Source organism: Dipodomys spectabilis, unplaced genomic scaffold (genome assembly GCF_019054845.1).
Source record: "Dipodomys spectabilis isolate Male_0828 unplaced genomic scaffold, ASM1905484v1 ptg000140l, whole genome shotgun sequence".
NCBI classification, from domain to species: domain Eukaryota; kingdom Metazoa; phylum Chordata; class Mammalia; order Rodentia; family Heteromyidae; genus Dipodomys; species Dipodomys spectabilis.
Window position 1 is genome coordinate 22,998,148 of NW_024870817.1, and position 144,179 is coordinate 23,142,326.

Genomic DNA, 144,179 nt, shown 5'->3' on the forward strand with positions numbered 1-144,179 from the left:
TAGAGTCTAAGACGACTGCCAGATATGACTATAAGGAAAGAGGGAAGGAGAGGGGAAGAGGAAGGAGAGGAGGAGGAGGAGAGAGAAAGCTGGGAGTAGCTGGGAAGAGGCCAGAGAAATGGGGTTAAAGATGGAGATGTGGGAATCATCAGTATACATGAAGATAGGAGAAGTATGTTTTAATTACTGTTCACATTCAATATACTGACTGAGAATACCACAGTATGCATTCATTCATCAAAACCCTATGATACAGAAACTATTACCATTTTCAGTGTATAGATAAGTAACTGCCCTAGATCAGAAAGATAAGTGACAAAGCCAAAGCTCAACTACAGATTTGATAAGACATAAAAAGCAGCTTTGTTGCTATGCTGTTTCCTTCACTTAGAACAAGATGGAGACAGCCAATACCCACTTCTGGGAACACCAATGCCTCAGTTTGGTGAACAAAACTTCAGGGGCAACTTCATGACAGCCACACCATAAAATCATAACCATGAAAACACTGTTCCTTCCTTGCTTGCGGAGAAAGCCTAGCAGTTTTCCATATTTTGAAGGCATTTCAACTATCAAGCCTAAAAACAAACTCTTAAAAATTCATCAGGCACATGAAATTGGTAAAATAAAAGATAGGATAGTTTCTATCATTTTCTTAGCACAAATACTCTCATCCAAGGCAAATAGGCATTATGATCACCTAAGAAGCATATTCAACCAAATCATTCAGGATTTGTCCTTAAAGTGTCTCCAAACACTTGAAAAGTAGGAAACAGGTACTCACAGGAGGGTTGTAGAGCTAGCCTTTGGCTTAGACACTTAAAAATATATGTTGTAATTCTCTTCTTGGTTACTTATTTTTTTTCCTAGTGTCCACTGACCCCAAAGGATGAATAAACATCACTGGAAATGTAAAAGAATGGGAGAGAACACTGAATTGGAGAAAAGTGGACTGCATAGCAAAAGCAGCCCAAACTTGGCAGGAGTCAGGCAGCCTGGTTGTTGTATTCTGCCCAGCCCTTCACTACTATTCCTCACTGCCTGATCTTGAGGTGATTCCTAGTCTTCTATAAAAGCAGAGCCAATAGAAATTACTCAGAGATATGATACGGAGATCACGTGGTACATGTAAAGCATTTAGTGTAATTTCTGGTATATAGTAAGTCCTTAGTATTAGAAGAAAACTAAGATATTCCTCTGCACGCTTAAATGAGAATCACTTGGAATTGAAGGATAACAAAACCTGTTGTCAAAAGCAGTCTAATTTTGGGCTGGGAAGGTGGCTCAGTGGTAGAGCGCTTGTCTTGCATGCACGAAGCCCTGGGTTCAATTCCTCAGCACCATATAAGCAGAAAAAAAAAGCTGGAAGTGGCGCTATGGCTCATGTGGTAGAACACTTGCCTTGAGCTGAAGAGCTGAGGGACAGTGCCCAAGCAGAGAGTTCAGGCCCCATGACCGGATCCCGCCCTCCCCCCCCCCCCCCCCCGCAAAAAAAAAAGCAGTCTAATTTTACTTAGACAACAAAATTGGCTATCTGAAGCCACCATTTCTTTTTCCATACTGTTAAAATGGAGCATTTACAATAGAGCTTTCAGGAAGTGGAAGATATCTCTGTGGATGAAAGGCACACAGTTACTCCTGGGGAAAAACAAATAGCATTGGTTGAACCCACAAGCTTGGGAAAACAGAATACTTAGAAAACAGACCTCTTCATTACTCATCCAAACTTCCTGGTGTAAAAGACTTTCTGGAAAAGGAGCACCTGATGTAGGCTAGGGGTGGAGAAGAGGCCCTCTGTACACAGCTGATGGAGGCCAAAATTGATACAATCTTTCCAGAGAACAATTTCACAATGTACAACAAAGGTATTTTTTAAAATATGCGGCACTTTTGACACAGCAATTTGTCATAAAAGAACCTTTAAAAAAATGGTAGGAAACAATTGTGTTAAGATTCTCCGGCTGAAAGTATTTGAAGGAGGGCATTGTGGTTCACACCTGTAAGTAATACTAGCTACCTGGGCTGAGATTGAGGATAGTAGTTTGAAGCCAGCCTGGGCAGGAAAGTCCTTGAGTCTCTTATCTCCAATGACCAATCTAAAAACCACAAGTGGAGCTGTGGCTCAAAGTGGTAGGACCCGAGCCTTGAGCACAAAAGCTCAGGGACAGTGCCTAAGACCTGAAGTCAAACTCCACAACTGATCCCCTCCCTGCAAAAAAGTATTGGAAGTTAATTGAAGGTAAGTAAGGGAGGGACAAAGGATGAAGATACAAGGACACAATAAGGAGCAGTAGGGCCTCAACTGCAACAGAAAGCGATTTGGATATTCCTTTTCTAAGTTAATCTTGACATTTATTGGTTTTCAAATATTAACCAGTGTTAATGATGTTGGCACGCTCTTAAATTCTATTGGAAATATTTCATTTTCCAAAATACTCGGCTACTGTGGGTGGAAAAAATTTTAGCTTAATATAAAAAATTTTCAACACAACTCTCATACTTTAAAACATATTATTCTACTCTAAATTTATACTGTAGCACTTGATAATCTATTAAAGTGAGATCTCCAATAGGCTCAATCCTATGAAATCAACAAATCCTTCTAAATTATTTTCCTTAAGAAGACAATGGCTGAAATGTATGATGGCCATAATTTTAATGTACATATCAGGGAGAAAGGCCCCAAAATGTAACAAATTCTGTATATAGAAGTGTGTCAGTATCAGTGTTTTCAGAAAAACAAAAGTAATAAGTATTAAAATACTGTCCTTATTTTAATTCAATATGTATTTTCTCAAATTATGACTGACCATGAACACAATTTTAGATTATACTTTTACATCTTCAAAGCTAACCAAGTTAAAAAAAAAAACCTATTACAGAAATAGTACTTTCAACAGCAACAGGAAACCAAGGTTAGGAAACAGAAGACAGGTAATATTAAATTAATACAATGCTGGTACAGAGGCACCCATTTTATTCAAGAAAAAGTCTAGACCATGAACCTGACCATCTTCTACATAGTCTGTGTATTTTGCCCTTAAGGTGGTGAAACTATTTAATACAGGTGAAGCTCGTGTTCAATTCCTACAGCAGTCTAACTCAATAGTCATCTTGTGTTAAGAGTTTTCATTATTTATTCTATTAAGCACATAACAAAATTATAGATTTTTAAAGATAAAATGTGAATTTTCTCTATATTTACAGCATAATGGCTTTCTAAATTACTAATATTTAAATTATGCAAACAAAAATCCAGTAAACAGCATTTTATTTTATGACACTCTGCATTAATACAATAAATATACAAAACTTCCAAACCACCAAGGACATGCAACATTAGAGGACAGATGGAGGGCATTTATACAGAACTGTGAGTCACCATGGTGGCAGCGCAGTATCAATCACCAACAAAATATACAAACAGCCTAGATAAATAATCCACGTCACTAATTACAAATCACTCGGCAATGCCTTTCTAATGTTCAAACCCTCGCTTGAAATTAAATAGCCATGACTTAACATTGCCACCTGAAAGGTGACACAGGCGCCTCCTCTATGAAGGTCATTTCATGGCTGTGATAGTGGCTCATTTTACTATTAAATATAAAACAAATGCCAATATTTTGATGAGTTCATTGTTGTTCAGAGAGTAGTGAATATAAGAATTTAAAGCTGTTTTTATACCTGACCAAGCTATAGGCATTGCCACCATTTTAATGATCTTTTATATTTTCAAAACCTCCAATTTTCTCTTTATAAATTTGTATCAACCCAAATAACTGGATTTTAATCAAATAACTGGCTTTAGGAAAATATAACCATCAGTTCAATTATTCTTCACCACTGCCTTTGAGAATTTCTACATAATAGCAACATTTCAATTCTGAAGGAAAGTTCTTAATATTTTCCAAAAGTTGCTGATATACATTTTATTTGTAGTTTAAAGAAAAGCAAAAATACACTTGAAATATAAATGAATGCAGAGTGTAAGTGCTCTTCACCTGCTCTAAGGTGAATGTCTGACGTGTGTTTAAAGTCCATACTCAATAAAGCATATGAATGAAACAAATTTTCACTAGGACTTTAGAACTGGGGAGTTGGCTGAGAAAGCAGATGGAGAATCTCATCAGAGTATTTCTAAAAACAGCTTTCAAGTCTACTCTGAGTCCTATTTTCTTCAGAAGAAAAGAAAAATATCTTACAACTACATTATTCAACAAAGTCTCCCCCAAAACTCAAATGTAAACAGAATCTAGAAGGAGCTGCATCACCTAGTGAAGTCTCAGAAATAACAAAATGGATGCCATCCCAGTATGAAACCTACTTTTGAGAAGAATAAAAAAATTTAATCACTTATGCCATTTGATTGTTTTAAGAAAGGACTCTCAGTCTCCAATATCATCTAATAGACCATCCTCTCTTAAATCAAGTTGAATAAATCACTGCCTGTTGTTCTGCAATCTAAACCTTCCTAAAGAAATTTAAAAAACATAATAGTGTTTTGAGTCATTTAATCAGTATTAAAAATTATTCAAAACTTGAACATAAGAATTAAACATAAGAATTAAAGTCTGTGCTGCATATAACAATTTCAATGTGATCATGTTCATAATTAATGCATTTAGTTATATTTGTAATTTCTTGCTTGGTGCCATGTTTTGTGTTTTCTATTGCTAAAAATTTTTAATGTATTCAGTCTGTCTCAAAAAGTGAAAGACTTCGGTGCATTAAAGATTCAAGTATATTAGAAATGCTAGGGTATTTTATTTTATTTTATTTTTTTAGGGTATTTTATTTTTAATGCAACTTAAAGTGAAAGGGTAAAAGAAAAATCCCTTAAATACTGTATGTTCTTTTTGGACAATGGTTAGGCTAGCCTTTAATACCTCTGTCAAAAATTACACACATGCATACACATACACATACACACACACACACACACACACACACACACACACACACACACACGCACGCACACCCCAAAATAAGCTGCCAAACACAATCTCAGTTCAAATAAAGCGTAATCACAAGACTGTATTAAAGTTTCCATACAGTAAATTTTACTATATGAATACTGAAAATTAAGATATAATAAAATTAAAGGAGCTATTATTACTACATTCTGTTACAATGATTAACTACCGTCTCTTTTGGATAATGCACTGCATATTATATTAAAGTCTTTATACCCCAATAAATTTTTATTTAAAAGAAACTATTATAGAAAATCATTTCTATGATTCCATAAACAAATCCTGATTTCTATCACTATAAGCAGTACAGGACCCAAAAATACTAATTCTTTCATTTAAGAAACTTGGTGTCCATGCAAGATCAGAGATTGTTATCAAAATGTCAACTACTCAAAAGAAAAGTTAAAATATACATTATCTACTATGAAGCACACAGGCTCTTCATTGGTAACTGAACCGATAAAAAGCAAGCCAATTTAAAAATTCATTAAGTCTCTGCTGGCCTATTTCTTTTAAGATAAATAAGGAGAAAAGAATGAGTATAGTTTTGCTGTTCCAATGTGTAATCTTTATCTCTACAGATTCTTGAAAGAACTATAGCGGTATTAAGTGCTTTTTCAATCATAAGTCACATATTAGTTTCAGTGTGTCACCACTGAAGTGATCTGCTGAGCATCATCCCCCAAGAATATGGAGAATATTTAGCATGTAATATTTTGTCTGCACAGGGCACTGAAATATTAATAAACTATTAGGTAAAAGTAATAAGACAAGGAAATTTTTCTGGTTTTAGCCCATGCACACGTGAACAGGAAATACCCATGCTGTGTGAACCGTGTGTTTCCAACATAAAAATATTTGTAGAATACAGTAACTGGAGAAAAAAGTACAGTCAAAAGGTAACAGTGTGTATTGGGAGGGTCTCTAAATCTGGTTACCCTTGAAAGCACTTTGGGCGGCACTGGTTGCTGCAGTTGAAGCCGCATTTGCAGCTGCTGTCTGGACAGTCTTGTTGGACATCACGCCTGTTGCAAACTCTTGTTGAGCCTTCTCAAAACTAGCACCTGTTGTGCGATACAGTCCATGAACCTATGGAATCAAGTGGGAGAGAGTTAAATGGTAACCATTCATTTCCAGCAATCTTAAGTTAACCTCACCATGACTCAGATATAAAAGAGCTAGAGTCCAGTCATAAATTCCTAAGATCAAGAGCATTAGCCACCACATTATGCATATATTCTATTTCATATTTCCTTAGTATGGGTTTTTCATTTTCATCCCCAAGCAGAAGAAATTATTATGTCAAGTCAAACCAAAAATAATTCAAAGGACAACTTCTTAACTAACTGCAAAAGCTATTTTTCCTGATTCCATTAGTTAATATATTGCAACATTGAAAGAGAATGGTTCAAATATAAAGAGATAATCTGACTTTCCTACCGTCTCAGACGATTCAAAGAAAAAGATTTCTATGTTGGCTACATACATACCACTACCATATAATATTCTAATGCTATCATTTTAAACTTTAACCAGGCACTATTTATATCCTTAAACATACTGGTTAACTTCCTGTGTATGGCTAAGTCTTAAAGGAGTGTTGAAGTCATGTGGACATCTGTTTGTCCAATACTGACTCACCACTCAAGTCTTGAGGTTTATTTTCCTGAGTAGGGTTCAAAATTTTCTCTCACCATATGTTTTTAGCAGCATAATCAAACTACAAAGTCCACCAATACATAAGATTATTCAACACAAATGTGAAAAAGGAAATAATAAATTAGAATAGAAAGTTATTACACGTTCATATACCCTGAGATGGAAGCAGAATAAGGGAGCCAGTGTGAATGGACCTAAGTTAGAAATCTCACTGCAATGCAACCAAACAGGTTGTGAGGAAGTCAACTACAGCCAAGTTAGTCCTTTCTCTGAATGTCTCCTCTCAAAGCTAGATAGGAACTGGTAACTATGGAATGAATTCAGAGTGAGAAGGAGTAGAATAGGTCAAAGACTCTGAGGGCTAGCTTGAAAAACAGGAAGTAGTTTCAAGAAGATAAGGAGTAAAAAGAATAGGTTGGTTCAAGGGGAGTCTATCACAAAAGCCAGGGGAATACTTGGTTTGGAGCTCAGAAGAGTAATGGGCTAAAAACATGGGCAAGGAAACTACTGAATTATGCTAAGGACCAAATTGTGTTTCTTCTCCAAATTTTTATGTTCAAATCCTATTCTGCCATGTGATAGTATTGAGAGATGAAATATAAAAAAGATTAGGAATAAAAAAAGAACACTGACAAATACTGGTAAACTCTAAGATTCTTTCCCCTCGTACTTTAGTACTCTCATAGGTAATCTTTATTTCCTTCCAAACCACATTTTCAATTGAAAATCAAAGATTCCAAATACTTATAAATTACTGCATCCTAGAAAATGAAGTAGATAACAGAACTCTAACAAACCTTTACCTACTACACATAATCTCAATGCTATACATTTACAAGTTCTTGTCTGTTTCTTCTCCATCCCACAATTGTGGGCATGGGGATGTAAGAAATGAGTATTGGTTCTAATTTGCTTTGCTATTATTTCCATTCTAAGATGTATATTAAATTGAATAACTGCTGTTATATTTTCATGAGTCTTATTGTTTAATTAAAATGTAACCCGTGGTGCCTCAACCAGAGGTAAAATGAGCAGCACACAGTTCTCAATAGTGTGTATCTATACAGACCCAGAGAGCCACCTAGAGGGGAAAAGACCACATGTGTATTCACTGTAGTATATTAAACCCATTATGTATCCATGTGGAAAGGGTGATTTATTTCAAGGACTCATGAATGACCATGTGCTCTCCTTCATATGTTCACTTTTTTGGGGTGCAATAGTCCTAGGGCTTGAAGCCAGTGCCTTTGTGCTTGCTGTCCCTGAGTTTTTTTGTTCAAGGTTAGTGCTCTTCCACTTGAACCACAGCTCCACTTTCAACATTTTACTGTTTAATTGGAGATAAGAATCTCATGGACTTTCCTGCCAAGGCTGGCTTCAAACCATAATCCTCAGATCTCAGCCTCCTGAGATTATAGGAGCCACCAGCTGCCTTTCAGAATGACAACAAAAATCTCAATATTGTATTCATTTCCACACCACAGAGCACAACAGAAATAGCCTGATAACAAAATAGTACCCACAGGTATCCCTTTTGAGGGGACTAACTGTCCATGAAGATCCTGACCCCTAGTGGTTATCAAATATGGTTACATACCCAACAAGAATTGTTTGTTATTAAATTTTGATAATTTGCTAGTAACTTTTGAGCAAGTGTGAACTAGAAAAGAAAAACTGAACTGGGCTCCAATGGCTCAAGCCTGTAATCACGGCTGAGATCTGAGGATCGAGGTTCAAAGCCAGCCCGGGCAGGAAAGGCCATGAGACTCTTATCTCCAATTAACCTCCAGAAAACCAGAAGTGGCACTGTAGCTCAAGTGGTAAAGCGCTAGCCTTGAGCTGAAATGCTGAGGGACAGCACCCAGGCCCAGAGTTCAAGCCCCACAACTGACAAAAAAAAGAAAGAAAGAAAGAAAGAAAGAGGAAGGAAGGAAGGAAGGAAGGAAGGAAGGAAGGAAGGAAGGAAGGAAGGAAGGAAGGAAGGAAGGAAGGAAGGAAGGAAGGAAGGAAGGAAGGAAGGAAGGAAGGGAGAGAAAAGAAAAACAGAAAAACTGGCTTGTCTTCCATAGATCTATTTCTATAATAATATGAGTAATACCTATCATTAAAGAGGCTGATTCAAATTATATTTTAGTTAATATTATCTGTATTAACAGTACTTCATAAAAATCATACAGAAAATTATCTAAACTCATTCCACATATAGAGGGGCTGGGAAGGTGGCTCAGTGGTAGAGCGCATGCCTTGCATGCATGAGGCCCTGGGTTCAATTCTTCAGCAAAACATAAGCAAAAAGAAAAAAGCCGGAAGTGGCGCTGTGGCTCAAGTGGTAGAGTGCTAGCCTTGAGCTGAAGAGCTGAGGGACAGCGCCCAGGCCCAGAGTTCAGGCCCCACGACCGGACCCCTCCCCCCCAAAAAAAAGAATATGACATATAGAGCAGTTTAGAGACTTCTATAGCACCAACAGACAGTAGACATATATAGAAGAGTAACTTGGGGAAGTGGGGGTACACAGAGGAAGATGGCGGAGGAGAAGCTGGAGGCCAAACAAGCTCTCACACAGAAAGCAGTTTTAGTGTTCCAGTGAACAGTCCTAGGCTAGAGAATCACACCAAGTGTGCCATCACAGCACAAAGAGTTTGGCCAGAGAGGGAAAATCCAGGCAGCTTGGTCATGGAGACATCTGACACTTGCTGATGTCTGCCCCGGCAGTGGCCACAGCCACCATACCAACAGAGAGAGACCGACAAAGGTGCCAGACTCCGTGTGCTAGCGGATTCTACTCACCACCAGCAAGAACTGACAAGGAGAAGAAATCTTCATCCTGCTGATCACAGATCAGGGACGGCCCAGGAACCAAGAGGCTTGCCTGAGTACCCTCAAGACATCCTCACCATTCTCATGGGGCAGCTCCCTCCCCCACCACAGGAGAAGATCTCCATCTTTGATTCTGGCAAAGGCCCGGCTGGAGCACCTAGTGCCAACTCAGCCTTGGAAGAAAACAATAGGAGCCATTGCACAGGTCACATAAACCTGACCTGACCTGCGGGGCTCAGCTCCACCTACAGGAAAGTCACCCTTCTCAGGCAGAGAAAACTCTGCCACCAGAGGAGTGACTCTTCATTGGGTAAACAGAGCCAGAGGCTGCCCCTCCCTACTGCAGCCTAGTCAGCATGAGGGGTAAAAGTCAAACAACTGAAACTCAGTAAACGTAAATCCTAAAATGGCTCCAGGCTGGGCTCTGTGTCTCAGGAGCTAGCCCCTCAGGGAAAAGCTACTGATTGCTGATAGGCCTCAACTCTACCCAAAACCTAGCCTCATTACAGCAACTCCAAACTAGAGGATAAAGATTTCTGCTCTTTTGTGATACTCAAAGCAGATCTTTCTCCTACTGAACTAGCCTGGGAGGAGTATCACAAAGTCCTGGGAAGGTAGAGCTTCTTACTGACTGCTCAAACAAACTGACCTAAGAAACCAATCAAGCCACAGGAAAACCAAACACCACAAGCAGACCAGAGACTCCACCAAAAGACTGGTTAGACACAGGGGAGATACAAGATCTCCCCCCCACCCTCCCCCCCCCCAAAAAAAATCAAAGAACTCTTTTTTCTACCTAATTTTTTCAAAATTTTTTTTAATGTTTTCTATTTTTTTCTTTCATAATTCTTTTTTTTGGGGGGGGGCGGGGGGGGTCCAGTCATGGGGCCTGAACTGTGGGCTTGGGCGCTGTCCCTCAGCTCTTCAGCTCAAGGGTAGCCCTCTATCACTTGAGCCGCAGCGCCACTTCTGGCTTTTTTTCTTTTTGCTTATGTGATGCTGAGAATCAAACCCAGGGCCTTATGCATGCAAGGCAAGAGCTCTACCACTGGGCCACCTTCCCAACCTTTCTTTCATAATTCTTATTTTAGGTGTGTGTGTGTGTGTGTATGTGTTTCCCCTTTTCTTTTTTGTGTGACTTAATTGCTGATCTGCTCATCCCCAGATACCCACTGTCGATTATTAGATCTTATCCCTCATTGTGTACATACTTAATTAAGAAGTTTATTACTCAACTCACAACCTCTTAGGCTTAACTTCTTTAATAATAGTATTATTTCTTTATACCTCTATAACTTTTAAGTATTCCATTTTAAAAAATTTTTTGTTTTATATTGCCTTTTTATCTCTCTCCTCTTATCCTTTTCTTCTTTCAATATCATTTCTTTATACTTACATAATTTTTAAGTTCCATTTTTTAAAATTTTTTCTTGTTTCTTAATGTTTCTCCCTTCATTCTATTCTATCCATTTCCTCTCTGAGATTAGGACTTGGTTAAATTCACTCTTCCTTTTACCTCTCCACATCCCTCTAATCCTATTTTTCCCCACAATTTTCCCTAAACCTATTAATTTCTGGTCTGCTGAATCCCTCTTTGATATTCTTAGCCCATTAATCCATAGATGTTTGAGGTCCAATAGATTGTATCTGTTGAACTAGATTGTATCTGCACCCATTTTGACTGTGCAACTACAAGACTCTGGTTGATGCTTGCCTAAAATAGAGTTCTAGCACAAAATTGGTGTTACTTTCATACCAAATTGACATAACAAGCTGGAGAAACACAAGAAAAATGTAAGTCTGGGTATCTCAACTCCCACTCGTGATAATCAGGTGACAGAACGGTTAATGAATAATCCAGAGGAGAGTTCCCAAAAAGCTCTACAAATACTACTGGTAAATATGGTGAATGAAAAGATTGAAAACCTGCAAAGGACTCAGTGTGAGCGTGAAAGGGAGCAAGAGGAGGCAAACCAAAGATTAATACAGGAATCTTGTGAGAGTGAGGAAGCTATTCAAAGATTAATACAGGAATTGCATGAGCAGGTGAGAACAGTCAAAGAGAAATAAAGGAATTGCATGAGTAGGCTGAGAACAGTCAAAGAGAAAGACAGGAATTGCATGATCAGGCTGAGAACAGTCAAAGAGATTGCGTGAGCATTAGGAAGCTAATCAAAGAGTAAGTAATACAGGAATTGTGTGACCAGGAAGAGAATAAACAAAGATCAATAGAGGCATTCATGGAATCCATAAACAGAGAGGTGAAAGAATCCAGGGAGACCACAAAGGGAATGCTGAATGGAGCCCATCAGAAGGAAAGGGAGTCCAAGGAAACCATAACTAATCAACTAAGTGATTTGTGAATAAACACTGAACACCAAATTAAGGAAGTAAGGAAGTTCATACAAGATCTAAAAGCTCCAATAAAGAATTTAAAGCCGGGGCTGCGAAGATGGCTCAGTGGTAGAGCGCTTGCCTTGCATGCCTCTGAGGCCCTGGGTTCTATTCCTCAGCACCACATAAGCAAAAAGAAAAAAGCTGGAAGTGGCGCTGTGGCTCAAGAGGTAGAGTACTAGCCTTGAGCTAAAGAGCTGAGGGACAGCCCCAGACCCGGAGTTCAGGCCCCACGACCGGACCGCCCCCCCCGAAAAAAAAGAAGAAAAAGAATTTAAAGCCATCAAAGCTGACCAACTAGAAGGAAAGGAAATAAAAAAGTAGAAAGTCTTGACAGTATGTTAGACCATGCAGAAGATCGAATCTCTGGGATTGAAGACAGCCTAGATATTATAGAGAAAAAACACATAACTATCCAAGACAAATCCAAGAAATATGATAGATCTATTCAACATCTCGAAGATACCACCAGAAGGCCTAATCTGAGGATAATGGGTGTGAAGGAGCACCTAAAGACAGAAGTTAATGGTCTAGGAAATTTATTTAATAGGATCCTTGCATAAAACTTCCCAAACATATTCAGATACAAGAAGCTTTTAACCCCCAGACCAGACCAGAACAGGACATCTCACCTTCACATTATCATCTGCACAGGATCTATTCAGACCAAGGAAAGGATCCTTAAAGCTGTCAAGGAGAAAAGATCAATCATCTATAAAGGGAAACCAATTAGAATAACCTCAGATTTTTCAGCAGAGACAATTAAAGCAAGAAGAGCCTGGAATGATATATGCCACGCCCTAAAGACAAACAATTATCAACCAAAAATACTGTACCCAGCTAAACTCTCCTTCATAACCGAAGATCAAATAAAAACCTTCCATAGCAAAGAAAAACTAAAACAATATATCTCACCAAACCAGCCCTACAAAAGATATTTAGAGATGTCCTACACATAGAAAACCAACAAGACCACAATAAAGGCCAAGAAACTGCACCCAAACTGAGAATCACCGAACCAAAGGAAGAACCCAAGAAGGTGGATAACATGGCAGGAACTACTAAACACCTCTTAGTCCTAACTCTCAACATTAACGGATTTAACTCAACATTAATGGATTTAACTCTCCATTTAAGAGACACAGACTGTCTAGTTGGATTAGAAAGCAAGATCCTTCTATGTGCTGCCTTGCCCATAAGAACAAACATATTTTGAAAGTGAAAGGCTGGAATAAAATCTACCAAGCAAATGGCCCCCATAAACAGGTGGGAGTTGCAATCCTAATATCAGATAAAATAGACTTCAAATTAAAATTAGCAAGAAGAGATAAAGAAGGTCATTACATACTAATTAAGGGATCTCTCCTTCAGGGGGATATTACAATTCTGAATATCTATTCACCAAGTAACAGAGAATCCAAATTTATCCAAGAAACACTACTCTTCCTCAAATCTCACATAGATCCAAAGACATTAATTGTTGGGGACGTTAACATAATACTATCTCCACTATTTAGACCAACTCAGCAAAAACTCAACAGGGAAACCACAGATCTAAACAACTGCATAGATCAACTAGATTTAACCGACACGTACTGAATATTTCACCCAGCAGCATCAGAATGGTTTTTCTCAACCATTTTCCAAAATAGACCATTTTAGGTCACAAAGCAAACTTGCCTAAATTCAGAAACATTGAATGCCCTGCATTCTCTCAGACTACAAGGGAATAAAATTAGAACTCAACACCAAAAGCCACCAAAGTAAGTCCTGTATTACATGGAGGCTGAACAACACACTGTTGAATCACCAGTGGGTCATGAAAGAGATTAGAAAGGAAATTCAAATGTTCATGATATTCAACAAAAATGAACACACAAATTACCAGCTCCTCTGGAACACAGCAGTACTGAGAGGCAAGTTTATATCTCTGAGTTTCTACATCAACAAATTGGAGAGATTTGAAACCAATAATTTAATGAAGCACCTTATGCTCCTTGAAAAAGAGCAACAGGTAAACCCAACCCAATAGATGGAAAGAAATAATTAAAATTAAATCAGAATAAAATGAATTAGAGTCCAAAAAAAAAACACAAAAAGAATCAACAAAACAAAGAGTTGGTTCTTTAAAAAAAATTATCAAAATTGACAGACCCTTAGCAAATCTTCTCAGAAAAAGAAGAGAACATACCCAAATAAACAAACTCAAAGATGAGAATGGAAACATCACCACAAAAACAACAAGATTCAGGACATTATAAGGGAATACTTCTCAAACCTTTATGATAATAAGTTTGAGAACTTAGAAAGTGGAAAAACCTCCCATGCTCCTGGACTGGAAGGGTCAACATCATGAAAATGGCAATACTTCCCAAGGCTATCTACAAATTCGATGTGATACCTATCAATATTCCAATCTCATTCTTCAAGGACATAGAAGAAGCAATCCAAAAATTCATATGGAACAATAAAAGACCCCAAATAGAAAAAAAACAATCCTTAACAGAAAGAACAGTGCTGGAGGAATATCAATACCAAATTTCAAACTCTACGACAAAGTTAGTTAATCACCTGTAGAAAACTAAAGCTAGATCCTTATATATCACCCTGCACCAGAATCAACTCCAAATGGATCAAAGACCTCGGAGTCAAAGCAGACACCCTGAAAACATTACAGAAAGGAATAGGAGAAACCCTAGTTCTCCTTGGCACAGGCTAAAATTTTCTTAATAGAGACCCAGAAACAACAAATCAAAGAAAAGTTGGACAAATGGGATTGCATGAAGCTGCAGAGCTTCTGCATGGCAAAGGACATAGCTAGCAAGATCAATAGAAAGCCCACACATTGGGAGAAGATCTTCCATTGTATGGCTAGTGAACTCAAAAAATTAAAACCCCCAACAACAAATTCTCAAAGAAACAACTGCCCGATAAATAAGTGAGCTAAAGACTTAAAGGAAACTTCTCTGAAGAGGAAATAAGAATGGCCAATAGACACATGAAGAAATGCTCAACTTCTCTAGCCATAAAAGAAATGCAAATCAAAACAACATTGAGATTCCACCTCACCCCATTTAGAATGGCTATAATCAAGAAATTTAATAACAACAGATGTTGCAGGGCATGTGGCCAGAAGGGAACCCTACTTGGTGGGAGCGTAAACTTGTTCAACCACTTTGGAAAGCAGTATGGAGGTTCCTCAAAAGACCACACATAGAGCTCCCTATGACCCAGCAATCCTACTTTTGGGCATTTACCCAATGATCACAAACAAGACCATACTAAAGCTACCAGCACAACTATGTTTATTGCAGTATTATTTACCATAGCTAAGATATGGAACCAACCGAGATGCCCCCCAGTAGATGAATGGATCAAGAAAATGTGGTATATATACACAATGGAATTCTATGTCTCCATCAGAAAGAATGACATTGTCCCATTTCTTAGGAAATGGAAAGACTTGAAAAAATTATATTAAGTAAGCCAGGCCCAAAGAAACACAGGTCTTATGGTTTCCCTGATTTGTAATAACTAGTATATGTCTGGGACAAGCAGAAAAGATCAAATGCTATGTACATATGACCAGATAAGATGATGTTAAGCAAAATGAACCCCATGATAGGGACACAAGTGGTTTTTTCTTTCTTGCTATTGTTTCTAATGTATTTATAAGGTACCATGTGACTTTTTGTTGCTTTGTATGTCCCTCCCCCACAGTATAACCCATGTTCACTGTATTTGATGATAATTTGGGGAGGGGAAGGGAAAAAACAAAATGTTTAAATAGGGATACAGGTTGACCCATTGTAACAATGAGATGCAAGACACTGTTGAACAACGAACTTTACAATTTAGGCCAGGGGTGTGTGTGGGGAGTGTAGTTGGGGAGGTGGGAGGGAAGGGATGGTAGGGGAAAAACAAAGGAGGAGGCAACAATGCTTGATAAGAAATGTACTCATTACCTTGCTCATGTAACTGTAACCCTTCTGTACAGTATTTGCACAATAAAAAACTTAGTATAAAAAAAGAGTAACTAGTAACTTCTTTAGCTATGGATTTAAAAAAAGCTAACCAAATACCAAAGTATACTGCATAATTCCCCTTTACTACTTTCACACTATTCTTTTGAATGCCTAGAATATAAACACAATCATGGCTCTACAACTTTTCCATTCTTGGATTGTATCTTAAAGAATTGTATACTTGGGGTAGGCGCCGGTGGCTCACACCTGTGATCCTAGCTAGCTACTCAGGAGGCTGAGATCTGAGGATCATAATTCAAAGCCAGCCAGGACAGCTGTGACTCTTATCTCCAATTAACCATCAGAAAACTGGAAGTGACACTGTGGCTCAAGTGGTAGAGAGCTTGCCTTGAGCTGAAGAGCTCAGGGACAATGCCCAGGCCCAGAATTCAAGCCCCACAGCCAACAACAACAACAAAAGAATTACATACTTGGAAGATGGAAGAGGGAAAGAATTTCAGAGTTTGGTGTATTACACAAAATTGTCCATTGCAAAGAGCTGCAGAATTAATGCCTCCATTACCTGACTCTGACTCTCATTGGTGTCACACTTACGCCCTACAACCACTGTCATGAAAATTCCCTCCACCCTCTCCCAGCAGCAGACTGCCCTTGGTCATCTTCTCATGTCATGATGCCATGCAACCAGTCAAGGCTCCATTTACCTCAGGAAGCTGATATTTCCCAGTCTGGAAATTCAGCCTGAAAAATCTTTCCTTACTCATATTTTGTATATCCAAAAGCCTACCAAGCATTAATAGATTAATGTCTCACTAGTATTTTAAATTCTCGCATTAATAGATTAATGTCTCACTAGTATTTTAAATTCTCACATAAAAGTTTGAAACCACCTTGATATCCAAACCCGCTCTTTTTGCCCTCTTCCTGAATAACCCATCATCAAAACTCTTAAGTGTTATCCCTGTTACCCTGTACTTCAATAAATTCAAAATAGTTCAAAGACCTCAATGAAGACCTGAAACCTTAAAACTACAAAGGAAAAAGAGAAACATAACTTATTGGAATAGGCAGAAACTTCCTGAGTAGAATTCCAAGAACTCAGCAAATAGAAATAATTGACAAATGGGATCGCATCAAACTAAAATTTCTGCACAATGAAAGACATAGTTCCTAAGCTAAAAAGACAGCCTGCAGAATAGAAGATCTCTGCCAGCTATATATCTGACAAAGCCCTAATATCCAAAATATACAGAGTTCAAGAAATTAAACCTTCAAAGAATCAATAATACAATTAATAAATGGGCAAAGAAACTAAATAGAGACTTCTCAGAGATGTAAACATGACCAAAAAACTCATGAGGAAATGTTCAACATCTCTGGCCATAAAGGAAATGCAAATCAAAATTACACCGAGATTCCATCTTATTCAAGTAGGACTGGCCATCAACAAGGATACAAACAATAGATGTTGGCAGGGATGTGGAGAAAGAGGAACCACATTACACTGTTAGTGGAAATATAAACTAATGCAACTACTTTGGAACTACTAAAACACAGAACTACTCTATGAGCCAGGAACACAATTTTTGGGCATTTATCCAAAAGATTTCAAGTCAAGAAATGGTTAGGGAAACAGCCCAGAAGCCCTACAATAGACAAATAGATCAAGAAAATGTGCCAGATATAAAAAATTATGGATATTATATATTATATAAAAATATAGATATTATATATTATATAACTATATATTATATAATATATTACCTAAATATATATTAAGTAAATATACTATATAATTGAATTTTACTTATCCACAGGAAGAATTTGTTATTTACAGGGAAAAATGCATAGACTTAAAAAAAAAACTGTATTAAATAAGTCAAGCTCAGAGACGTAAAGGGTACATTTTTCCCTCTCATATGTGGAAGTTAGAACTAAATTATAACCGTACATAAAAACATATGCAGGCTACATGAAGAATGCAGGGGGAGATATTTTACACTATTATCTTTTTTATATCCTTGGAATTTTGACTCATATGTGTATATTGCACATGCATTGAAATCAAATTACACTTACCTTAAAAAAAAAAAGCAAGTTTTCAGTTAACAGGACTTAAATTGTATGTTGAGTACCCTTATCCAAAATTCTTGGAACTAAAAATGCTACAGAGTTCTGAACACTTGAGCATGGAAACAAAGTATAAACATGAAATTCATTTTTTAATACATGCTCTTCCCACATAGCCTAAGGGGAATTTTATACAATATTCTAATGAATCTTCATCTAACTACAGCCCGTCATGTGAAAGGTGAAATTTTCCTCTATTGATATCATGTCAAGTTAAATTCATGTCTAGATTTTCAAATTTGATTTTTTTGGGGGGGTCTGTTCGTGGGGCCTGAACTATGGGCTTAGGCGCTGTCCCTCAGCTCCTCAGCTCAAGGCTAGTGCTCTACCACTTGAGCCACAATGCCACTTCCAGCTTTTTTCTTTTTGCTTACGTGGTGCTGAGGAATCGAACCCAGGGCCTCAGGCATGCAAGGCAAACGCTCTACCACTGAGCCACCTTCCCAGCCCTAGATTTTCAGATTTGAGATTCAACCTATCTTTCAATTTTAGGAAAAGCTGAAAATGTGATGTATTTTTTTTTTTTTTTGTCGGATGTGGAGGCTGAACTCTGGGCCTGGGCGCTGTCCCTCAGCTCTTCAGCTCAAGGCTAGCACTCTACCACTTGAGCCACAGCGCCACTTCCAGCTTTTTTCTGCTTATATGGTGCTGAGGAATCAAACTCAGGGCCTCATGCATGCAAGGCAAGCACTCTGCCACTGAGCCACCTTCCCAGCCCTGTGATGTATTTTTAAAACATACCTATGTATAACTTAATCTTAAAAAGTAATCCTCAGACAGCAAACATGTCCAAGAATGACAGAATGGATTGAGGTTACTGAATTAACAAGAAGACAGGAAAATGAGAACTTTACATCAGGTTCACTATGAAAATTTATGTAGATAAAATTTTACTTACTTTTTTAAACATAACTAGTGAGATGACTGCTGATGCTGTGAAAAGTGCAGCTATGATTATCATCATGATTCCAACAGGAATATTTTTGTTGAGACCAGTAAGGGATGAAATCCAACCACTAAAAATGATAAAAGGGAAAGTGTAATTTTACGCAAGTAAGTTAAGCACACTTTACAAAAATACCTAACTCATACCAGCACTTATGGGGCAAGTCCTTTATGTGCATTAAACTTAATTCTTACAACCACGCCATAAAGACAGGGATTTGTTCCCCAAGTAACACAGCTAAAAAATGGATCAGATTGAATTAGAATTACAACATTTTCTGAATTATAGAAGAAAGGACTTGCAAAAATCCCATGTTCAACAACATGTTTGTTTTTAGAACACAAAGATACTTTAAAGCCCAATAATACAAAAAATACACGTAGAAAATGGGCATAGAGACATGAGATGTTTCAGTAAGACACAAACATGACAGAAAAAGATAGGCAATAGCATCAGTCATTAGGAAAATGCAAATTCAAATTTCAGTGAGATATCAATGCACACACCTAACCAAATGGCTAAAATAAAAAATAGTGACAATAGTATGCCAGAAGGTGGAGGCTAAATCACATACAACTATTAGAGGGAATACAAAACAGTATGGCATTCTAGAAAACAATCTTATCAGTTCCTTAAAAAAAGGAAACACAAAACAACCAATTATTTTTATCCTATAGAAATGAAACTTAGGTTCACATGAAAACATTCCCAAGAACACTCCTAACAGCTTTATTCATAACAGCTCCAAACAAGAATTCAGATGTTCTTCAACTAGTGAAAAGGTGGGACAGCATTATCATGGAACTGTACTCAAGAGTAGAAATAAACTACAAGTACATGTTACAACCTGGATGAAACTGGAGAATTTGCTGGGTACAAAAGTTAGCAGTGCATGTTATATGATTTATATAATTTTCTTATAAAGACACAATAACTAAAACGACAAACAGGCTAAGGAAGGAGTGGGACAGGAGAATTCCCACTATCCTGTGAGTGTGGCTGCACATGAGGAAACTTCTGGTAATGGAAATGTTCCCTTATCATGACTACTATCAAAGTCCTAGTTTTCCTATTTTATAGCACTGAAGGAAGCTGGGATCTCAATGCATGTAATTCTTACAACTACATGTAAATCTATAATTACCTCAAGATAAATTTCAATCAATTAAAATATCTTAATTATACAATGTCTATTTCAAAAGAAGTTATCCTATAGGTGCCCTCGCTAAGACTCTTCTGAGCTAGAAAATTCATTCCTTCTCATTACCGTGTGTTATTCTATTCTATTAATTGGAAACTGGAGAGTCTCACAGACCTTCCTGCTCAGGCTGGCTTCAAACCATGATCATCACACCTCAGCCTCCTGAGTAGTTTAGCACTCCTGGTTAGTGTTTTGCTTTTTTTAAGGAACTGACAGATTGTTTTCTAGAATGCCATGTTTTATATTCCCTCTAATAGCTGTATGTGATTTAGCCTCCATGCTCTTAAGTTCAATTTTGACATTTTCCTCATCTGTTTTAAAAAACAGAAATCAACAATGGCCGATAGGAAATGGGCTTATTACCTTGCTCATGTAACTGTAACCCCTCGGTACAGTATCTTTACAATAAAATATATATTTAAAAAGACAGAAATAGTTTTCTCAAGGATTTAAAAAAGTGTGCTATTAAAGCAGTTTATGTTTTGAATATTTAAAGCAACACTTGCCATCAAATACCAAAAATGACTTAAATAATAAAAACTACTTTTTCCAAGAAATAGTTTTAATTATCTATATAAATTCTCTGTGAATATATATGCTCATTATATAAAACTACTAAGAGCTGCCAGATAGCCAATCACTACTACAATTTGGAGACAGCATATGAAATTGAAAGTCCTCAGATTCTCTAGTTACATGCTCATTCAACTTCAGTACACACATACATTGCAAAAAGTTGTAGCATACAAAGACTGGTCTGTAGCTCATTAAAAAAAAGAATGGATGGACTGGACCAGACAGTTGTAGAGATGTGTACAACGCCACTCCCCATTTCTCTATAGGAGTGTTTGCTCCAGAATACAACAAGAATTATAAATCAGCTCTGGTGCTTCTGAAGGACCCCGGTGTGGTAGTGTCCCATGTGGTGAGAGCAATTCCCTTTATTTAAAGATGTATGGATGTGTGTGTAGTCATTCCACTTCTCAAAGACAAGTATGTTGTGTGTATGAGAATGTGTGTATACTAAAATAGTATTTAACATATAGTATATACCATTCCCTTCAGATCCTCCAGTGTTTTCTCTCCCACAATCACTGGGACTCCCATCTCTCCAACTAGTCTGTAGCCTCCTATGCATCTTCTTTTGAAGTGTATTTTAATAAAAATGTGTATTATTTAAACTAGGTATAATGTACTTCTTTAAAAATGAGAATGTAGGGGCTGGGAAGATGGCTCAGTGGTAGAGTGCTTGCCTTGCATGCATGAGGCCCTGGGTTTGATTCCTCAGCATCATATCAGCAGAAAAGGCTGGAAGTGGTGCTGTGGCTCAAGTGGTAAGCACTAGCCTTGAGCTGAAGAGCTGAGGGACAGTGCCCAGGCCCAGAGTTCAGGCCCACAACCAACAACAAAAAAAAATGAGAATGTAATCTTTAAAGAGAATACATATACATGTGTATGCACACACATTTATATGTAGACATATACACACGTATCCACACACACACACACACACACATATATCCACACACACACACACACACACACACACACACATATCCACACACACACACACACACACACACACACACACACACAAATCTTAGGACATTTGAAAGTTGTATTTTTAACCATTTTTTGCTTTGGCTGGTGTGTGTATGTAGGGGTCTTGTACTCTCAGCTCGACTTTCTATGTATAGCTTGCACTCTGCCACTTGAGCCATATCTCCAGTCCAACATTTGGTTTGTTAATTGGATCTGTAGTTTCCCAGACTGGCTCTGAACTAGAGTCATCAGATCTCAGTCTACTAAATAGCTAGGATAATAAGCCAATGGCATCCAGCTAATACTGTGTTTTAAAAAAATGAGTTGACTACATAAAGACAACAATTTATACAAATATTAAGTTAATAGTGTTAACTTACCAATTGCCCCAATTATGAAATCCTGCAGCTTGAAGCACATGTACAGCAAACTGACAGATATAGACGAAGAAGAATACAAAGAATCTGAATGAACTGTCACTCCTTTGGGAAGGGCAGGGGGGGGGGGAGGAAAGAAGGGAGGGGGAGGGGAAGAGGGAGAGGGAGAAGGAGAGGGAGAGAAAAAAAACAAGACCAAAGGAAAATGTCAATTTTCTCATTCTTTTACATTCACATGTAGACTAACATTTAAACCTTAAAAAAATTACAACTATCTGAGGCTGAAAATTAAAACAGAAGTATTTGTGACCTCTAACGCAAATACTCAATATTCTTCAATTTTACATTGTCCTTTCAATTTCCAAATACACCATAATCCACCTTGACAAAAGAGCTTGTCTTTGTATAAACCATTTTCTATAATTATAATTGCCATACAATAAACCATAAACATTGCCAAACACAGTATTGACAAAAAACTACAGCTAGTTAAGTACAAACCTGGATCTTTACCCAAGGAATACTATGAACAACTTCAAACATTTCCTTGGGACCCTTACTTCTTCTCTTCCCTACTTTACTCACAGCTTTCTGTCATTAAGCTTGGCCTCTTAATAGTTTATATTAATGGAATATTTTATTTTCTGATGAGGAAGGAAGGTCTGACTTCCTCCACTCAATACATTTATTCTAAGATTCAACCATATAGTGGCATTTACAAAAAAAATCATTCCTTCTCATTACAGTGTGTTATTCTATTAATTGGAAAACTGAAGAGTCTCACAGACTTCCTTCTCAGGCTGGCTTCAAACCATGATCGTCATACCTCAGCCTCCTGAGTAGCTATTCATTCACTATTTTCCCCAAAATTTAAAATATTTATTTATTATTTTATTTTTTTATTGTGAAAATACTGTACAGCGGGGTTACAATTACATGGGCATATTCATTCACTTTTTAATGATTGTTTCCCAATTTTTAGCACTATAAAGATGCTATGAGCTTGTACACATGAGTTTTTGTATATTTCATATGAACATTTATTTCCTTCTCTCTTAATATCTCCAAGGGGGATGACTAGAACATATGACAGATCTTAATCATTTTAAGAAACTGACAAACTATTTTATTAAGTTGCTTCATTTTATATTCCCACTGGCAGTGTATTTCAGTGCCTCCATTTTATATTAATACTTGGTATTTTAGTGAATCTTGGTATGGTCACTCTTTTTAATTCTAGCTTAATATTAGAATCCATTTCTAATAAACAACTGTTTAAATATTAGAATATCTGAATAATTGTGATGGTAAATCTTGCCAGCTGAGGATTGTCAATCTTGTCTGTGGACTAGCCTGAGAAACAGGTAGGAGATTCACAAAGCAAACCTCTATCTGTGAGAGCATTTCCAGAGAGGAATGGATCATGAGGGCTTAATCCACTGAACTTTGTGAACCCCTTTGAAGCTCCACTTCCAGCTTTTCTGTTAGTTAATTGGAGATAAAAATCTCACAGGCATTCCTGCCCCAGCTAGCTTCCAACTGTGATCCTCAGATCTGATAGATAAAAATTTCAAATAGACTATGTCAAGATAGTGGAACTGTGAAAGGAAGCTGTCTTTATCTTACCCAGACTCCTCCCTGCTCCCTGTTCAACATGACTCGACCTGCTGTAAACTCCTCCCTATGTTGATGGACTGAAACCTCAGAAACTGGGATCAAAATAAGTCTTTTCTCCTTTAATTTAATTGTTCTGTCAAGTATTTTTGCCATAGCAATGTGAAAGCTAACTGTATAGTAGTATCCTTTTTTTATTTTAACTTGCATTTTCCTGTTTAGTAACACTGTAAGCATCTTTTCACGTGATCTACAGATCTTATTGGTGGACTGTTTATTAAAATCAATTTCTGAAAAGTTTCCCTTATTTTTGAGTTTTAAGGTTTAAGTATATATGTACACACACACCTTTATGAGATATATGCATGCCAAAGATTTTACCCCAGTTTGTGGCTTATTTTTGCAATATGTGCATATGTATAAAAATATAATTTTAGAGTACATTAGGAGTGATTTTAAGCTTTCATTTTATGAATTCTAGTTTGGTCTCTTACAAATCTTAATTTTATTGTTTTCCATAAAAAGTATTTGCTAAAACAAAGGAAACAGATTTTTCTGTTTCCTTCTAGAAGTTTTCTATTTTTGAATTTTATAATTACCTATGCCTTTTAAGCTGGTTTAAAAAAGACAGATTCTTTTTGAAATATGGATATCTAATTGTTCCAGCATCATTTCTTAAAAATAGTTATCTGCATTTAGTTGCTTTTATAACCTCAACAACCAGCACTCCATATATAGGCAGCTTTATTTTTATTTCTAACTATTTTGTCCTACTGTTCATTTTGTCTACATTTACATTCTAAACCTAGTATATTTCCATATGCCCTTAGAATGACCTGTTCATACTTCTACAAAACAACTTGCTGGGATTTTGAGATTACACTACAAATCTACTAATTCTTTTAAAGAGAATACATGTCATAACAATGCCTCTTCTAATATATGAAAAAAGTGTTAACTCTCCATTTATATTTTCTGCATAAATGATCATGGATCTTTGAATGAAAACAGTTTTATTTCTTCCTTTTAACCTGGATGCCTTTTATTTCTTTTTCTCGTTTGATTTTGCTGACCAGAACATCCAACAAATCCTTGAATACAAATGGAAAGAATGTGTTCTCCATCTTTAACCACAGGATATGATTTATCTAGGGATTCCAGTCTTTTTTATTTTAATTTTTTATTAAGTAGTTGTACAAAGGAGCTTAAATTAAGTAGGTTATGAGTACAATGCATCCTGATCAATGTTGCTCCATCATTCTCCCATATTTTTCCCTTGCCATCCCTACCCTCGTTATATAATTCAATTTTTATATAATGTACATTGAATATATGTCTATAATTGACTGTATTTTTACATAATTGCATTTGCTTACTCATCTGCCCTCTACCTGTGTGCCCTCCCCGCCCCCGCCCCCCCCCCCCCCCCACAGAACATGTTTCTACTTCCTGGTATCCATTTTGTTAAATGGTTTATTAGTTGTTCTGAAAAGTTACACCATGTTTTAAATGCTCTTTATCAGATGCCTTTTATTTAAAATAGTAGGGGACTTCTATTCCAAATATTTATTCCATAGTTTGTTTTTTTCCCATGTATGTGTGCTGGTCCTGGGGCTGGGCACTGTCCCTGAGGTTTTTTGCACAAGGCCAGTGCTGTACCACTTGAACCATAGCTCTGCTTCCAGCTTTTTTGGTAGTTAATTGGAGATAAAAAATCTCACAGGCTAGCCCCAGCTAGCTTCAAAACGTGATCCTCAGCTCATAGCCTCCTTGGTATCTAGGATTATAGGTGTGAGCCACAGGCATCCCACTATTCAGTGTTTTTAATATAAACTTACTACATTAGATTCTGTCAATGTTTTAGCTTCATCTATTAAGAAGATTTTATAGTTTGAGTTTTTTTAAACTCTTTATAATATGGTGAATTATTATTAAAACCAATTTTTGTATGTAGGTGTGCTGTCCACATCTGTAATTTCAAAACTCAAGAGCCTGAGGCAGGAAGATAGCAAGTTCAAGCCCAGCCTGTCTCAAAAAACCAAACACCAAAAAAACAAACAAACAAAAAAACCCACTTAAATTTCTAAAAGTTCCCCTCACTTGTTAAGACTGACTAAATTTTCAACTTTCTGAAATCAGCCCAATTCAGTTCAATACAGTGATTATTTCAAGGCTTTTAACATTTTGGTTATTCAACATCAGCATAAAACTCTGTTTATCAAGAGGAAAACACCAGCCAGAGTAATACATTCCCTAACTACCCATTCAGATGCAGTTTCTAGCTCACAGATATGTCTAGAAACCCTGCTCCTACTACTCTGTGAAGAGTTAGTGTCTGTCCTTTCAAAGCTAATACTTGCATAGAAACCTTTAACTTATTTCCTATGTTTCTCATGGAGCAGCCACTTTAACTTCTACTATTCTCTGCTCTGAAGAGTCTTCATCATTGCCACTGGCTTGCTCCCCCTAAGACTCTATCTCCCTTTGTTCCGTCAGTAACAAAAACCTTGAAAGAGTAGTGTACCATTGATTTCTCTTCTCATGGGCTTCTCAACCCTACTGTAACCTAGCTTCTCCAAACCTACTTCAGGTGTGTTTCAAAGCTGTGGAAAAAAATCTGTCTCTTTTTTTTATGGCGTTCGACAATGAAGGAGATCCTTTTCAAACCCTCATTGTGTCCCTAGCTTGCACCACTTTACAGACAAAAGACTACTGTCTTCAGATGGCATGATCCTATAATCTACAGGACTCTACAGATCACCCTCAAGCGTCCAGAGCTTATAAACGTCTCTGCCAATGTAGCAGGATATGAAGTAATGCCAAAATCAGTAGCTTTCCTGTATATACACAAGGAGCTAGATGAGAGAGAAATTAAGAGAAAAATTCTGTTCATATTAGCCTTAAAACAATAAAATAATTAGAAATAAACCTAATCAAGAAGTGAAGGACTTCTCCATTTAAAACTATAAAACCATGAAGAGAACAACAGAAGGTAGAAAGGCCATCCATGTTCACAGGCTGGCAAAATGCTGTGGAAAGTGGTCATACTACCAAAGGCAATCTTCAAATTCAATGCAATACTCATCAAAATCCCCATGTCACTCCTCACAGAGATAGAGAAATCAATCCAAAAATTCATATGAAAGCACAAAAGGTCCCAAAAGCCAAAGCAATTCTTAGCCAAAAAAAATAAAAAAAAGTAATGCTGGCAGTATCTAAACTATTTACAGACCTTAAAATATACTATAGATTCTAAGTAACAAAACCAGGATGATACTGGCACAAAAATAAACCTAAAGACCAAGGGAACAGACTAGGAAAACCCACTGTGGGTGGAGTGGGGATAGGCAAGCAGGGCACCAGGCTCACACCTGTAACCCTAGTTACTGGGGAGCCTGAGATCTGAGGATCACAGTTCAAAGGCCAGCTGGGACAGAAAAGCCCGTGAGACTCTTATTTCCACTAAATTACCAAAAAAAAGCTGGAAGCATAGCTGTAGCTCAAGTGCTAGCTTGGACAAAAGAAGCTCAAAAACAGCATCCAGGCCTGAGTTCAAGCTCCAAAACCAACACCAAACAAAAACAGGTGGGGCTGGGGGGGGGGGGGTGAGGAAGGGGTGCACACATGTGCACATTCCAATCCTAGGGCTTGAATTCAGGCCTCAAGCTCTCACTTCTTTTGTTCTGTTTTTTTGCTCAAGTGGTGTTCTACCATTTTAGACATGCTTCCGGTTCTAGCTTTCTAGTGGTTGACTGGAGATAAGACTCTCATCGTTTTCTCAGCTAATTTCAAAACATAATCATCACATCCTCAGATCTCAGCCTCTTGTGTAACTAGGATTATAGGTATAAAACAAGGAGCCTAGTAGATTTTTTTTTAATTTTTAAAAATGGTTTCTAAGCTCCCAACAAAAGGGAGCTTAAAATCCCCAAAGTTGATAATCCAATTATTAAGTGGACCTAGGAGGTTTTTCAGAAGAAAAATGGTCAATAAATACATGAAGAAGGTTCAAATTCACTGACCATAAAAGAAATGCAAATGAAAACAATATTGGGATTCTAATGATAAAAGGCATTTCCTTGAAAAATCATCATTAAGGTTTATAGCTCATTTCTCAATTAAAATGTTTTGGGTTTTTTTTTTGTTTTTTGGTCCGATCGTGGGGCTTGAACTCTGGGCCTGGGTGCTGTCCCTCAGCTCTTCAGCTCAAGGCTAGCCGCTCTACCACTTGAGCCACAGTGCCACTTCCGGCTTTTTTCTTTTTGCTTATGTGGTGCTGAGGAATTGAACCCAGGGCCTCATGCATGCAAGGCAAGTGCTGTACCACTGAGCCACCTTCCCAGCCCTCAATTAAAATGTTGAAAGCTGCTAAATAATGGAATGGAATGGAATAGCATCTTCAATAATCTTGGGGGGGGGTGTAAATAAGTTTGACAAGAAATGTACTCACAACCTTACTTATATAACTGTAACCCAATAAAAAAATTTTTAAACTTAAAAAAAAGAATCTTTTGCTACAAGAAATAGACAACATAGTTTATAGCACTAAAAGCAATGTCAGAAATGAGCATGAAATGACAAAGTTTTCAGCCAAACTAGGAAGTCCATTGCCAGAATCCCTGTACAAAAGCAAAAAAAGAATGTTTTACCAAAGATCAAGCAAATCAACATAAAATTGATATGCATGTGTGTAAATATCACAATGATGCCCCTTTGAGCAATTACATTAAAGATTAAAAAAGTAAAATATCCTCTTACGATTCTGTAAATCTTAGCCCTGGTTTATACAATAAACCAAGACTATGAGGTTTTTATTTTGCTCGATGAGAAGAACCACATAGCTTTCTTACTGTTGCTTTTCCATAACAATGCTCTCTACATTAAAAATACATATTGTGTTGCAGTATTTATATAATGTTTAGTGATCTGTGGAAATTCCAAATTAAGAAAAAAGTTACAATCCTTCAGAAATACTAAATGAGAAAAGGACAATACCATGTTTAATTCTGTTACATAATAAACTTGGATTTTTCTAAAGCACATACTCCCAAACTTCTTTATCAATCCCATTCAGTTTCATGTAGTGGGATTACCTTAGAACAGATAAAGTCCTGTGAGTGTATCAGAAAAATGAAAGGCCACAATTACACACTGGTAAAGTACACTGATGATAGAAAGTACTTTCATTCAACTTCCCCCATAAAGCATTACATTCAGTTCTTTTCTGCACAATGAAACTCAGGTAATATATCTGTAATACTCTAAAAGGTTCATTTGTAACTAAGAATGTAGTCTAGGGATTTATAACATCAGAAGTAAAATGTAAAAATGAAAGCAGTTTAATTTCAACTATCAAAGGGGAGGAAATGTAACAAGTGACTTCACCTTACAAAAGGCAAAGCTGTCTTTTAGTAGTTTACTTTGGCTACAAGAATTATAGAAGGTTTAAAATCCAAAGTCTCTAGACTCAAGCCATTTTATTTTCTTCTGGCAGTGCTGGGGTTAGAATTCAGAGTGTTTTAGCAAGCACCTTACCACTTTGAGATACTCTCTAGCCCTTTCTGTTGTATTAGTTTATTTTTCAGATAAGAATCCCACTTTTACCCATGGCCAGCCTCAGACCATGATCCTCCTACCTACACCTCCCACAATACAGAGATTACAGGTGTGATCCTCAATAACCATATTGATTTTTGAGATGAAGTCTAACTTTTTTTTTGGTATGGACAAACCATAATCTTTCTGATCTTTACCTGGTTAAAATAATTTGTAAGGAGAAGTCTCACAAAAATATTCCTAATTCTATCTACCAGTATGGCTAACATACTGAAAACATGATAGAAATAAGAAAATAGAGGCTGAATATTAAAAATATTAATAAAGTTGGCATGGAGACTTATGCCTGTAATCCCAGCTACTCAAGAGGTAGAAATTGGGCAAAAGCTAATAAGACTAGATCTCAACAAATAAGCAGAAGGTAGAGCAAGTATAGAAGCATCTGCGGGCTGGGAAGGTGGCTCTGTGGTAGAGTGCTTGCCTTGCATGCATGAAGCCCTGGGTTCGATTCCTCAGCACCGCATAAACAGAAAAAGCCGGAAGTGGTGCTGTGGCTCAAGTGGTAGAGCACTAGCCTTGAACTGAAGAGCTGAGAGACAGCGCCCAGGCTGAGTTCAAGCCCCACAACTGACAAAAAACAAACAGAAAAAGTAGAAGCATCTGCCATTTTTATGCCATCAGTGGGAAGACAGAAAAAGAGGAGAACTGGGAACTACGAGGAAATGACTTGGAGACAGAAAACTACAGGGAAATAAACCCAGAAGAAAAAAAAAACATCAAAGAGATCTGAGCTCTTCCTCAGCAACTCAGTAGTGTGAAGGGAGCTGGAGACTATTACAAGGTAAAATGAACAGTCCTGTTGACAGTCAACTAATCCTAGCTGGGGGGAAAAAGTCCATAAAACCTGCCAGCCTGAAGCATACAGGCCATAGAGGATGGGTCACAGAAGTAGACCAGGAAAGGGAGATGCTCTAACAGGAACCCACAGGAATGTGTAAAATGAGCCGCCAGTGCAGCTCACCCCTCATCCTTCCATCCTTACCTGTGTAACTAGATTACCCAAACATTTATTTGTGGTTTGTTTTATTTAGCATTGTGTGAATATATTTATTTCTCCTTCTCTTTTCCTACTGCAAGACATGACCTAGATCTTTTCTACCCATCTCATTCCACTACCTCTTGAAGGGACTTTTCTCCAATTTGTCACAGATCAGAGGGCTATAATTGTGTGCGCTTATTCCTGAGTCTTCTATTCTGTTCCATTGACTTTCATGTCTGTTTTTGTGCCAGTAACATGCTGCTGTTACTATGACTGTGTAGTATAATCTGAAGTCTGGTACTGTGTTTTACTCAGGATTTTTGCTGCTTTTCAAGGTCTTTTATACTTGAATAATGAATATGAATTCTTGGGTTGAATTTTCTATTTCTGTGAAAAATGACATTGGGACTTTGGTTTTGGCAATATGCCATTTTCAAAATTTTAATTCTGCCTATAAAGAACAATCATCTCTACCAATATTTCCTAGTGTTTCTTTTTTTTAAATTTGCTTTAGGGTTCTTTTATTTGTGACTTTTTGGGTTTTTGTGCGTGTGTGTGTGTATGTCGAACATGGGGCTTGAACTCTGGGCCTAAGTGCTGGCCCTGTGCTCTTCAGCTCAAGGCTAGTGTTCTACCTCTTGAGCCACAGCACCATTTCCATTTTTCTGGTGGTTCATTGAAGATAAAAGTCTCATGGACTTTCCTGCCCAGGCTGGCTTTGAACCGCAATCCTCAGCCTCCTAAGTAGCTAGGATTACAGGCATGAGCCATGGGTACCCGGCTTTTGTTTTGAGACAGGACCTCACTATACTACACAGGGTAACCTAGAAGTCCTAGGTTCATACTTTTCCCCTTCAGCCTCCTGAATGTTGGGATTATAAGTATGTGCCATCAGGCCCAGTTCCAGTACTCATTTCTTTTTATTTTTTAAATTAACTTTAGTTGTACAAAGGACTTTCAATCTCACAGGTTACTTGATGAGACAATGCATCTTGACCAATGTATTTTTTAAAGCAATACAAGGTGCACCATAAAATATAATGGTTATGTGGGGGCTGGGAAGGTGGCTCAGTGGTAGAGCGCTTGCCTTGCATGCATGAGGCCCTGGGTTCTATTCCTCAGCACCACATAAGCAAAAAAAAAAAAGCCGGAAGTGGCACTGTGGCTCAAGTGGTAGAGCGCTGACCTTGAGCTGATGAGCTGAGGGACAGCGCCCAGGCCCAGAGTTCAGGCCCCACGACTGGATCCCCCTACTCCCCAAAAAATAATGGTTATGTGGTCAAGACCCAATGTACATTAGACAAAAAGTCTCAAAAACTATGAAAAATGAAGGAACTTGCTTAATTGAGTATTCTGAAACAGTAAGTTAATGAATCACAATCTCCTAATATCTATAAATATACCACAAACATGCAAAAGGTAAATAGTAATCTTAACTGGTGTTAATAAACACTATGCAAAATATTATACTTCATCTTATAACCTAAATAGTTTTTTGGAAATAGTTCTTTTATTTGAAAAAACTAAAAATGAATTTGCACAGAAAGCAGTTATCAAGTTGATAACTGAAAGTATTGAATATATATTTTTCCTTGATTTAAAAATTATGATTATAGGGCTGGGAAGGTGGCTCAGTGGTAGAGCACTTGCCTTGCATGCATGAGGCCCTGGGTTTGATTCCTCAGCACCACATAAGCAAAAAGAAGTAAAGCCGGAAGTGGCGCTGTGGCTCAAGTGGTAGAGCACTAGCCTTGAGCTGAAGAGCTGAGGGACAGCGCCCAGGCCCAGAGTTCAGGCCCCACAACCGGACCCAAAAAAAAAAAATTATGATTATAGCCAGGTGCTAATGGCTTGTGCCTGTAATCTTAGCTACTCAGGAGCTTGAGATCTGAGAATTACAATTTGAAGCCAGGCAGAGGAAGAAAAGTCGACTAGACTCTTATCTCTAATTAATCACCAAAAAAGCCAGAAGGGGAGCCATGACTCAAACAGTGCAATACTAGCCTGGAACAAAAAAGCTCAAGGACAGCATCCTGGCACTGAATTCAAGTCCCAGAACAAGCGCGCATGCGCATGCACAAACAAGCACACACGCACACACAAGCACGCACGCACACACACAAAATATGACTGCAAAATCATCTATTTAAATTTTATGATTCTAGAGAGGGGAGGCATGAATATCTTCTACAAACAAGAGCTATAGATTTTTTATCTTTCCTTCTTTGATTTTCACATTTTTCTTTTTTCAATTGAAAGAATGAGATTTTATGATCCAATGAATACACAGGTATGCTATATTCAACTTTTCAAGAGGTATGTTGTGCATTAATAAAATTTTTCATGAAAACTTTTCCATTTTCCTTTTAAGTTTACTGGTTTTAAAGAGCACATTTTAAAGTACACTTTACCTGAAAGCTCCATAAAGTGGTCTGTACCAACAGACAAAGGAACAAGGAGTAAAAAGCAAGAACCACAGGATACTCAGTCCAAAGTCAACTGCTCTTGCAGAGTCAACGCAAAACCAAGCCAGACATCCGAAGATATTGAGAAACAATGTTACAGCATGAACTGCAGGAAACAAAACAGAAATGTTGACATTCCATTCATTCATTCAACAAAAATTATCAATGAAAAATATTCCTAAGAACATTTCCATTTGGTATTTTTCAAAGCACTGCTGTTTCTTACACATTTGATTTGAAAACAAAATACATAGTGAGGCCTAATATCCAATACATGCACTCTTGGTGATAAATCTAGTTGGCCCTTTCCTACAAAATTAAACCAAAAAAAGCACTATTTTAGGTCTTCTTCCCTGAGAAAGGAACCTGTTACATGACTTAAACCAAGACCCAAGAATTAAAGTTGTGCCTGCTAAGAATAAAGATTTAGGAAAAGATCCTATTCAGAATAATATTTTTAGAAAATTAAACTACAGAACAAAAACTGGGCTAAAAATACAAATAGATTAGCATATTCTATAAGGATTACTTCATTTTCATACATTTCCAATTTATTAGTGCGGAGGGCAGTCGGGGGCTTGAACTAAGAGCCTGGGAGCTGTCCCTAAGTTTTCTTGCTCACAGCTAGTGTTCTACCATTTAAACCATACGTCTACTACAGCTTTTTAGTAGTTAATTAACGATAAAGAGTCTCATGGACTCTCCTTTCTCAGCAGGCATTGAATTGCAATCCTCAGATCTCAGCCTCCTGAGAATCCAGAATTACAAGTGTGAGCAATTTCCAATTCTTCTAAAGTCCTGAAAAACTGTTTGGTTGATATTATTAATAGCACGCACAAATACACACATACAATGATGCATTTCCACAGGTGAGCAAGCCTTTCCTCTAGGTAAGACAAATAAACCTTGGCAAACTCTTCAAAAGTTAACAGATCAAAAACCTAAATAGCATCTAAGAACACTATGATCCTAAAGAACAACACTTACCTACTACAGTTAATAATTTTAAAGAAACTTTTGAAATATTCATAAGCAGAATTTATTTTAGGAAAATAAATTTTCCTGTAAACCAAAATACTGTAAATGATATAAAATGCAAATTAAACTATGACTAATTAAAATTAACAAATAAAAAGTTTATTAAATCTAAATAAACAACGTAACATACATTAAAATGAAAATTTGAGTATCTTAATAAATCAAAATCAGTAATTAGTAGAACAGAATAAAGTCACATATTCTAGGATGCTCTAAATCTGCTCTCATCTAACTATAGATGAACAAACCCTCGAGTGAAACACTTCATCGGATGAGCGAAGACATCTTGGTATAGTTACATTACAGGACAATTACTTCACCGCTGTCAGCTTGTTTCTTAGCTACAGAAATACCTGAGCTCTTCCAGCTTTAAAATTCATTTCCCTTTTTTTAACTTTTAATTATTCCTACTTCAATTTTTTATGTGTATGTGGCAGTCTCAGGGCTTGAACTCAGGACCTCAAGCTCTCACTCAGCTTCCTTGCTCTTGGCTGATGCTCTGCTACTTAACCCACCAGTCCAGTCAGGCATTTTGCTAATTAATAGGAGATAAGAGTCTCAAAGATTAGGGGGGGAGGGGGGAGGCTGGGAAGGGATGTGAAGGATAAACAAAGGAGGAGGCTGCAATGCTTGGTAAGAAATGTACGCATTATCCTGCCCATGTAACTGTAACTCCTCTGTACAGTATGTTCACAAATAAAATTAAATTAAATTAAAAAAAAAAAAAAGAGTCTCAAAGATTTTTCTGCCTTGGCTAGCTTTAAACTGTGATCCACCAGGTCTCAGTCTCCTGAGTTAGTATACTGTCATGAGCCACCAGTGCCCGGCACTTATTGGAATTTTAATTCTCATGAAAGCCGGCTTACTAACATATTAAAAACGCTTTTTTAAAAAATTTAAAGACAGCTGTGGTAAAGGCTTAAAAACAATTCAAAGTGTAAAATTATTGTTCTGCATTATTAAAGGACAGGCAGCTATATAAAAAATTAAATGTTAAGAACATTCTAACTTCAGTTTCAAACTTCATAGGAAAAACTTGAAAGGTTTTTCTTTTAATTCATTCACAAAATTCATTCACATATGTTCTAAAGTCCTTAAAATTCTCCCAAGTATAGATAAAAGTATTCATTTAATTTTATGTAATCTGGCAAAAAACAAAACGGTTTCTAGGTGTTTCCAAAGTAACTAAGAACCATGATCAATAAATCATTTACTTATACTTCAATAAAGGTCATAATGTCTAGGGCAATTTAACAATCTGCCCACTTATGTGAAAATCAGCACATATAGAATGGCATATCAATGTGAAAGCAAAATCTATATTGCTAATTTCAACTCAATTTAATGTACACTCTTGGACTCTGAGGACAAGCAAAACACTGGAGAAATCTTTAAGCCATTTGGTTCACATAGTGTGCAACTGAACAACTCTCTTTCATATAAAATTTCAAATTTGCTTTACCAAACACTCAGATTTGGTATTAGTGGACCTAAATTTGTAACCATAAATACAATATAATTTTTGCTAATTTCTGAATTACAATATAGAACCCTAACATCGAATATTATCTTCTTCGGTACATGCTTATTAATTAGCTTGTATTTTTTTCTTTTTTTAATTCAGGAAGTACACTTCAAAAAGTCATTCTTCCTTTCAGTGTTAATTCTAATTTCCTGAGTTTATAGGGTAAATTATTAATTTTATGTCAGGAACCTCTGAAACTATATCATGAATGTATTTATTTAAATGGAAAGCACTTCTTTCTTTTGGTACTTCTGGCAGGTGGTACAATATGGAAATCTACATCTAGACTAGCTGGATATCTATCCAATTCTAAAGTTACTTGGAAATGTTGAACAAGTAACTCAAATTTCCTAAGTTTCTGTTTACCTATGTATGAAACCAAATAGTATAATATCTGCTTCAAAATGTGGTTAGGACTTAACAAGATAATATATACAAAGTGATCAACACTATGCTAAGTATAAAATAAATTTTCAACAAATGTTGACTGTCATTACAATTATTACTTTAGTATGAAAGCATTAGCTAGCCCCAAATCGGCAACAGGTTGCTGCTTCTTCAAACTAAATACAAACAGCCTGTATCTTTTAAAATGCAGATACATTACTAAGCTGGTGATGAATCTTAACTTTTTTGCAAAACAGAATCCTCATTGAAATCTTGAGCCTTCTTCAGTGCCAATTAACAATACTATAAAAATTATACTCAAATATATTAGATCCAAAACTTTGAAAGTTATGTACTTGTCAGAGTAAACCAGTCTATTCTGAAGCCTCAACATTAAAGTAGTCAACCATTTAATTCAACCAACCATTTTCCCCAATCTCCAATTCACTAAATTTCTTGTATTATTTTTCAAGCTCCTGTTTCCTATACATGTTTTTGTAAAGTCAACTAACATGCCTAAAATGCTCAACCAACTTACATCCATTTTTAAACTATACACACATAAAATATAAATGCATATATATGAAGATACATTGGCTAAATAAATGAATTGGTTATATGTACATGTACATATATGGAATTATACCTTTAATATTAAAACACATATAATGCTACTGACACTGGGGATTCAGTAAAGCAAATTCTCAACAAGAAGCCAAATATAAAAGTTCGAAAAATACTGTCCAAAAAATGAGGGAGGGAATAACAATGTTTGACAAGAAATGTACTCACTACCTTACGTATATAACTGCAACCCCTCTTTACATCACCTTGACAATAAAATTAAATTTAAAAAAGAGGAAAAATATGGTCCATAATTACTTCTCATATCCCCAGATCACCTCATCTACATGAAGGATGCTCCTAAAAGATTTTGAAGAAAATTATTAGAAAAGTCTCACTAATTATAAAATAAGAATGTGCCCTATAAATTATAAATCCCATTACTGTTATTACACAACTGCCATCTTCCCATTGACTCAATGACAGTCAGTGAGGCTGAGGTTACAGTTTGTAATAAAATGAAACAGAATAAGTGGGAAGTCTGTGTAGATACAGCAAACTTGCTGATAGCTTGACTTTACTTTTGTATTCCATGGGCCATAACTATACTCTAAACAACATGAGCATCACAGACCAAAATGTATATGCTAATGTCTTTTTAAAAAATTGTCAAGTAGTTTCAAGAATTGCAATACTCATAGCCACTTGAAAATTAAGAAGTAACTTGTGCCCAAAGCCATGTTAAAATTACAGTTTAAGGCCAGGTACAAGTGTCTCACAACCTATTATCCTAGCTACTCTGAGAGAAGCCAAGAGTTCCAACAGTTTGAGAATGGTCTGGGCAAAAAGTTAGCAGGACCCCAGCTCCCTACTGACATAATTGCTACCATATGTCAACTGGGAGAAAACCAATGCAACGAAGTATGCCTCACACTGCAACTATGCAGGAGGCAATCTAAGCCAAACAAAAAATTCACAAGATCCCACCTCAGCTGAAAAAGCTAGGTATAATAGTATTTTCCTGTCATCCCAGCTACAGTAGGAAACCTAAGTACGAGGATCATGGTCCAGGAAAGTCTGGACAAAAATCAAGAAGACCCCTCAAAAAGTATAGTGGCTCAAGTCTATAATCCTAATTACTTGGAAGATGGAAATGGGGGATCATGGTTCAAGGCCAGCTTGGACAAAAAGTTCAAAATACTCCATCTTTACAAATAACTGGGCACAGTGGCATACACCTGTCATCAGCTACCTGGAAAGAACAATGGCTGGGTGCTACAGCATGTGCTTCTCGTCCCATCTATGAAGGTTAAGATTCAGGGTGATCCCTACATAAAGAAATACACTATCTTCATAAAACATAAAACAACAACAACAAAAAAGGTTGGGGTGTGGCTCATATAACAGAGTGCCTGCCAAGCAAGCAAGAAACCCAGGTTTAAACCTCAGTACTACCAAAAAAACCAAAAACTTACAGTCTATATTACATATTTTTTTTAGTCATAACACATACATTTAACAGAATTTAACATATTTTAAACATATTTTAACATATACAAAGGTCTTCCTTTGTACAAACGTAGTACACATAATTTTTTTCAAAACAAATCATGTTAAGTAACACTCTTCAACACTCATTATATCTAGGACACAGACTACTGCCTCAAAAGAAAATCTTTTTTTTTTTTTTTGGTCAGTCATGGGGCTTGAACTCTGGGCCTGGGTGCTGTCCCTCAGCTCTTCAGATCAAGGCTAGTGTTATACCACTTGAGACACAGCACCACTTCTGTTTTTCTGGTGGTTCATTGGAGATAAGAGTCTCACGGACTTTCCTGCCCAGGCTTTGAACTGCAATCCTCAGATCTCAGCCTCCTGAGTAGATAGGATTACAGGCATGAGCCACCAGGGCCCAACTAAAATCATTTTCAACATGAAGGTTTTTCCTAGCAAAGAAGATAGATTAACATATATTATAATTGTCATTTCTAATATGATATTTCACTGAGCATGGTGCTTATGCATACAATCCCAGCTACTAAGGAAGTAGAAATAAAAGGATCAAGATTTGAGGCCAGCACTGACAAAAATATTAGTGAAACCCTATCTCAACAAATGAGCTGAGGGTGAGGGGATATGGGGATACTGAAAATATCATGATCCGGGGCCAGTCTAGACAAAAGCACAGACTTTATTTACCCCAAAGTAGATTTTAAGAAGTTAGGGAACGTGACACAAGTGGTAGCAAGCCTAGCAAGCACAAAGCCCTGAGTTCAATCCTTGGTACCACTAGTAAACATTTCATTCTAGAAATTAAGAGTAAGACCTATATGCAGGAAAAAAACCATAATTTACCATATTATCTTTAATATATCCAGTCCTTAAAAAATGGACTTTTATAAGCTGTGAGTAGGATGGAAAGGAAAAACTGGAAGAGATCAAGGGAAGGGATGAAATTGTCAAAAAAAAAAAAAAGTACTCTTACCTGACTTATAAGTATAACCCCTCTGCCCATCACCTTTATAACAATTTTTAATTAATGAACATATGAACTCCAAATAAAATTGTGTTCTATACTCACACATCCACAAGTAGTACATAAGCTTTACTGTCTTTTGGAATTCTACAGGAATGTCTACTGAAAAATCCTGATAGAAACAAGGCCCCACAGGAAAATTGCTAGGAAGAGGTGGCCAATTATTTTTTCTTCCTGTAAATAAAGAGAGACATTATAACAAATACGTACTATTCCAATTTCTGCTTTATAATAAAGGCCCCTATTATTTTAATAGCTGTTATTTTAAAACAAAATTATTACTGTTAAATTCCTAGAACTTTGAGAGCTAAGCTTTATAGTTCTAGAAAATTTCTCAGAATTACTACTTTATAAAAACCATAGTGGTAAAAATACTTTTCCAGTCTCATATCATACTTGGCAGGAATCATTTGTGTATAGGAGAAACTAGAAACAAAAAAAGAAAGCACTAAAACATATCCTCAGACTCTGCCTTAAAATCAATTATTTCAAAGTCTCAAGAGCCTGGCTGTCATGGAAAAGCCACGGAAAGCTTCAATATCAATTTTCTCCTCTTAGTCCTAAGTATTTCAATAAAAAGGCCAAACCATGTAGAGAGGGAAGACTGTTTTTTAAATCTCAGGTTTTCTACTGTTAACTTTATGAAGAACAAAAGATTAAACTAATACCAAAAGAATCATCCAGAAGTCTCAAAAATCTAGAAAAAGACAACACCCAAATGATATATCTAAGAAAGTATAAAACTGTAAGAAAGGGAAATTTAAAAAATCAGAGCATAGAAGTAGAAGTCAACAAAAGTCATTGGCTAATTTAAAAAATTTTATCCAACAACTTTAAAATTTTTAATTGAGTAGTTTTTATAGACCAAAATAATTTTTATAGTGGAAAAAGATGACCTATTTGATTCTCCCCAAAAGTGCCCTCTGTTACATTAATTACAGTATTCAAATTTGGGGACTGAGAGTCTATATAGGTCAGTAGTAAAACACTTGCACCACATATATAAAGTCCTAGGTCTGACCCCCAGCACACAAAAAAAATTTCATATACTTTACACACTTTTACCAATCTCTCTGTATTTAGAAAACAGTAAAGCTGGACACCAATAGCTCCTGCTTATAATCCTAGCTACTCAGGAGGCTGAGATCTGAGGATCATGGTTTGAAGTCAGCTCAGGCAGAAAAATCTGTAAGAGTTTTATATCTAATTAATCACACACACACACACACACACACACACACACACACACACACACGCCCAGAAGTGGAGAGGTGTGGCTCAAGTTGTAGAGCACTAGCCTTGAGTAAAAAATCTCAGGGTCAGTGCTCAAGCCTTGAGTACACACACACACACACACACACACCCACACACTCAAGCCTTGAGTACACACACACACACACACACACACACTCCAGCCTTGAGTACACACACACACACACACACACACACACACACACACACACACACACACACACACACACACACACACACACACACACACACCCCCAGAAGTGGAGAGGTGTGGCTCAAGTTGTAGAGCACTAGCCTTGAGTAAAAAATCTCAGGGTCAGTGCTCAAGCCTTGAGTTCAAGCTCCAGGATCAGAACAAAACAAGAAAGCAAGAAGGAAGGAAATAAGGAAAGAGGAGAAAAAGAGAGAAAGAGAGAGGAGAAGGGGAGGGGAGGGGAGGGAAGGAGAGGGGAGGGGAGGGGAGGGCAGGGGAGGGAAGGGACAACAGAGAAAGTAACAGAGCTGGGAAGAATGTTTATGTTGCAATAATCTATGGTAGTAGAATGTACCAATGTAATCCTCCTCTGCCTAACATATTGAAATTTTTTTAAAAAGAAGTGTTAGCCACTGTTCCAAAGCTTTAAAAAAAAAAAAAAAAGTAGAGAATAGCAGTAAAGAACAGTCTGTGGCTCTGGAGCCAGAAGTGCCCAGACATTTACTGGTTAGGAGGTTTGAGGCAGTCTAACCTCTCAGAGCTTGAATTTCTTCAGCTATAAAAAGGGAGCAACAACTAGACCCGCCCTCAAAAGGATTACAATGAAGATTACACATGAGTAAACCGGTGAAAATACAAAGTGTACTACTACAAATCTAACTCTGTTAATGTCCCACTCTTTGTTATTACTTTTACTAAAATGTCTCACAGAAATAATCTGCCCATGAGCTGGGAATGTGGCTTAGTGGTACAGTGATTGCCTAGCATGCCTGAAACCCTGGGTTTGATTCTTTAGTACCACATAAACAGAAAAAGCCAGAAGTAAAGCTGTGGCTCAAGTGGTAGAGTGCTAGCCTTGAGCAAAAGAAGCTCAGGGACAGAGGCCAGGCCCTGAGTTCAAGCCCCAGGATTGGCAAAAAACTAAAAGAGAATGAATTTGCACTTATCTGTGCTAAGAGGACAGATTATAGTTTACAGATACTTCAATTACCTCTCTAGTATCTCCTTCTATAGAGACTGTCGCTGGGCTGCAAGCAAGAAAATGACCCAGATAAACATGTCTTTCTGAGGCTGTAGGTAGAGTCTCTAGCCTCTCAAATTCTGAGATTGGGAAGAAATATTCTATGTATTTTTGTCCTGGTCCTGTTATTTCATCCTTACTCAGGTATCCTACCTGTGCCTTACCCAGCTAACCTTCTTCCTCCTTATTCAGAGACTGTAAGTACTCCCTAAGATACTACCCTAAAGTGATCTTTGAGGGCTGGGATGTAGCTCAGTGGCAGAGCACTTGCCTAGCAAGTGCAGCATCCTGGGTTCATCCCCAGGACCAAAAAAGAAAAGACAAAAGCAAAAAATACAGTTAAAGTGATCTTTGAGAACCACAGCCTGAATAATTCCATAGAAAATTCAGAATTCATTTATTTCTTTATCATATAAATAGCCTGGCTTATCTCAAAAGTTTTTCTAATATTCTTTGGCTAATATGATGTTGTATTTATAAGGACCAAGACAGAGAGATAGTGTGAAGTTAGTTTGAAAAAGGTAAGAGTCAAATGCAGGGCACATTCAAGCACCCTCAACAGAAAATGTGGAATTAAAGGATCCTGGGCCCAACCAAAGTTATCAAGTTCACATTCACCTTCTGCGTGATGAGGCTAACACTATTCTAATCTCTATCAAAAGACTATACAAACCAGCCAAGATCAGAGAGCTACAGATTATCAGGTAGGCAATCTGTTGTCTGATCTTCTTGTAAGAACAGGAAACAAGGCAGGTTTATCCACAAATCAAATGAGTTACGAAAGAAATTCCATTTCAAACTTCTTTGGACACTACCATGTTGACTGAGATTCTGCATTTCTCGTTCTCGACGATCTAATTCTGCAGCTTTTCTTTCCAGTTCTTCTTGGCGCTTAAGAAGTTCAGCTTGAGCCAAAGCATGTTCCTAAACAAAAATTTCCCATATGTAACTAGGCTGTCAGAAGAACAAAATACTCTACCTGCCACTTATTTCTATTATAATAAAAGTATAATGAAAATAAGATTCCCCCAAATAGGAATTTATTCGAAAATATAATTTCAGAAAATATAATGGGCATATTTGGCTCATTTTAATCCTTCGGTTATGAAAACTCTCAGTGGAATGTTGAATTCATAGGATAGGGAAAACCTATCATATTAACAGTAGTCAGAGTCATGAAGTAATCTTAGAAAATGAAATTAAGGTGACTTTCATGCCTAAATAAGAGAGGAGAGGCCAGGAGAACACTTGAGGAAAAGGGTAAACAAATCTGAATTGCTCTGAGATAAAGGATATATAAGGCTCCCAGTGATGCAAGAGTACTTTATAGTTTCTTAAATGTTGTAAGATGCTAAAGCAAGACAAGGAGATACTTAAGAAATTCTTGCCTACAACTCCGATCCTAGATGATACTCAGCATCTTACTCACCTCTGAGTTTTCCTGCTATCTACTACCTCTCCCCCTACTACCCACTGGTTAGCCAATATAACTTACTCTCCCGTAATATCTATTATCCTATCATTATTCTATTGTTACTGTAATAAAACTGTGCATTAAAATTTTAATAGAACAGCTAAACACCGGTGGCTTATGCCTGTAACTATGGCTACTCAGGAGGCAGAGATCTGAGGATCATGGTTCAAAACCAGCCCAGGCAGGAAAATACATGAGAAACATCTCCAATTAACCACCAGAAGACAAGCTGTGGCTCAAATGGTAGGACACTAAGCCTTAAGCAAAAAGCTTAAAAAAAAAATTGCGAAGAGCCATGTACTGGTAGCTACCTACTCAAGAGGCTGAGATCTCAGTTAAAAGACAATGTAAGCAGAGAAATCAAAGAGATTTTTATCTCCAATTAACCAGCAAAAAGCCAAAAGTGGAGCTGTGGCTCAAGTGGTAGGATGGTTGCCATAAGTGAAAAGGCCTAGCGAGAGCCCAGTACTAGTGGCTCTAGTACTGGCACGCACCAAAAACAGGGGGCAAGAAAAATTTCATTCTGCAAATTGTATACCAAGGTGATATATAAATCCTATGATTTATTTAATAATGGACTATATTCAATAAGGTATGACAAAGTTAGATACTAACAAAAAGTATTAGTACTTGTCCAGTGGCATGATAGCTTATTCAGACTTACAAGTGATTTAAAACTTCAAGGAATGGGCAGAGAATTACTTTGCTCTATTACTTTGCAATACTGATACTGTAATTTCCCATACAAATAGTTAACATGCACTAACCTTTGCAATCTGTGTATAAGCTGGATGTTCCTCTGTTGGTTTCATTATTGCTGGTTGTGTGTTGGGTACATTAGGCATTTTCACACTGCCTGGTGGAGGCTAGAAAGATTAAGGAAAAAAAAAACACAAATTATATAACTTACGTTCTAACTCTAACACAAATAGAAAGTACCATCCTCCAAGATCTGTCTCTTCTTAGATGTCTGCTGAGAAAGACTTTGGGCCCCAGGAACCCCTTCCCCAACAGAGAACATGGGTTCAACACAATTGTCTGGGCTTCGTAAATGCTGAGAGCTGACTATGTGCAATGCTGAGCCAACATGTTAGATGTCTACTGAGGAGAACCTCTGTCCTAAGCAATCAACGACCACCAACATGGCAGCAGTGGCCATTATCTGTCTTTCACAGCTTCTGACAGCTGACTGACTGAAGCTGAGCCAACTTCTGAGATGTCTGAGGAGGATCTTGGTCCCCAGGAAACTTGGCTTCACAATAGCCACCATTGTCTCTCCTTTATAGCTATGGAGAACTCACTATGTAAGCCTAAGCCAATTTCTGAGATGTCTGCTGAGGAGGACCTCCATCTTCAGGAAAGCCAACCTGACAGCAGTGGTCACTCACTGTCCTTCATTCACAGACACTAAGAACTGTATGTATAAGGGTAAGTCAACACTTGAGATGTCTGATGAGGAGGACCTCAATCCTCAGGAACCCAAGACGACAGTGGTCATTCACAGCAGTGGCCATTGCCTATACTTCACAGTTGCTGACAGATGACTTCACAAGCCTGAGGCAACATTTAAGATGTATGCTGAGGAAGACCTTATTCCCTAGGAATACAAGAACATGGACTCAACAGCAGTGATGCATCATCTGCTAAGAAAGACCTCAATCCAAAGAGACTGACTTGACAGTAGCAGCCACTGTCTGTCCTTCACAGCTACTGAGAGCTGACTACGCAAGGCTGAGTCAATGTCTGAGATGTCTGCTCAGGAGAACCTCAGTGGGCAGGAACTGAGAAGACAAACTTGGCAGCAGCAGCTACTGTCTGTCCTTTACAGCTGACAGCTGATTGCTTGAGGCTGAGCCAACTTCTGAATTGTCTTCTGAGGAAGATCTTAACCTTTAAGAACCTGAGAAGACCAACATGACAGAAGTGACGGAAGCAGCTATCTGAGACATCTGCTGTGAAGGACATTGTTCTTCAGGAACCCAAGAAGAACAACCTGACTGGCAATCTGTCTGTCCTGCGCAGCCACTGCCAGATCACTGAGCATGCTTGAGTCAACATTTGAGATGTCTGCTGAGGCAGTTCTTGGTTCCCAGGAACCCAAGAAAAGGGTTCAACAGCAGCAACATTGTCTGTCCTACCCAGCTACTGGGAGCTCACTGTTTGAGACTGAGCCAATTTAGAGATATCTGCTAAGCCAACTTCTGAGAAGTTGTGGAGGAGAATCTAGATCGCCAGGAACCTGAGAAATACCAACTTGACAGTGGCAGCCACTATCTTTCACAGCCACTGAGAGCTGTCTACACCATGCTCAGCCAACTTCTGAGAGGTCTGATGAGGAGACCACTTCCCACCCGGGAAGTGGTGGTCACTGTCTGTCCTTCATGACTACTGATGGCTCTGTGTGTGTATGTGTATGTGTGTGTGTATACACACATACATACATAATATATATATAATTTATATGTTTATATATAGATTTATGTATAACTATATACCACATAATATGTACATCTATAATTATACATAATATAATTGTTATATATGTGTATATATTTTATATATGTGTGTGTATATATGTATATAGACAATAAGTATCCTCAAAGCATATTGGAGACCTGTTGCTGCAATCTAAGAACCACTGAAAAATGAAAAGCACAGGAAAATGGACAATAAACTGCACAAATTATTTTGCCAATGAGAAATGTCAGTATTTTGAAAGCAGCTGCAAAATTAAAAAGCAGATAGAGCTGGGTACTGGTGGTTCATGCTTTAATCCTAGGTACTCATTAGGCTGAGATCTGGAGGATCCAAGATCTGAGGCCAGTCTGGGCAGAAAAGCTTGCTAAATTCCATCTCCAAAAAAATCAACAAGACCACAGGGCTGGGGACGCAAACTATGAGGCCCCAAATTCAAATTGTAGTTCTACCAAAACTAAAAAGTAGTTATAACATAAAAGAAAGGAAAAAAGGACGACAGGTAAGAGCTACAAAAGGAAGTTCAAAGGTCAGAACTCCTAAGGTAAAAAACACTGCTAAGGTAGCATGATTGTACCCTGACACAGCCAATAGCAGCCATGGAAAGGAAATCAGGTATAACTATAACTGATTCTATAATTCATATGGGGAAATGGGGGCTAAGAATAGTTCAAACAATTCGGAAGAAAAATAAGACAGGGAGAGATCAGTGATAACAAGACTTACTAGAGAATATAGAAATTAAGTATGCTATAAGACTTACTAGAGAATATGGTAATTAAATGTGTTACAGACACAAGAGAAATGCACAAATTTTAAAAACTGACACAGAAACAAACCCACACAACTACAGAAGTTTGATGCCCAGAAGAGGCAGCACTAAAAGAGTAGAGAAATGCTACTAGTGACTAAATGGGGCTAGGATAGATTTTTACCTAGAAAAATAAAGCTCAATTTCTTATTTCATACAGATAAAAACAAACTCAAGATAGATTATTGACAATAAAAGCAAGAAAGTAAAATAAACACTTTTAGAGGAAATTTTTATTTTTATAAACTCAAAGCAAGTAACAACTTCTTAAATGTGAGCTCTAGAAGTCATGTGTGATTTGCTTATGATATATGCCACATGTTTAAAACAGTGCCTGAAACTCAGCACTCAAGTATCCATCAACTCAAATCAGTTAAGAAAACACACAAATTATTAAACCTGGATAAGTTCAACTATATTGAAATTTAACAGCTAAATATGAAAAAGTAAAATCACAGGCTAAGGAAATTACTGTTACACAAAATACATACAAAATTGTTAAAATCCATATAAATCCAAATTATTAAAAAACTGGTTAAAAGCCTGGTTTCAGTGATTCATGCCTATAATCATAGCTACTCAGAAAGCTGAGATCTGAGGATTGCAGTCCAAAACCACTAAGACAGGAAAGTCCATGAGACTCTTATCTCCAAACTACCAAAAAGCTGGAAGAGGAGCTATGGCTCTAGCATAGAGCATCAAGTTTACTAGAGCACTAGATTTGAGCAAGAAAGCTCAAGGTCAATGCCCAAGCCCTGAGTTCAAGCCCCAGGACCAGCACACACAAAAAGAAAGGATGGAAGGAGAAAAAGAGAGGAGGAAGAAACATGAGAGGGGGGAGGAAGGAAGGAGAGAAAGAGGGAAGGAGGGAAGGAGGAAAGAAGGGAGGGAAGAAAGGAAGGCAGGCAAGCAGGCATAGAAAATAGATTAAAAATCTGGACAAACTAGACAGAAAACAGTAATAGCAAATGAAATGCATGATGCTCAATATCACTAATCATCAAGAAGGATAAAAATAATGACATTCAATTTTGAAGGCATGGGACAGAAAATTTTTAACACCACTAAAATTTGGAACTATAGTTTTATATACAATGGTGGTATATATGAAAATTTAAGTTTTTCAAGTCAGTGAGAATACAAAGAATTATAAAAAAAATGTTGCTAGACAATAGAGGAGGGGGGAATCAAATCCCTGTCTCAACAAGAAAAAGTCCAAATAAAAGAAAAGGAAAGGAAAACTATGAAGGACCTAGGAGATAGTAAAACAAAAACATCAGTAGATGACTATCTGATCTTGGGATAGAAAAAAGTCATTCTAACAAGCATTATTTATTCTGTCTATAATCTTAGCTACTTAGGAGGCTAAGGTCTGAGGATTATGATTCAAAGACAGGAAAAGTACATGAGACTCTCTTCAATTAACTACCAAAAAATCTGAGGGGTAGAGTGTCTCAGTGGTAGAGTTCCAGGCTTGAGCAAAAAAGCCAAGGGACAGCACACAGGCCCTGAGTTCAAGCCTCAGTACCAGAAACAAAAAATAAATAAAAAGTCATTCTAAACATTTCAAGTTATGAGGGGGGAGAAATAATAAAAATATGAAAAGGTAAGTCATGACATAAAAATTTAAAACTTTGATGATATAAACTATTTCATTAACAAGAATAAATAATAAGCAACACATACAATTGATAATAAGAAACAGGTAAATTAATGAGGAAAAAGTATTTTTTAACAATCCTAAAGTACAATTTGGCATTATTTATGAAGAGTCATGAAATCATTTATCTCCCATGTCTTGTTGTTTGTTTTGGTAGTACTAGGGTTTGAACTTACAGCATCACATGCTTGTAGGATAAGTCATGCTGCAAGCTTTGTTTTTCATTGGTTAGTTTGAGGATAGACTCTTGCTTTTACCTGAGCACCTATCTGACCCTCAGTCTGCCTACTCTAGGCTTCCCGTCTTCACTAAGATTACAGTACATGCCACTATGTCCAACTTCCCACTGTAGAGCTGTAATTTGAAGACTTCTCTGTCTTGGCTGACCTAGTACTACAATCCTCCCACTCTCAGCCTCCAATGTAGCTCAGGATGACAGGCCTCCCCTTCAACCAGTTATGGGCTGAAAGGCAACCTCTAAAGCTTTTCTGCCCAGGCTGAGCTTAAACCAAGATCCTTCCAAAGTAGCTAAGATTACAGACGAGTCAGTGACAAACAGAGGAGGAGGCTACAATGCTTGATAAGAAATGTACTCATTATCTTGCCCATGTAATTGTAACCCCTCTGTACAGTATTTTCACAATAAAAAAAAAAAAGAAGAAGAAAAAAAAAAGAGTCAGTGACATCTGGCATGAACAGCTGTTTTTTTTTTAACAACAACAACAAAAAAAAATCCCAAGGAAATCTAAGATATTCATAAATATGTATATAATAAGAAAACTTAAAAACAGCTTTTGTTATAATAGCAAATTACAAATAATCCTAAAGCCCTAGGAACATATTTAGGATCCACTCAGTTGAATAAACAGCAACAAAAAAACAATGACTAAAGTCTCTAACATTCAGCACACATCAGGAGAAACACAGAACAAATTATCCTAGAACTTGCCCAGATGAAACCTTACTATCAGTGCTTTAAGGCTTTAAAAATAAATGAAGTATTCAGTACAACAAATTAGAAGATAAGGGTGAAGGTAGGGTTAGAGCTAGTAATTTGACAAGGCAGAGGCCACAGATGCTTGTGAGACAGCAATGCTGAGAAAGGTTGAAAAAGCCCAGATCCTACTCTAACAGCTAACATCTGCATAATTCCTTTACACGTATACATATTAAATAGGTCTCTGTCTAGCTCTGGGATTATCTTTTCTTCAGCCACAACACACTTGATTAGACACCTCAAGCCAAGTACAACTCTCAAGAAAGATCTCTTGAACTATCATTAACAGCCTATTCTGATCATGGCTTCTATTGTTTTTGAAGTTTTCACTTTTACACATAAAGGCAAACTTAATCTTAAAAAAAAAGATAAAAAAAAAACACTTGAGACTGCCACTTTGGGGTAACATGGCAGACCACATATGTGGAGAGACCCATAGCATATGATACCTTAAAATACCTAAACATTTTATCTAAATGTATTATAAATATAGAGCCTAGCCAGGCACTGATGGCTCATACTGTAATCCTAGCTATTCAAGAGGCTGAGATCTAAGGATCCAGGTTCAAAGCCAAATCTGCTAGACTTTTATCTCCAATTAACCACCAAAAACCAGAAATGGGTGCTGTGGCTCAAAGTGGTAGAGCATGAGCCCTGAGAAAAAGAGCTCAGGGATATCACCCAGGCCCTGAATTCAAGCCCCACAATTGACAAAAAAAAAAAAATCACACACACACACACACACACACACACACACACACACACACATACCATATATAGCTTAAGAAATCCTAGGAAACTATAAAGTGAAACAATAAAGGAGTGACATTGTGTGAAGGTAACAATGAAATCCCCTCTGTATAACTAATAGAAGCTAATTTTAAAAATAAAAAGATAACCTATTGAAGTCAGTCGAACAACTATTAAATTAAAAAGAAGAGAGAAACCATAAACCCAAGAAAGAAGAATCATTGTTTTTATGTGCACACTAGTACTAAGGCTTGAACTCAAAATCTCACATTAACCCAGATTTCTGGTTCGCAGCTAGTACTCTGCCACTTGTACTATGCCTCCAATTCAGCATTTTGCTGATTAATTGGATAGAGACTCTCTTGGATATTTCTGCTTACTGCCCAGGCTGGCTTTGAACCGCAATCCTTCAGATTTCAGGATTGCAAGTGTGAGCCACCAGCAGCACTTGGAGAAAGAAGTATTAATGGCCCTTCATGCAACTTGCCAAATCCCTGCCATTAAAGAAGCTGGAGACAAAGCTTGAGAGCTCATGCAGGGAACTTCAGATCCCTGCTTGAACAAGGACTTCCTAAAGAGCAACAGTCTCAGTGGATGAAGGAGGAAAAATGAAGAAAGAAGTGGTGAGAATGTTTACATGCATTTCCCTAAAAAATCCTAATTATAAACTTACCAACTTGCAGATTTGGAGCCAAAATTTATTTTTTTTCTTTTTTTTTTATTGTGAAAATACTGTACAGAGGGGTTACAATTACACGGGCAAGATAATGAGTACATTTCTTATCAAGCATTGTAGCCTTCTCCCTTGTTTCCCCTTCCCATCCCATCCTCCCCACACCACACCAAAGTTGTAAAGTTCGTTTTCAACATAACGACTTGTACGTCTCATTGTTGCAATGGGTCCACCTGCATCCCTATTTAAACGATTTGTGTTTTCCCTTCCCCTCCACAAATTATAACAACATCAAATACAGTGAAAGCAGGGATTATACCGTGGGGGAGGGACATACAAAGCAACAAAGAAATAATCTTATAAATGTGTTAGAAACAATCGCTTGAAAGAAAAAAACATTTGAATACATATCTTAGGGTTCATTCCCCTAACATCAACTTATCTGACCTTTTCTGCTTGACTCAGACATATACTAGTTATTGCAAATAAGGGAAACCATGGGACCTATGTTTCTTTGGGCCTGGCTTACTTCACTTAATATAATTTTTTCCAAGTCTTTCCATTAAGGAGCCAAAATTTATACTGACCCACATCAACAACAACAACAAAAATAAATAAAATGCTGCACACAGAAACCCAAAAACGGAAACTATCAGAAACTTCAAGACATGATGACAGAATAAAAGAATTTATAAAAGGTAAGTAACAGTCTCAGAGAAAGAGAATGAGCTAATTACTGTTCAAAAAGGACCTGAGGACACCAAATTCCAAAACCTAACCCAGATTTCAAAAAATGTAATGCTGAGATGCATCACAGTGAAAGAATAAACCCTAAAATTGGCAAGTGAAAAAAAGACCCAATTCCTACACAAAAGAATATCAATAACTAAAAAAGGCTTCACAACAGCATCAATGGAAACCTTGGTAGAGCACTTTAGTACTAAGAGAAAATAACAATTAATGTGGAAGTCTAAGTCAAGTAAGAGTAGATGTTGAGAACTGTTGGGGCTCCGAACATAATAACTTAAGGATAACAACTTGATGCATTATTTTGAACAAAGGAAGACTGGAACCGCTTCAGATGCAAGGTTGTTCTGACCTTCTCCTATCCTCCTCTCTCCCACTCCTCTTTTTCCATAAAGAAGCCAAGCTAGGAAACCTAAAAAAGTCACCCCCTTCTCTCAACTCTATCATTCCAGAGTGGTCCTGACTCATGACAGAAGGAAGGAAAGCTACAAGGAGCAAAAGCTACACAAGAACCTGAATGAACTGCCTTTGGCTGAGTTTGAACCCTTTTGTTCAAACATATTTCTGTATTATTTTCTGTATTATTTTTGTTTATTATTCATCAAGCTTAAGCACAAAAACATGTTTCCCTGGGTCTCCATTTCTTAAGGTTCTGTGTCACATAAAACTAGAATTCTGAAATTGGTTGTATTTTTCCTCTTGTCAACCTATGACCGTTATGAAGCATGAGAAGAATACTAGCACTTTGCGCCCCTACAGGGACAAGGTGAAATAACAAGAACAGATAGTAACAGAATAACTATGGATAAATCTTCACAAAATGAACTGCTACTTTAGGAATAGGGAAACAATGGCCTTAAGGAAAATTTGAGATGTGAAAAAAAAAAAAAAGACACTCTGGTACAACTGGATGTACTGGAGTAAAATGAGCTTTTTACCTCCTGACTAGACTGGAGCTAAGTCTGCCACTACTTTGTCAACCCTGGAAAAACGTGAAATACTGAGAAAAGCAAATGGTGCCAATACAGGTACAAAGAACAAATCTGGGGCAGGCCAGAAAGAGAACATGATAGTGGTAGATTCTGGATGCAAATCACAAGTCTAAAAGAGCAAGGCTCTATATCCTTCTGTGGTAGGGATAAACTGGGAATAGATTTTATTTTAAAACATCTCTGGGATGTATTTTAACACAGACAACTATATTTGCATGTCCTATGTAGTTTTCAAGAACCCCTAAGACAGCTCAATAAAAAGCATAGTAAGGTTATGTTTGCCTCATCAGAATTAAGAACATTATACCATCTGGGCACTGGTGGCTCATGCCTATAATCCTAGCTACTTAGGAGGCTGAGATCTGAGGATTGTGGTTCAAAGCCAGCCCGGGCAGGAAACTTCCTGACACTCTTATCTCCAATAAACCACCAAAAAACTGTTGCTGTGGCTCAAGTGGTAGAGTGCTCGCCTTGAGCTGAAGATTTGAGGGACAGTACCCAGGCCCAGAGTTCAAGCCCCAAGACTGACAAAAAAGAAAAGAAAAGAAAGAACATTACACCAGGAACTGGTGGCTCACGTCTGTAATCCAAGCTACTCAGCAGACTGAGATTTGAGGATCCCAGTTCAAAGCCACCCAGGCAGGAAAATCTGTGAGACTAATATCTTCAATTAACCACCAGAAAACCAGAACTAACATTGTGGTTCAAAGGGGTAGAGTTGGGGCTGGGAAGGTGGCTCAGTGGTAGAATGCTTGCCTTGCATGCATGAAGCCCTGGGTCCAATTCCTAAGCACCCATAAGCACAAAAAGCCAGAAGAGGCACTGTGGCTCAAGTGGTAGAGAGCTAGCCTTGAGCTGAAGAGCTGAGGGACAGTGCCCAGGCCCTGAGTTCAGCCCTAAGACCACCACCACCACCAAAAAAGAACATTATAATAACTACAGTTATACAAAAGTAGGTCGACTGTTCTATAATACAATGAGTTTTGCTCACTAGAAATTTCAACAGTGTTAGAGAGAGAGAGAGAGAGAGAGAGAGAGAGAGAGAGAGAGAGAGAGAGAGAGAGAGAGAGAGAGAAGCACATGTCTGGAACCAGTGGCTCACACCTGTAATCTTAGCTATTTTGGATTGTGGTTCAAAGTCAGTTCAGGCAGGAAAATCAGTGAGACTCTTATCTCCAATTAACCACCAAAAAAGCCAGAAATGGAGCTGTGGCTCAAGTGGTAGAACATAAGCCTTGAGCAAAAAAGATCAGGGACAGCACCCAGGCCCTGAGTTCAGCCCCAGGACCAGCACCAAAAAATAAAAGGCTGAATGTTCCAAGACCTTTCAAGAATGGGAGATCAGGAGTTGTCTTGTCATGCATATATCAATACATCTTCTCCATCTTGGTTTTCTTCTACATTTTAGATACCTACTTAACAAAATGTCTCCTTGCTTTCTCCTGCTCAAGGTCTATAAGAATGTATGTGTTCACAGATCTCTTACATCAGAAATCCCAGGCACGTAACCAAAAATATAGACTACTTCATTACAGAGAACCTCAAGGTGCTAAGAAGGAATTTGTATGTTTAACAAGTTCTCCAGAGTGATTCTTAAATGAATGAAAATAAGAACTTCACTGACATCTTCTATAAACACTGTTGTTGGTTTTGTTTTGTTTTGCTTTCCCAAAGAAACTGTCAAAGAATCCTAAAACTTTTTGCAGACAATTCGTGATAACTCTGTCACAGCTTCTGCTTCTGGGGACAATTGACTTTTCGGTAGGAACCTCAGACTCAGAGCAAATACTTACTATTTTATCAGAATAGACAAACATCTAAGACAAAGGCTTTTAAGGATGAAAATAAGTATTTGGGAGCCAAACATAGTAACAAACATCTGTAATCCTAGCTGCTTAGGATTCTGATAGTGAGAGCTCTCAGTTCCAGGACATCATCTTAACAGAAAAGGCTTAGTATATGACCTGTTATCCCAGTTATAGCAGGTAGCAAAAATAGGATTCGAGGTTGGCCTGGATCAAAAGTGAGTCCAAAGTTAACCAAAACAAAAAGGGCTGGAGGTATGATTCAAATGGTAAAGCATCTACCTACCAAGTGCAAAGTAGCAAATCCTAGTAACGCCCCAACTCAAAAATAAGTAAATAAAAGTATTTGGGGGTCAAGTGAATATTAGCAAAAAGAGATACTCCAGAATGGGAGATTCCAAGTAGAAAAAGGCACAAAAGTAAACACAGCACAATGGTGCATTTGCATTCATACAGTCCCTAATCAGTAAGCCCCAAACATACACAAGAATTGGGGATACATTAATGAATTAAATCAAGTGAGTACATCTATTTTCATGAAACTTATATTTTAATAGTACAGGATAAACAAAGAACAAATACAAGGCAAAACATCTTATAAGACAGTATATCTTTTATAGAATAGCAGTGTTAAAGCACCGCAGTAAATAAGTAATGACTGCAAGCTGAGTGAGGATAATTTTATGAAAGTGGTTAGGGAATATTTGAAAAGGACATCCAGGAGCTGAGGAAATAAATTTTGCAGGTATCTGAGGAGAAGCCCATTTGAAGCAGAAGGAATAAGCCAGTAAAATTCATGGGAATGCTTGGCATACAAGAGGATGGTCAGTTTCAGTGTTTACAAGGCCTAGAGTGTGAGAAGATGAAGAACAAAGAGACATATACAAGTGACAGGATGTTAAAGATTCATGATTTTACTCCAAAAGAAATGAGTTTGAAATTTGCCACTTCATTCTAACAAGTAAAAATATAAATGTATTGAAAAATTATCAACTATTCTTAGATAATTTGAGAGAGGTATGAACACAGAGCACATTATTGCCCCAAGACTGGAAAAAAATAGACAAATGAACACAGAGAGAATGATTTAACAGAGTAAAACTTCTCCAAGAAAGCCAGGCTCACATCTGTAATCCTTGCTAATCAGGAAGCTGAGATCTAAGAACTGCAATTCAAAGCTAGCCCAGGCAGGAAAGTCCTTGAGACTCTTATCTCCATTTAACTACCAAAAAGCTGGAAATAAAGCTGTGGCTCAAAGTGGAAGAATACTATCCTTGAGCACACACAGAAAAAAAAGCTCAGGGACAGTGCTTAGGCTCTGAGTTCAAGCCCCAGAACTAGCTCAAAAGACAAAACAACAACAACAAAAAGCAGAAAAACTTAGTGAAAACAATAGTGGGAACCACTAATAGGGCAGGTAATCCTAAACTGTAATTCATGATTGCTGGAAACACTACGTGGACAACTCTTTAGAGTTCAAAACTCCAGGGAGAGGTACTGTGTATGATGGCTCACTGCTATGAGCCAGCTACTCAAGAAGCAAGACATCAGCAGGGCTGCAGTTCTAGGGTAGCCAGGACAAAAAATTAGTGAAATTCCATCTCATAAGTTAATCATGGTGATTCATATCTATAATACCAGCTATGCAGTAGGCTATAGGAAAATTGAGTCTTGAGGCCAGCATAAGCAAAATCATGAGATGTTATCAAAAAACTAAGGTGATAAAGGTCTGAGAATGTAGGTCACAGGGTAGGACATCTATCTAGCAAGTGCAAGGCCCTGAGTTCAAACTCCAGGACCAAAACAAAACAATGTAGCAGTCTTGGATGGGCATTAGAAGACTGGATACAAATGAGGATTTAATCTCTGATGTTAAAGAAACCCCCAAAATGGGAAAGAAAAAAAAAAAGACTTAAGAAAAAAAAAATCTAATGTCTGTTTTCAGAGCAAAAGTTAATCAAATATGTAAACCAATAACAAAATATCCCACAATGTATGGATATTTTTAAAAAACATAGTTGAAGGAAGAATCACAAGAGAAATATTTAAACTTTGGAGCTAAATGAAAAAATGAATATACAACCAAAGTGTTTGAAAACAGTGACTAGACCTAGAAGAAACTGTATTGCACTGAAAACATAAAGCAGAAAAATCTAAAAATCAATAATGCAAACTCCCTTGGGAAGTTAGCAAACAAAGAGCAAATGAAAAGAAATAATAAGAATCAAAACAGAAATCAATTGAAACCAAACAGGGAATCAATAGAAAAAATAACCAACAAAAACTAAAACTTTTTGAAAAAATATAAATTAATTATAAAGCTTCTAGGAAAGCTAACTAGAAAGACAGGATAAAGTATTACTAATATAAAAAGTGAAGCAAAAAATATTACTAACATTGTAAGACCATTAAAAAGATAACCATAGAATACTATGAACAACTCTACCTACAAATTTGGTTATCTAAAAGAATAAATTCCTTGAAAGACACAACCTACCAATACTCACACAAGGAGAATCAGACAGTCTATGAGTAGTTTACATCTATTAAAGAAATCACGTCAATAAGTTGTCAAAAATTCTAGCAAATGTTTAAAATGGAATTTTAAATCTCTGCAATCTCTTTCAGATGATATAAATAAGGGCAAATGGTGAACCAATGCAACAGTGACACTCACTAGACACTATATTGGAAACAAACTTTACAACTTAGAGGTGGGGAGTGGGAAAAGGAGGTGGTAAACACTTCAAAAAGAACTGTACTCACTACCTTACTTATGTAACTGTAACCCCTCTGAACACTGCCTTTACAAGAAAATTTTTAAAAAATAAAAAAAGAAATACAAGAAACATATTTTAACTCATCTGAAGTCAGTATTATCCAAATAACAAACCAGATACTACAAGAAAACTACAGACTAACTATACAACTTGTGGGTGGGGTCAGGAAGGAAAAACTGAGGAAAGGAGTGACATTGTCCAAAAAGAAATTTACTCATTACCTGATTTATGTAACTGATACCTCTGCATATATCACCTTTGCAACATTAAAAAATATTTTTAAAAAACCTGCAGACTAACATCTAATGAGCATACCTGAGAAAAAAATCACCAAGTTTTAGAAACCCTGATCTGATCTAACTATCAAGGTTTCAAACCAGCCTGGGAAGAAAAGCCCTTGAGATTCTTATTTCCAACTAACCAGCAAAAAGCTACAACTGGAGGTGTGGTTCAAGTAGTACAGTGCTAACCCCTTGAGTGGAAAAAGCCAATCAAGAGGCTAAGTACCTGAGTACAAGCCCCAGTACCAGAACAAAAATAAAATGGCCCATAAATATAAATATAAAATGCAAAAGCATACACTTCCCAGAAGATAACATAGGAGAAAAGATAAGTAACCTGGGGTTTGGTGATGATATTTTGTGTGTGTCAGTACTGGGACTGTCCCTTAAGGCCGGTGCTCTACTACTTGAACCACAGCTCCACTTCCAGCTTTTTGCTTGTTAAGTGGAAATAAGAGTCTCATGAACTTTCCTGCCTGGGCTGGCTTCAAACCATGATCTTCAGATCTTAGTCTCCTGAGGTATTAGGATTACAGGCCTAGGCCACTGATACCTGGCAACAATGACATTTTAGACGCAACTCTAATGCATTAGAAACTTTCTGTCACTGTGATGAAATATCTGAGACAATCAACACAGGTTTATTGCAGCTGACAGTTTCAAAGGTTTCATAGTCACTTGCCCCCATTGCCTTTGGAGCTGAGTGAGTGGCAAAGCATAACATAGGGCAGAAGCACATGGTGGACAAAAGCTGCTTAATTCAAAAGCTGCTTAGCTCATGGCAGCTGGGAAGCAGAGAGAAAGGGACCCCTATCACCTTCAAGGACACACCTACAGTAACCTGACCTCCTCTCATTTTGTTCTACCTCTTAAAGGTTACCCAATTCCCAATAATGCCATTGGCTGGGGACTAAGTCTTTTCCACATGAGTTTTGGAGGGGACATTAGAGATCCAAAAGTAACAACCAATGATATGATCCATGAAAGAGGTGACAAGCTAGAGTCCAGTAAAATTAAAACTTCTAGCCAGATGCTTGTAATCTTAGCTACTCAGGAGGCTGAGATATGAGGATTGCAGTTCAATGCCAGTGTGAGCAGGAAAGTCCATGAGACTCCTATCTCTACTTAACCACCAAAAAGCTGAAAGCAGAGGTGTGGCTCAAATACTAGAGCACTAGCCCTGAACAAAAACAAAGAAACAAACAAAAAAAGCTTAGGGACAGTGCATAGGCCCTGAGTTCAAGCCCCAGAAATGGCACCAGAAAAAAATGAAAAACTCCTGTGCTACAAAAGGCAATGTCAAGCAATTAAGAAGATAAGCCATCAAGTGAAAGAAAATATTTGCAAAATATTCAAAATATTTAAAGGCTCTTAAAATGCAGCAATAAAAATTAACAATCTGATTAATAAATGAACAAAAGACATCACGTATACTTCAAAGGAAAATACACAGGTGGCAAGTAAGCAAATGGAAAGATGTTCCACATGACATGTCATCAGAGAAATGCAAATCAAAACAATAACATACCAGTAGACACCTATTAGAATAGCCGAAATCCAAAACACTGTCAATAAATGTTGGAGAGATTATAGAGGAACAGGAGCTCTGTTACTGATTGAAATTCAAAAATGATACAAGTTTGGAAGGCAGTTTGGCAGTACCTTACAAAACTAAACAAAACTGATGGCAGCCAGATGGCCAACTAGAAGCTCCAAGGGCTCTTGTGTTCTAAAAAGAAATAAAATAACTGAAACATTTCAACTAAGGAAAAAACAAAAGGACAGTAAAGAATCAGCAGAATTCCTTTGGAGCACAAAAACCCAGAATGAACAAGGGGAAACTGGAAGGAAATACCATGCTTCCACCTCCCTCCCCAGTCAGAATCAGCTGAGAAAGCAGGGACTTCTGTGAGGAAAAGGTAAACATGCTAATTGCCACAGACATATCATGTAGTCTCTACAATTGGACACTCACAAGCTCTGAGCACAGCTGAATGTGCACTCTCCAGTCTATGGGCTAATGGTCTCTCTGAGAAGGTAATTACTTACCCACCACTTCCACTCTGGCTTGTGCTGCTATGGTTCTGCACCATGTTGTAAACAGAGCCACAGCCAGTTTGTCCTGCTCCAGGGGCAAGTAGCTATTGCATCCCTCCATCCGTTATGCTCAACTACAATGTTAACAACACCCCCAGTAATATGCATCCCAAACTTGGCCTGCTCTTATACACTGTCCCCTCTGGCAGTCATCCTCATGCAATTAAGAGCTGTTAAAAGGCCTTACAGGCCAACTTTTGTGGCACCCCATCTCTAGACATCCAGAGGTTCTGCTTATTCATATAGCTGCATCTTCTGGGATCATACCAACTTGGTCCCTTGCATCAGAGAAAATCAGAGCCTTGTCACGCTGCTCACCAGGCCAAACAGCCATATACCTCACCAACTGGACCTGTACTAGCTGCCCAAACTCCAATCTATTGAGGCACCATACCTGTCCAAGGGGAATAATCACAGTGTGCTTCCTGCTCTTTGGCGTACCAGGTCATAGCAATATCTTACCATTTTGCAGCCATAGAACCCGGCTTTACCATTCCACAGTCACCTTGCATGTTGCTTCATCTCACGTTACCTCATTACCACATCCTAAGCTGCCCCTGTGCCGTTGGTTCCAGGTCCCAAACTTGCATTACACTACTTTCCAAGGCTTGAGAATCCAGAATACCCTTGAGCTACACCTGTACTATGCCCTGCTCCCGATGGGTCAGAACTACAATGACGGAGCCCCCTGTACAGTGCTAGTATGTGCCTCTGAGCAACAACTAGCTTAGAGAGAGAATGATGTCCACCTACGCCTTGGAAAATGGACAAACATCTCAATTCACAGATGCAACAGCAGTTTCACAAGATGCTGACCTAGAAACCTAACCCCATAGCTGCTCAAGAGCTTTAGAATAGATCACCACCTATGCCTAAATTGTAGTGTCTTTGGCTGCCTGTGAGCAATGTTAGACCCCAAAGCAAAATTCTCTCAGTTAAAATTCCCTACTGTAAGGAGGCAAAAACAAAAAGATCTCTAAGACCCTTGATCTAGAACAGAAGACCTCTCAGATTCTTGCCTTAATGACTGATAGAGCCATCATCACTGCCATCATCACTGCCACTAACTCTTGGAGCCTAGAACACTAAGGCACCAGTGGTAATCACTACCACCGATCACAAATAGGGAAGCCATATAGACTGTTACCGCATCTACACAACCAGAACCTCTACACTCTGCCCAACCAGCACCCTCAGGCTCATCTGCAAGTTAAAAAGTCTTCCACTATAAAAATCACTGTAAAGAATGAAAGAACTGCACAGTGCACAGACATCATCAGTACAGGAACACAAGAGAAAGAAAACATGACACTACCAAAGGAACACAATTCATTCTCTAATAACTGACCCAAAGAAACAGAAACATACTAAGGAACTCCTTAAGATAATAAGAAACTCAGCCAAATGCTATAGAATAATAGGCAATTCAACCAGACCAAGAAACAAGTCAGGATCTCTCTGAGAAATTCAACAGAGATGGCTAACATGAAAAAAAAAAATCTTAGAAGTGAATAATCAATAAAATCAGCCAGGCGCCAGTGGCTCACGCCTGTAATTCTAGCTACTCAGGAAGCTGAGATCTGAGGATTGCAGTTCAAAGCCAGCCCCAGCAAGAAGCTCCATGAGACTCTTATCTCCAATTAACCACTACAAAAGTGAAAGTGATGCTGTGGCTCAAAGTGGTAGAGCACTAGCCTTGAGCTGAAGGCTCAGGCTCAGAGTTCAAGCCCCATGACTGACTAATTTAATAAATAAAAATAAATAAATTAAATAAATAAAAAAAGATATTTGGGTGCTTCACTGGCACACCATATCAAACAGAAGAATCTATGAATCTGAAGGTATGTTTTTCTGTTGTGTTTGTGACTCAGAGCAAGTAAGAAAAAGAGCTTTAAAAAAAAAAAAAAAAAAAAAAAAGAGCTTTAAAAAAAAAAAGCCGGGCATCGGTGGCTCACGCCTGTAATCCTAGCTACTCAAGAAGCTGAGATCTGAGGACCATGGTTCAAAGCCAGCCCAGGCAGGAAAGTCCAATAAACCACTAGAAAACCGGAAGCGCCACTGTGGCTCAAGCAGTAGAGAGCTCGCCTCGAGCTGAAGAGTGCAAGGACAGTGCACAAGCCCCACGACCAACCAAAAAATAAAAATAAAAAATAAAAATAAAGTGAAGATGGGATTTAGGCAACATTATTAAATACACAATTTTTGACATCTGAAATCTCATGAAGAAACAATGCTTATTTAATAAAATGATTGCTGGAAACTTCCCTAGTCTTGAGAGTAATATACAGCTCATATTCATGAAGCAAGAAGATCCACAAATATATTTAACACAAAGATGTCCTCTCCAAGATATAATATAATCAAACTATCAAAGACAAAAAGTGAATTTTCAAAAAACAATAGAAAAACAACAAGTCACATATAAAAGAATTTCTACTGACTAATAAAAATATCAATGGATTTCTCAGCAGAAACCTTACTGACTCATTTTCAGACAGATGGAAGCAGTCATGGAAGTACATACCAGCAAATCAACAAGGCAAAGATGAGACAGGAGGATCACCAATTCCAGACCAGCCTCAGCTACACTTGATGGACACAGGTGATTCACAACTATAACCCTAGGTATTCAGGCAGGAGACTGAGATCAGAGGATCACTGTTCAAAGTCTTTGTGAGCAGACAAATCTGAAAGACTCTTTTCTCCAATTAACCAGCAAAAAAGAGGAGGTGTGGCTCAAGTGGTAGAGCACCAATGTTGTGCTGAAAAACCCAGGAGAGAACACAAAGCCTGAAATTCAAGCACCATTACCAACATATACACACACTCACATTCATGCACACATTGGGGGGGGGTAATATGAGAAATTATTTGACTCAACATTTTTCCTCTCTACTTCCTTAGTAACACATGGAAAAAAAATTCCAAAGAAGTCAGATGGTTTGTCTCAAGTTAACCACTAATTATTGGTAGGACCCAGATTAAAAGTCAAATCTTCTGATGCTCCATGTCTTGAATGATGTTAGAGACAAGTCTTTCTTACATAAATCAATTATTTATGTCCCTCATCTTCAAATACCACCTGGGCATATCACACTAGCACAAGCTGGAATTTTCTGGCCAACAAGTACAGACTTGCTGCTTGCTACATATGAGAGAAATCACCCATGGCAGCAACTAGCACAATAGAAAAGGAAACAGGCTAACTGTAATGGCATTTAGGACCTGAGAAATGTCCCTAAAGATTGACAGAAGTAACATTGTACTTCCTTCCCCAGACCCAACATAGGTGTTCCGATCCCATCCCTCAATGCTACACAGAAGAATTTCTGTCAAAGCCACAAAGCCAACCTGCAACCTATGCCTACAAGTGAGAATGAAGCTGCAATAGGCATTTTAAACTGTTCTCTAACTCAAAAGGGAAACATTCCCCTAAAATAAAAATAAATATCCCTTAAAGATGAGATAATTCTAGTAATTCAGGCATAAGGGAACCTGTCTACTATTGTCAACATAATCTCAGGAGGAAAACACTTTGTAAATGCAAGTGAAAAACATTTCATAACTCAAAAGTTTTATAGTATATCTTAATTCAAATTAGTCACATTTCAAGCATTCAAAAGCCAACCAACTATGTGTTTGTATTATAAGGTACCTTCTGACACTTTCTCTGAACTTATATAATAACAGAATGAATATATAGATTACAAAACTATTAATAGTTACTCTAGTCTTCCTTAAATACCTTAAAATACCTTTCAAATAAATGTTTATTAAAAAGAAACCAATTCTAAGGCTGGACATAGTAGTACATACCTATAATACGTGAGAGACAGAAATTGGGAGGATCACAGTTTGTGACCAGGCAAGCAAAGTGTGAGACCCAATCTCAACCAACAAGCTGTAATCCCGAAGCAGAGGTAGGAACATCTCAGTCAGAAACTGGCCCAGGGCAAAATTAGGAGATTCAATCCAAAAAATAACAGCAAAACAGAGCTAGGGCTATTGCTCAAGTGATAGAGCACCTGCCTAGCAAGTGAAAAGCCCTGACTTTATGGCTATAAATAATAAGAAACTTATTTTTTTAAAGAACAAGGTAACTCTAGGTTATGCACTCAGATAATCCCCTGAACAATCTTGCCTCTTGGCCTCAAGTACCCCATCATGCAAGATGTACAAGTTTCATTTTCACAAATACTTTTCTAAAATAAATATGAGTATTATCAATCAACTAAAACAGTATTTGGACTAAGATTTAGCATATCACCTTCATCAATTATCCAAGTATATTTAATGCTGATTTTTTTAAATAGTCTCAAGCACACAAAAAAAGACATATTTCTGAAACCATACAAGGGCAAAAAAAATGTTTAGGTGTTTTTAGTATCTCAACTGGGTTTTCCACCATAAAATGTACTAAATTCTCTCATAAGAATTTTCCTGGTTCTGAAATACCTCAAATCTAAAAGAAATATTTCATTTTAAATGGACTTCTCATTATTGCCTATATGGCTACTTAAAACTAGCCTCTTTCAGAATATACCAATGACTTCTGTGGAGATGTGTGCTGATCACAAGAAGCACTAAGAAACATTATTGGTAGTCACATACACATACACATATGCACTGGTTAAGAATACTGTAGTTTGGGCATTTACTACATGAAAGTAACATTTCATTTTTTAAATTTAGATTAAATTCTATATAATTGCAGGAACATATATAAATACTTGTTTAGGGGCTGGGAAGGTGGCTCGGTGGTAGAGTGCTTGCCTTGCAAGCATGAGGCTCTGGGTTCGATTCCTCAGCACCACCTAAGCAGAAAAAGCCGGAAGTAGCGCTGTGGCTCAAGAGGTAGAGCACTAGCCTTGAGCTGAAGAGCTGAGGGACAGCGCCCAGACCCAGAGTTCAGGCTCCATGACCAGCAAAAAAAAGAAAAATGTGTGTGGGGCGGGAACTACTCTTTTCAAAAAACCTAGCTGTGACTACAAAGTTTTAACACTTGTGTATGGGTTTCTGTATTTTTTCAAGATCCTCTGTGTTTTTGTGTTAAGACCTTACTTAGATGAGTTTTTCAAAAACCAGAGATATCTTCTTGAGGCTCTCTTAAAACAGCACTAGCAAAATATAAAAGATAAAAACTTAACAGAAAATAAGTGTTACTGGACTAAGGGCCTGGCTCAAGTGGTAGAACACCTGCCTAACAAGCATGAGGCTCTGCCAGAAAGAGAGGAGTGGGGAGAGAGAAAAAGAAAGAGGAAAGGAGGGAGAGGAGAAAGAGTAGGAGAGAAGAAGGGAAGAAAGGAAAGGAAGAAAAAACAGTTACTGCTGCTTACTAACTGGATGTCTTGTGTATTATAAAGTAAAAATTTTAAATATTCATTTTGAATGTTGTAAAAATTCAATAAGGTAAATGTAGGTAATCACATGATACAATGTACACAAGTTGATAAAGAAAATACTACTATTGATAACAAAAATAATTTCAAAGGCTACTTTAAAAACCAGTAAATACATTTCTAGAAGTCCTCTTATTATATCCCTAAGAATTTATATATATATATATATATATATATATATATCATTGGTGCTAATGATTCTCCATCTATGTAAGCAAACTTTAAAAGCAGTCTTGTTTCCTTTCTCCATTCTACAGAAGTCATATAAGGAGAAAGACATACGGTGAAGTAACAGCTTTCTTTTTCTCACTGGAAACAGCCACTACTAAATATATTTTCATAAATTCTGAGCACCAATTTACTATAAGGTGCATTATAGATTCACATGAAATCACAACTTTTATGTCAAACTGATCTACTACTGGCCTTTACACATGCTTCAACATAACTTACATACTTTCAAGATCCCAGACCTGGGATCCTGTTGCTACTCATGTAGTAAGGGCTATTGAAAATTTAAAGTTCATTTTTATTTTAACTCTTCTACTTTGGGGCTTCTGTTCATTTTTGATCACAGCACTGTGACAACAAATGTGTGGGGCATTTTCCTCATCTACCAATTCTCCAACTCTCTGGACACAAACTTAGTACAAAAATTCAGTCCATTTCTTGGATGGAGCTAGAAGAAATCATGTTGAGCGAGGTAAGCCAAGAGCAAAGAGACAAACGGTACATGGTCTCCCTGATAAGTGGATGTTAAATCCAAAATGTTAGGTGATACGACAAAATTAACAGGACTTAAGAAACAAAGAACTTCCACTCATCTGGTCGAACCACTACTAAATATCCCCATGCTGCTGATCACATGTATGGTGTATATGTGTACACAGTTATATGTTATAGACCGTGATAGACAATTTGCTCCAGGAAAGTTAGAATGAACTTGTGACTTTAAATGAGCATCATTATTCCACAATACTGTGAAATTTGGGAAATTATGTAATCATTTAATCACAATTTAAAGGAAGGTAGGGAGGGAAGGGATAGTAGGGGGAAAACAATGGAGGGGGTAACAATGCTCAATAGGAAGTGTACTCATTACCTTACTCATGTAACTGTAACCCTCTGTATAGTATCTTTACAATAAAAAATTAAAAAAATAAATAAAATAATATAACTTATATTCCAAAAAAAAAAATTCAGTCCATTTCTGACACTACATAGCAGGACTAGTATAGACAGCTCAACCCCCTTTCAGATACAGTGATAAATTCCAGGTTAGCAAGTGTACCGGCCAACTAGTTTCCACGAGCTCTTTCTTAAGCTTAATGATTTTTTAAGAACCACACATAACTGAAGAAAACAATTTGCTATTACTATTTTTATTATTATAAAAGATATAATTCTAAGGCAGTCAAATGGAAGAAATCTAAGGACAAAACGTATGAGTGACAGCTTAGAGCTATCAGGTACTTTCCAGCCCTCCAAGTTCTTGATGTTTTATGGGAGTTTCACTGCCTAGGCCTGACTGATTAAATCATAGGCTATTAGTGACTAATCTCCAGGCCTTCCCCTACCTCTCTTGAAGGGCAGGTTTAAAGTTCTAATCTCCAATCATGCTTGGTTCTTTCTGTAACAGTATCTATCCTAAAGCTAGCTAGGAAACCAGCCACCCCAGTCATTTCATTAATATGTAAAAGACTTTGGAGATTTCACAAGTTTTAGAAGCCACATGCAGGGACTGGAACAAAGACAAAATATATTTCTTTTTGGTCATACTTTATACAAAGTTCTCCTAAAACTAAGGAGTTAATATATCTTAAAGAAATTTCCAAACAGAAACCATGTTCTTTCAGCACTATTTTCTAGACTATAAAAAACATTATCAGGAAGGAATGACAATCAGTTATGAATAATTATACTGAGATGTAAATCTAAGCATACAATTGAAGAATTTTAATATCTTTCTGATGATTGTTAACATTTCTAGAGCTAATTAGGGTTCTGAGGAGTGTCTAAGATAAACATGCAAAGGCTCAGTGGTAGAGTGCTTGCCTTGCATGCATGAGGCCCTGGGTTCGATTCCTCAGCACCACATAAACAGAAAAAAAAAACCCGGAGTGGCGCTGTGGCTCAAGTGGTAGAGTGCTAGCCTTGAGCTGAAGAGCTGAGGAACAGTGCCTAGGCCCAGAATTCAAGCCCCACGACCGGACCCCAAAATTAAAAAAAGATAAACATGCAAGTATAGAAGACTAAACTATTTGCTGGAGAAGTTATCTACAGAATTTACCTCTCAAGCTCTCTAATCTGATTCACAATAAAATCATCAAGAGTTTGTTTTGTTTTTTGCCAGTCCTGGATCTTGAACTCTGGGCACTGTCTCTGAGGTTCTTTTGCTCAAGGTTAGCACTCTACCACTTGAGCCACAGTGTAACTTCTGGCTTTTTCTGTTTATGTAGTACTGAGCAATCAAACCCAGGGCTTCATGCATGCTAGGCAAGCACTCTACCACTAAGCCACATTCCCAGCCCCAAGAGCTTTTAAAAATATGTTCTAACCACAAGAAATCAGGACCATAATGATAAGGTAAGAAAGTCCCTTAAATACTTTTAATATACATTCAGAGTAGCAAACAATTACACTTCTATATGGCTTATTCTTGCATGTTATAAATCAAAACTAAATTCTGCAGGGAAAAATATGCTTTCCTAGACCAAGTAAAGTTCCAGAAAGAGGGATGGTAATATTCAAAATAGCATAATTCCAAAGACAATCACAGAAATATACAGTTCTACAAGTTTCCATTGTCAGAAAGCAACACCCTATATATCATAAGCAAACATGTAGTCAACAAACATTTCTCTCTTTTAAGTACTCTAAGTACTAAGTTACAGATTATAAAAGAAAATGTGAGGAATTTCACTAGAGCAGTTGATTTTCAATTACTACTGATGGCCTTCATATTTTAAAATACCTAACTTGCTACATTCTAAACAAAACATCAACAGTATTTGATATAAATTTAACCAAGCAATTAAAAAAGAAAACAGAAGCCGGAGGCCAGTGGCTTATGCCTACTCAAGAGGCTAGGATTTGAGGATTATGGCTTGGAAGGACTGGGGCAGGAAGGTCCCTAGGAATCTAAAGCATCAAAAAGTCAGAAATGAAGCTTTGCTCAAGTGGTAGAGCTCTAGTCTTGAAAAAAAAAAACCTCAAGGGCAGTGGCCAGGTACTGAGTTCAAGCTCCAGGACTGGCCCCAAAAAAGAAAAAAAAAAGTTAAAATAGAATCTCTATTTTTTTTTCTACTTAAACACTGCAGAGTAGTCCAATTAGGAATAATCTTACTGTTCTTGAATCCGAAAATGGATTGTATTCATCAAGTCCTGGTGGAACATTTCTTGTCACCTGAGTAACAGAAGGATCCTAGAATAAAATATAAAGAAAAAAATTACTCATGCTGTAAGGCATTATTTTGATATTTATGTATTTGCTGTATCCCTACTTTTAGTCACCCCACAAAAGTAACAACAACAAAAAAGACACATTTGAACAAAGGACAAACTCAAACCCTCAGAAAAAATTAAACCCTCACACCCACAAGGAAAAACAAAAACTAGGTTCAACTGTTATTCTATAAAGTGGACAGCAGAGCTGTGTAAAACTGACTACACAAGAGCACCTGAACAAATCTTGGGTAACACCGCAACACATTCCTTGGGGTTCACAAGGGTTCCCCATGTTATACTAACATCTTCTTTCAGATGTTTCCCAGGGCCAATTCAGGTACATTACAAATTAATGTCAAATCCAGCCAACATCCAGAGTAGTCAAGACTATGACACACTCATTTTCCTCCACTCAAGTTAATCTTTACTTGACTATAGTTTATTTTTGCACCATTCTAGATAGTCTTCCCCTTCCAAGTACACTAGAACATTATCCCAGCTTTTCAAATTGTTTAATATTGGTCTTCTTTACTTAATCATAAAATCCTAGGCATTTTCTCTTGATTTTGAATATAAAGCACAAATATTAACATTTCAACTATATTATTTATATGGAAAGCATTTCACAAACTGTATAGTAGCCTAATTGTCTTTATATTGCTAGTCTAAAACTTTAGCATGAATAATAATAATCAAGTAAAATATAGACTGCTGTATCCCATTCAGTGTGGCCTAAAAACCTACACTGCTAACAAGTTAAAAATACTGTTCCTGCCCTTCTACTTGTATTTTTTTATTAGTTCTTCTACTTGTACTTTTATTTCTACCTTTCAAAAATGCAAAGCTAACCTTGTCATTCCCTTCCTCCAACCCCTTTCCTCTGTCCCTCATCCACTTACAGCTTTTCTCAAACTGTAAAATACATATTCCTCAAATAAAATGCAAAGCTTCTGTCCATCTAGCCCAGGCCCACCTACTTTTCCAGCTTATCAACTCCTCCATAATCACCCTCACCTTGACAGATCCTTTTCCATTAGCCAAATGAAACAAGCTACTGTAGAAGAGCCTCCACCTTGGCCAAAGGCAAATGATGAGGCTTGGGATGTAGCTCAGTGACACAGTGCTTTCTTGGCAAGGGAATGTCCCTAGGTTAAATTTCCAGCACCACTTAAAAAAATGAAATGGTAATGATAAATTCAGAATAATAAAGGCTTTAGACTTATTCAAACAATGAAATAGTAAGGAAGGAAACATTTCAACAAGGATGAAAAATTAGCTATTATTTCCTGGCGTTCTCATACCAAGTTTATGTAAAAAGTGAGGAACAGAAAGATTATCAAGAGGTGACAAATGCCTCAGGGAAAAAAAAGCAAATATAAACATAAATATCTTAGGCATTGCTGAAGCTAATCTCATTCAGAAGAGGGTTGAGAGTGGAAAAGCAGCAAGTGTCATCAACTCCAGATGACCCATGCTCACTATCCACAATACCAACAACTCAGGTTAGTCCGTAGGCACCATATATTTCCTTTCCTAGCTGGACTCCTCGGCCAAGCAGGGAGGGCCTATTAATAACCATCTCTTCACTAAAGATAATCCAAGTATTAATTATCTCATATGCTAAGCAATGATCCTGATATGCTCTCTCTACCAAACTCAATGTTTGTCTTTATCCCCAATTAGCATTAATTTCACTAAGCCATGAAGATATTTATGCAAGTCTTTCCACAAAATATTAATGGTAGGGGCTGGGAAGGTGGCTCAGTGGTAGAGCACTTGCCTGAAGCCCTGGGTTCGATTCCTCAGCACCACATAAGCAAAAAGAAAAAAGCCAGAAGTGGCGCTGTGGCTCATATGGTAGAGAGCTAGCCTTGAGCTGAAGAGCTGAGTGACAGCGCCCAGGCCCAGAGTTCAGGCCCCACAACCGGACCCCCCCCCCCAAAAAAAAAATATTAGATGGTAACTTCTTTTAAGAAACAAGTCTTTAGTCAGATGTGGTGATACAACTATAACCCTGGCACTTTAGAGGTAGAGATAGGAGGACTAAGAATTCTAAGTGAGCCTGGACTACATAGCAAGAGCCTACCTCAAAAGAAGAAAGAGAAGGAGGATGAAGAGGAGGAAGAGGAGGAAGAGGAGGAGGAAGAAAGGAGGGAGGGAGAGAGAAGAAGAAATGAGTATTTCTTTTAATCATACATTCCTGGTGATACTCCGTTTCTTCAATGAGTATTTCCACTGTAGAGAAACATAGTCATAGTAATGCTTCAAGACAGTAATAATCAAGAAATACTTCCTAAAAAATAAGTGGAATTATAAAGACAATTCAGCATGTGTAGATGGAGATGTTTGATCTTATGCATAATGAAAGCTGCATTGATATATAATTTTTACCTATTAGATTAGCAAAAACAAAATCCAAAAGTCTGCAATACTCTCGACATGCACTGAAACAGAAATTGTTAAAACCTTTACAGAAGGGAAACTAGCAATATCTAGCAAAATTATATCTGCATTTTTCCTCGGAACTACATTCTAACTTCTCAAAATGTATTTCAGAGATATATTGGCAAAATATTACTCATTAACAGCACAGGACTGGAAGCAATCTAGATCTCACCAAACAGTGTTCTAGCTACAAGGCTGAGTCCAGGAGAAACTGGCCACTGTGTCAAAGGCAACCATCATTAGAGCTGCACATGGGGATTTAGGCATACCCCAACAGAAGTGATTTAGATTGGATGACTAATCCAGTTAGTCAGATCGTATTTCTTGATGAGACTGAATATAAAATATAAATATGGGGTAATTAGGAGCCAGGTGTCAGTAGCTTGTGCCTATAATCCTAGCTACTAAGGAAGCTGAGATCTAAGGATTGCAGTCCAAAGCCAACCCCAGCAGGAAAGTCCATGAATACAATTAAGAACCAAAAAGGCCAGAAGTGGAGCTGTGACCCAAGTGATAGAGCACTACCCTTGAGCAAAAAAAAACAAAACTCAGAGACAGTGCCTAGGACCTGAGGTCAAGCCCAAGGGCAGGCCTTTTGCCCAGTAAATAAAAAAAAAATAAAGCTGACAGTAGTCATGGCTTGCAGACAAAAAGAAGCTAAATCTTAATATGGTTCCAAGGAGAAGGAAGAGAGAGCAGTAGGTACAGCCTCTGAGAGGAGCAGCCACTGTGAGAAGCTGCCTATGAGTCACCAAAGACAGGGTCTATAGAGCAGTCCCTCAACTCCGCTGAAGGAACTCAGCAGAGTAAGAAGAGAAGGAAGTGGGACCAGAGCTAAAGAAAATAAAAAAAAGGGAAGGTGGCAGAGACTGAAACTTGAGTTAGTGCAGCTCAAGTTTTATGTTTTATAGACATTGTTTTCATTTGAAAATGGCCCCATTGGTAAGTGAGGGAGGGCAGAATGAGGGTGGAGGAGGTGGGTCTAAAGAAACACCTTGTAAACCCAGAGGGAATCTTGCGTTAAAATTACAGACACTCACTGTGTTGGGCTTCCTTTTCTTTCCCAAGAATCTTTACATAAACTTTCATCACCTGAGCTATGTCTTCATGCATTAAAAGCAGAACAGATGGAACCAATATTCTTTGCCATTTTGTATTCCACTAAAATTACATGTAAAAAATTTACTGCCATCATATATCTAAAGGATTTAATAAGTATGAACATTTACCGATCCCTAGTGTACACACTGATTTCCGATGTGCTTACTGACCACAGTAGCTGTTAATCACCCTTTTTCTTCCCCTTCCAATTTGAAAATAGTAATAGAGAAGACAATATAAATCTAGTTTTTCTCTAAAATTTTATAGTATCTCCTTCAGTTGAAAAGTTTATGCTAACCTGAGAAAGCTTTCTGCAAAAAAAAAAAAAAAAGCAAAAAGAAAAACTAAAACAGCTTCTTCATATCTAAGCTTCAGCTTTTCTCATCTTACCTCATCAATTATCCTTTATACTCATTGCTCAACTGCTTCTTAACAAGATAGTTCATATCTATATTTCAATGCTTCAGCATCTTTTAAAATGAACACAAACGGAAAAAAAAAATACACCAAAATTTCAAAGGTTTAGCATTTTCTAAAGCAATGCTGTGGAATAGTTCTAGTCTGGGTTCTGTCACTCTTGAATAAACTTAAAAAAATAAACCTGGGTCCAAATTTTCCTATCTATAAGTAAAAGAATGAACTGTAATAACACATCAGCCTTCTGCCTGAGACTGTATTTTGGGGAAAAAGGGCTCTAAAACATGAGCAATCCCCCACTGTTCTTATAGTTCAGGCAGCGCCTTCTCAGGACATTTTGCTCTTATGATATGAAAAATGTGCTATTTCTCTTTCTTAAACATAAAAGCATTAGTAACACATTGGTAAGTGTTAATGGATAAATTTGGTGGATGTTTGAACAACAATATTTCACTCTATCTTTGCATCTCCAGTGCTATCATGGTGTTGGCTGACTTTTAGGAGCTCCATCTTTGTTTGCTAAAGGAATAGCCTGTTCTTGTTCCATTTCACTGGTCATAATCTTTTGGAAACAACTGAGTTTGGTCCTTCTTAATCTTTAATACATCCACAATAATTACCAAAAAATTTTAAACTATGACGACATCTAAAACCATGAAACTCTCCATATATTAAGTATAATGGCTGATTTAAAAAGCAATATAGCTGAGTGCTGGTGGCCCATCCTATATCTTAATACTCAGAAGACTGATATCTGAGGATCACAGTTCAAAGCAAGCTAGGAGCACAAATCCAAGATAATTTTCTCTCCAATTACACAGCAAAAAGTAAAAACTGAAAGCGTGGCTCAAGTGATAGAGTGGGAGGGAAGGGTTTTGAGACCATGAGGCCAAGCATGAGGCTTCAAGCCTCAATACCAGCACAAAAACAAAACAAACAACCTGAAAATGGACTTTTCTTACCATTGCTAGAACATACCACTGAATCTCCTCAAGTGATACTAATCATTTAACCAAAACAAAAGACATTTGTTCTACTGGCAAAAGAATTACATAGAACAATAGTAAATGCTAGGAAATTCCACTGAGATAAAGGATGCACTCGTGCTATTCCAAATTTCACCATCTATTTTGTAGTACTATATGTAAGCTACATGAGCTATATAAAGATCAGTCAAACAGAAAATTTACCTAAAGCCAAACTCAGTGGCATGTGCTTATACTCAGAAAACGAAGGCAGAAAGATCACGTGGGCCCAGGATTTCAAGGCCCACCTGGGCAACATAATGAGACTATTACAAAACAACAAAATAGATTTTATAAAACTTAAAAAGGAAAGAAAATGTTTCTAGAGTCGTGGCAAGACTCTGAGCAAATTACTTCTCATAGAAATCAGTAGAGAAGGGGCTGGGAAGGAGGCTCAGTGGTAGAGCACTTGCCTTGCATGCCTGAGGCCCTGGGTTCGATTTCTCAGCACCACATAAGCAAAAAGAAAAAAGCCAGAAGTGGCGCTGTGGCTCAAGTGGTAGAGTGCTAGCCTTGAGCTGAAGAGCTGAGGGCCAGTGCCCAGGCCCAGAGTTCAGACCCCACAACTGGACCCAAAAAAAGCAAAAAAGAAAGAATGAATGAAAGAGAGAAAAAAAGAAATCAGTAGAGAAAAAAACTAGACAAATAATAACAAAGTCTTGCAACATCATTCTTAAGAAATTATTTTAAACAAATTAGACAACCAATACCTCTCAGTACATACAAAAACTCAAAATGAATGAAAGTTCCTGTGTACACATTAAAACTGTAAAACAAGAGGAAATACATATACAGCTTCATTTCCTGAGTTAACCAATAAATTCTTATATTTGATCCCCAAAACACAAGCAAAAACAACAAAAATCACTAGACTTCATTAAAATTGAAATTTTTCATGCTGCAAATCACATGATCAAGAAAATAAAATTATAATCCATTAGATAGTATTTCTCTAAATCATTTATCTGATTTGTGTGCCTATCTAGAATACATAGAGAACTTACAAAAAAAAGAAAAACACAATTCAGAAATAGACAAAAGGTCTAAATAGACATCTCTTCAAGAAGATAAGTAAATGGTCAGTAAATAAGCACAAATATCTAAGGTACAACCACACAACGGTTAGTACAGCTATAATTAAAAAATGCATGTTACCAAGAAGATAGAAAAAACTGGAGTCCATGTACTCTGCTGTCCAACCAAAATAGGCTAATCAGTTATCACATGATTTAACGATTTTATTCTTAGCTGTATACCAAAGAGAAAAGTATAAGTCCAAATTGTACAAACATATTTACAGCCATATTATCACATTCCAAAAGTGGAAACACCACAAATATATATCAACTAGTGAATGAAAAATAAAATGTAGCTTATCCATTCAATAGTACGTTAATTGGCCATAAAAAAGAAGTTCTAATCCACACTATGACATGGATGAATTTTGAATATATTATGCTAAGGAATAACTCATAAAAGTCTACATTCTATTCTAAAAGTCGTAATTCTATTGATATGAAATGTCCAGGAAGTATCCTAGTGGTCACACAGGACTGGAAAGGTTGAGGAAAATTTCAGTGACATCTCAAAGGTAGGAGATTTCTATCTAAAGTGATGAAAATGTTTTAAAATCAATTGTAGAGATAAATGCAACTGTGAATATATTAAAACCATTGAATTACACCCTTTGCATGGGTATGAGTTATATCTCCAAGTTCTTTGCTTCCCTTAAAAAATAATCAACTGCTGTATTTCTTGGAAAAAATGTTGCCAAAGTCTATAAATCCTTGTATCTTTACAACCTACATCACTCTGTCCCCTCACTTAATAAATCTATTATGAAAAAAGTAGGGAGAGATGGGGCCAAGGGGGTTAGCAAACCAAGAATTGCTATACTGACATCCTACTTGGAACATTTATATATTAGAGGCTATACTTTAACATCCTTTTATATAAATCACTGAAGTTTCTTCTGAAATTTGAGAAACTGGGTACTTAATATAACTAGGGGACCTAATATTCACGTACTGAAATTAGCACACATGAAAAAAAAATGTTCACATCTAACAAGAAAATAATGAATTGTGTATTTTGTTCAAATGATACAGGAATTAAATCACCTTTGACCATTAAAGAAATCACCATTGAACTGGGATCACAGAGGTGAGGGAGAGCAGATGCCTCCCACATAAATACTCTGTATGTTTAAGAGATTTTTTTAGAAAATAGTTTGTTAACATACGTAATGATTCCCTCCCCACAAGATTAATAGGTTTTCTGACCCCTGCAGGCTTAGGGAACCACTGCTATCCTTACTATCTGGCCATTTCATATCAATTGGATCATGCACTACATAGTCTTTTATGGTCAGCTTTTTTCTCTTAGTCTAATATACTCAAAGTATTATTAAATGTAGCAAGCAAAGATATGTGAAATTTTGAAAGATCTTTATATTATAGGTAATCAACTTTTAAAGTGTAGTTTTTGCCCATGAGAGAAGAGTACATAGTTCACAGGTAGTGAAGTTCCTAAGATCAATGCCACCCAGCCAATACCAACCAAGCTTTCTCTAGAACAATGTAATCATGGGAGGAAAACATAAAATGTATGAAAAACCAGATTCGTCTCTTCTAGCCACCTATGATTTCAAAAAGTAAATCACAGTTTTAAAGACTATTTTACTTTTAATTAGCATATATTAGCTACACAAGGCTATACACAATTTCTTTGGAATACTTTGTATACACACATGGGGATGTCACAATCAATCTCTGGTCCATCAGTCTTTTACCCTTCTGCTCCAACTTTAAAAACTGTAAATGCAAATATAAAAGAAAACAAGATGTCTTTGATAATCCTATCAAGTGTACAACTCTCCGACATTTCAATGAAACTTGAATTTTATTTTTGTCACAAAAGCAAAATGTGCTTTCCTTACTTATCCTCAGTTCAAGTTGTGATATACAATACCTTCTAAAATTCCTAAGCTTTGGAAGGCAACCAGTAATTTATATGTTTTGTTTCTGTTACTATTTCTGTTAATACCAAAAAGTTTAAAAGTTAATGAAAATTAGAGTCTGCCTTAGAAAATACAGGCAATTTAAGGATGAAATAAAGATTAATCATACGTTACAACCAAAGATAATCTTGCACTATCATTTATTTTCTTTATCTGTTATTTTAAGAGACTCTTCTTTGTCAGATTCAAAAGGAAGTATAAGATTTAAAAAAAAAAAATAATGACAAATAAGTACTGAAAGTAGAAAAGTAATTTGCCTGCATTTACCTAACTATCTGACTCTGGAGCCCACTTTCTTACCTACTCCCCTCTAGTAGCAGAAAACACACCTCAGCAGCTTCCTTTTTCTCCTTGTGTAACTCTTAACACGAGGCAAATACCACAATGTATATGGTTCACGGAACATTTTCTCAACTCTAAATGGTAATTTGTCCTGAGATTTAAGACTAAATATTTCTATTAAATTTTTCTTTAATCAAATAGAAAAATCATCTATTATGCTTCTTTTAGGCATAGGATAGATGCTAACTTGCATTTATAACATACCACTTACTTGTAAATTCTCTAAAGTATCTGGCTATATAAGTTGACAAGATTAGATATATATAAAGCTACAGGACTAACTGGGCACCTAGCTCATGCCTGTAAGTACTAGCTGAGGGGGTTGAGATCTGAGGTTCAAGGTTTGAACTCAACATAAATTCCAGAGGCACTTATCTCCAATTAACCAGCAGAAGCTGGAAGTGTAGGTTTGGTTTATGTGTTAGAGGGCTAATCCTGAGTGGAAAAAGCTAAGTGAGAACATGAGGCCCTGAGTTCAAGTCACAGTTCCGGTACACATGCACGCACGCACGCGGGCGCGCACACACACACACACACACACACACACACACACACACGCACAAAAACCCACGCGACTAAACCTCAAACAAGTATCAACAGCTTTAGAAAATAATTGTCAAACAAAGGAAGGAAGAACAAATGCAATCATGGTATTCAGTACAGATTATGTAGAAAATCAACTATGTAATTTGTGGGCAGGGATGGGAGGAGGAAACTGGGGGAAAGTGAAGGAAGGCATGACATTGTCCAAAAAAGCAATGTACTCATTACCTGACTTAAGAAATGGTAAGCCCTCTGTACAACACTTTAATAACAATAAAATTGTATTGTAAAAAATTGTCAAACAATGATAAAATACTCAGTGTTCCCTGGCCATAAACCTGATGGTTTTTCCTGTCACCTACCAGTCTCATTTGTCACCATTTTCAATTTATTCCAAATTACCTTATGACAATTATCACCACTGTTAGAGGATTCCCACAGCTAAAATGACTGCCACTAGCAATGGCTACCATTCCATCTCTGCTTAGTTGCTGCATATATAAGGTTACCAATATGCACTGTTTGATGAGCAAAACTCTTTAGTAGTCATATATACTGACTAGGAGTGAAATTCAGTGTTAGAGCACTTACCTAACATGCCTTCCACAGCACCACAAAATAAATGAATGTTGTTATGTATACCAAATTACCTACATTCAAATGTCTGGCCTGTGTCTTCTATTACCAGTCAAGTTAATATTCACTTTTGCCAGGCAGCAAGGGCTCACACCTATAATTCTAGCTATACAAGAGTCTGAGATCTGAGGATCCTGCCAGCCTAGTCAGGAAAGTCCTTAAGATTCTTATCTCAAATTAACCACCAAAAAGATAGAAGTGGATCTGTGGCTCAAGTAATAGGGCACTATCCTTGAGGGGAAAAAAAAAATCAAGGACAGCACCCAGGCCCTGAGTTCAAGTCCCAGGGCCAACCCACACACACACATACATACATACATACACACACACACACACACACACACACACACATCCCACAAACTGGACCTTACTTATCATAAAAAAATTAAAAATAAACTATAAAATGTAAGAGCTGAAGCTATATAAACTTTTAGAAAACACAGAATATATTCTTACTTTGAATTCTGGCAAAGGATTCTTAATGAAACCCACAAAAATAGACATCTAAGAGTTGATCAAATTAATCCCAGCTACTCAAATGACAGAGATCAGAGGATTATGATTCTGGGTCAGCTTGGGGGAAAAATAGGTTAAGAGACCCTGTCAACCAGTAACAGCTGGGTATTGAGTTATTCACCTGACATTCTAGTTATTCAGGCACCACAAATGGGAGGAGTGCAGAACAGTTCAGAACAGCCCAGAATAAATGTGAGACTGCGCCTGTCTGATAAGCACAAGGTATTGAGTTAAAACCCCAGTAAAAGCAAAAGATAACCCACAAAAGTGACAGAAAATTTAAGTCAATATCTGATAAAGAACTTTTATATAAAATATGTTTATACTTAGAACTCAATTTTTAACTAATATCTAAAAATAGCTAGGGATTTGAAAAGGCATTTCTCCAAAGATGTACAAATCACCAATAGTCCATGAAAAGATTCTCAAAATCAATAGCCATCAGGAGAGTATAAATCAAAACTACAAGACTGTACTTCACACAGATTAGGATTTGCCAAGGAAATGATCTGACAGTTCTTCAAATGATTAAACACAGAGCTACCATATGACCTAGACATTCTATGCTTAGATATAAACCCAAGAGACTTAAAAACAGGTACAAACAAAACTTTCATGTGAATATTAGAATAGCATTATTTGCAATAACGCCCTCCCCCACAAAAAAAGAAAAAAACAAGTCTCTAGCAAATGGTAAAGTGACATTACTTTTTTTTTTGATGGGGGGGAGGGCGGGTCAGAGGGCTTGAACTATGGACCTGGACACACTGTCCCTGAGCTCTTCAGCTCAAGGCAAGTGCTCTACCACTTGAGTCACAGCACCACTTTTGTTTTTCTGGTGGTTAATTGGAGATAAGAATCTCAAGGACTTTTCTGCCTGGGCTGGCTTTGAACCTAGATCCTCAGATATCAGCCTCCTGAATAGCTAGGATTACAGGCGTGAGCCACTGGCGCCTGGCATGACATTTCTTTTTATGAAGGGATGGGGGCAGTATGTTGGAGATTGAACCCAGGGCCTGGCACAGGCTAAGCACTAGCTCTACCATATCTGAGTTATGCCCCCCCACATTGCTAATTCCTAAAAGGATTCAAAGCCCAATGCTGAGAGGAAAAGAACTACTATACTGCTTCCTGAGCACAAGTCTATAGGAGATTCCTGTGGCAGTTTTTACACAGTATAGGAACAGAGACTCCATCCCTAGGCCCACATATGTGAAGTCAAAATTAACAGGACAGTACAAACTGTCTCAGTAAGGACAAATGAAAGTGGTAATTGACCTTGTTACAAGGTCAAATCAAACTTCCATGTCACTTTTTACAACCAACACTTACTGAAAGTGGAGAAACTTCCCTTTGTGATTTAAAAAAACATCTTATACGTTTTGGATTTGCATTCTTCCACTTTACCACCAAAACCTAGGTATAAATACAGGTTTAATTCCACCATAGAAATGTCCCTTTACCTTTATGGTTGGGCAATTCTGATTAAAGGAAGCAGATGCTTCCTTAAAGGATGCAAAGCTTCACAGACACTGGAATAAAAACATGACAGCATTCATTGTAGCTAGTTCCAGAACAGCTCTAACGTGGATCTGGGGTTCTAAAAAACAGCTGGCCCTCAAGCCCTACCGAGATGATTTCTACTCCAGTGCTTCCCCAGGGGCCAGGTAACTTTGATGAGATCAGTCAGCTGAGGCCAAGGTGACTAGGGCCACACAACAGGGGACATGAGAACCCCCTTTAAGGAACTAGGGAAAGTTCTTCCTCGGCAGAGGCTGAGGCTCAGAGCACAGCAGTCCCCTAGAACATAAAGCCTCCTCTCCAACTGAGATGGTCAGACTCCATTCCAGTGCCATAAAATGACCTCTATGAATACAGAAATATAACAATTACAGTTTCAAAGTAGAAAGAGAAAAAAAAAACCTTCAATCACAAAAATCTCTACCTCAGTATCAAAGTCATCCAACTTTGCTTGAATTCCTTCAAATGCTGGAGAATACAATTCATCTTCATGTATTAAACCATTCTGATAAGATTTAAAAGTCTCAGCTGAGGCCAGGCAGAGTAGCTCACACTCACAATCTTAGCTACTCAGGAGTCTGAGATTTAGGATTGTGGTTTGAAGCAGCTTACTTAGGAAAGTCCATGAGACTCATCTCTCATTAACCACCAGAATGCTGAAATGGAGCTGTGGTTCAAGTGGTAGAGCTCTAGCCTTGAGCAAAAAAGCTCAAGGGCAGCACCCAGCTCAAGCCTTAGGACTTGCATGTATACATGTGTATACACACACACACAAATCTATCTCAAATGAGCACAGTGGCTCATGTCTGCAATCGCATCTACTTGGGAAGCACAAATAAGAGGACTGAAATTTGAAGACGGTCTGGGTGGGGGGTGGGAGGTGGGAGGGTGAAAGCTAATAAGGCCCTATCTCACATAAGTTGTGTGTGGTGATATATGCTTATAGTCCTAGCTATGCAAAGGTAAAAAGAATTATGAACTTAGACCAGATCCAGGCAAAAAGCATCAGACCTACCTGAAAAATAACTAAAGCAAAAAAAGGAAGGGACACAGCTGAAGTGGTAGAATACTTGTCCTGAGTCCAAATCCCAGTATTACTAACAATAAATATAAATATCTCTGTTGGGACAAAATCTGCCTTGATGTAAACTCTGCCAATTAACTTTAGATTCTTTTTCTAAAGCAACAAATAATAAACTTACTCACTTAACCAACTAAGTATCTGATGGCAGCTCTATTCTCCTTTAGCCTTTTTCTGACTAATTTAAACTCAAGTTATTCTTCCTAGGACTTGTTTCCACATCCATGATCTTCCTGATTGCCTTCTCTGCTCACATTCTACTATGTTCAAACTATTAGATCAATACCTGAGTGATTAGAACAGAACACTGAAGTCATTCATTTTTAGGAACTGACCATTCAACTCATTAATCCAGCATATATTTTTCAGCTACTATATTACATTGATGGGCTCATATAAAGAAAATAACCATTACATTTCTTGGATCTGCTTTCAGCACTACTAAACATTAAGAATACTTCAAATTGTCTTTGTGGTAATATTAGCAATTTATTTTCAAATTTTTCACATATATCATCATCTCAAGCATGACTCTTATTAAAGCCAGGCAACTGAAATAAAACTGTGTTTCTTTTTTTTTTTTTTTTTTTCAGGTAAGGGGTAGGTTTATTCAGTAGACCTGCTGGGACCAGGCAAGGTTGGCACTCCACGTAGTTTTGAAAGGCCTGGCAATGAGAGAGAGCTGGAAAAGAGAGGAAAGAGCTAGAAAAGAGCAGAGAGAGGGGTAAGAACAGTAGCACTCACGTGGTATTCAGGTAAGGGGTAGGTTTATCCAGTAGACCTGCTGGGACCAGGCAAGGTTGGCACTCCACGTGGCTGGGAAAGAGAGAGGAAAGAGCTAGAGCAGAGAGAGAGCTAGAAAAGAAGAGCAAGAGCAAGAGCTAGAAAAGAACAGAGCGAGCAAAAGAGAGAGTCTGGGCCTGGGCTAGCCCTTATCTAGGGTATGGGTGGAGAAAGGTGTGGCCACATCAAATTCAGATGTGACCTCAGCGGATGCAGATGTGACCTCTTCCAGGTGTCCCAGTTGCCTAGGTAACGCAGGTACTGGGTGGAGACTTTGCTGCGAGAAGGGTGGATTCTGCTCACCATCCAGGAGCGGACCTTACATTCCAGCCTTTTAATAATCATGAAATAGGGCTCGGATTCTCTCTGGCTACTTCCTGCTGACAAGGGGCGTCGACAATAGGGGTAAAAGGCTGGAATTTGGTCTCCTCCCAGAGAAGGCAGTGAGCAGCAGCTGTCCCTTGGTGGTGTGAGTCCTTAGGTGAAGTCTGGAGAAGTCTCATGAGCATTGAGGGGCTGGAAAAAAAAATACTAAGCAGCAAATAAATGACAAGAGGAAGGACTTGGGGCTGAAAATGTTGGTAGAAATGTCCCTAGATACTTCTGACATCTGGCGACTAGGTAGAGAAGTCAGGGGACAAAGGCAAGAATATAAATTCCTGTTCCATTAATAGGTAGACAGGTATAGACATTGGCTGGGTAGGCTTCTTACTTCCACTGACCTCCCGGCTCTGGTTAATTTTGAAAGGGCAGGCACAAAGTAGCTGATGTGACATTATCTCCTCTTACTCTTCTCCATGTTCCCTTGTTCCCCAGACTGGCTGAGTCTAGGTGCTCATTGCTGGGATGGCTTGTCCCAGTTGGTATTCAAGATTTGAACTCAAGGCCTGGGTACTGTCCCTGAGCACTTCTGCTCAAGGCTAGCACTGAACCACTTTGAGTTACAGTACCACTAATATTCAAGGAGGTTTGAACTCAAGGCCTGGGCACTGTCCCTGAGCACTTCTGCTCAAGGCTAGTGCTCTACCACATTGAGTTACAATAGCACTTCCAGTATTTGGCTGGTTAGAGATAAGAGTCTTGAGCCATGCTTCCAGCCTGGCTCTTTGCAGGTTAGTTGGGAGATGGAGTCTTAGGGATTTTTCAGCCTGGGCTGGCTTTGAACCGAAATCTTTGCCACAAAAGCCCTTTATTATTTCCAATTAAAGCAACAAGGAGATCAAGTAGAATAAGTAGAGCTTACCTGGTTCTTATCAAGAATTGACCAACAAATACTCTGAAGTAACAAAACTCATTAGATGTGATGAGAATTTTAGCATAGATATGCCCAGTATTTTAGAACCATGTAGTCAGTAGTAGAATATACAACACAAAACAAAAAAGGCAAAACTCAAAACCTAAAATTTCGAAAACATTTAGACATCTTTGCTAACAAAGCATATCAGATGGTTGGGCCTCCGTTACCAGGGCCTGTGAAAAGAGCAACTTGTTAGCAAGGCACCTTAGAATAGATGGAGTAGTAAACTTAGTGGAAGGTTAAGGGTCAGATGGGGCCAAACCCTTAACCTACCATGTGGCCAAGATGGTGAACTCAAGATGGCGAATTTCTGAAAGAATGCAAAGAAACCCTGAACAAATAGATCAAGCCTACATTGGCTAGCCTTTGAGAGGGAACCTAGAGGGGGGTCCCTGGGACCCAGCCTGTGTCACACTCTTCAGTGCACAAGCCAAAATGTAGAAAAGAGAAAGGGAGAGATAGGGAAAGTTGGACATGAATGGCAGAGAGAGAGCAAAGAGAGCCCGAAAGTAAACAGACTTCTGATCATTTACCATTGCAGTAGCAAAAACTGTCGCAGACAGACTGGTTAGCAAAAGGCCGTCAGAACTGTGGGTATTCCTCAGAGCAAAAAGGGAAGAACAAAAAAAGAAAAAAGAGGAAAAAAACAGAGAAATCCCAGCTTTCCTGACTATATCCAAGTCACGGCACCATTTGTTAGGTTTTTAAAAAGAGGTAACCGAGTAAAAACTGCACCAGCACGCACGTGGTATTCAGGTAGGTTTATTCAGTAGACCTGCTGGGACCAGGCAAGGTTGGCACTCCACGTGGTTTTGAAAGGCCTGGGAATGAGAGAGAGCTGGGAAAGAGAGGAAAGAGCTAGAAAAGAGCAGAGAGAGGGGTAAGAACAGTAGCACTCACGTGGTATTCAGGTAAGGGGTAGGTTTATTCAGTAGACCTGCTGGGACCAGGCAAGGTTGGCACTCCACGTGGCTGGGAAAGAGAGAGGGAAGAGCTACAGCAGAGAGAGAGCTAGAAAAGAAGAGCAAGAGCAAGAGCTAGAAAAGAACAGAGCGAGAAAAAGTAAAACTGTGTTTCAATACCAAGTTCAATATATGGCACCTGCCTGAATATGTCCACTAGCCATAAGAGATGCCCCATCTGGACAAAAGGTTTTCTAGATAGTTTAAGAGAGCAGATCCATTGTGTTTACTTGTAGCTTTATAAGCACACTCTAATTACTACTATGAATGAGGGAAACCATGCAACCTATGTTTCTTTTGGTCTGCTTACTTGGCTTAATATAATTTTTTCCAAGTTTTTCTATTTCCTTAAAAATGGTACAACTTCACTTTCTGATGGAAGCAAAGAGTTCCACTGTGTATATATACCACATTTTCCTGATCAATTCATCCACTGAGGGCCATCTGGGTTGATTCTTGTTGAAAATGAAGTGTATAAGTTGTGGAGGAGAGAGGTAGGGAAGGAAAAAGCTGGGAGAAAATGAGGGAAGAGGTACACTGTTCAAAAAAAATGTACTCATTACTTGACTTATGTAACTGTAACCCCTCTTTACATTACCTTTACACTAAAGTATCTATTTTTTTTAAGTGCAGATGCACAGCAGCTGACACTAATTAGCACCGTAGGCAAAGGCAACCATCTCCAGAAGAATGTAGAGAGAGGGATTTGATAGTGTTAAAACTCTACTATGATTACAAGAATTGTTAAGAGGCTTGAGCCAGCCTGGATTGAAAAGAATAGTTCTTTCAAAAATGAAGAAAGGTTCCAGGGCTTTCAACTTTCTATGGGCAGGAAGCAAGCTAAAACAGCTATACAGCTACAGAGAGTCATTTCTCATTTAGGGGGAAGAAGGGAAGGACCTCCAAAGAGATTTGGACTCCAAAACAGTAACAGAGGAGGCAGAACTGGGTTCTAAACAGTTCCCCAAAGTAGGGGATCCTAGCAATATGGACCTCGTTTGATTTCAGAATTGCTGAAGACCAGCAGTTGCTAAATGCTACCCACTCCTCCTGCAGTTTAATGGTATTGTCTACTGAGAATGCCCTGTACCTGTCTAAAGAGAGACCTAGCACTTCTGTAAAGAAGGGGAATCTAATCCTCCCCACCGTTTTGAATATGACCTTGAGGGTTGTCTAGAACAACACAATATAGAAGTGACATATGACTCAAGAAACCTTGGAGCTTCCATTCTTGCCCTCCTGAGACACTGCTGCCATGTGTGACAATCCCAAGGTATTCCTGCTGAAAGGCCACATGAAAGAGAACCAATTCCTGGCTACACTGACAGCTGGAACTAAGGTACAGACACAAGTGAGGACATCTTAAACCATGCAGTCAAGCTGTCAGATGACTGATGCCAGTGAGTGACTCTAGGCAAATGCATTAAAATTTAAAAGGCCAGCTAAGTCTATCTCAAATAACAGAATCATGAACAAGTAACTGTTCTAAACTACTTCAATTTGAAATTGTTGCTTACTCTAGCAGATAACTGAGATAGTAATAAATAAAATAATGGTGCATCTTAACTTTGTTAAATATAATCAGCAGCTCAAACTTGCTTTTTAAAAATAATAATCCAGAAAAAATAGAACAGAAATTCATGTGGTTGAAGTGGATGTAAAATACCACAGATTAAAAACTACAATCACTTTGTTTCTGATTAATGTGTAAAGATACTTCTGAAATTTGACTATTACAAAGGAAATCCTCAGAAGCCTTTCCTACTATATATCCAATCTCTAGGATCAAAATTTTATATGAACAGAGAAGCAACATCAACTTATTGTGAATGTCACTAAATACAAGTCAATTAGGATGGATAACATTCTTGATACTACCAAATATAAACAAGAGCTGAGCATCAATGGCTTAAACCTATAATCCTAGCTACTCAGGAGGCTGAAATCTAAGGACAAAAGTTTGAAGTCAGGTCAGGCAGGAAAGTCCCTGAGACTCTTATCTCCAAGTAACCACCAAAAGGCAGGAAATGGAGCTCACGTGGTAGAGACCCAGCCTAGAGTGAAAATGCTCAGGGGACAGTACCCAGGCCCTGAGTTCAAGTCCCAGGACCAACAGACCAACAGACAGACAGACAGACAGACAGACAGACAGACAGACACACACACACACACACACACACACACACACACAGATGACAGGGACTTGTGGACCACTTGCCTAGCATATGCAAAGCCCTGGTTCAACTCTAATACCTCAAAAATAAATATAAAAATTACAGTAGTCACCATGGATTCCACAACAGACCAGAAACAAACCCTATCTACAGGATGGTTTTCCTTATAAATACCTATGATATTTTATTTATAAGTTAGATTCAATAAGAGATACATACAAAATAAAACATTATATTAGAACTATAATTTATTTGAAATTTGCAAATTATTTCTGAAATTTAGGATGATTATCCTAAACTGAGATTTTATAAAAATTAATGCTAAAAACGGATGGAGGCATGCCTCAAATAGTAGAAGTGCTTGTCATGCAAGTGCAAGGTCCAAGTTCACCCCCCCCACCACCACCTGCAAACAAAAAACCAAATGGCACCTAAGAATGAGGGTCATAAAGTAATTGTTTTAAAAAAAAATGTGTTGACTATATAGAAAGTATTTCCCTATTTTTAAAACTACATTTTAACAATTCAACTACTACATTTTAGCAATTCAACTACCAATCTGCTGGGGATTTATTTTTTGTTTTTATTCCCACAGATCTTCAGTTACTTCCAAATTTCTTTATGTACAATAACAAACATTTAGATTTTGGCCTGGCATGGGTGGTTCACACCAGTTACTCTAGCTACCAGGGAGGAAAAGATTGGGAAGATCATGTTTAAGGCCAGCCCAGGCAGAAAAGTTCACATGATTCCTTCTCAAGTTAAGAGCTGGGCACTCTGGGACCCCATCTCAAAACTAACCTGCACAAGCTAACTTAAAAAAATTCAGGAAGTGGTGCTGTGGCTCAAGCGGTAGAGCGCTCGCCTTGAGCTGAAGAGCACAGGGACAGCGCCCAAGCCCAGAGTTCAAGCCCTACGCCCGACCAAAAAAAAAAAAAAAAGAAAAGAAAAGAAAAAATTCAGAGCAGAATAAAATAAATAAGTACAAAAGGCAAGGGGAGGACTGGAGGTGGTAAGAGAACCTGACTGGCAAATGTGAGGCCTAGAGTACTGCCAAAAAGAAAGAAAGCAAATTTCAGACTCAAAAAAGAATAATTATTCATTGAACCCAGCATGTGTTACAGTAGCCAATAAAAATCAAGTAAACCATTGTGGTTAAATCATCTAAGGAGCCCATGCTCCGAAATTACTTTTACAACATGGCTCAAATGAAAATGCTTAGAAAAGAGTTCCTAACACATCAAAAAGAAATGTTTAAAAACAACAGCTGGCACTGTTGGCTCACACCTGTAATCCTAGCTACTCACAAGGCTGAGATCTGAGAATCACAGCTCAAAACCAGCCAGGCAGGAAAGTCCCTGAGACTCTTAACTCCAATTAATCACCAAAAAGCCATGAAATGAAGCTATTGCTCAAAGAGAGAGCATTAGCCTTGAGCATAAAGCTCAGAGACAGTGCCCAGGCACCATATGCACAAGCACACAATGAATATCAAATGGTAGTCAAGAAATTAGGATGCATGGAAAGCAAATGTGAAATATTAAAGTAGGATTTGAAAATGAAAATGAAATAATCAAAAAGTAATGATTACTACAGGACTTTTTAGATTGAAGTAGACAGTATCAAAAATCACTTGTTCATAGAAGGAAACAAAAGAACATACCACAGATATGAAAGCTTTACTTGAAGAGAAAGGGCAGCTGGATAAACATGAGAAAGTCATGGGAACTATTTTTGTTGTTTTTGTTTGAGGGGAGTTATTTGTTTGAGGACAGTATTCAGATTTGAACTCATGGCCTGTGCTTGCTAGGTGCACATTCTAACACTTGAATCATTCTTCCCGTTCCAACAAATTCAAAGGTAAAGGATCAGGTATACTGATGGTGCTGTAACCATCACCAAAATTAGAGAAGGACCATGAAGAATTTATACCTACTTTTTTTGTGTGTGTGTGGGTCACGGGGTTTGAACTCTGGGCCTGGGTGCTGTCCCTCAGCTCTTCAGATCAAGGCTAACTCTACCACTTGAGCCACAGCACCATTTCCGGTTTTCTGGTGGTTTATTGGAGATAAGAGTTTCACAGACTTTCCTGCCCGGGCTGGCTTTGAACCTTGATCCTCAGATCTCAGGCTCTGGAGTAGCTAGGATTACAGGTGTGAGCCACCGACACACAGCTTGAACCTTTCTGTAGACCTAAATGTGAAAGCATTTTATAGACTTGATAATCATTGTCCTGAGTGTATTCCTTTATAGAAGAAAAAAGAGGTTTATGTTTCATAATGACTAAAGACTTAATAAACTACTTTTCAGAATCCCAGCAACTACATTAATGGCCAAAGAGAAATGTGTCATACCTAGTAACATTAGATGGCACAAAAATAGTCTTGGCTAAGAAGATAGTATCTTTTTTTTTATTATTGTGAAAATACTGTACAGAGGGGTTACAATTACATGGGCAAGATTATGAGTACATTTCTTATCAAGCATTGTAGCCTCCTCCTTTGTTTCCCCTTCCCATCCTTTCCCATCCTCCCCCCGCCCCCCAACCCAATTTTCTTCCTCCCCCCCAACCAAAGTTGTAAAGTTCGTTTTTGACATAACGACTTGTACATCTCATTGTTGCAATGGGTGCACCTGATTCCCTAAACGATTTGTAGAAGACAGTATCCTGCCCTAACATGAGAACATTTTAGGGCTGGGATGTAGCTCAGTGGCAAAGTACTTACCTAACAAGTGCAACATCCTGGGTTCAATTTCCAGTACCAAAAAAAAGAACACTGTACAAAATGAATCATGAATGAATGACCAGATAGACAAATCAATAGCTATCATCAGCAGTGAATTATCTTATTTAGGAGAAGCTAACAAGTTCATAATGTTCTGGCTTCAAAGTATTTTAAAATAATACTCATTTGACAAATTATATTCGTTTAGAATGCCCATAATTTAAGAATTTAAATGTTCTACAAAATGGAAGTGAAACAAACAGGGGGCTCCTTAAAAAGTCAAATAATCAAGGGGAGGCGGTTACAACCCGGATCCTTTCAAATAATCATTCATGAAATCATCAGAACAGAGATTCTTTTTTTCCCCCTTCCAGGATCCTCAAATGAAAAACTCAGATGTATACTTGAGCCAGAAGTAACACTTCTATGACCACAAATTAATACTATTTCACTTGTGACTACTAATTAAAACTGCTATTTGCACATGGAGGTTGAGAAGCAACCAATAGTTAGAAACCAATTGCACTTGCTAAGCTTTACACCCATTAAGAGATCCAGTGTACTTTTTAGAGTTTAGATGTCGCATTCATTTACAGCAGATAAGGAACAAGTCAGCTGCCTTCCTCTGCGGGTTTCTGTGCCAGGCCCTTCCAAAACTGGGGATGATAAGGTGACTTCAAAAAGGAAAGCAACTCTTGTGGGGGACCAAACGGTATCCTCAAAGAACCAAGAGCCCTGGTGACGCACTAGGAGCATAGAAAATACTCCAAGGTTTACCTTGCTAGCAGCAGCTAGAAAAGATGTCGTCCACGTGCACTATTGTATTCCAGATATGTTTATATGTTTATTTATTTTTTACTTCTTTGATATCAGTTCTCTTAACCTCTGCCTAATTGGGGGGGGGGGCGCCTATGGTAGCATCTGGGCGCAATGCAAGTTTAATTAATAAAAACACAATTTTCCCCCCTAATTGCACCATCTCGGTGTCCTCGCCTCTCTCCTCCAACCTCTGCTGTCACCCCCACAACGCCGCCTCCCCGGGTCCCCATGACAACCTCACCCCAGGGCGGGCTCCCCTAGGTCGCCGCCCGGCCCCCGCCCCGGCCAGCTAGCCTGTCACACTAGTCGGGCAAGGGAGGGTTCCACCTGTCCCGACTCTGGGTCCCCGCTTCTCAGGGCAGGGCCGGGACCCCGCCAGGCGCGCCAGCTCCTTCCCCAGTGAGCGCACGACCCTCGTCGGCAGGTGATGCGGGGCGGAGCGGCCCGACGCAGAGCCCAGGCAGGCGTTCCCACCCCCAAGCCCCCACAGCAGTGACGCGGGGGGTGCCGGGGCCGCGGCCCCCACACAGGGGAGCGGCACCCCGCGTTCCCGGCCCCGGGGCGCAGGAGGAACCGCGGGGCGCGGGGGGGGGGGGGCGCAGCAACTCGGCTGTGGTCGCAAACAACGCCGCGTCGCGATGGCGAGAGACGCGGGGCCGACGCTCACCTTGAAAGGGTTGTTGAGATCCGGATCCGCAAACGGGTTACTGTCAAAATCCGACATCTCTCCGGCGCTCGGCGTCACCCACCGACCCAGGCGCAGAGAGAGGGAGAGAGAGGGGAAAGAGAGGGAGAGGAGACCTGGAGAGGCCGCCGCCCCCCTGCGCGCTCACGTCGCCGCCGCCGCCGCCGCCGCCGCCGAGCAGATCCGGGTGCAGCTCGCGGGGCCACCCAGCCGGCCGTGCCACTGAGCATGCCCGGTGCGACGTCTCCCGGCCCGCCCGCCGCGCCGCTCCCGTTTCGCGTCCCGTTCCTTCGGGCCTGGATCCAACGCTCCGGGCTTTGGCTACGACCGTGTAGTGTCCCGCAGCCACGGGGAACCGGGAACGCCGCGCGCCCTGCGCATCCGGGGCCGGGCTGAGGTGCGCGCGGCTGGAGAAGCTAAATGTGTTCGGCTGGACTCGATTCCAGGAACTAGGGTTTCACATCAGCTGCCGAACGTGACTTGGAGAAGGGACGGTGTGGGAAAGAAAGAGCCTACCCCCTCCCCATCCCGCCGGGCCGTGGGTGCACACCTGCGGAGGGGAGGGGCTGTGGGCTCCCGTCGCTTCCCGCGCGCGGCCGTAGAAACGGAGAAACAAGGGAAGCCTGTGCACCGGGGCCAAACGCAAGCCCCAGGGGGCAGGCCTGGTGCCCGCGAGTTTAGCGCACCCCTGACCCCACTTGGGAATCCCTTCTTCCCCTTCCTCTAGGTTGTTGCTAAATCATGGAGAGCAGCCTGGCGCGGCCGATCCGTGGAGGTTTGGGAAGGGGAAGGGATTCCATACCGGGCCCGGCCCTTGCTCCCATCCTTTCTTCCTACCCCAAAATAATGGAGGATGGCGGGGTGAAGGGGAGAAGGGAAAAGAAGAAGGCGGTAGTTGTCTCCACATCAAGGCCTTTAATACACACACACACACACACACACACACACACACAAATATCCATTTTCTGTTTACTTTCAAGCATCTGGATGTAAAATATACCCCTCCTTGACTTTTTTATTTTCTTCCCCACCCTGGAAATGATTCTTGAAAAATATGTGTCAGGAAATTTTTATCATTCCTTGCCCCTCCCCAGAACTTGTTCAGGTCATGGTTTTCCCCACGATTATCTTCCTTCTACCCTAATGGAGAAACACTATACACACTACACAACGCCAGAAATGACTTGGCGGGTGCCTGAGAATTGAAAGGACCTAGATTTAATCTTCCTTGACATTTTGAGAGGCTTGCAAAGTCGCCAAGGTAGTGATAATTTCTCCGCAGTATAAAAACACCTGCTACAGATGTAATGTGTCTTGGGTGGGATCCAGGGTGGGACTATAAGTTAGCAGCTTCTAGTGTCAACTAGTAAGTGGCAACAGACCAGAATGTTTATGGCAGAGTAGTGAGATTCTAGATTGGGAAAAACAAGCAACCTATGGTGAGCAATTGAGCAAACTTAATTGCTACTTGGTGTCTGGTTCAAAAGTGCTAAAAAAAAAACATTGGGTTCTAATTTCATTTTTGATAATTAATTACTTTGTGCTATACTGCCAGAATCTATAGAAGGTCAATTCATGATATGAGATATACAAACTTATCCTGTATGTATTTTGAGACTAAGAAATACTGCTTGAATGTCAAAAAATAATAAAGGGAACCAGCCCATAGTTCTATGCTGTGCCTCATTTCTAATGAGCTCAACCTAACTCAGCCAGTTCTCACTAATTTGACCCTCACTCCTTCCACCTTTCCTTGGAATGACTCAAATAATCAGTATCTATTAGGTATCTTCCATGGTCCAAGACAATAAAGATAAGCTGAGTCTGCAATGCAGGGTGGAAATTCCCAACTATGCTCTCTTTATAGCTAAAGATGTTAGCACTGCAGAGGTTTGAGACTTGTTAGAGAATCACTTGGAATACTTGTTATAAAATGCAGTCACCCAGCAGCTAGGACTGTGGCTCAACTGTAGAGCTCTCAAGCACCAGGCCTCAGAGTTCAACCCTCAGTTCTTTATTAAAAAAAAAAAAAAAAAAGATTGAGACACCCACCTCTCCACATCCCCATCCTTAATCTTGAGACTTCAAGGTTCTACAGTAGGAACCTTGTATCTATATTTATTTTTAATACCTGAACAGAAACACATTATTCTATATAAATGCATTAAATAAATTCTAGCATAAATACTGGGTTTTTTCCCCACTTAGAATTTTTGTCTTATGTTAAAAATGTTGTGTTTCTTTCAATATTGTTACATTATTATATTTCTCTCTTCACTATACCTTTCACATAATTATGTGGACAAACATTTTTTCATGCTGACTTGACATTATGAAAAAATGGGATAATTGTATAGATTTTTTTTCTGCAGCTTGTTTTTCTCAGTGATACTTGTGGCAGAGTTACTCAGCAAAATGTACTTTGGCATAGAGACAGTAATGTTTCTCATTCCAGCCTGCCCCATAAATATCTGTACCATGATTAGAGGTGGAAGAAGTTAAGAGAACTCTTTTTACCACCACCAAGATTCTAATAGTGGTGATGTGCTAACCACACTTAAGAATCCCTGATATTAGTATATTCGGGTACATTGTTCAAGGGTGAATTTACTCATTCATTAGCTTGCACGAAATTAGAGTTACAAAACATGAAAGCTAAAAGGAACCTTAACCTTTCTCTTCACAGAGGAAACAGTTTGGATAGGTTTAGTAATTTGCCTCGTAACAGAGGAAGTGAATGGGGGAACTGGGAACAGAATTCATGGCTTTGGCTCACATTTCAGACATTTGATTGATAGTTTGGGTGAGTAAGAATTTCACATAGGAAGAGAAAGTGCTGTACTCAAGGTAAGAATGTCAGCTCACAGTGGCCTTCATTTGCTGTAGGAGTTCATTTTGGTAGGAGTTGTCTCCAAAGAATAACAAAATCAAAACTAAAATGAACTCTGTAACTTGTGGGCAGGAATGGGAGGAGACACTGGGGGAAAGCGAAGGAAAGGGTGACATTGTCCAAAAATGAAATGTACACATTACCTGACTTATGGTAACTAACCCCTCTGTACAATACCTTAATAATAACAACAATAACATAGTTTTAAAAAATCAAGACTAGTTTTTGAGTTATGTATGACCTTGGTCATATCAATCTACCTTTCTGATCTGAATTTTCATACAAAATTACCAATCGAATTTTTCTTGAGCACCTAAGTAGTAGTCAGTTTTAGAAGCTTGGGATAAAGCAATATATCAGAATGAGACAGGGCCTGCTCCCAAGAAACTTCCTAAAAGGCTTCCAACACGGATAAATGGTATTTCAGGTCCTTAGGAAACTCAGTTTATTCACCTATGAAAGTGGTTCACCTCTCTCTAACCCTGTTTCTCATCTTCCTTATATGTCCCATGCCATTGTCATATTGCCTTTTCTCAGTCTCACAAATGTGTGTATGTACATCACTGGTACTAGGGAATGAACTCAACGCCTTGCAATTTTGTTGGTATTTATTTTTGGTCCAAGGTGGTCAAACTCCATACCTGATGCCTTTTTCTCTGTGGAGCACTGGTTATTGCTCTACAAACCCCTGTATCTTTTTTGTTGTTGTTGTTGGTCGTGGGGCTTGAACTCTGGGCCTGGGCGCTGTCCCTCAGCTCTTCAGCTCAAGGCGAGCGCTCTACCACTTGAGCTACAGCGCCACTTCCGGTTTTCTGGTGGTTTATTGGAGATAGGAGTCTCACGGTCTTTCTTGCCCGGACTGGCTTTGAACCGCGATCCTCAGATCTCAGCCTCCTGAGTAGCTAGGATTACAGGCGTGAGCCACCAGCGCCCGGCTCCCCTGTATCTTTTTTATACCAGTCCTGGGGCTTGAACTCAGAGCCTGAGTGCTATCCCTGAGTTTCTTTTGCTCAAAGCTAGAGCTCTACCATTTGAGCTACACCTCCACTTCTGGCTTGGTGGTGGTGGTTAATTGGAGATGAGTCTCACTGGACTTTCCTGCCTAGACTGGTTTTGAACTACATCCTCAGATCTCATCCTCTTGAGTAATTAGAACTACTGGTGTGAGCCTATATTGCATCAGTGTCTGGCATAACATGAGTTGTTAAAAGTGAAGTAGGAAGGCACAAAGGATTCTAGCTTTGAAGATAATAGGATGGGTTCTTGAGCCAAGGAAAATCATTGTCCCCTAGAAGCTGGAATGAATCCTCAGATGAAAACTAATAAGGAAGTAGAGTTATCAGTTCTTCAACCAGAGGGAACCAAATTCTGTTAATAACCCAAATGAACAAGGATATGAGTTCTCCCATGGAGCTTCTATGAAGGTGCCCAGCCCAGCTGGCACCTTGAATTTACCCTTGCAAAATCAGTACTAAACTTCTGATTCAGAATTACAAGGTAGGAATTTATGTTGTTTTAAGCTACTAAATTTGTACTAATTTGTTAAAGTAGAAAATACACAGCTCTTAAGTGTGGAAAGTGCAAGAAAAAACAGGAGGGACTCAGCAACCTAAGGAGATTTTTTTTTTTTTGCCAGTCCTGGGGCTTGAACTCAGGGCCTACGCACTGTCCCCGAGCTTCTTTTGCTGAATGCCAGCACCCTACTAGTTGAGCCACAGCACCACTTCTGGCTCTTTCTGTGCATGTAGTACTGAGCAATCAAACCCAGGACTTCATGCTTGCTATGCAAGTACTCTACCAGTAAGCCAGATTCCCAAGGAGATTTTTAAATCACAGACCTTTGGCTCAAGGAAAAAAATTCAAATAGGTCTAAGGAAGAAAAAAAATGTCATTTTACTTGTCCTAAGTGAACACATTTATGCCTTAACTTCTAACTGTGAAGTTCTAAAATGGTATTATTTTTAAAATAATATATAACTATCTTCATTTTGCTTCAGACTTGATGTTTATTTTCTACTCTTAAAGAAAAGCAGATCTACTCATCCCGCTTTACTCTGAAAAGCTAACCTATAGTCAGTGGTGCCTGTATATAACTTCTTTTAGCTCTGGCTCCTTCTACCCTCCTCCACTCTTAGGAAGTCTTCCTTATTCACCCAATTTCATAATAGTCTCAGAACACTTCTTACTCTGTTCTTTCATGAATATCTTCCTTTCTTATTTCCTCTATTTGTCCAAGTGACTTGAAGGAGATAATTGTATGTTTTCAACATCTGACTCAAGTATCTGACACAGTGTGGAAGGATGGATGGATGAAAGGATGTCAGATTCATTTGGGTATTATCTTGGCTTTCTGAGGTCCCTTTTTTTTTTGTCCATCGTGGGCCTGAACTCTGGGCCTGGGCGCTGCCCCTCAGCTCTTCATCTCAAGGCTAGCACTCTACCACTTGAGCCACAGCGCCACTTCTGGTTTTTTCTGTTTATGTGGTGCTGAGGAATGGAACCCTCATGCATTCAAGGCAAGCATTCTCCCACTGAGCCACCTTCCCAGCTCCCTGAGGTCACTTTTAAATAACTCTCACATTGTTCAAATTACCTTAGATTGTCTGAAAGCTTCATAATTTTGTTAACTATAGGAAAAACCCTAAAGGCCTTTCTGATACGGCGTTTATCCTTACCCCTCCTACTCCAGCTCCCTGCATGGGTTTATCTGTGCATCTGTTTCTCCTTATTCTTTTTTTTTCTTCCTAACTTATATTCTTGGCATCCAAACTTCTAGTGGGTAATCAAATTAGGTGAGTGGACTGTGACTAGCACATTTTTTACACTGTAGAAAATATCTAGGCATGTGACATGATAAACATAAAGTTCACAAAACCATTTCATTTGTAGTATGTATATGTGAGTGTGTCATACTTAAAATTTATTCCTAATGGTGGACATTGCTCTAAACAGAAAACTCCTTAGTAACAGCTTGATGTTTCACATCATTATTGCTATTTTTACTACTCCCAGTTCTTATCCTAGTGTTTGGCAAGACATTATAGCTTGTGTATTTGTCTGATGAACTAGACTGAATGAAGCTTACTTTGATGTTAAAGACTATATATATAGAACTACACTAACAGCACAAATACAAGCCCTGTGACCTTCCTCTGTCCTAGATAACTGCCTGTTCTCCTATAGGATCATAGTACATGTACTTGGTCAAACAAGGCTCTTGGGTTCCAATGGCAAGTTCTACTGGACCACCCAATCAATACTGCTATGGAACATCCCTGGGTTAAGAATTTGACTTTGATGCTAGCAAGAACCTGAAATATAAAGGCCCAGTCAGAACTAGGTAAGGCCAAGTCAGGTTCTAGGGCTTAAATTTTTTATTGTTATTATAAAGATGATGTGCAGATGGGTTATAATATCTGTCAGGTTCACCCCTTCCCTTGCTCTCTCCCAGTTTTTCCATTCCCTTCTACTCACAAGTTGTATAGTTCATTTTTTTTAAACATAGTGAGTACCACTGCTGCATTTGTTCAACCTTTGTCTCTCCATTTCTGTGCCCCCTTGCCCTTTCAAGGGCAGATAAATGAACAAACAAGACAGAAAGAAAACAAAACCACCAAGAAAAAACTTCTTGTTTCCATTTCCTAGAGTTCATTTTGATAAATATTATTTTATATGTTCAGAGGCTCATAGGCATTGCTCCTTTGTGTTCCTCTCCTCCTCCTTTGGTCTCACTATGTGTGAATAGAGCACATTTTAAGGAGCTACCCATTCTCAGAGTGAGGAAAGTGCTGGCCTGGCATTTACATCCTACCCTAACTTCTTACCAAGTTGATGAAATGAGATGAGCATGTGGGTTGTGATATTTTGTTTAGTTTTTATTTATTTGGCTGCAAAGGGGATTAAACCCAGAGCCTCACATATAATATACAAGTACTCTACCACAGAAATACACTCCTAGCCCTATCATGGGCTTTGAAGAAAGGTTGATGTGGGCTTGGCTTCCTGTTCTGCTGCTGCATTGATTTGGGTGTGGTTTGAGTGTGTCTCCCAAGGGTTTATGTGTCTAAGGTTTGGTCTCTTGTTTGGTGATATGGAAGGGGATAGGACCTTTACAAAGTGAACCTGAAAGGATATGGTATGGTAAAGGCCTCATAGAAAAATTGGTATGCAGCAAAGGGAAAGATTCTCTTTTTCACGATGAGCTTTGGTAGATTGAGCAGTTATCATCAACTCAGTGTATTGACCACCACCCAGCCACAAGTTTGCCTCACTGCCCATTGTCCAGCTCTCTGTTTCTCAAGCTCATCAACAGCTAATCCCAACCCAAAGCCAACCCCAACCTAAATAGCTCTTTCAAGTAACCATGTGATTATATGTTGTTCAAGAGGATAAATGGTCTGAGGATATACCAGATAATATGTCACAGTGGTTTTCTTGTACAAAAATATTCAGTAGTGGAGGAATACAACATAAAAATAAATGCATATTTTAGTTGCATTTTACATATACATGCTTAGATTAGAATTCTTCTGCCACTCAACTTCTAATTCCAGTTTATCCTTCAGAGTCAATTTCAAATGGCATGACTTGGTTAACTGCTTACTATTAGACATCCCTAACCCAAATTCTTCTCATTTCACTCTTAGCAGTATATCAGACAATTCTGTGTCTTTGTTACAGAATTCATAATAGACCCAGATGTGATGAGTTCTGTATTGATTTTTTAAAATTTTATTTTCTTGTAAAGATGCTATACAGAGAAGTTACAATTACATCAGTAAGTTAATGAGTACATTTCTTGTCAGGCATTGTGTATTGATGTTTTTGAGTGGGTCAGTTCATCTATACCTCTCTCTTCATGATGTGAACCTCTGAAGACAAGAAGAACAATCATCTTTATATTCCTCCCTCACAAGGTCTACAATGGCATCCAATATTTACTCTAAGCAAATACTTGTGTTTATTGTTAAAATTACTTTTAAACTGGGAGCCAGTGGTTCATGCCTGTAATCCTAGCTATGCAGGAGGCTGAGATCTGAAGATGCAGGTTAGAAGCCAGCTGGGGCAGAAAAGTCCCTGTGAGACTCTATCTCCAAATATGTCTCAAAAACCAGAAGTAGCTTGTGGTTCAAGTGATAAATAGAGTGCTAGCCTTGAGCAAAAAGAGGCTCAGGGACAGTGCCCGTGCACTAAGGTCAAGCCCCACAACTGACCCAAAAAAATACTTTTAAAAGGGATTACTTACCATAAATGATAGCTCATGTTGAAGATTTAAAATTTGAGACAAACCTAGGCTACATGACAGAGAGAAGGGGGGGGAGGGAGGGAGGGAGGGAGAAAGAGAGTATATGTTTGATGAAAATCCAAATGAGAAGTCAAAACACACAGAACTGTCTAGCTTTTTGTGATAATAACTTTTTGGGTTAAAATCTAAGTTATGATTTTGTAGAAACACTGTGGAAGCATGTAGGTCATATCTGATGTTGGGATATGCCTTTAGTTCAAGCCACTAAGGAAACAGGCAGCAGAGATCACATAAGCCCAGAAAGTCCAAGTCAGCATGGGCAGCAAAATGGGATCACACTTCAAAATTGGAAATGTAGAAGTCAGTAAGATGCAAGTTCACTCCAGCGGCTATAACAAAATACCTTACATTGGGTAATTATAAACAAAAATTTCTTACAGTTCTGGAGGCTGAGGAATTCAAGATCAAGGTTCTAGCTGATAGAGTGTCTGGTGAGGGCTCACTCTGCTTCATGGATGGACTCTTTCTACTAAATTTTCATTTGCTCTGTTGAAGAGTTGGGCTCAGCTTATCTTATAACAGGTGGAAGAGGCAGACAAGCTCCACGGGACTTCTTTATAAGAACACTAAACCTAAAGGTTCTTCCCTAATGATCTGATTATCAACCAGTACTCCATTCTTAAACTATTGCATTGGTGGTTGTTGCAACATATAAATTTTGGTATAAACAACATTTAGACCCTAACACTAGTTATAGAGGTCATTTTATTCCCTAAAATGGTGTGCATAAGAAATTTATGGTGAAATATCTCATTTTTAAAAAATAGAAACTATTGACATCTGTGCGTATATATGAATAAATACATATAGACCTAAATATTAAGGAGGCACTTACCAGTGATCATATTTAACATACTCTAAAATTTAAAGTAAGTGTTACAGTCTTGGACTATGGATACTCAATATGATCTCCATGTGAAGAGTCAGAAAGAACCTGATGCTATTGTATGTAACTATATCTAAATTAATTTTATTCACTTTCAGAAAACTAAATTTTTATTTTCTTTCATGAACCATAAAGTATATGATTTCACTTGACATTACCTAATGTGTCTGCAGTTTCCTAAGTCTTCAAAGTAATGATGATTTCTCATTCTTAAATTTCAAATTAAGTATCAATCTTCAGGGAACTTTTCTAAGGCAGAAAATTATCATAACAATCTAACCCATTTTCTGATTTCCCAAAAGAAATATCCTCAAATCAGATTATTTCTTTAAGGAAAGAAAGGGTTGTTTTTTTTCATGTATTTCCTTTCTAATTTAATGCTGAGACTTAAAAAAAAAAAGCTATTGTATTAGAATGGCTATTATCTTTTCTATCGCATATGAGAAGAGAGCAAAGACAGTCAACATTTTTCAAATGCCTAGAATATTTCAACACTGAAATGCTGGATTCTTTTTTTGGGGGGGAGCGGAGGGGGGGGGGGCAGTCATGGGGCCTGGGGCCTGAACTCTGGGCCTGGGCGCTGTCCCTCAGCTCTTCAGCTCAAGGCTAGCGCTCTACCACTTGAGCCACAGAGCCATTTCCGGCTTTTTTCTTTTTGCTTATGTGCTCCTGAGGAATTGAACCCAGGGCCTCGAGCATGCAAGGTAAGCGCTCTACCACTGAGCCACCTTCCCAGCCCAGAAATGCTGGATTCTTTTTTTTTTTTTTTTTTTTTAATGTTGGATTCTTAAAAGACATTTTATAGTGTAACCACACACTTTTGGGAATTAAGTATTATTGTCTCTATTTTACAAATAAGTGGGAGCACATAAATCTGAAAGTTATTTTAGAATTATTATAATAAATAGAGGCTTCATATCTGGTGTTTTGTATGCCATTGTTTTCTACATTAAGCTTTAATACATTGCCCTAATAGGCAATTTCATATTGTTGCACTGTTTTAAATTACATAATCATTTTTATAGAAGGGAGGTTAGGGCTTTACACTCTTTTTATTTGCTTTATTTACTTATGTATTTATTTCTTTATTTTTGTCAGTTGCAGGGCTTGAACTTGGCTCCTGGGAACTGTCCCTGAGCTCTTTGTTCAAGGCTAGTACTCTATCACTTGGAGCAACAATGCCACTTTCAGTTTTCTGGTGGTTAATTGGAGATAAGACACTCACAAATTTTCTTGCCCAAGCTGGCTTTGAATGGTGATTCTCATATCACAGCCTCCTGAGTAGCTAGGATTATAGGCTTGAGTCACCAGGGCCCAGCAATTTTATTTCATTTTGAACTTATCTTTAGTTTTACAAAGAGGTTTTAATTTCTAAGTTTATAAGAACAATGCATCTTGATCAGAATTACAGCTTCCATTAGTCTAACTCCTTATTCTATCCCAAAGCCACCCATTCCCTCAAGTTATCTAGTTCCATTTTCACATATGTACATTAAATATCATGAGTGTATTAGGCACACCATTGTAACTCATGCTTCCCCACTCTGTCAGGGGATGGGAGAGAGGCGGTGACAGAGATGAAAATAACCATATCTAGAGTCTCTAGGTCTCACATCTACCTCAACTTCAATTACCTCCCTTCATCTAACCAGTCAGTCCCCGGAGCATCTGCCACTTGATTTTTCTCCATTATTTTGGCCTCTGGAGTTTTCATGGTTCTGCCTACCTGCTGGCATGGTCCTGAGCATACACATTGTTCCTCCATTATTGCCAACATGGACCCATTCAAACCTCATTTTCCAGAGTTATAGTTGAGTCATTGAATTCTGGGGAGAACTGTATCTTCCACAGGAAGTCTTCATTTTTTTTTTTTTTGCAAAATTTTTATTGTGGTTAAGTGATTACATAATTTCACAAATTTCACAGTATCGTGGTATAGTTAAAGTCACAAACACACATTCTAACCTTCATGGGGCAAATTGTCTATTATGGTCTATAGTTTATGAGTTCTATGGGCTTTGACTATACAGATATTTCTTCTCCATTGGAGGGATATGTACATTCCTTTTCTTTTGCATAGTGTCAGCTGTTCCCTCTTTCCCAGGCATTCCCTCCCTCCCATCCCTGCCATTGAGTTGGTTAGTTCATTTTGATCAATGTCCAGTGCAGCTGTTGGGTCCCATTGTTGTATGTTTTCCCCTCTTTCCCTCTAGTTCTGTGTCCTCCTCCTAGTTTCCCTCCGATGTCCACATATATATTATATATGTGATCAACAGCATGGGGTCATTTAGTAATGATTCAACCAGGTGAGTGGAGGTCCTTTGTTTCTCAAGTCCTGTACTTTGTTGTATCTCCTTACAGTTTGGATTTAACATCCACTTATCAGGGAGACCATGTCCCATTTGTCTCTTTGCTCTTGGCTTACCTCACTCAACATTTCTTCTAGTTCCATCCATTTCCCTGAGAATACCATTATTTTGTCCTTTCTAATGGCTGCATAATATTCCATTGTATATAGATACAATTTTTGGATGCATTTATCTGTAGTGGGGCATCTGGATTGTTTCCATATCCTGGCTATTGTGAACAGTGCTGCAATAAATAGAGGTGCATGTGTCCTTATATCCTGCTTTTTGTTGTTCAGGATAGATGCCTCGGAGTGGTATTGCGGGGTAATAGGGGAGGTCTATATTTAGCTTTCTGAGGACCCTGGAGACTGCTTTCCAAAGTGGTTGTAGAAGTGTACATTTTCACCAGCAGTGTAATAGGGTTCCTCTTTCTCCACATCCCCTCCAGCATTTGTCATTGCTCTGACTGGGGTAAGGTGGTATCTCAGGGTTGTTTTTATTTGCATTTTCTTTACAACCAGGGATGGTGAACATTTCCTCATGTGTTTCTTTGCCATTTTTATCTCTTCCTCTGACAAGTCTCTCTTTAGCTCCCTTGCCCATTTAGTAATTGGTTTGTTGGGTTTGGGAGGGATTAGTTTCTTGAGTTCCCTGTATATGCTGGATATTAACCCCTTGTCTGATATATTGCTGGTAAATATTTTTTCCCAGTTAGTTGGCTATCTTTCTAGTTTGGTAGCTAGGTCTTTAGCTGTGCAGAAACTTTTTATTTTAAGGGAGTCCCATTTGTCAAGTCTCTCTCCAATTTGTTGTAACCCTGGAACTCTGTTCAGGAAATTCCTTCCTGTGCCTATAAGTTCAAGTGTTTCTCCTACTCTGTCCTGAGTAGTTTCAGAGATTCAGGTTTGATGTTAAGGTCTTTAATCCATTTTGAGTTGATGTTAGTGCATGGTGACAGGCTGGGGTCCATTTTTAGTTTTCTGCATGTGGCCGCCCAGTTTTCCCAGTATCAGTAGTTGAAGAGGCTGTGCTTCTTCCCCTGTTTGTCATTGGCTCCTTTATCAGCTGACTGTAGGTGTGTGGTTTTATTTCTGGATCTTCTATTCCATTCCATTGGTCTTCGGGTCTATTTTTGTGCCAGTACCAGGCTGTCTTTGTTATTATGGCTCTATAGTAGAGTTTGAAGTCCGGCATCGAGAGCCCTCCCATGTTGTCTTTTTTGCCTAGAATTGTTTTGGCTATTCTAGGTCTTTTGTTGTTCTATATGAACTTTTGGACTCTTCTGTATTTCAATAAGGCACGTCATTGGGATGTTAATAGGAATTGCATTGAATTTGTATATTAATTTTGGCAGTATGGCCATTTTCACTATATTGTCTGCCATGGAAGGTCTTTCCATTTCCTGGTGTCCTCTGTAATTTCTTTAAGTTTTTTTTTATAGTTTTCATTAAATAATTCTTTTACATCTTTGGTTAGGTTAAATTCCTAAATATTTTATTGGGGGGGGGGTATTGTGAATGGGGTTGTTTCCTTGATTTCCCTTCCTGCTTGTACGTTGTTGGTATACAGGAAGGCAACTGATTTTTGTGGGTTGATTTTGTATCCTGCTACTTTGCTGAAGTGGCTTATAAGTTCTAAGAGTTTGCGGATGGAGTTTTTGGGATCATGGAGGTATAATATCATGTCATCTGCAAAAAGGAATAGTTTAACTTTGTTTTTATTTTTATTTTTGTTTTTTTAAATGCTTTGATAAAATACAATTTCTCCTTTTAACACTCCCTTTAATTCCTCAGCTCTTCTCTTGTGGAACTTGGAACAAATTTTCTGTGGAGCTAGGATATATGGATTTAAGTTCTTTGAAGATGCTGCACCTATATGAAAGATCTCACAGAGTGTTTGACCGTGGGCAACTGGAATACCCTATTGGAGAGATAGAATGTTGTAGATTAAGATCCAAAATTATTGTGGATTATCTTAGGTGCTTTATTTTAACCAATTATTTCACTTTTGTATGTGAGCTAATATTCTCAAGACCATCATGTAAACTTCTTGAGTAGTATCACTAAGCAAGAATGTTTTAAGTTAACATTAAGAACCTTAACATTAAGAACCTATAGAAGCTTTGGAAGAAGATGACAGAAAGAGAATAGGGAAGAACCTAAGCTCTCTCCAAAGAAAGAGAGTTTTAGAGTTCCACCAAGCTTTCCTTGTCTAGAGAGCCACACCAAGTAAGTTATAATTATACGGAGATACACAGAAAAAAAGAAAATTATAAACTGGCTCCATACAAACACAAAAACCAGTGCCCCATGCAGCTGTGGTGCTGGGGGCAGCAGCTGCAGTGGCCGAGCTCTGGGCTTTGCACATACTTTCACTACAGAGTTTAAAGAGCAGGAATGGGAGCCCAATGGGAGCCTAAACCTACCATCAGAAACAGAGACAATTCCGGACATCAGAGATGGTCCAAAGCATCACCAGGAACCGTGAGTACCCCACAAAACACATCTCCCCAAACCTCCCCCCTCTTCCCTGCCAGAGAATAGGAATAGGATAGGAACCCATTCCCCTACAGGAGAAGAACGTCATTTTTGAAAGTGGCAAAGAAGAGGCCAGAGCACCTGACTGGAAACACTTGCAGAGGAAATGGAGCCATTTTTGAAAAGGGCAAAGGTATCTGCTACCCTTACACCACCCATCTCTGGCAGCAAACAAAAGACCATCCTAGTGGAAGGCAGCCCTACACTACAGCAGTGAGCAAGGACAAGGTCAGAGGCATTCCAGCCAGACTTGTGACCAACCAAGCACCTTGGCATTAGAAAAGCAAAAGTCTCTAAAAATCTTACTAAACAAAACCCAGACAGGTCTTAAAAGCTGAGTATATTTCCAGGCCATACTGAGAGTAGGAACCCAGGTGTTAGACACCCCCCAAATTGAAGAACGCTACAGATTCCAGATACACGGCAGCTGCCCCCACAGCAAGCTGTCTGCAGAAGCTAGGCTACAGTTAACAGCCATCTCCTACCTGTAAACTAAAGAGTCACACACCCCCAGTGCTGCCTAATATAGACTGGGAGGAGAGCTGCAGAGCCTCCAATTTTGTAAGGTGGCACATGTTTCTGGCCACTCTAACAGATTAAAGAATTCATCTTTTTGATTTCTAAGCAAGCTACACATTGGCCTTAAAAAAACTAGTTATTTCTCAATTGTACTGAGAATGGGAATCTGGGAAAAATCCACATTCCCATATCAAGAAGGCTTCAGAATCCAACTATGCCCAGCCCCTTGAATTTAAGCAATGCAGATCCCAAACTACAAATATCAAGAGATGCCTCCTACCTGTGAGATAAGGAACTCCATTCCATGGTGATTCCTAGATCTTGGTTACAAGGACAGCTGCAGATCTCAGCAACTAAAACAGAAGACTCCACAAGGATATTGAATACCAGACATCAGGAGACACAGTCTCCCAACCAAATTGGGGAGCTCATTATTTTTTGTTTTTTGTTTTTTTTCTTCTTTTCCTTCCCTTTTCTTTTTTAAATTGTCTTTTCTCCTTGTGTTATTTTTCTTTCTATTTCTTCTCATTTTAATGTTGTTCTCTTTTATTTCTGGTCCTTCTGTCTTTCTTTCTTTATTCCTTTGTTCCCTTATTGTTTGTTTGACTATATATGTCTTTATTTTGAGTCTGTCTAGTTGCTCATTCTGTTATCTTTTTGGTTTATTTGGTTTACCTGACCCTGACAACAGAGTTGCTCACTGGCTACAACTATAATCTCTTCTCTGCACCACAATACACCACCCCAGACCAAAGTGAAGGACTATATAGATAAGGAAATAACTATCTATGATTTAAAGTCTATGCAATTGTAGGGCTCTGTATTGGGTTTTGACCTTATATTGGGTCCTATTGTGGTTTCTAATTTCAGTACAATTGACAGAACAAACCATAGAAACCATAGAAAAACAAGAAACCATAGAAATAGCAAGTCAAGGAAGCTCCCACAGAAAATAACCAGGCAATAGAACAGACAATGAAGGACCTAGATTGTTCTCAAAATGCTTTAAAAACACTGGTGATAAATCTTTAATGACAAGCTAGAAAGCCTACACAAGACTATGCAACAACTTGATGAGACTAGCCAAAGTTTATTAAAAGAATTCATGGAGCCCTCAAATAAAAAACTAAATGAATTCCAAGAGAGAGAAAGGGTTGAGAGAAGATATAGATAAACAAATCAATGAAGTAAAAAAGTCCATAAGATCTACAAGAGAGCTTCAATAAAGACATAGACACCATAGAAAAAACGCAGTTACAAGGCAAGGAAATAAAAAAAAAATTAGAAAGTCTTGACAGAATAATAGATGACATAGAAGACAGTCTCAAGAATCAAAGACAGATTAGATATTACAGAGAAAGTGAGGATAATTATCCACCAACACATAGTAATCTGCCCAGGATCAATAAAGACCAAGGAAAGGGTCCTTAATGTTGTCAGAGAGAAAAGTTTAATTACTTACAAAGGAAAACCAGTCAGAATAACTACAGATTTCTAAGCTGATACCATGAAAATAAGGAGAGCCCAGAATGATATATACCGTAACTCAAAGGCAAACAACTACCAGCCAAGAATACAGTAGCAAGTAAAGCTCCTCTTCATAATTGAGGGACAAATAAAAACTTTACATCACAAGGAAAATTGAAACAATTTATCTTCACCAAACCAGCACTACAGAATATACTTATAGATATCCTACATATAGAAAACCAACAAGAACATGATACTGGCAGAGAAATGGCCCCTGACCAGAGAACCTGATAAATATAGTAAGAAATAATGAGACACAGCCCCTAAGAAGGTAGATAACATGGCAGGAATTACCAAGCACTTAACAGTCTTAACTCTTAATATTAATGGATTTAACTCTCCAATTAAACACCATAGATTGACTAGTTGGACCAAAAAAGCAAGATCCATCCATCTTTTCTCTTCAAGAGACATGCCTTGCCCACAAAAGCAAATGTATTTTGAAAATGAAAGACTGGAATAAAATCTTTTAAGCAAACAGCCCCAATAAGCAGGCCAGAGTTTCAATCTTAATATCAAATAAAATAGACTTCAATTAAAATTAGTGAGAAGAAACAAAGGAGAATATTACATACGAATAAGGGGATTTCTCCCACAGGAGAATATAACAGTTCTAAATATGTACGTACCAAATGCTGGGGCACTATTTAATGTAAAAACACACATAGATCCAAACACATTGATTTTGGTGACTCTAACACATCACTGTCACCTCTGGATAGATCATGCTGGCAAAAATTCAACAGAGAAACCTCAGACCTAAATAATTGCATTGACCAACTAGACTTAACAGACATCTACACAATATTTTATGCAGCATCAGAACATTCTTCTCAGCAGCTTATGGAACATTCTCAAAATTAACTATATTTTAAGTCATAAAGCAAATCTATGCAAATTCAGAAATATTGAAATCATCCTTTCCCTCCATTCTGTTAAGACCACAATGAAATAAAATTAAAATGTAACACCAAAAACCATCACAAAAAATTTTCTAACTTAGGGGGGAAGGGGGAGTGGGGAGGATTGGGTGGGGGGGGCAGGGGGAGCATGGGAAGGGATGGGAAGGGGAAACAAAGGAGGAGGCTACAATGCTTGATAAGAAATGTACTCATTATCTTGCCCATGTAATTGTAACCTCTCTGTACAGTATTTTCACAATTAAAAAAAAAAGAAAAAAAATTTTCTAACTCATAGAGATGGAACAACTCATTATTGAATGACCAGTGGACCTTTGAAGAGATCACAAAGGAAATTTCAAACGTTTATGGAATTTAAAAAACATGAGCACACAAAATACCAACTCTTCTGGGAAACAGCAAAGGCAATACTCATAGGAAAATTTATAGCTCTCAGTGTCTACATCAATTGTATTTGGGCTGGGCATGTAGCTTAGTGGTAGAGTGTTTGTCTAGCATGCATGAAGCCACGTGCAAGGAATTATCTGCTCCTTTTTCTTCAGAACCAGAGATCTATTTAAGTCTTTATCATCTATAGAAATTGTTATCTTGTGTTGATAAGCCAAGAAATCAATTTTATAAAAACTTGACCTTCTGTGTGAGTGACAAGGATAGGTTTACTAGTATCTGGGTAGTGTTCCCAGAAAGTCAAGAGAGCAGGTAAAAGGAGACAAGCAGAGAGAAAGTCAATAAAATTATTTAGCTAATTACAATGGTGGGAAGTGAGGTTTAATCCCAAAAGGAATCCACTGAGAAACTATTGTACTCCTTCAAATTGTCTTTTGAAGGGGGAAGAACCAGAAGCATTTATCTCCCAACTCCTGTTCTCCATTAGGTGAAGTTTGACACACTTTTATACACACACATAGACATATGTAAACAAATGACGAGCCTGTAGCCTGAGGAAGATTTGAATCAGACAGGCTGAGGAACTCATAGGCACTAGCTATGAGAAACCAATGATCTGCACCATTACTGTCTACCACAGCCATAGCTCAAGTCAGGGGATGTCAAAGGAATTCTTTTCTGTTTTTTGTTTTGTTTTGGTGGTTTTTGCTTACCTTGTTTTGCTTTTTCATTTGGTTTGTTTCCAGTTTTGACTTTTTTCCAGTCCTGGAGCTTGAACTTGGGCCCTGGGCCCTGTCTCTGAGCTCCTTTAGCTTGAGCCACAGCTCCACTTCAAGATTTTTCTGTGATTATTTGGAACTAAGACTTCCTGCTCAGCTGGCTTTGAACCACGATCCTCAGAGATCTCAGATTCATAAGTAGACAGGTTTACAGGGGTAAGCCACCAGAATTTTGCTGGTTCTGATGTGTTGAGACCTTTCTCTAAGCAGTAGCCTAGGCAGGTCTTTAAGTTCTGATTCTCCTACATCAACATCCTGTGTAGGGAGATTATATTTATGCCAAAGGAATGTGATGTGGAGTATCGAGATTTCTGTGGGGAAATCTGTGGGGAACACAGGTAGCAAAGATGGCCCTGAGAGGAAGTTGAGTGGGCAGAGCCAGATTTGTTTAGGTTCCGTGTGTAAACAACTTATGGAAGCTTAGGTGCATGATAAGGTGTGGCCTTTACAGTGATTGGTTGGTTCCATTTCCTTCCCTCCCACACAGTCTTTTGCTTTAAAAAGGTATGCTCTGTGTTGTTTAATAAACGAGTAGTTCCTGCTTGGTTTGACTACCCTACCCGCTGCCTCTGATTGTCTCCCAGGCTAAGGGAGGCTGGGGAAGGGCAAGCGGGCAGCACTTCGCACTTACCTTTCCTTAGACCCTGTCCGTCCAAAGAAGGACGAAGGACGAAGGCCCAACAGATTTCCACTTCTTGATGTAAGAAGAAACTTAAAAGATGCTTTTGAGCTAGGCACTATTGGCTCACACCTGTAATCCCAGCTACTCTGGAGGTTGAGATTTGAGGATTATAGTTCAAAGCCAGCCCGGACTGAAGACTCTTATCTCTAGTCAACATCCACAACAACAACAAAAATGCCTGAAGTGGAGCTGTGGCTCAAGTGTTAGAGCAATAACCTTGAGCAAATAAAGATCAGGGACAGTGCCAGGGCCCTGAGATCAAGTCCCAAGACTGAAACACACACACACACACACACACACATACACACACACACACACACACACACACACACACTTTGCTGAACCCTGTAATTAACCGTAAGTCCTCAACTTTGTATTTGTGCCCCTTCATCTAAAGTATTCTCTGCTATGGTCCAATTGTAATCTCCTAGAGCTTCAGAAAAGAAAAGACACTGATAAGCATCTTGAGCAGAAGGAAAACTGCCTTCTGATGTCTTAAAGTAAATGGCAAAACTCAGGAGATCACTTGTCAGTTAACTTGCCAATAGTATAGTGATAACAACTTCTCTGGGAAGTCTAGAGAAACAAAGATTAAATTAAGGATCAACCAACCAGGTCATATCTGTGACTTGGGACTGTTAGAATTATGCATAATAACTTTCATCCCCTGCCAACAATTTTCCCTGTTTAACCTAAAGCCAGTGTCTGAATCCCTGAATAGGGCTAAAGATGTACTGGAAGTGTACTGTCTTTTTATGGCTAACATATTATATATCTTTTACTGCTTGTCACCATGACTCTTTATTTGGCATAAGGGATTAAGTAGAGCTGGACCTAATATGGGACTCCTAGTCTTCGGGTCTGGGGTCTAAAGAATGATTTCACTAACACATCTCTGACCTCTTTCACTTTTACATCCTCAATACCAAGCATAAGATAGAAGAAGAATAATTACAAAGATGGATGGATGGATGGATAAACAGATAGATGAAAGGATAGAGATAACTAGATGGACAGATGTGTGAGTGTGGTTAATAGTATTGAGTATGCACTCACCTAATAGCTTTTCTAACCCTTTTTATGAATGTTGATTATAATTTCAAATATATGTTAGGGATTTTTGCTGCTACTATATTTTATTATCATATATAAAAGCTGTAGAAAAAGTTTCTAAAAGGATTTCTTTTTTTTTTTTTTTTTCTTTCTTTTTTTTTGTCAGTCATGGGGCTTGAACTCTGGGCCTGAGCTCTGTCCCTGAGCTCTTCAGTTCAAGGCTAGTGCTCTACCGCTTGAGCCACAGCACCACTTCTGGTTTTCTAGTGGTTTATTGGAGATGAGAGTCTCATGGACTTTCCTGCCCAGGTTGGCTTTGAACCTCAATCCTCAGATCTCAGCCTCCTGAGTTGCTAGGATTACAGGTGTGAACCACTGGCACACGGCAGGATTTCTTAATAATGAAGTTTCTGTACAAGGAATAAAGTCACAAGATAATTTTCCCCTTTGCTTGCTTTGTTATTGACTTTTTGCCATAAAGGGGGCTAGAAGATTGGCACTCATAAATTAAGAACAGAAAATAGGTATTTTGTTGAGGAAGGTTCTGATGAAATTAATCACATATTCACAAGGGTATTAGGCTGGTTTCCTGATTAAATTGTTCTTTGATATACAGTGATTTTGAAAAATAAACTCAGAGATTTAGTGATATGATATTTTTAAAAATTGTTTACATAAAAATAATCAAGCTCAATTTCTAAATAAGTGGGTGAGAGTCCTGGAACATTAGCTGAGTCCCAGAGCATTATGGGAGGGACAGTGACAAATGTGGATAGCCAGTGAATATGCAAGCTCTAGAATTGAAGCCAATGGATAATAGAAATTCCTCACTGATCCCTGCATAGGCCATGTGCCTAATGGGGAAAGAGTTCAGACCCAGAAGAGAGAAGGGAGAGCCCAGGCTAGTTTAGTTAGGTAGGGGCTAAGATCTGGGAGGGAGGTCAGCTCAGAGTACAATGTGTTATGCTTCACTCAGATTGTCTTCACACTTAGTCCAGGTCCCAGAAACTCACACCAAATTCCTAGAGAGAGAAAAGCTGTAATCAAAGGAAGCTAAATAAAGAACTACAATCCCAAGGAACATAGTGAGGAGAAAAAATATTTCACTTTAGAATAAATAACTTTGTCAAATTTGGAGAGTTTAGCTGAACCGTGTGTGAGAAATGAAGGAGGTGGTAATGAAAGAAACTAACATTGTGAGAAGGTAGAGCCATCCAGGCCACCAGTTAGGAGATAAAGCTGAGTAGAAGACTTCACTTCATACTTTCTAGGTATTATGTTTTAGTTATTTATTTACTTACATTTATAGTTTTATGTTTATTTTTGTGTGTGGGGGGCACTGGAGCTTCAACACTGGGCTTCACACTCTCTGTTTTTTTTGTACAAGAGTGGTTCTCTACCCCTTGAGCCACACCTCCATTTTGAGCTTTTTGCCGTTTACTTGGGAGATAAGAGTCAGAGTCTTAGCTGGCTTTGAATCGTGATCCTGAGATCTCCAGCTCCTGAGTAGCTAGGATTACAGATTTAAGCCACCAGCACCTGGCAAATTTCTAATAGTATTTGATCAGCAGGTACATGTTGCCTTTTGAAAGGCAATCCATATCATGTCTAATAGAAGTGTCTTTGTTAGCTGGGTACCAGTGGCTCACACCTGTAATCCTAGCTACTCAGGAGGCTGAGATCTGAGGATCATGGTTCAAAGCTAGCTCGGACAAGAAAGACTGTGAGACTCTTATCTCCAATAAACTACTAGAAAACTGGAAGTGGCATTATAGCTCAAGTGGTAGAGCACTCGCCTTGAGCTGAAGAGCTGAGGGACAGCGCCTAGGCCCATAGTTCAAGCCCCACAACTGACAAAAAAAAAAAGTGTCTTTGTTTAGGGTACAAGCTGGCCTACCCAGAAAGATCAAGCATCTGACTTAGTTGTGATGGTTGGTTAGTGTCACATGGTCACATGGCCTGAACTGACCTGGAGCAAAAAATCATCAACCAGGCCTACAGAATGAAGCAACTATAGACTAGACAGCAAAACTCAGTTGATTTTCTGGTTAGTAATACTCCATGTGTACTAACATACATTAATGCCAGGATCTAAATAGGTCATTAATCCATAGAATAAGACAATTCTTTGAACTATTTCAGATTGTATCCTATTTCTTTCTCCTCTATAATAACCACTAATATAGATTTCAGAGTGTTAAATAAAATCTGGCAAGTTATCATAAAAATCTAATTCTTTCAGAATCTCCCAAACCTGCTGATATTGTCAGAAGTGGGAGCAGACTTTGGTACTGTGCCCAAAACTTCCAGTGTGGTTAACTCTGGGACAAACACTATGTAAACAAATGGGTGTGGTGAAAATTGGCCCTCAAGGCATAGATTAAAACCTCCTTTAAGTAGCTGTACAGCATTAGTATACACATAATTTATTGTGATGCAGGAAAAATTTATGTTTGTGTCCAAACATCTGCAATACTCTATCAAAATGAAATCTGAAATGGTTAAAATTTGCAGATATTTCTTATATATACACATATATATGCAGGTATATGTAAAATTTGCAGACATATATATATACACACACACTGAAATACAACATTTTATACAGAACACATGCACACAATATATCTATGTAATACATATAAATATATATGGCATATTAGTATACTTTACCCCTCTCTGCTACCTATTTCCATTTAGACTTTTCAAAAGTCTTTGAAGAAGCATAATACTTCCTAAATCATCTCAAGTTTCCCACAGTGCTTTTGTAGTAAGAAATAATCCCCTAGGCATGTGCTTAGACCTATTAAGTAGCATAATAGGAATTCTGACATGCCACCCCCTCCCAAGTCTCAGAAAACACTAAGTTGTCCACAATTTTGAGTGCTTTAGATTTTTTCTAGGTAACAGGATGAATTTATACTTTTGGTTGACAAAGACTTCAAACAACATCTGTTTTTAACATACAAGTATTTGTCTATGTGTACCCCCACCCACTGTGCTAAGGTCAAACTCAGTGCCTTGCTTATGAAAGCAAGAACTCTACTGAGCAACATTCTCAGCCTGTGTATGTGTGTGTGTGTGTGTGTGTGTGTGTGTGTGTGTGTAAAAATTTTTTTTGGGGGGTCCGGTCGTGGGGCCTGAACTCTGGGCCTGGGCACTGTCCTTCAGCTCTTCAGCTCAAGACTAGCGCTCTACCACTTGAGCCACAGCGCCACTTCCGGCTTTTTTCTTTTTGCTTATGTGGTGCTGAGGAATCGAACCCAGGGCCTCAGGCATGCAAGGCAAGCACTCTACCACTGAGCCACCTTCCCAGACCCTGTGTGTAAAATTTTTATATTGTTTTCAATCAGCTCAGGTCAAGTAGAACTAAGATAACATTCATTTCTATTGCTCAATGTAATGTTACCAAATTAACTAAAAAGTTGTTATTCACCAGAAACACTGCTTTTGTTAACAAATTTGTATATAATTGATATGATCTTCCCTTGCAATTGTAATTTGCCTGTAACTGTTTTAAGTGATAGTTATTTTATTTGTTATTAGAACATACTTCATACAAGATATATATATATATAATATACATATTTAAGAAAATACATTCTATTGTTAATCATCCCATTCCTTGTTTTTTGTTTTGTTTTGTTTTTGTTTTGCTTTTTGAGACAAGGTCACACTATGTAACCCAGTCTAACACTGAAGACATTATTCTCCTGCTTCTACCTTCCAAGAAGATAGCCAGCAGGTCTCTCTAAACCTGTCAAAGAAATTTTAGGGGGAAGAAACTGATGGGAAGTAGGCAATACTTATTTTAAATCTGATTTTCTTTTGCGATAACCAAACTCAATATTCTGTTCGACTCATAATCTTTCTCAATATTACATATTTGTGAGAAGGTAATAATCTTGTTATTTCATTGTCAGCTATTATCCATGGGTAATTTATTCCTTTAATTGGATTTTCTGTGCTAGTTATAAAGCTACACAAAACACTGCAATATAATTGCCAGGGAGCCTTAGCTGGCATGAATGACTTTGTGATTGACATGCTCTAACTGAAATATCTACTACCTACATTGTTGTATTAATCCATTTTCTTAATCATATAGACTATGTAAGTTTTAAGAAAAAGCAGTTTGGGGGGAGGGCCCAAAATAGCTACCGAACAAGTAAGGAAACACCATAGCTCTCTCCAACCAAATAGAGAGTTTGAGTTCCAAGGCTCAGTTTCCCCAAGAGAGGACAAGAGTAAAAAGGTGAACACCCAGAGAATTACAGGAAGTATGAAGGGAAAAGGAAAAAACTTCAGAACCCACACAAAGATGGAAAAGCACAAAGATCCTCTCCCCAGCCCTCGCTGACTGCCTGGCTCCACACCAAGCCGCCAAAGCAGCCTGGCCCCCAGGCCACGGGGGACCCCGGGGCCATAGAAGTCTGTAGACCACCAGCACAGAAGACTCCCCAGGATACTGGTGCTGGATCCAGACCTTGAAAACAGAGACAGAAACCTCAGAACTAAGAGCCTGCATGAGTCCCTTCCCCTAACCATTGCCTGCTTGGCACCAAGCTGCCAAAGGGGCCCAGCCTCCAGCTTCTGGGGACCCCAGAGCCACATCAGTTCGTAGAACACCAGGGCAGAAAATGCCCATGGTGCTGGACCCAGCACCCAGAGATCATGTAACCCAGATCTGGGGCCACCACCACCCAGCCCAGCCCACAATCACCTCAGGGGAACACAAAATTCAGTGGCAACCAGCAACCTACAGCAATCTGCCACACCACCACTGGACAGCACCCAAACAGTTCCAGGATAAGTGAGTACCCACCACCACCACCACTGGATACCAGCACTGGCAGTAACCTCCAGAGCTGACCTAGACCTCTCCCCCTCCTGCCTGGGCTGCTGGTCCCACTGAAGCGGGGAATTGTGCAAGTGCCTCAGCAACTGGTGGAGCACAGCCAGCCTGCCAGGCTTGACCAAGAGCGCCCCTGGGAGGGAACTCAAATGTGTCCAGTCCCTGGTTGAAGTGAGGAACCAGGCCCATGGGCTCCAGCAGCCAGTGGCTGAAGAAACCCGACCTGTGTGTCCCGCAAGGGAAACCCAGCAGCCCAGGTCCGCAAGACCCTGCCTGAAGTGGAGAACTGTACTCGTGGGCCTCAGTAGCTGGTGGCAGAAAGAGCCCAATGTGTGTATCACAGGCTGGGGATCAAGCAGCTCAGGCTCTCAGTACCTGGCTTACATTGGGAACTGTGAGCGACTCCAGCAACTGGTGGAATACATCCAGCCCACGTGGTTTTGCCAAGGCCTCTGTGAGGCAGCATGAGCAGTCTAGGTTGCCAGTCTTTGGCCAAAGTCAGGAACTGCCTGTGGGCTCCAGCAGGTGGCTGAATGAGCCCCACTTGTGTCCCAGGCGGGAGTCCAAACTAGCTAAACCACCTGTCCCTGACTGAAGTCAGGGACTGAGCACATGCTTCAGCAGAGGGTAGAGTGTGTCTGTCCATCAGAATCTAACAAGAGAGCGCCCTACATGGGTCAATCTAGAAGCTGGAGTCAGTCCCTCCCCCAACAGAACTGAGACTGGGCAAAGTCACTCTCAACCAGCCCAGAGCTGAGAGCAAGCTTCAACAATTGACCCAGGAACCAACCCAGAACTAAGTGAAGGCAGCCACCTATTAATAAAAACAGAGTTTGGGATTCATCTCCATGTGAAAATCACAGTGAAAATTTACAAGATTCATCAACAGCCAAGACAACAAAAGATTCCCAAAGGCCAGCAGCCACCCAGGGAAGAACTCCAGTGAAATGAAATGGAAGGCAAACACTATATCCAAGAGTTGATACAGGCAATGACTCAAGAATTAAAGCCAGAAATGGATCAAAGAAATGAGTTATCAAAAGAGATCAAGTATTAAAACAAGAGATTCACTCAAAAATAGGTGCAGTACACATCTCTTTAAAAGATAAATTTAATACTTTGAGAACCAAGATAGAAATCATAAATGATTCAATTTGCTCCATGCAAACCACCATGAAAGCCATAGTTAATAGAGTGAATGAAATGGAAAATAGATATCAGGTACAGAAGACAAAATGCAGCAACTGGAAAAAAAAAAAGTCACAGATATGGAGAAAACACTGAAACTATGCCAAAGGGAAGTCCAAGAACAAGTAGACAATGCCAAGAAATTTAACCTTTGTACAATTGGGATTGACAAAGGTGAGGAATACCAGAACAGAGGATGCAACACTTATTCAATAAGATTATCGCCAAAAACTTCTCTAATCTTAAGAAAAAAATTTACCTACATAATAGAAGCATATCGTACAAACAGGATCCTGGGAGGAACACTTCTAGGCACATCATATTAAAAACGCTACATTTGAACAATAAAGAAATGATCTTGCCATGGCAAAAACAAAGGAGGAGCTGTACTACAATGGGAAAAAAATCAGAATCACTGTAGAAAGCTCCACACAAACATTGAATGTAAGGAAAGCCTGGACAAGCACCATCCAATCCCAATGACTGCCAGCCCAGACTGACATACCCAGCAAAGCTAGCACTCACATTCAACGGAGAAATTAAAATTTTTAATAGTAAAGAAAAACTAAATGAATTCATGAACAATAAGCCAGAACTACAAAGAATATTAAGAGGGGGAACATGATCTTAATAAAACAAGCAACACCAGAGATCCACAGCAGACAGACACCAGTAGACCATTTAGTAAGCACAGGAGGAAAAGAAAGAAGAAAAACTTTGGAAAGCAGGAAAATGACATGAAACACAATGCACCTCTCTATAATAACCATAAATATTAATGGACTCAATTCACGAATCAAAAGTAAAAGAACTGCAGATATGATCTAAAAACAAGATCCATCTATTTGTTGTCTTCAAGAGACCCATCTCAAGCCAAAGATAAAAATAAACTCCCAGGGAAGGGATGGAGGAAGGTCTACCATGCAAATGCTCCCAGCAAGAAGGCAGGAGTTGCCATCCTGATAGCTGACAAATAAACTTTTCATTAAAATCAATACAAAAGGACCAAGAAGGACACTACATACTAATACAGGGAACAATCCAAGAAGTAGATATCATCATTAATTTATATTCTCCAAGCATTGATGCACCCAAATACGTTAAGCAAACACTCTCAGATTTACCAAAAAAATAGATCCAAACAGATACTAGGGGATTATAATACCCCACTCTCACCAAAGGACAGGTCTACATACCAGAGGATTGGCAAAGAAGCCTCAGAATTAAATGATGCCATATCTCAAGTGGATTTAATTGATATCAACAACAACCCAGTACACATTCTTCTCAGCAGCCCATGAAGCTTTCTCCAAAACAGATCATACAAATAATTTAAGCAAATACAAGAGGATTGACATAATCTTTTGTATTGTATCCGATCATAGTGGAATCAAGCTACTTCTTAATAGCAAGTCATACCATAGAAATTACTCACATATATGGAAATTGAACAGCACACTGCTGAACAACACCTAGGTCACAGAAGAAATTAAAAAGTTCCTACAATTCAATGAAAATGAATACACATCACAAAGAAACCTGTGGGACACAGCAAAAGCAATCCTGAGTGACAAATTTATTGCTCTCAGTGTACTCATCAAGAAAATAGGGACGGACCAAGTAAATAATGTCATGATGCAACTAAAACTGCTAGAAAAGCAAGAAAAAAATGGAACCCAAAGTTACTAGATGGAGTGAGTTAACCAAAATAAGAGCTGCAATTAATGAGAGAAAGAAAACTATTAATAAAACAATAAGTGGATTTTTTTATAAAAAGTAAATAAAATTTATAGACCTCTGGCAAGATTAAGAAAGGAAGAGAGGAGCCCAAATCAATAAGATCAGGGGATGCCATAGGAAAAATTACAACAAACATTCAAGACTTCCAAACAATTATAAAGAACTATTTCCAGACTCTATACTCACTAAGGTAGGCAAACCTAGAAGAAATGGATGAATTTTTATTTTATTTATTTATTTATTTATTTAGGGCCTGGTTGTGGGGCCTGAACTTTGGGCCTGGGTACTGTCCCTCAGCTCTTCAGCTCCAGGCTAGCACTCTACCATTTGAGCCACAGCTCCACTTGCAGTTTTTTCTTTTTGCTTATGTGGTGCTGAGGAATCGAACCCAGGGCCTCATGCATCCCAGCCCAATGGATAAATTTTTAGATAAATACATATTGCCCCAACTGAACCAAGAAGAATTAAATAAACCAATAACTTACAATGAGATAGAGGAAGCAATCAGAAATCTTCCAACAAGGAAAAGCCAGGATCAGATGGATTCACTATGGAATTCTATAAGACCTTTAAAGAGGAATTAATACCCATACTCCTCAAGTTCTTCTGAGAAATAGAAACAAAGGGAGCAAACCCAAACTCCTTCTATGAAGCCAATATCACACTCATCCCCAAACCAGGCAAAGATCCAACAAAAAAAGAGAACTACAGATCAATCTCTTTGATGAACACAGATGCAAAGCTCCTCAATAAAATTTTAGCCAACTGAATCCAGAAACATATCATAAAAAATCATATTTTATGATTAAGTAAGCTTTATCCCAGGATGCAGGGATGCATTAACATATGTAAACCAGTAAATATAATCCATCAAATAAACAGATCCAAGGTTAAGAACTACATAATTATCTCTATTGACGTCAAAAAGGTTTTTGATAAAATACAACATCCATTCATGTTAAAAGCTCTGGAGAAAATAGGACTCAAAGGAACTTTCCTTAAAACAATAAAAGCCATATATGACAAACCAATAGCCAATATTATTCTAAATGTGAAAACTACAATCAATTCTCCTAAAATCAGGAACAAGGCAAGGAGGCCCACCCTTTCCACTTCTCTTCAATATAGTTCTGGAATCCTTGGCCAGAGTAATAATACAAGCAAAGGGATCTGCATAGGGAATGAAGAAATTAAACTATCCCTATGTGCAGATGACATGATATTATATCTTATCAATCCCCAAAACTCCACTCCCGAACTATTAGAGCTTACAAACCACTTTGGCAAAGTAGCAAAATACAAAATTAACCCACAAAAATCAGTTGCCTTTCTGCACACCAACAGTGTACAAGCAGAAATGGAAATTAAGGAAACAACCCCATTCACAATAACCTTGAAAAAAATCTAGGCATTGATCTAACCAAAGATGTAATGGAACTATTTAGTGAAAACTATAAAAGCCTACAGAAAGAAATCATAGAGGACATCAGGAAATGGAAAGACCTTCTGTGTTCTTGGATGGGTAGAATTAATATAGTGAAAATAGCCATACTGCCAGAAATGATATACAAATTGAATATAATTTCCACCAAAATCCCAATGAAGTTCCTTATGAAATAGAGAAAACAATACAAAAATCCACATGGAAAAATAAAACACCTAGACTTGCCAAAAGAAATCTAGGCAAAAGAAACAATGTGGAAGCAATCATGATACCAGATTTCAAGCTCTACTGTAGAGCTATAATAACAAAGACAGCTTGGTATTACCACAAAAACAGACCTGAAGACCAATGGAACAGATTAGAAGATCCAGAAATAAAATCACTTACCTATAGTCAGCTGATATTTGACAAAGGAGCCAAAGACATACAGTGGAAGAACACAGCCTCTTCAACTGTTGGTGCTGGGAAAACTGGGTGGCCACATGCAGAAAACTAAAAGTAGACCCCCAGCCTGTCACCATGCACTAACATCAACTCAAAATGGATAAAAGACCTTAACATCAAACTTGAAACTCTGCAACTGCTACAGGACAGAGTAGGAGAGACACTTGAACAGGTACAGGCACAGGCAGTAACTTCCTGAACAGAGTCCCAAGGTCACAACAAATTGGAGAGAGACTCAATAAATGAGACTACCTTAAAATAAAGTTTCTGCACAGCTAAAGACATAGCCACCAAACTAGAAAGACAACCAACTAATTGGGAAAAAATACTTACCAGCAATATATCAGACAAAGGCCTAATATCCATTATATACAGGGAACTCAAGAAACTAATCCCTCCCAAATCTAAGAAACCAATCATTAAATGGGCAAGGGAGCTAAAGAGGGACTTCTCAGAAGAGATAAAAATGGCAAAGAAACACATGAGGAAATGTTCATCATACCTGGCTGTAAAGGAAATGCAAATAAAAACAACCCTGAGATACCACTTTACCTCAGTCAGAATGGCCTGAATCCTAAATTCAGCCAACAACAAATGCTGGAGGGGATGTGGAGAAAGAGGAACCCTATTGCACTGCTGGTGGGAATATACACTAATACAACCACTTTGGAAAGCAGTCTGAAAGTACCTCAGAAAGCTAAATATAGGCCTCTCATATGACCCAGCCATACCACTCCTAGACATCTACCCTGAGCAACAGGAACCAGGATACAAGGACACATGTGCCTCTATGTTCATTGCTGCACTGTTCACAATAGCCAGGATATGGAAACAACCCAGATGCCCCACTACAGATGAATGGATCCAAAAATTGTGTTACCTATATATAATGGAATATTATGCAGCCATTAGAAAGGACAAAATAATGCATTCACAGGGAAATGGATGGAACTAGAAGAAATCATGTTGAGTGAGGTAAGCCAAGAACAAAGAGACAAACGGTACATGGTCTCCCTGATATGTAGCTGTTAAATCCAAAATGCAAGCAGATACAACAAAGTAAACAGGACTTGAGAAACAAAGGACCTTCACTCATCTTGTCATATCATTAGTAAATGACCCCATGTTGTTGACCACATATATGGTACACACACACACACACACACACATATGCACACATCTGAGGGAAGCTAGGAGGAGGACACAGAATCAGGGGAAAACATACAACAAAGTGACCCATTAGCTGCACTGGACATTGATAAAAATGAATTAAGCAACCCAAAGACAGCGATGGGAAAGCAGGAATGAGAGGGAAAGAGGGAACAGCTTATACCAAGCAAAAGGAAAGAAATAGTTGTATTGTCAAAGGTCATAGAATCCACTAAATAATGACAATTTGCCTTGTGAAAGTTAAAATGTGTTTGTGACTTTAACTATCACTATCTCACAATACTGCTAAATTTATGTAATCAATATCAATAAAAAATTATTAAAATACAGAAAAAAAGGTTTAATTTGGGTCATGATTCTGGGGAGTCAAAGTCCAGTATTGGGCCACTCACATGTCAACCTCTGCTGATGCCCTTCTGTTGGCAGAGTTCCAAATGCCCCATGGCACCTCGCAGAAGGAGACAGGAAGCACGTGTGTGTGTGTGTGTGTGTGTGTGTGTGTGTGTGTGTGTGTGGTGTGTGTGTGTGTGTGTCTTGTAGTCTAACGTACTTTTCTTATAAAGCTACCAGGATTCAACTGTGGAGACTCTAACCCACTGACCTTATCTATCAGTACTCACTGGCCCCTTCTCTACACACCATGATCTGATTAAATGTCTACTCTCTTAGTATATCTCAATGAGGATTCAATTTCAGTACATGAAACCTTGGAGGTCACATTCAGACCATATCCAAATCATAGCAATAGTCAGTCCCATACGTATATTGTATATGTTTATTTTCAGAATATGTCTCCATCCTTTAATCAATTTTCTCCCCTGGAATATTATGAGAAAACTTGCTTAAGTTGTAATTGTGTCCACTTGTACTTCCCCTGCTACCTGACTTATAAACAGATACTCTCAACTCAGCCATAACCTCCACTCTTCAATGGGACAGCTACTACCAAGGTGACTCCCCACAGAGGGCGGAATGAGGAAAAGCACATACACACTCTGCTTCAGCTGTGAGCACAGGTTCATCCCTTCATTACCTCAACCAAGGTTAACAGTGAACCATAACACTCAAAATGTTGCGGACAACTTAGAAATATTCTAGGGGAACTGGAACACACAAAGTTAGAACACAAAATGGAAATTTGAATATTTGTCCTAGAGTCAACCAGCCACAACTTTGCATTGAAGATTCCATGCAGCCATTTCCATATTTCACCTTAACATGTCACAATGATGGAGTATGTCCTCTTTACCCAGGCAATCACTAACAGCAAGAAAAAGGATGAAATCCTTCCCTACTGGAGTCCAGGACTTCTTTGCTTGTGACTTCCAGGAAACTGACAATGGGTCCTCTGATTACTTCAGAAGAGATTTCCCCATTCTCATTCTTTAGTTGGAATAATGTATTTAAAGCAAAGCCAGCGGTTGATTGTACACTTCCTAAACCCATGCTCACTAGATTATGAAAGGCATCTATTACATGTGAGACGTTCACCACGTGATCCACAGAAGACCGCAATCCAGTTCAGTTTCATTTCAGTCTTTGAGGAGACACTGGGGAGGAAATAAGACCTGCATACATCCCCTCTGGCAGGGTTCTAGTCTCATGATTTCCTGTGAGGAAATAACAGAATAAAAAGGAATCTCTCAAAAACAATTCTTTTCAATTCAGTAGAAAGACATTTTTTCTCTTTAACTCTGTGGCAACCTCATTTTAGAAAGACATAATTTGATTAAGATAGCTAAATGAAATTTAATAACTCAATCAGAAACACAGAGTTGCTCATATAATGGTCAGGTACTTGTTGATAATAAAAGGATTTTAAAAGATCATCCAAGTAGCCATACCCAGAATGAAGTGGAGGGTGATTCCAGCTCAAGAACAAATTCTAGCTCCCATCAATGCAGAAATCTCTCAGTACTCTTCCAAATCTTTCAACTCAGCGATTCCATTCTCAATACCCATGATTACTGAAAACATATCCCACACAGTCCACGACTGTTCACAGCAGTTCTGTTCATGGTGGTCCAAAACAAAGAAATTTACTTTGATTACAAGCCATGGGTATTGCTTGTTACGTGAAACCATTCAACAATCTCCTGTACAATGTTAAGAAGCTAGTGAATGAGAATGAAAAAGGGAAGAATAAATGGAAGAAGGCAGAACAGAGAGGAATGACAGCCAGGTAAGGATGGTGAGTGAAAGAGATGCCCGTGATTTCTCCATCATTATATCTGTGTCTTCATCTTTTCTATCCTTCATTAAAAGGGGATATTTTTACATATAAAAAGTGAGGACATGGGCTGGGAAGGTGGCTCAGTGGTAGAGTGCTTTCCTTGCATGCATGAAGCCCTGAGTTGGATTCCTCAGCACCACATAAGCAGAAAAGGCTGGAAGTGGTGCTGTGGCTCAAGTGGTAGAGAGCTAGTCTTAAGGTGATGAGCTGAGTTCAAGCCCCGGGACTGGCAAAAATAAAAAAAAAGTGAGGACCAACAAAAATAATTAGCTTGATCAAAGCTCTAGTGTTAATCTACATGAGACAGGCTTTCAGACTTCCGTTTTCTGCTAAGATAGATGTTAAGGTAGATGTAAGATTTGCTACCCAGATCTCAGACAAGAAAGAACTCGATGCTCAGTACTAGCTAAGCACTCAGCAGTCTAGCTATAAGCTTTATCCAGTGAGTTGCTTTTCCCAAAGGCGCTCTCTTCCTGGGGTAGCAGACATCTGGGGGGCTGTGTGTGGTAGACCTATGAGGTCTTGGGAATTACTCTCCTAGCATTCTGTGCCAGGTCAGATAAGACCTTTTTTTCTTCTGTCCAATCTGCTTTCTTCCTTTCTTCTCTTACTTTTCACTAGTATTGTCCTTAACAAAGCATCTCAAAGCTCTGTCATTCTTAGTTTCTAGAGAATTCAGCCATGACATGATCATTTTAGTTTCATGCAGAAGAGATAAGACAGACCAACAATCCTCTTCTATTCTACCAAGACAATTTCAAGTTATTTATTATTTTTGTTTTTATTGTAAAAATAGTGTACAGAGTGGTTACAGTAACATGAGGAAGGTAATGAGCACATTTCTTATTGAGCATTGTTACCTCCATTGTTTATCCCCTACCATCCCTTCCCTCCCCACCTTCCTGCCCCCCAAGTTGTAAAGTTTGTTTTTAACACAGTGTCTTGTACATCTCATTGTTACAATGGGTCAACTTGTATCCTTACGTCAGCATTTTGTTATTTCCCTTCCCCTCCCCAAATTAGAAAAATGTATACACAAGATGCAGGGCTGGGAGGAACATACAAAAGAAACAAAAAAATCACATAGTACATTTTAAATATGTTAAAAACAATAGCAAGAAAGAAAAAATCAGTTGTGTTCCTATCTTGGGGTTCATTTCACTTAACATCATTTTATATGTATACAGTTTTTTACTTTTTCTGCTTGTCCTAGTCTTACACTAGTTATTGCAAATAAGGGACACGCCACATTTTCTTGATCCATTCATCTATTGAGGGGCATCTGTGTTTTTTCCATATCTTAGCTATGGTAAATAATGCTGTGATAAACATAGTTGTGCTGGTAGCTTTCGTATACCCTTGTTTGTGATTGTTTGGGTAAATGTCCAAAAGTGGGATTGCTGAGTCTATATGGAGTCTTTTGAGGAACCTCCACACTGCTTGGTTGAACAAGTTTATACTCCCACCAACAATGCAGTAGGGCTCTCTTTTGGCTACATCCCCTCCAGCATCTGTTGTTATCAGAGTTCTTGATTATAGCCATTCTAAATGGGGTGAGGTAGTATCTCAATGTTGTTTTAATTTGCATTTCTTTTATGGCTAGGGAGATTGAGCATTTCTTCATGTGTCTATTGGTCATCCTTTTTCCTCTTCAGATAAGTTTCTCTTTAAGTCTTTAGCCCACTTATTTATTGGGCAGTTGTTTCTTTGAAGATTTGTTGTTGGGGGACTTAGTTTTTTGAGTTCTAAGTATATTTTAGATATGAGACCCTTGTCTGTTATATGGCTAGTGAAGATCTTCTCCCAATCCATGGTCTTTCTATTGATATTACTAGCTATATCCTTTGCCATGCAGAAACTCTTCAGTTCCATGTAATTCCATTTGTCCAACCTTTCTTTGATTTGTTGTTTTTCTGGATCTGTATTAAGAAAATTTTTGGCCTGTGCCAAGGAGCCCTAGAATTTCTCCTGTTCCTTTCTGTAATGTTTTCAGGGTGTCTGCTTTGAAATTACTTATGATTTTTTTTAAAAAAAAAACACCCAAAGATGTTTTGTTTGTTTGTGCTAGTCCAGGGTTTGAACTCAGGGACCTGATGCTGTCCCTGGGCATTTTTGCTCAAGGTACTGTTCTACGACTTGAGCCACAACACTATTTCTGGCTTTTTCTGTTTATGTGGTACTGAGGAATCAAACCCAGGGCTTCATGCATGCTAGGCAAGTGCTGGCTTTGAGCTTAAGAGCTCAGGGATAGTGCCCAGGCTCAGAGTTCAAGCCCTTTGACCCACAAAAGAAAAGAAAAGAAAAATCACAGCTTGATGCTCGACCTAAAGCCTTGTATTAAAAAACAAAAAAACATACATATTGCTGTTCTTCCTGGTTTTCCCATGCCTACTAATAGCCACTGAGCTTTTTTTTTTTGGTCAGTCATGGGGCTTGAACTTTGGGCCTGAGCGCTATTCCTCATCTCTTCAGCTCAAGGCCAGTGCTCTATTACTTGAGCTACAGTGCCACTTCCCGTTTTCTGGTAGTTTATTGGAGGTAAGAGTTTCAGGGACTTTCCTGCCCAGGCTGGCTTTGAACTGCGATCCTCAGATCTCAGCCTCCTGAGTGTAGTTAGGATTACAGGCATGAGCCACTGGCCCCCAGCTTGCCCCTGAGCTTTTTAATGTGAGCAAACAGACTGTAAAAGTATGTATGCTTTCCATGACATGCTGTCAGAAAATACGTGCAGTTGTTGAAGAAATGTGGTCATAATTCTTCAGTCCTAGGTCACATTTCTTCAGCTCTTTGGAAAAGGACTTATCTCTGATCATATATATATATCATATATATATATATATATATATATATGATATATATTTATTTTTGGTTGGTCGTGGGGCCTGAACTCTTGGCCTGGGCTCTGTCCCTCAGCTCTTCAGCTAAAGACTAGCCCTCTACCACTTGAGCCACAGTGCCACCTCTGGCTTTTTCTGCTTATGTGGTGGTTGGGAATCAAACCTAGAGCCTCATGCATGCAAGGCAAGCACTCTACCACTGAGTCACCTTCCCAGCCCCCTCTGATCATATTTTCTTTAAAAAAAAATTGTTATACCTTCCTTTCTCTAAACCTATTTATATACTACTAAATCAAGATTTGCTAAGGCATCACATTTTCATTCGATTCCAATCCTACACAATAATTTCCCATTTGAAACAACAATTATTTTATCAAGAAGAAACAGCTGCAAACATAGCAATTTCTCTGAACTACCATTAACTGAATACTGCCTGCTGTCAAGCCAGATGTGTAGCTCTAAATACTGAGTTCTCTGTTTACACATGCAGGAAGCAGGGAAAATGAGCAGGCCAATGGCAAGGCCCTGAGGTGAAGTTTATCTCCCTCTGTGTACTTTAGCTTTGGACATGGAATATCTACCTATCATCCCTCTCTGCACCTCCTTCCTCGACCTTTAATTCTCAGAAACGAGTTGTATCATTAGAGATCTTGGGTCTATATCTGTCCTTCCTGAAAATTCTGGTATTATGAAATCTCATGCAGTTTCTTTCCTGTGATCTCTGTAAACTTCTGGAGTTTTGTCCTCTAGATGTTTTCCCACTTACTATTGCATAGGCTTTAAGAGAGAGAAGACAATGAGAAAGGAAATCTAGAGTTGCTGCTCCTGAGTTGTGAAGGCAGTTTTGGGTTAGGAGTCAACAGGAGGGAGAGGGGCGGTTAAGAAACAACTACTTCCATGTTAAAAAGTATTGAGAATAGCAGAGGTGTAGGCAGAGGGTTGTCCAATGCATTATCTGTACCTGTTCAAAACTGTGAGAATTAGGCTGATTCAATTAAAGATAAATGTTTTGCACTGGGATGGAAGACGAAAGGATGACTAGAAGTGTGAAGATGTGAATACTCTCATGTTTTAAAGTAGGTGTGCACTGATGGTAAGTACAATTAGAATTTTTTTTTAAAGCATAGTGATGCTGTTCAAAGCCAGCTTGGGCATGAAAGATCCCAAGCAATGGCGGGCCATGGTGGTACGTCCTTTATCTGAGCTATGGGGGACGCACAATGGCTGGGCACAGAAGGAGCACTTATCATCCCTGGTGATACGAGAAAGCATGAGTAGGAGGAGTGAAGCCTAGGCTGGACTGCATATAAGGAGAAACCTTACCTTGAAAATAACCAAAACAAAAGATGGTGGAAGCTGGGTGCTGGCAGCTCATGCCTGTAATCCTAGCTAATCAGAAGGCTGAGGATTTGAGGATTGTCATTTAAAGACAATTTGGGCAGAAAAACCCATACTAGCCTGGGTAGGAATGTCTACAAGACTCTTACCTCTAATAAACTACCAAAAAAGCTGGGCGCTGGTGGCTCACACCTGTAATCCTAGCTACGCAGGAGGCTGAGATCTGAGGATCATGGTTCAAAGCCAGCCCCAGCAGGGAATTCCATGAGATTCTTATCTCCAATAAACCACTCAGAAAACTGGAAGTGGAGCTGTGGCTCAAGTGGTAGAGTGCTCACCTTGAGCTGAAGAGCTGAGGGACAACACCCAGGCCCAGAGTACAAGCCTCATGACTGACAAAAAAAACAAACAAACACCAGAAAGCTGGAAGTAGAGCTGTGGTTCAAGTGGTAGAGCACTAGCCTTGAGCAAAAATGCTAAGAGACAGCACCCAGGACTTGAGTTCAAGCCCCAATATCAACACACACACACACACACACACACACACACACACACACACACACACACACTTACACACACACAGAGATCTGGAGATGTGACTAGAATAGTAAAGCACCTACCCCTCCACCAAAAAATACCCACCATGAATCCACTTTTCATATTTTAGCATGCATAAAGTGCTTTAGGAAATAGCGTTATCTTTTGGTAGAGACAAATTTATTTGAAGTTCAACAATTCCTTTAGTTTTATATCAGAAGTATGTTGGTAGAAATATTCGGTGCTGCTATTTTGCTTTCCTTCTATGTTGATCATTGTTAATTCTGTTGCAGTTTTAGGAAGATAATAGCAAATCTAAGATAGCTGATACAGACATCCATTAAAAGAATATCATGGCTAGGCACTGGTGGCTCACACCTATACTCATAGCTACTCAGGAGACTGAAATCTGAGGATCACAGTTCAAGGCTAGCCTAGGCAAGAAAGTCTATGAGAGTCTTTAATTAACTACCATAATGGTAAAAGTGAAGCTGTGGCTCAAGTGATAGAGTGCTAGTCTTGACACAAAAGCTCAGGGACAGTGCCTAGACTCTGAGTTCAATTTCCAAGACTGGCACACACAAAAAAGTATCATGATCCAAGAAAGACTCCTCCTTGTCTAAAATTTAGCATAGATAGATTTAAAGTCTAAGAAAATGAGTGTCAGGGTTACATATTTAGTCCAGTGAAAAGGGAACTAGAACTGCACAACTCCCATTAAAACTACCTCGATAATCAAGTACAAAAAGAAGCAATAAATAACTGGTAGTGAAATACCTGACATATAACTAACCTTTCTCCCGTCTGAAGTTGCTATTCTATAAAAAGGGATAATGATTTTTTTCTTGATAAAGTAATATCAGAAGGTTGAGATAGTGCTGTATGGTGAAATTCAGGTTTTCAAGACCGGGGTGTTATTATTCCAGGACAGGGGTGTAATTAGTAATCATCACTTGGAAATGATCACACATGGATTCAGATTCTACTGTGTTCCATAAATGAACGTCTTATATGCTTAATATATAATTTTCAAAAAATAATGTAAATGCAGATTGAAATGCGTAAATAACTGTATATAGAAATATACTTTTTTTTTGTAGTACTGAGCATTACCTCAAGCTAGCAATCACTTGACCATTGAGCTATATATTTTCATCTACCTTTAGTTTTTTCCTGTTCATTAGAAAAACCCTTCTCTTATTTTTACATTATTTTTTCTTTTAGATCTGTCTGTTAATGATGAGTTCTTTCAACCAACACTCTGTCTCTTAAATAAATGTGGTTTTTTTTGTTTTGTTTTGGTTTTTTGTCGGTTGTGGGGCCTGAACTATGGGCCTGGGCGCTGTCCCTCAGCTCTTCAGCTCAAGGCTAGCGCTCCACCACTGAGCCACAGAGCCACTTCTGGCTGTTTTCTGCTTATGTGGTGCTGAGGAATTGAACCCAAGGCTTCATGCATGCAAGGCAAGCACTTTACCACTGAGCCACCTTCCCAGCCCCTAAATGTGTATTTTTTCATGTCCTTTTAAATATTCACTTCAGTAGAAACCTCACTGAAATTACTACCTAATTTAATTTGGAACCATGCTGTAATCTCATTGGCTTGAGGGGAAGATTCCTGGAACACATTCTTCCGAATATTGTGTGTGGAAAACTGTCTCTCACATTGGCTTCCCGTTCCTCCATCATCCCAGGCACAGGGACCTTGCTGGCTTATCTTCTAATCTCTCTTCTGTATTCATCCTTCTCAACTCCAGACTTAGTGCCACTGACCCTTCTCTGTGAGCCTCTGCAATCCTCTCAGTTTACTCTCTTCTTGTCTAGTCTCCATGCTTCCTTCTCACTGCTGCAAGGTTTTGTCCAAAACCAACCTGGCCATTTCACAGCCCTGTTAAAAATCCTTCAATAATGCCCTGTTATCTTCAGGGTAAAGACTAAACAACTGATACCATAGGGCCTTTGTCATCTGACACCTAATTCTCTAAGCCTCAATTGTCTTGAAATCACCCTCTTATCCCTAAGCAAGTTCCAACCTCCCAAACACTCTGATACTGTGTGGATAATAGATCTGTATTTGCTCACACTTTCTTGCTTCAGAGGAACAATTCAACTTTAAGAAGAACTTTAAAGGAATATATGGAAGATTTTTTTTTGGGGGGGGGGGGTTCCGGTCGTGGGGCCTGAACTCTGGGCCTGGGCGCTGTCCCTCAGCTCTTCAGCTCAAGGCTAGGGCTCTACCACTTGAGCCACAGCGCCACTTCCGGCTTTTTTCTTTTTGCTTATGTGGTGCTGAGGAATCGAACCCAGGGCCTCAGGCATGGAAGGCAAGCGCTCTACCACTGAGCCACCTTCCCAGCCCATATGGAAGATTCTTGATCTCACCCCAAGTCAGGGAAATAGAAATGTAAGGTTTCTGCCAACTGATAAAATGTTAATCTCTTTACAATATTCTTATTTGGTTAATGTGTGGGGAAACAGACCTTCCTTTACCAAGCTGGTAAGGAGTACATATTGCTACATGGGTTGGTAAGAGTATATGGCAGTAGTTATATCATCTTTAACTATTTCACGCTTAGTTATATTTATAGTCTAAAGAAATACTTTACAGGGAGGGGGGAGGCTGGGAAGGGAGGTGAAGGGTAAACAAAGGAGGAGGCTGCAATGCTTGGTAAGAAATGTATGCATTATCCTGCCCATGTAATTGTAACCCCTCTGTACAGTATGTTCACAAATAAAATGAAATTAAATTTAAAAAAAAAAGAAATACTTTACATGTGCATAAAGATATTCATGGTTGTTCATGCTAGCATTTATAAGAGTGAAAACTTGGGAGAAAATTATGAATTTCTAACCATATGGAATTGGCTAAAATATAGTCATCCCAAATTTTGGATTTTAATATAGAATGAAACAATGCCTGTGATGAACTGGTAAGTTAAAAAAAAAACAAATTGGAGAACAATATTTATTTTCTCATTTGTATTTAAGTATATATGTATATATATATACATGTATACACACAAATGTACATCTATATGCATAGATGAAAATGAACAAAGAGGGCTGGGAAAGTGGCTTAGTGGTAGAGCGCTTGCCTAGCATGCATGAAGCCTGGGCTTGATTTCTCAGTATCGCATAACAGAAAAAGACAGAAGTAGCACTGTGGCTGAAGTGGAAGATTGCAAAAAGAAGCTCAGGGACAGTGCTCAGGCCTTGAATTCAAGCCCCAGGACTGGCAAGAAAAGGAAAATAAACAGAGAAAGATCTGTAAACATATATACAAAGTATTAAAAGCACTCAGTAGAACAATGGAAGCAAGTCAAATAAAGGCAGAGATACTTAAAAGTTTTGTATGTCAATATTTAGAAAAAATTGAGATACCTTCATGTATATCTGGTTAAGACAAAGTATATCACATTTTTAAAATGTTTTGAATAAGGCTTAGTCTAATAAAGAACTGGAAAAAGAAGCAAGGCATGGTTGCACATATCTGTAATCCTAGCTACTAGAAAAATTTACACAAGGTTCTGTCTGAAAAACAAACTAAAAACAACAGGACTAAGGATGTGGCTCAGTTGGTAAACTGCTTGCCCTGAGTCCTTAGTACAGAGAAAAAGAGAAAGAGAGTAATAAAAAGACACACACACACACACACACACACACACACACACACACACATTTTCTATTCACTAGTTCTGGGCATTTGGCTGATTCCACAGCTTGGCTACCATAAGCAAGACTTTGATGAATATAGATTTGCAGGTATATCTTTCCTATGTGTTCATTCCCCCTTCTCATGTTCCACCAAAGTCTTTTATACATTTAACCAGGTTGTACGAACTAATGGTAATTATCTGTTTACAAATATGTCTTTTCCATCCAGACTATAATGTTCTTAAAGACAGAGATCTTGTGCTATTTCCCTTTGTAACTCCTGTACCTAGCTACCGTAGCCAAAAATAGGTAAACATTTAGGCAAATGAGCAAAGTAACAAATGGATGGCTATAGACTACTATTAGGAAGGAATGATTGTAAAAATACAACAATTCTTTATGTTAGGCATAACATAATGATTAAAAATTCAGGTTTACATAATTTGGAAGGCAAAAATATGCTGTGTTGATTCTAGCCTAATGCTCTATGATATTCAATCACACAAATGCTAAAGAAACAACATTTTAATTAATAAAGACTCAAGTATGACATTAAATATGAGCACCCACTGGCATACTTACCAGAAAGTATGGATTTATGAAACATGTGCAGCTTTTAATGTGCTTTTTACACCATATATTGCTGCTTTTCCCTTCCCATTATACAGAGAACTACCCTCAAACCAGCACTTTCATATTCTCAAAGCGATTCTGAAACTGTTGTACAACTACTTTAATATTAAATATCTAAAATTTTATTTGTTAAATAGTATTTTTGGCTCACTTAATTATTTAGCCAATGGAGCTAATTACCACTTGAGTTTCATGATCATCTTGGTATTTGCTGTCATAGAATTTTCCCATAAGGCACAGGATTTGTGGTGGTTTCATTATGTATTTCCCAATATCCTCTGAGATAAACTCAAAATTTACATCCCTAATGTACCCTTTGACAAATGGTAGCTTCCTAAGCAATATACTTCAAGAAAACCACATCAGGAAGACTAACTCCAGGCCTCTCTAAAAGTTGTAGATATACGGAATTAAGTTTATTTCATAAGCTGACAAGTGAAGACCCTGATATAGGATTTCTAGCTTAAGATTTCCACTTGTCCTCTAAGTGTGGAAACTTCATGGCCTAGGAAGATAAAAGCATAAGCCATGCTGTAATTGAGATGAGTCAGCATATTTTGATTATTGGAGTTGATGGGGCAGCTGTGAGTCTAGGCAAATGGCTCGATGCTCATCACTGAGAGTTTTCAGGCAATGGAAGACTGAGTTTGAATACAATCTCAACGTCAGTTGTTTGGTTTGGTTTTTTTTTTTTTAAGGAGAGACTTTTGGGCAATATCATGTGAGTTACAGTGCAGATATGAGTATGAAATGGGGCAAGAGCAGCCTCAAGCAGGACATCAGTACCTCACATCTATAATTCTAGATGCTCTGGAGAATTGTGCTTCAAAAACAGCCAACTAGAAAAGTCTGAGAGACTCCATCTCCAAGTAACCAATGAAATGGTGAACTGGAGTTGTGGCTCAAGTGGTAGTATGCAAGGCCCAGAGTTCAAGCCCTAGTATCAAAAACAAACAAACAAACAAATGGCAGAGAAAGAGGGATCAGGACTTGACTACACTGCATATAATACAAATCCTGTGTAAAAGTTTCTATTTTGTTGATCCCTGATGGGAGGGGAAGTTGGACAAAGTATTTTTACTCTAGACAGGAGGAGCTATTGGCAGTAAAGCCGAGTTCAAACCCTCCTTCAGTAAGATCTGTTGCAGTTATAACTTCTTAGGTACAAAACAGTGTTGTCTAATAAAACTTTCTGTCATCAGGACTTGGTGCATAATTTTCTAGACCCAGTGCAAAATGCAAATGCAAGGTACGTTAGACTTTCATGACACCACCAGCAAGGCATGGGCCACTTAATCTTGGGACCCTGTGCAACAGCATGGGTCACATAGCCCTGAACCTGATAGAACCATTTTATGGTAGACATAGACTTTTGAAACGTAGCTTATACTTGTGAAACTCAATTGTATGTCATTTTCACTTATGTGGCTACATTTGGTTAGTACCTACCATATTCAACAATGGCAACATCAAATAGGGTTGACAAGTGTTTGGAACATATTACTTAATCTTGTCTGCTGCAAAATGGACATAATAGTAGGAGCTATGTAAGCCAGGCTGACCATAAACTCACTATGTAGCACAGGGTGGCCTTGAACATTCTATCCTCCTGCCACTACCACCTGAGTGCTTACAGGCATGTATGATTATTCCCAGCTAACAATGAATAATTTCTTTGTGTAAATATGCCCCACATATTTCATGGAACACAATTTCACTTAAAATTATTAAAAATAAGTTATGCTGCCATTTCTCTGAACTCATCCTGACTGGGATGATGTATAATTCATATAAATAACCAAGCACAATGAGTTAAATTCATAATTCCAGCTACTTTGGGAGGGAGAGATTCAGAGGATTGCAGTTTGAGGCCCACCCAGACAAAATGTTAGTAAGATTCTAATTCAAACAATATCTGTCATCTTAGCTATATAGGGTATATACCAGAGAATCACAGTGCAGACCTACCTGGGCAAAAGTATTTTACTCCACTTAAAAGTAATTAAAAAACCAAAAAATGGCTGGCGACATACTTCAAATGTAGAGTGCCTAGCTAGCTAGCATGAAGCCCTGAAGTCAAATCCTCTCTTGCCAAAGAATAATAATGACAGTAATATTTCATGTAAGTCTGATACATTCTCCTTTATGTACTATTATACAAAAAGGAGGGAGCACTATACATCTCTGAATTTCAGATTCTTTGATCCTAAAATGAATGTTGAAAGCCTGGGGATGCAGCATGTACATGCTAGTTTGCTGTTCCTAGCGTGAAGCCCTTAGTTAGATCTCAGCATTGCAAAAAACAAACAAGCAAGCAAATAACATGGATGTTGGATTAGATTGTTCCAGAGGTTTAATGTACAGTAGAAGTTTGGGACACAGTCAATAGGAACAGACATTCAAGATTAAAAATCTTAACTCTGTTATTTGCTAGGTGATCTTAGGCACATTGTTTAATCTTTTTTCTTTTTCTTTTTTTTTTCCAGTCATGGGGCTTGAATTCTGGGCCTGGCGCTGTCCCTCAGCTCTTCAGCTCAAAGCTAGTGCTCTGCCACCTGAGCCACAGCGCCACTTCCTATTATTTAATCTCTAATGCATGTTTTCTTCTCCTAAGTAAGAGGAAACAGTTATAAACCATATTTCATAAGCCACTGTGGAAGTCAAATGGGCTATCATTCCTAAAGTTCTTAGAACAGAGCCTGGCATATAGTTATGCTCCAGAAATGTTTATCTCACTATCATTCCAGCTCTGGCTTTCATTGTTTCTATGATCTTGAATGACCTCTATAAAATTCAGAGACCTAAGATTTCAGATTTAGTTGGAGAAAATGGAGGAACACTGGGTGTGAAACTCAACTAAACTACTAAGTCACATATCTACTCCGAAGTTGGAGGTACTTAGCGCTAGATTAGATTTAAACTGTTTGTTTTAAAATTGTTGAGTTTCAACCACTTCTACTGAAAATTGGATCTGCCAAATGTGATTGGCAGGCAGCCTTATAATTGATCTCCACTTGGGAATTCTCATATGAATCTGTTTTTTTCCACCCAGAAAATGGGCACGTTTGTCATCCAAGTTATTACACAGATGGTTGATTAATCTTCAGTGATGGAAGGAGCTATGAAAATAAATGTGTTTCTAGAATGAATAGTGTTTGTAAGATTTATTTTTCTTGCTAGAAGAACTACATGCCATTAATTTAATCCTGGGAAGATCAGATGTCAGGATCCAAAGATTATGGGGTAATCAGTGATTTGGAGAGGCTGTATTCTTTTGTTTGGTTTTCAAAAGCTCAGATTCAAAGGCTAAACACTCAGCTTCTATTTTCTTTTTATGGCACTTGGTTCATTTTCTACAGAGGTTTAATTTGTTGCCAAAGAGACTCATTGCTAATTTGAATAATTATACACTAAACTGTAGGGTAGAGCTGAAATTGGGGTTGATTGAGAGGGCTGGAAACAGAGCAAGCTCTGCCTTGCCATAAGAATTACAGAATCCTATATAACAAATATGACATACAAGTGAGCATTTCCAATGGGTTAAATGTGCTTTTTTTTTTAAAAAAATAGGAAATAGGGGGAAAAGCTCAATTTTACTCATGAGAAAGCAGAAAATTTATACTGTATTGAGATACTGTTTTTTGTTGTTGTTGTTTTTAATCTATCATTTTGCCAAAACTAAATGTTTGACAACATACTCCATTGGCAAGTCTGTGCAGAAACAAGCCCTCTTGTATGTGTTAATAGAAAAATAAATTGGTATGCAATCTGGGAAAGAATTCAGAAAATTTATCTAAATTATACATTAAATTGCATTTTTTTTGTCAGTTGGGGCTTGAACGCTGGGTGTGGGTGCTGTCCCTCAGCTCTTCAGCTCAAGGCTAGTGCTCTACCACTTGATCCACAGAGCCACTTCTGATTTTCTAGTAGTTTATTGGAGATAAGTCTCATGGACTTTCCTGCCAGGGCTGGCTTTGAACCTTGATCCTCAGATCTCAGCCTCCTGAGTAGATAGAATTAAGGCATGAGCCACCAGCACCCGGCTGCATATGATTTTTGACCCCCAAATCCTCGGATTTTGTCCTACAAAAATACCTGTACTCACACATTAATACATACAATATTTTTCTTTTCACATTATAGTACAAGTCACATGCTAAAAACCTCACCTCTTCTTGGTGCTTTATTGGTAGGTTATATACCCATCATCATTGCAGTAGCTTTCTTGTCAGTGTGATAGAATGCCTGATACAACAGTTTAAAGAACAAAGATTTATATAGCTCATGTTTCAGCCAATTATGGCAAATAGGCTGTGGTGGCGCAGAGGCCTGAAAACAGAGAGAAAGGAATGAACTAGGAACCAGAAATAACCCTCGAAAGCATGCCCCCAGTAACCTGCTTCCTCCAGGTAGGTATGATATCCTAAAATATCCAGAAGCTTCCAAGTAATGCTCCTGGCTGGGAACCAAATGTTCAATATATGAGTCCCTGGGGATCATTTCATATTAAAGTCATAAGAACCACCATCTAATTCCAGAACATTTCTATTCCTTCTACCCCCAATCTCTATGTCATTAGTGATTTTTTCCTCTTCTGGACATTTCATGCAAATTACATCATATGCAGCTTGTTTTTCATGTCTGACTTGTTTTATTTTGTATAATGATTTCAGGCTCATCTATGCTGCAGTAATGTTCTACTGTATGGATATAAATCTATCAATATATAGATATATATGTAAAAAGTAATAGATACATATGTATCTATAGATAGATATATACCTATATATTGCATTTTATTTATATACTTATCAGTTAGTTAAAATTTCCAATTTTGGACTTTATAAATAATGTTCCTGCCTGAGTTGGCCTCAAACCATGATCCTCAGATCTCAGCCTCCTAAGTAGCTAGGATTACAGTTATGCCATGAGCCCACTAAGAAGTTTTTTTTTGAAAAAAAAAAGTAAGAAAAACAATTTGGGAGTGGGCAGGAAGAAAAAACTGAAAGAGCAAGGGAAAGGGTAACACTGTCCAAAAATAGTGCACTCTTCACCTGACTTGTGTAACTGTAACCCCTCTATACATCACCAAAGAACAATATTTAAAAATTTTTAACAGAAAAATATGTACAAAGACTCTGTCATAAAGGATGTGCTCAATGTATCACTATCACAAATCACAAGTAAAATGTTTTTCTTATGATTTGTTAGATTTAGAATTTAATAAAATAGGGGGCTGGGAAGATGGCTCAGTGGTAGAGTGCTTGCCTTGCATGCATGAGGCCCTGGGTTTGATTCCTCAGCACCACATAAGCAGAAAAAGCTGCAACTGGGGCTGAGGCTCAAGTGGTAGAGCGCTAATCTACAGCTGAGGAGCTGAGGGACAGTGCCCAGGCCCACAGTTCAGGCCTCACAACCGACAAAAAAAAAAAAAAGAAAGAAAGAAAAAAAGAAAAAAATAGAATTTAATAAAATATTTTCCCTGCTCCGAGGACAAACTGTATTATTAGAGAAACAAAAGCAAATCTCTGATAAATATTGATGAGGTTATTTTTTAGTATAATTAGTATGCAAGTAACAAACACAATGGCCAACACTATTACTTTCAAACATAAACCAAGTAGAAGTTCAAGGCAGTACTTTTTTTTTTCTTCAACACCTTTAATACATAGCCTACAGAAGTTAACAGGTATTAAATCAAATCTCATTCCTTCTCAATTTACCTGTCCAAATAAAGTAGAAAGAGGCATATTCTCCATGGATTTAAGAATGAGCTTTCCAAGATTTGGTCTTTTGAGAAACCATAAAAATAAATCCTGAGGGATCACAACACTTTAGATTAAAATAAATGTGGGAAAGGAGGATTCTCTAATTTATTTATTTATTTTTTGATGGAAGTGAGGGCAAATAGTGGAGGTGCAAATAATGTGAAATCAACTTTTTCTATTAGAAAGTTTAAAAGAGAGGAGAAACTGAGACGTGTGAGAAATTCAGGTTGTAATGAGTTTTCACACTTGTCTCAACCCAATGAGTTGACTAGTCAAACCACTTGCCTTTTCTGTGAGATTTTTTTTCACCTCTATTGCTCTCCCTTATGGATTTGCTTCATATAAATTCATTTCTGAAATGAAAGATGACAGAAAAAAAGTGAATGCTGAAGCATTGACAAAAGTTTAGTATTGTCATTGTATTTAACTTTTCATAAGCTTTACTTAATTTTCTCTTCTGGTTTGTAGTGCTATCATAATTATTTTTTTATGAATGTTAAAGTTAATCTTAGAATCCCCTAGTAGACTTAAAGTTTATATGGTCTGATGTCCTTCTGATGCTTGACATTCTTTCCTTTTTTTTTTTTTTGGGTCCGGTCGTGGAGCCTGAACTCTGCTGGGTGCTGTCCCTCAGCTCTTCAGCTCAAGGCTAGCCTTCTACCACTTGAGCCACAGCGCCACTTCTGGCCTTTTTCTTTTTGCTTATGTGGTGCCAAGGAATTGAACCCAGGGCCTCAGGCATGCAAGGCAAGCGGTCTACCACTGAGCCACCTTCCCAGCCCCGCTTGAAATTATTTCTATACTCCCTTGCTCTTCCCTACTCCATCCTCCTCCCCAGCCCACCTCTACATTCAAGCCCAGGACATCTGCTCTGTCAAGACTATTTGTGCTCTGATAATTAGAAAGTCTTGAATCTGTTGCCTCACATCCCTTTCTCAAGCTTTCACTTGCTCTAAGTCTCTCTACAATACCATGCATAAAAGATCTAATCCTTTTTCTTCCTGGAAGCATTTAAAACCAGAACTATTACATCATTCAATATAGCCCTCCAAACTAAACATACCTAATTCCTTTGTTTTCCTAACCTCTGTTTTTGAGCCCTTCCCTTTTCAGGTGCTTTCATTTTGCTGAAGAACTTGACCTGCTACCATATTCTTAACTGTTTTTCCATCACTTAGAACAAATAATTGCATTCAACTTGGATCTCAAAACTCTACTACAGTTTTATTATTTATTATTCTTGTTTAGGTCATTTATTTATCAACCACGTTTTTACTGTCTGGTTTTCTCCCTCTCTGAAAAAAGTTGTCTCTGCTGATTGAAGCAAGCAAGTAAAGGTATGTCTTGTCAGCATAAATTTGATCTTTTCAACACAGGCCTTTACATGGGATATCTTCCAGTTGTCTCTCCAGACTCACTCTGCCTGAGCTGGAAAATCTTTGGACCACATCATTGTCATTTCCATCATTACTTTCTTGCTTCCTGTTGGATTTAGCTCAAGCCTCAAGTGAAGGAAGAGAAAAAGAACAAAATAAGGGCAGAGTAGTTGTTTCCCTGTCTTCCTTTCCAGACTTTGTCCTGGGCTGTTTCACTTGAAATCATCTCCATATGATTACCCTTGTCCTCCTTGCCTGGCCTACAGCTTCAATTAAATCCCAAGGCTTGTGTTTAGACATTGGTGCTAAGAATAGTATATCACCATTCACTCAAGTCCGCATGGATTCCTTTTCTTTGGGTTTCTAATCCATTCTCTTTCAAAATTGTGTCATTGACTCTTCTCCTAGATTTAGTTTATTTTTTTATCTTGGAATGTACTATAGTTCCCCTATAAGCCAACCTCTTTTTTGCATATAAACTCAATTATTTTATTTTAGTGTGATTGTGCACTCTTTCCTGACAGGATCTTGACTGAAATAATCTTTGGATTTTTTAGATCTTTAACTATTTTCATGGGCTCACTCTTCTGATATGGCTTTGTTAACCTCTGCTTCTGCAGAGTCCTTCTGCCGGGTTTTCAATCTAGTACCATTAGTCTCTCTAGGGAAACTATCTCTTTCCAATAAGAAAACTGCTTCCCCCCACCCTCAGTGAATTTCCAAGTCACATGATGACTTCAGGACAAATAGGGATTGAGAGTCTGATTCAGGTGTTAATGGGAGCTTAGAGTTTCTGAATCCAAGTCAAGCAAGTTGGTGAAGTCAGTTTAGAATTAATACTATCTAAGCTGAATTTGGACAGACAGAAAGATAGCCAATGCAGAGGTAAGGATTCTTCCAGAATGAAGAGAGAGAGAGAGAAACAGACAGACAGATACACACACACACACACACATACACACACACACACACACACACACACACACACACACACAGACTGAATACTTGTCCAGAGCAGAGTAAATGTCTTTTGCAGGATGGAGTGGAGGAAGAATATTGGGATGGATGAAGTGATTGTATTCACAACTCCACCCAACTTTCCCCTTCATGCTTTACAGCTGGTGCTTGGATAAACAGCTGTTAGCTATCTCCTTTTTCTGCTTACACCAAAGTATCTACATACCTACTCATCTTCTCTTCTTCCCTGTTATCCAAGGTTATCCCTTTGATCTGTATCTCCATTTTAGGAGTAAGAGTAGAAACAAGGGTAATAATCGATGAGGGATGCAGTAGTCTAAATCAGGAGTCAGCAAAATAAGACCCAAAGGCAAAATCTGGCTCGATACATGTTTGTTTATCAAGCTTTGTTGGAATACGGCCACATGCATTCATTTAACTATTGTGTCTGTGGCTGCTTTCCACCACCAACAGCAGACCTGAGCTGCAAGTTGTAATGAGGCGCGCACACTCTCTCTCTCTCTCCCCCCCCCCTCTCCTTTAAAGCCTAATTTATTTATTCTGGCTCCTGCATAAAGTTTGTTGACTCTTCATTCAGATAAATACCCAGATGTAAGAGTTGTATTTGAATAACAGTGTAGAAGATTGAGAAAGTGATCAAATTTCAGGTATAATTAGAAGCAAGGCCTAAGATCTGCTAATGATTGGATATGCAATTTCTAAAAATAGATAAAATAAACAGGATAAAAATGACTAAATTTTTTGGACTCATCAACTGTAAGACTAGCGTTATCATTTGTTGAAAGTGGGAAGGCCGTGAGGGAAAGTTAGTGATGTGACAAATAATGGAAAGTTTTATTTTATATATATTTGGATGTGAGCTTAAAATGACTATGAGACATGTAAGTGGAAATATCAAGAACTAGTAGATTTCATGAGGAAAAATCATGAGGGTAGATTTCATGGGGAAAGATCAGGGCTAAAAATACAATTTGATAATCATCAGACTGTAGATGCTACTTAAAAAGATGTGATAAAATGAAATCATTTAGTAATGGGATTCTAAGATGGGATTGAAGAATGAACCCTGTGGTATTTGAATATTCAGATGTTGGGGGTTTGATGAAGAAATGGCAAAGAAGACTGAACAGGTGATTGAGTGAGGCAGAAAGAGAATGCCAGAAGCCAAGAGAAAAAAATGGGAGAGGAATGGCCTCTTAGAGTTGATCAGGGCACAGGAGAGTGGATCATTCTGATGATCACACTATCCTTTTTTTTTTTTTTTCTTTTTGTCAGTCATGCGGCACTGTCCCTGAGCTTTTCACTCAAGGCTAGCACTCTACCATTTTGAGTCACAGCTCCACTTTTGGTTTTCTGGGGGTTAATTGAAGATGAGAGTCTCATGGACTTTCCTGCCAGGGCTGACTTTGAACCATGATTCTCAGATCTCAGCCTTCTCAGTAGCTAGGATAACAGGCATGTGCCACCAGTGCCTGGCTCACACTATGCTCTCTAAAAAATAAATTATTGCTGGGCGCCGGTGGCTCATGCCTGTAATCCTAGCTACTCAGGAGGTCGAAATCTAAGGATCATGGTTCAAAGCTAGCCCGGGTAGGAAAGTCCATGAGACTCTTATCTCCCATAAAACCACTAGAAAACCAGTAGAGTAGAGGGACAACACCTAAGCCCAGAGTTCAAGCCCCACGACCGACCAAAAAAAAATATTTACTGTCTTCTACAACAATTATTTTCAAAAATTTTAAATATAGTGGAACCTCTCTTTTCCATTTGGAATCTTAAATTTGAATTCTACTATCTAACAAAGCAAAGAAAATGATACATTTATATTTATTTAACAATCATTTAAAATGTATTGCTTTTCTGCTATGTAATAGTATTGAATATAGTGATATGGACAATCATAGAAATAGGGAAATATTTACTGAGTGAGAATATTGTATTAATTACTACTCTAATTTCTGTACATGTCCTTAATTATTACAATGATCCTTGAAATAAGAACAATTTCTTTTCTTAGGAAATTCTTCCCTGCCACTGTTTTGCCCAGATTACTGACATTTTGTTTCACTGATAGCTTGTCTTAGGAATTATAACATTTTGGATGGTCATTGATTTAAGCTGTCTCACAAGTTTACTGGAGCCTCCTCAAATTGATTATCTAGTGGACTGAGATTTTTGAAGCCAAAAGTAATCTTTCCAAGGGCAATTTAAGCCAGAAGGAAACTCTGGTAAGTTATCCAGTTAAAAAATAAGAAAGTAGCCTATCTCAATACCCTATCCGTGGCTTTGCCAAGAGAGCATTCAGAACTTCTTTAAAAACAACAACAACAACAAAATGTTGATTTGTCTCTCAGGCTTATTTAATGTCTTAGCAATGCAAAAGGAACCCAGGAAGAGCCAAACATTGCAATTTGGTTGCTCATGATTTGATTGGTATCATGATTTAGTAAATTATTTTTCCAAGGGTTCTTCTTTGGCTTGTTGAAAGCCAAGGACTAAATGTAGCAATAGAAATTTAAATTACCTTGGGCTCCTGCCTGAAATACTCACTGTTCCATCCAATCTTTGTGCTTCACTGTGGAGCCAGGGAGGAGTGAGACAGTTGACAATGATTCTGAATTTCTGATTCACTCTACTCATTAGATTATATTGAAATGTTATGACTTGCTCAACTGGAGGGTTACTCAGTTTTTGCCTCTACCCATTTCAGAGTAATTTTTTGCTACTATATAATGCAATTATTTGGAATAAGACTTTCTAATTGGAAATGATAATTTTAGGTAGCAAATTAAGCCCTTTACTAAATAAGGTTAAAATTATTACCAGAATTACATTTTAAAACTAAGGAATCAATACAACCTTTAGTTGAACTATTTTGTCATTTTGAAATCTAGTAATTATTAGATTTAATATACTCAGTTCAACAGCATAAAGTTAGGTCATATATTTTGTACTGTAAAATGTTACCTTGTTACACAAAAATTGCTAATTAAAAAAAACTCCAGAAAAGTATGTTTTTGATAAACATATTCTGAAATATTATATCATTAGCATTTGCTGTTTCAATATTTGTTGAATTTTTTTACTTCAATCAAAATTTAAAAAGTGCTTTTTAAAATATAGCCTATATAAAGTTTTTGTGTAATTTATATCTCAGCTTCTTAAGTAGCTAGGATTAAAGGAGTGAGCCACCAGTGCCTGGCTTCAATGTTTCCTCCTCCTCCTCCTCCTCCTCTTCTTCTTCCCCTTCTCCTCTCCTTATCCTTCTTCTTCTTCTTTTTTTTATGTCAGTCATGGGGCTTGAACTCTGGACCTGGGCACTGTCCCTGAGCTCCTCAGCTCAAGGCGAACATCTACCACTTGAGCCACAGCACCACTTCCGGTTTTCTGATGGCTAATTTGAGATAAGAGTCTCATGGATTTTCCTGCTGGGGCTGGCTTTGAAACTCGATCCTCAGACCTCAGCCTCCTGAGAAACTAGGATTATAGGTGTGAGCCACCAGCGCCCAGCTCTACTTAGTTTTGAGACAAGGTCTCACTGTGAAGCCTAGGCCGATCTCCAACTCATGATCCTCCTGTATTCTGACGCTTGAGGGGTCAGAATTCTAACAGAGTACAATCACTATCTCTTTGGCATTGTCTTAACATAATTTTTACTAAATTGATGGTAGTTAAGTGATTAGTAATTGATTAAAATTACTCATTCTTTCTGAGAAATCTTGCTTCATTTGAGTAAGATAAGTCAAGCCAAGCTCAGAAAGACAGATACCATATTTTCACTTAAGGGCAGAACTATACCTAAAAAAAATAACTAGCAATAATATGACATGATATAAAAAAGGGGGAAGTGTTTGCAGGGAGACTAGAGGGAGAAGGAAGGGGAAAGGAAGGGATGAATATGATAGAAGTACATTATGTACATGTATGAAAATAACATTACAAAACCCACTAAGACTTTTTTGAAAAAAAGGAGGGGAGAGAAAGAAGGGGAGTTAAGAAAGAATAATATAGACAGGGTAAATTTGATCAAAGTACAGTATGAGCATGTATGCCAGCATCATAATGAAACCTGTTAAGGATATCTTACTCTATTTCCCATATATCAGAAAAATGATGTGTTAAATTGTTATTCTTATTATTGGTCCTGGTTTTGCTCTCAGGCTACCGTTTAGATTACTCCTTTTAGGTGCTCTGGTATGTTCTGATTCATAACAGCTTTGTGATACTTCCTTGGCTATATGTTATCACCAAACTGTATTCAGTTAGGGGAATTTTATTTTATTTTTTATTTTTTTTTTAAATTTTATTTTATTTTATTTGAGAACATACTGTACAGAGGGTTTACAATTACATGGGCAGGATAATGCATACATTTCTTACCAAGCATTGCAGCCTCCTCCTTTGTTTACCCTTCACCTCCCTTCCCAGCCTCCCCCCTCCCCCCCACCCAATCATAC

General features: G+C 38.5%; 1 protein-coding gene across 2 annotated transcripts; it reads right to left on the bottom strand.

Annotated features, from left to right (window-relative positions):
* Nucleotides 1-5,040: 5,040 nt before the first annotated feature.
* Nucleotides 5,041-89,900, bottom strand: Scamp1 (secretory carrier membrane protein 1). Of its 2 annotated transcripts, XM_042690909.1 has the most exons (9): nt 89,677-89,900; nt 67,502-67,579; nt 43,456-43,554; nt 42,030-42,138; nt 38,795-38,923; nt 32,649-32,808; nt 22,032-22,133; nt 18,861-18,978; nt 5,041-6,065 (listed from the first exon to the last, which is right to left on the bottom strand). In XM_042690909.1, exons 1-9 carry the CDS (start codon nt 89,731-89,733, stop codon nt 5,901-5,903), a joined length of 1,017 nt encoding a protein of 338 aa, XP_042546843.1. In that variant the 5' UTR covers nt 89,734-89,900; the 3' UTR covers nt 5,041-5,900. The 2 variants fall into 2 exon arrangements, with proteins under 2 accessions (XP_042546843.1, XP_042546844.1); XM_042690910.1 differs by lacking the exons at nt 67,502-67,579; nt 89,677-89,900 and adding an exon at nt 62,573-62,723.
* Between the last annotated feature and the right edge of the window lie 54,279 nt (nt 89,901-144,179).

Bases quoted from the DNA above. Each gene is read 5' to 3' on its own strand.
- Scamp1 (XM_042690909.1), bottom strand. From the start codon at position 89,733: ATGTCGGATTTTGACAGTAACCCGTTTGCGGATCCGGATCTCAACAAC. The intron at 43,555-67,501 runs GTAAGATTATTC...TAATCTTTCTAG, and splicing joins CATTTTCGGATTCAAGAACA to CCTCCACCAGGCAGTGTGAA. The intron at 6,066-18,860 runs GTAAGTAAAATT...TTGATTCCATAG, and splicing joins CACTAGTTATGTTTAAAAAA to GTTCATGGACTGTATCGCAC.